This window comes from Crinia signifera, chromosome 1 (assembly GCF_055691185.1).
Source record: "Crinia signifera chromosome 1, ASM5569118v1, whole genome shotgun sequence".
Taxonomy (NCBI): Eukaryota; Metazoa; Chordata; class Amphibia; order Anura; family Myobatrachidae; genus Crinia; species Crinia signifera.
The window spans coordinates 282,393,777-282,537,955 of NC_139217.1; the positions used below are offsets into that span (position 1 = coordinate 282,393,777).

The 144,179-nt window shown below is 43.0% G+C and overlaps 2 protein-coding genes across 7 annotated transcripts; both read left to right on the forward strand.

Annotated features, from left to right (window-relative positions):
* The first annotated feature begins 2,479 nt into the window (after nucleotides 1–2,479).
* On the forward strand, nucleotides 2,480–78,633 carry FSD1L (fibronectin type III and SPRY domain containing 1 like). 5 transcript variants are annotated; one of them, XM_083184956.1, is made up of 15 exons: nucleotides 2,480–2,600; nucleotides 2,681–2,719; nucleotides 29,604–29,699; nucleotides 30,835–30,966; nucleotides 32,692–32,793; nucleotides 35,122–35,144; nucleotides 36,605–36,726; nucleotides 40,628–40,837; nucleotides 43,752–43,850; nucleotides 51,410–51,539; nucleotides 53,427–53,456; nucleotides 60,737–60,837; nucleotides 64,637–64,888; nucleotides 73,411–73,499; nucleotides 74,720–78,633. In XM_083184956.1, the coding sequence occupies exons 2-15, from the start codon at nucleotides 2,705–2,707 to the stop codon at nucleotides 74,840–74,842; spliced, it is 1,524 nt and encodes a 507-aa protein (XP_083041082.1). In that variant the 5' UTR covers nucleotides 2,480–2,600; nucleotides 2,681–2,704; the 3' UTR covers nucleotides 74,843–78,633. The 5 variants fall into 5 exon arrangements, 4 of the variants coding, with proteins under 4 accessions (XP_083041082.1, XP_083041073.1, XP_083041091.1 ...); XR_014473599.1 differs by adding an exon at nucleotides 73,123–73,200 and having other exon boundaries at nucleotides 2,481–2,719; nucleotides 74,720–74,739; XM_083184947.1 differs by having other exon boundaries at nucleotides 2,483–2,719.
* Nucleotides 78,634–92,311: 13,678 nt separating this feature from the next.
* On the forward strand, nucleotides 92,312–119,780 carry FKTN (fukutin). 2 transcript variants are annotated; one of them, XM_083184999.1, is made up of 10 exons: nucleotides 92,312–92,568; nucleotides 94,112–94,299; nucleotides 96,356–96,415; nucleotides 98,942–99,145; nucleotides 103,534–103,811; nucleotides 104,569–104,701; nucleotides 105,989–106,118; nucleotides 106,301–106,434; nucleotides 117,445–117,572; nucleotides 118,381–119,780. In XM_083184999.1, exons 2-10 carry the CDS (start codon nucleotides 94,183–94,185, stop codon nucleotides 118,592–118,594), a joined length of 1,398 nt encoding a protein of 465 aa, XP_083041125.1. In that variant the 5' UTR covers nucleotides 92,312–92,568; nucleotides 94,112–94,182; the 3' UTR covers nucleotides 118,595–119,780. The 2 variants fall into 2 exon arrangements, with proteins under 2 accessions (XP_083041125.1, XP_083041115.1); XM_083184989.1 differs by having other exon boundaries at nucleotides 92,313–92,577.
* Nucleotides 119,781–144,179: the final 24,399 nt, after the last annotated feature.

The following is a 144,179-nucleotide window of genomic DNA, read 5'->3' on the forward strand; positions in this document are numbered from 1 at the left end:
CCTCTGGCCACACAGAGGTACTGCAAGCTGAACATAACAACAACAGCAGCACCTCTGGCAAACCAGAGGCACTGCAGACCAAACAATGACAGCAGCACCTCTGGCCACACAGAGGTACTGCAAGCTGAACATAACAACAACAGCACCTCTGGCAAACCAGAGGAACTGCAGACCAAACAATGACAGCAGCACCTCTGGCCACACAGAGGTACTGCAGGGTGAATATAACAACAGCAGCACCTCTGTGTAACTAGAGACACTGCAGACCAAACAAGACATAAATGGCAGCCCTGACAGTATGACTCCCTCCCCACTGTTATCGGCAAGTGTCTATGCACTTGTCGATGCCAATATTCCACCAGACCCCACTGTCATCAATATTTCCAGTATGCTGTACCCTAATAATGCTCTCAGGGAATGCATCTGGGTCACAATGAAGCAAATTGCTGCAAATCCCTGCACTTGGTAAGTGGGCAGGACTGGAAGTCTGGTCTATCCCCCCAAATCAGGAGTCTTTGTGTAAATTGTGGTAGAGTAGGCAGGTACATGCCAGGGGTATGTGAGACAGAGCCTTTCCTATCATACTTTAGAATAAGACAGAGTTTTTTTTACTATATAAAGTATATGAAATATATGACTTGGTGAGTGGGGTGGCCTTGCCCTGTGGTGGGTGAGCCCCCTGCAACATACTGCAACTAGATCTGAATCAGACCCATACTGCATATGCATCACACCCACAGTACATTCACGCAACAAGGAAACTGCAATGGTGATCGTACCAACAAATTAGTTGCAAAGCGAGTGACAGGTTGACAGTGTTTGGGAGTGATAACAGGGATTGATTGGGTAAAATGCAGGCATGTCATGGCCGTTCAGATGGTGTTTTGTGGGCATGCATAAATTACCAGATACAATCTTACTCTGTGTCCCAGGAGGGCAGCTCAACCGTTATGGCTACAGTGGCACTCAGACTCTGCAACATGATCAGATTTGCACCGATTATACCATTGTATGAGCAATTGTATGATGTTGGATGAAAATGATACGATAGCAGTGGGTGTCCTTATGCTCACGTAACCCTCTGCCTATATTACCATATAATTGCAATTGTGAACAAAGAAAGATCAGGGTTGCCGACCCTCCCGAAAATCGGGCCCCCCTCCCGGCCCCCCGGAAGGGTGGGCAACCCTCCCGGATTCAGTGGGGACCCCCGCTGTCCCCCGGATCGCGGCATTAAAATGCCGCAATCCTCGGGTCTCAGAGGAAGGGGTGGAGCTAAAATGGCACAATTGCATCATTTTAGCCCCGCCCCCTCCACGGAGATCAGTGAATTCGCTGGTTTAACAGCATGGGGGTGGGGCTTAGTGATGTCACTCTTAAACCCCGCCCCCTTAGCGGCTGCTGAAACTCTCCTCTCTGGGCTTCTCCCGGAGAGGAGAATAATAAAGTCGGCAACCCTGAGAAAGATATAAACAGCAATCGCTAGAACAACAATCTGAATTAGGCCCTATGTACAGATTGGAAGAACAAGCTAGCTTGCTTTTGCACTTAATCAAACAAATGAGTTTCCATTTTAAGTATTGTGGGTTTAAACCGCTATGGGTCAGGGCTCACTGGCAGTTGGTGGGGTTCCATTTTGAACGTAGGACGGGGCTGCAGCCTCACTTCAGCAGCCACCACTAATTAGTATTGAGGCTGCGGCATAAATTGTCTAGTACTATGAGGCTAATTCAGACCTGATCATATGGGCCCGAATGTGTAGCGCCCATTGATTGGGCAGACGCCGCCCCGCTTTAGTGCAATCTCGCCTTGCGAATTAATGTGCAGACTGTGCGAATGGATGGGTACGCCTAGCGAAGACTTTGCAGCCAAGCAAATAATGTCCAAATCCTGTTGCAAGCCTCTCACCATCGAAAGGTTTTTACACTGGTCACCACTCATTGCAAGCTCAGGGTAGCGACAGACAGTGATGTTTGAGGTGGCAGTAGGTGTGGCTCCCCTTTTTGAATATTGGACAGTGGTGCAGTCCCACCTCTGTAACTGCCACTGGCAGGGAAGTCCAGAAACAGATAATTTTGTACCTAATGGAATGGGTCATGTTGGAGGGTATGCAGACTTACTTGGAGGCTGTGATGAATACAGGCTTATCCTACTCGGAGCTAACATCACAAGCACTCCCCTAAAGGGCTTGGGCACGCTGATCATGTTTTCATCAGTATATTTGAGCATTTAAGCGCATGTTTAGAATTCTATTTTTCTTAAAAAGGTATTTCAAAATAATCCATTTTATTAAGCCCTGCTGCTACACTGTCACTTTATTTTTTCCCTGTGGTTTTTTAACATGTATTTGAAAGCAATCTAAGCACACAATGAATAAATGTTAATAACACAATAGGTAGACTTGCCCTTAAACAAAATGGCTTACTACTGCTTCACAAAAGGGTGTAGCTGTAGCAAGCGTCGTGCACTGACTGACTGTCTCCCCACTCTATGGTGCAGAAAGAAGACGCTCTGGTCCCGTCCTCCCCCTAGCCTCTGTGGTTGTCCTGCTTTCTCTGGTCCTGCGTTCTGAGACCTGCAGCAGGCAGCAGCTGAGCTGAGTAAGGACTCGGAGGTGGAGCTGAGGCTGCTGCTCGCTCATTCATCAGACAAGTCATTTCTTCTTTATCCTCTTCCACAGGAGCTTAAGAGCCCGGGCCTGGCTATGGACACACAGAAAGTAAGATACTTTACATTGCTACTAAATGTTCTGTATAAATTGGAACTTGACACTTCAGACCCCGCCGCCCCTGCTGCACTCTATAACGGTCAGTGTTAGGATATGCATAGAAATAGCAGCTACCTTTTCATTCATTGCTGCCAAGGGGCTTAGGAAATGTTGGGTGATGGAGATCGGGCGATGCTGGCCTGCAGGCACAATGGGCGTAATCGTCTATTGTGCACAGTGTGGTAGGATGGGTGGGTGAGACTAGTGCTGCTGCTGCTGCCTGTGATAGTATGCGGGGACATCATACATGGGCGTGGATCGGATGTGTCTGAGATCTTCCAGCATCATGTCTGATATTATTTCCATGCTTTCTCCCAAGTAATGTCCAGCTCCAATATACATGTCCTTTCTACTGCATAGAAATGTGACCTCTTGCTGTTCTCCCTCCTGCTGCTTGGCAGGTGTTTCTGTACCGAATGCACAATGCAGAACTGCAATACCCTCCTACATCCCTAGCAGCCCACAATGTGAAGAGTAATATGTATGTGCAAAAGATGTAGAGTGATGTTATTATGGTGTATTAATGTTAATTGTCTTAAGTTGGATGTGAATACTTTGCAGACATGACTGGCATGTCAGCAGTCCTCCATCCATCAGTGGTGGCAGCATCTGTGGCCTTGTTCCCATCCTATCCTAGTGTCATTGTGCCATGTGGAGCGAGCAGGTGGAGTTTTGTAAAGCAGCTCAATTATTTAACAAGAGGACGCAGAAGCTTTATATTAAACATGCTCGGCTGCATAATATGCATCCTTGAAGAAAGAAGTAACATTTGGTCGAATAGGGAGGATGCTAGAACCTGGAACACTTGTTTAATTGTTAACTTAGAATCAATTGATGCAGTCTGTGCAACACATTTTTACATTGTATATTCACAATTATTCAGTCTTCCCACATTTTTTTTATGTGTATTTTCTTTTCTTTTAAATAGTATTCATTTTATTTAAAGGCAACTTTTACTATGATATAGCAAAATGTAGTTCCTGTATTTATTTCCATCTTTCCTTTTGCTTTTTTATGTCTTCAGTTGTATAATGATATTACCATGTATTTCACATTTCATAAGCTTTTCTGCCACTGAAAATGTCACTAGCAGTACATTGTTGTTACTGGAAGTTTTGAATTAGGTAAAACATGTTCCTTGCTGTTTGTGTTTGGAGCTTATAATAATTAAGTAATTCTATTTATAAACCTGATAATGGACTCCTCTAATATAAGCAGCTTGGCATCTATACAAATAGGTGACTGAACGACCAATTCAATTGTTGCTCCATTAGGAAGCCCATACATCGTGCTCTGATGGCTGATAATAACTACTTGGTCTATCTAAACTTAAATTAGTATTGATGCTGCAATAATTTTGTGTTTAGTCACACAAAGCGGCACACCCCACCTGAAGCAGTGGTTACAGTGCCCAATTTATAGACTTTGCACACATTTCTTCTCGCACCTCAGAAGGCTGAGAGAGGAAATATCTCCCTTATGGCTAGCAGTAGTCTAAACAGAGAAACAATTAAATTGCTCTGTTTTGCACCCCCTAGTGATAGCCGCAGGGGAAAACAATTGAAGGTACTTGTGTAATAACTGGGCGCCCGATTTTTGATCGGGTCGGAAAAATCATGTTCATTGCATCGCGACCAAATCGCATGCGATGCGATCGACGCGATTTTCCATAGGATTCAATGTTAAAATGGTCCTGTTCATTTCCCTCCTATCCAAGTGGGCATAGAGTTGATTTTATATAGCGTGGCGAGCCACCGAGCCCGAAGCGTGGCGCGCGGACGCGGATTACTTAAAATGTATTCCGCGTCCCCTCGCCACACTTCAGGCTCGGTGGCTCGCTGCGCTCACCACGCTATATAAGATCATCTCTATGCCGGTGGCTCGCTGCGCTCACCACGCTATATAAGATCATCTCTATGCCCACTTGGATAGTGGGGAAATGAACAGGACAATTTTAACATTGAATCCTATGGAAAATCGCGTCCATCGCATGCAATTTGGTCGCGATGCGATCGATGCGATTTTACCGCAAAATCGCGTCCATCGCATCTGATTGTATGCCTTAAGTTAAGGCATACAATCAATCGCATCGGGCGCCCAGATATTACACAAGTACCCAATTGAAATACCACCAAGGAATAGTTACCTTTTACTTAGGATCAAGTCTTGAGAAATGTTATGTAGTTACCTTGGCAACCGTTATCACATGCCATATGATATAGTTAAGGCTCTGGAAGTTCATAGTGTAAAATCTTGCAGCTTTCATTCTTTGTTGATCAAGCTGTGCATACAGCTGCTAACAGCCACCATGGTAACAGATTTGGCTGGTCTACACATTTGCATTTCAATGCAGTTCTCCTGCGTTTCAAATACAACCACTGTAGCACTCATTGGCAGAGCCGTGGGTGTGGTAATAAGAAAATACCAGTTTCAGCTTTCCCCTTGTGCAATAGCATACATCAGAGAGTGCAAGCCTTGAGACACCCATTTAGTATACTCATATACTGTATGTAGTAGCACTGCCACTGGTTCCAGACAGCCCTCCATTGTCACACCTCACTCACTCACTCACTTTCGACACTTTTCCACACCTTTGAGGCACAGTGTCTCCATGTAAACGTGGCATTTGTTGAAGTGGCTATGCTGATGCTTGCATTGACACACCCATATTGCAGAGATTTTTTAATGGTCACTTCTAGCCACCTTCCAGTCATCATCCAGGCACTTGTAGGGTTGCAGGACCAATAACAATTATTAATAGTCTATGTAGTAAGCAAAATAAGTGTTCTGGCTTACAATCATACTATGTAGACCAGGGGTCCTCAAACTATTTGCTATGGGACCCCATCAGACAATAAAATAACCCCAGCAAGTTACTGCATAAGATCATCACATATGTAGTCAGCACATACATGGCAGCATTGTGGTGACACAAAATGATGGGAGAGTCTAAAATAACAGACAATTCAACAGAGTTTTCAGACTCCTTGAATCACTGACTGAGATTAGAAAAGTCATCAGCCTGATGGTCAGCAACATGGAGTCGTAACCCCATGCTAAGAAGGTCAGGGCCTACAGTTTGAGAACTGCTGATGTAGACAAACAGAAGTGAATGCTGTCCCTCACCACATAATTGACCTTAAGGATGACATATAAACATATATTTTTTCAAAATTTATAAATAAGAAACCTTTGGCCTAGGGGTGTTGTGAAAAAAATTGTAATACAGTAGGGTGCTGTGATTCAAAAAAAAGTTTGGGAACCACTGACAAAGGTGCTGAAAATGTTGCACATACTGGCCCTTATTCTGATTGAGTTGGAGGGCTGCACGTGCAGTTGGACGGCCAATGTTTGGTGTTTGCGCATGTGCAGAGGCGTTTCTGCACATGTGCGAATGCCTCGCACGTCCGAACACGGCGTGAGTTCCTTGCAGAAAACGATCGGTCAAAACCATCCGAGCAGGGGGTGGAGAGGGGCGTGAAGAGCTGTTTGGGCTCCTTACTATATGCGTACGCCTCATGTTTCTTGGGCGTTCCCATGAAAATGCTGGGCGTACGTATGGTAATCTGGCCATGACGCACGTGGGGGGAGGGGACTTCTGACATAGCCGGATGTCATCTACCCGCCCATATCCCTGCTTTCATACGGAACAATGTCAGAGTGGTCTGGAGCACTCGGTGCTGCCTGACCGCTCGGTCCATCATTCGATGGTCGGCGACCATCGGAGAATGGGGGAGGTGTTCGCATGAAACATCCACTCGCGGTCCGTTCGCTCGGCGTCTTACCACATTCGGACAGTGTGAGCGATCCGTGCGGTAGGCGGGGCTAAGAACACTCGGTGCCCATTCGAAAATACGCATCCGTCCAAGTCCACTAGAATAAGGGCCACTGTACAGCCTCTGCTCATTCAGAAATATATATCTATAGCTGTAGGTTGTTGTAACTAAGCCTAAGATACTTAAGCTATTGAAGATGGGATGTTGCTCATAGCAACCAATCAGATTCTATCATCTTATGGAAAATGCTGTAGAATCTGATTGGATCTTCAATAGATCTCCCATCTATACTCTTAGGTTCTAACCATTCTCTAATCTGTTCCCATTATATTCAATAGGTTCATTTTGGTTTTATGTACCAGGGAATAACATACTTATACAGGGCCTAATCCGGGTGTGGGATCTGGTCAGTAAGTCGACCCTATGAAGGTAGACAGGGCTTAGGTTAACACCTGAAATAGGTCCATATGGATAAGATCAGAAGGTCAACACAAGTCTTACATTGACAATGGGAAGGTCGACATGAGTTTTTCAAGGCGACATGTGCCAATAGGCTGTATTCCATACCGTACCACCCACAACAGCATGGTGGGAGAATAAAACAGTGTGCTGAGCACAGTGGGAGGCCGCGCCCGAAGCATGGTGAGTACAGCGAGGACAATCCGGACAGAAAAACCATGAAAAAGCTATGTCGACCCTGGGACTGTTGACCTTCTCATTGTCGACCAAATGCTTGTGTCGACCTTCCGACTGCCTCCTTTAGCCACGTTGACCTATTTCAGATGTCGACTGCCAGACCCATACCTCTGGGTGTTAGCACCTAAAGTGTCCTATTTTGACCATTAGAGCCTAAAAAGACCGAATTACTATTACTCAAGTTGAAACGATACAACTTTACTATGGAAATGTGTGAAATGAGTATAATATTTTCCATATGTAATTCATGTATCCCGTTGCGTTGCAGCCTTGCTGTGGAAGTGCTGCAGCATGACTGTTGAGCCCTGAGATTTATGGTGTGAGCATACACATGCACCCACAATTCATTCACGGGAGCAAATGAGCAGGGCACATTAGATGAGGGCCCTTCTGAGCGATCTTTTAATATCTTGTCTAGTGCGTACACACAATATCGTTAATGTTGCATGCTCACGCGCATTGTTAACGACCCCCCTCACCCTGCATGTACAGATTAGGGAGGTCCTCCTTAATGATGGCAATGCTGCCGCATAGTCCCCGTTTCCCTCCATCGTTACTCTCTTCCCCGATTGCATCAACAATTGTGTATGCACTTGCCAATGCGGGACCCTGCCGTGTCCCTGCTGCCGCCAATATGGGTGTCGGCATGGGCCTCATTCTAATTTATGGGCACCGTTGCAAATTCGCAACGGTGAGCGATGTTTCCTAACTGCGCATGTGCCGAGTGCGAGCGGCCACGGTGAACAGAGTGTTCGCTGAGCGCTCCCACCCACCAGTCTGGACATGGGGTAGTCGTGCCCATGGGCTGGTCGGTGACCATCGAATGATGTGGGTTTGGCCCCGTAGGCTGCTAATGGATGTTTATGCAAAACATCCATTTGCAGCCGTGGGGGGCGAATTCGCCCTGCAAAGGGGGGCGGAGGCCTGTGCGAGTAGCGGGTGGGCTTAAAAAGACACGCAGCGCTGCATTAAGCCCAATGTATATACATAGGGCTTAAGGCACTGGTTGGTTTTAATTTATTCTCTATTAAAAAGGTATAAATTCCTACACTGACATTTTATAAACTTATAAAATTCATGAAAAAAATAAACTAAATTTAGAGCTTCAAAATCAGGGTCTAGTTATTACTATTAAAACATAATCATTACATTATAGCAGACACTGGCCTTAGTACAACGTTCTTAAACAATGTGCTTCTAGCTGATGCAGATTATAGTATAATGTGCTTAGCAACAGTATATATATATCTATTTATTGCGGTATTCAATCTCGGACGAATTTCCACCATGCAGAAATATCGTCCGTTTTCGACAAGAATATGTTTTTACATTTGTTTATTTAAAGTTTCTTATATAGCACAGCAAATTATGTTGTGCTTTACAATTGGAACAGTGATAAACCTGGTTAGTAACAAACTGACATAGAGGTAGGAGGGCCCTGCTTGCAATCCTACATGCAACCTATTCAATGTCAGTTCCTTTTTTGGGACTTTCGGAAAAGCTTTCGACAGTCAGAAAGTCAGTTCAACCACAAAAAACGGCCGGTGATTCCACAAGCGTCTGTTTTCGACAATGCAGATTTCAACTGTTAACTAAATTGAATCTGCCTAGGCGAGTCCTGGCTGTTTTTAGTCAGGATTGAATACCATTGGCTATATCGTGTGGAAATATCATCCGAGATTGAATATCAGAAGCACGGATGGTGTAATGGTTAGCATTACTGACTCACAGCGCTGAGGTCATGGGTTATAGTCCCACCATGGCTCTAACTGTGCAGAGTTTGTATATTATCCCCGTGCTTGCCTAGGTTTCCTCTGGGTACTCCGGTTTCCTCCTACAATCCAAAAATATACTGGTAGGTTAATTGGCTTCCAACAAATTAGGGAATAGGTAGGCAATATAGATTGTAAGCTCCACTGGGGCAGGGACTGATGTGAATGTTCAAACATTCTCTGTAAAGCGCTGCGGAATATGTATGCGCTATATAAGAAACTGTTAATAAATAAATATCCCTGTTAGTCAATTGCAGATCATTAAGGTGCAGTCGACTGTTGCTCCCATTTGTACATGCACATAATGTGTCCTATGCATGCTCAAAGTACTGAACATTTGTACCTTGCCGTATAGCGCAGATCCAACAACTGAATGAACCTCAATGTGCTGGATTTGGAATTGGCCAAGTAATAGATGTTAATGGTATAAAGGGTCAACAGTTCCTAGATTAAGACGGGTTGGGATCATTTGGTCTATTGCATTATGGTAGAAAGTCATTAGGTCGAATCCATTAGGTCGACATGCTAAAAGGTCGACATGATTCTAGGTCGACATGGGAAAAGGTCGACATGATTCTAGGTCGAAAGGTCATTAGTTCGACAAGGTCATTAGTTCGACATTGTCTATGTCGACATTCACAAGGTCGACATGGGGTTTTTCACTGTTTTTTTACCTGAATGTCAACACAGTCGACATGGACACAGTTTAAAGTGCACTGCATCCCCTCGCATCGCTCGCTGCGCTCACTATGCGTCGGGCACGGTGCCTCGCTACGCTCGGCACACTATTTTATTCTCCCACCATGCCCTAGTGGATGGTAGGGCATGAAATACCGCCTGTCGGCACATGTTGGCTCAAAAAACAGTGAAAAACTCCATGTCGACCTTGTGAATGTCGACATAGACAATGTCGAACTAATGACCTGTCGAACTAGTGACCTTTCGAACTAGAATCATGTCGACCTTTTACCATGTCGACCTAGAGTCATGTCGACCTTTTAGCATGTCGACCTAATGGATTCGACCTAATGACTGTCGACCATAATGCAGTAGACCAAATGACCGCATCCCATTAAGACTATCCTCAATGGTCAAAAAAGCCAAGGATCAAAAATGGGCAGGTGGGTTGCGCAGGTCTGTTTCAGGTTTGCCTAAATGTCAGGGTAGAGAAAATTATTATATAAACAAAGTATGGGTAGTTAAGATTACTTATGTAATTATAGATTATCTTTTGGCATTCACTAGCAATGCGTCCATTTTCTTTGAAGAGGTTACAAAGCTGCTCTTCTATATCAGTGGATTGCCCAATATTGTAGGACAAGTGGAAAAAAGCAAAAGTGTGGAGCGCTAAAAACAGTTGGATCAATATGGTATAGTATAAGTAACAATCTATTTATTACACAATATGAAGTGGAATATATCCACTGAACAGGTATAAACGTGTACACAATTACAGGTTAAAAATATCAGAATACAAATAATAACATTGAGGATAAAATAAAGGAAAAGATGGGTATGATACTTATAGGCTGGATTCTTGTTGAATTGTCCTAATTGGAGGTACTTGTATGTTGGCAATTTTTGTGTGGTCTGTAGCTGGTTTGTGATGGGGTCCATATACCTTGCCGGATAAGTGACGCTGGAGGAAGAATATTGGCCCACTGGGATTGTGGGTATCCTCGATGAGATGCGCCCCTACGATCCTTATTATGCAGGTGGTGGTGTCCCAGAATAGATGGTACCAGATGGTGATAGTGTCCAGCATTATTGTACCAAGTCGATACTCCAAGGAACAAGATATCCAATTCGCCAGTAACCCAATAAAATCAAATCAGCAGGTGCTCCCTGACATGTTTCGCCATCCTAACTGACAGCAAAGCTGTCAGTTAGGATGGCGAAACATGTCAGGGAGCACCTGCTGATTTGATTTTATTGGGTTACTGGCGAATTGGATATCTTGTTCCTTGGAGTATCGACTTGGTACAATAATACTGGACTGTTTGCTGGACACTATCACCATCTGGTACCATCTATTCTGGGACACCATCACCTGCATAATAAGGATCGTAGGGGCGCATCTCGTCGAGGATACCCACAATCCCAGTGGGTCAATATTCTTCCTCCAGCGTCACTTATCCGGCAAGGTATATGGACCCCATCACAAAGCAGCTACAGACCGCACAAAAATTGCCAACATACAAGTACCTAAGTAGAAGACAAAATGGTGACTAGTAACAGCGCTTAGTGTATAACCAACAAGTAAAACAATAGGTTTTTATATCACCATTGATTTGGACACATTCTTAAATAGGTGTCAGCATTCAGGTAACCTGTAATGAGAATACACCCCTCCACACGGATAGTATGGCAGGGGTGACAAAGCAGAGTACACAAATAGTGCAGGTTATCCTTGATTAAAAGAAATTTTGGTACTTGTTTCCTAGAACGGCCACAATCGTGAGTGATCGTGGCTCTTAATTAAGGGACACGATCCTCACGATGTGGCCGATTTTTGACAATTTTTTCACTGTGATTGACAGAAATCGGGTCAATCGGTCGGTCGCGACCAATTAAAATCGGCCGCGATGCGACCGACCGATTGACCCGATTTTTCCATAGACTTCAATGTTAAAAAATCTTTTAACATTGAAATCGGTCGGTCTTGTGCCATTATAATGGCACAAGATGAGATGGACTTGATTAAGTCCATCTCACATAGGGAAAAATGATAAAAAAGGTGAAATGGGCCAATATGACCCATTTCACATTTTTTATGTGCCCGCCATGACCCCACGATAGACGTGAACCCGAAGCGTGGCGAGCGCAGCGAGCCCGCGAGGGGCGGCGGTGCGCGTCCTCCGACCTTTTCATTCCCCTACTATCCACTAGGGCGTGGAGTGAGAATATAATAGTGTGGCGAGCGCAGCGAGCCACCGAGCCCGAAGCGTGGCGAGCGCAGCGAGCCCCGCGAGGGGACGCGTATACCTGTGAAGTTAGACGCGTCCCCTCGCGGGGCTCGCTGCGCTCGCCACGCTTCGGGCTCGGTGGCTCGCTGCGCTCGCCACACTATTATATTCTCACTCCACGCCCTAGTGGATAGTAGGGGAATGAAAAGGTCGGAGGACGCGCACCGCCGCCCCTCGCGGGCTCGCTGCGCTCGCCACGCTTCGGGTTCACGTCTATCGTGGGGTCTAGCACACTTATTAACATTTGGGGGGGCAATTTAAACAAATCTTGTGAAAAAAAAAAAAAAATCGTGTGAAAAATCGGCCGATCGGATCGGTCCCATCGTATGCGACCAAATCGCATGCGATGCGATCGATCCGATTTTTTATCTTACGACCACAACGATCTAAATCGTTGTGGCCGTTCTAGGAAACAAGTACCGAAATTTTTAATACAGATGTCCACTTACAATCTGCAGACAATAAAAACAGCATGGGTGGTATTCCACAGGGGCAAAAGCAGCACGGCAAAGATGATTAACAGGCAGGTCCAAAAGAGTCCAACCAATCTCCCGTCCGGAGCAGGGGTTCAGCGGCACTCAAGGTTCTGCGATAGCCGGCGTCTTCTGTCCTCCGTGGCACCTCCGATGTAACACTCAACGCGTTTCAGATAGAATCCTTTCTCAGGAGTGTGATTTTCAGAGGGAATAGTACCCTCTTAAATAGTCCCGCAATTAGTGAAAAGTCCCGGTATACAACAGGCGTTCTAACGGCATGATGTAATATCCAGCGGAAGCAAGATGGCCGTGCGTGTCATGGTCCAGATTTCTATGGAACGCGGAAGCACGATGTTATGTGCGCTCCACTGGTATGCGTGTCAGTCAAGCCAATAATGAATGTCTGTATGCTTTGATGCTACCGCCATCTTGCTTTCGCATCTAGGCATAATGTGCATTTAAACAGAGATTTAAAGAGACATTTTCTTTAGCGGTTCTAAAAGTAAAAGACAAAAAATGTCAACATATATAAAATGCAATAAATATAAAAACAAATATAAAAACAGAGAAAAAGAAAAAAGGAATAGGAGAAAAGCGACCATATTTTTAAATCAAAAACGGTTTGAGTTCGAACTCACCGTTGAGTCCCTGTGGTACCAGGGTACCCAAACGATGAATCCACCTCATTTCCGTTCTTGATAAACGATTATCCATATCATTTGATCTCCAATTTGGCGAAATCTGGTCAATTCCCCAAAAACCTGATAATTTACATGGGTTACAGGCATGAATATTTTTAAAATGAGCCGACACGGTATGTGTCATCAAACCCTTTTTAATGTTATATACGTGCTCTGCAAGGTGGGCTTTCATCTGCCGGGATGTCTTTCCGACATATGCTAACCCGCACTCGCATTGCAAGACATATACAACCCCTTTTGTGTGGCAAGTTATAAAATGTTGAATTTTATAGGTTTTACCCCCAATAGTAAAATCAGTTTTCTTTTTTACATCAGATTTCACCGTTTTGCACATAAGACATGTGCCACAACGGTGAAACCCATTTGTTCTAGTGCTCTTTCTGGTCGCTACTTCTGATGAGCTTTTTACTAGATGATTTCGCAAAGTAGGAGCTCTTCTGTAAATAAATTGAGGGACTTGAGGTAATAAGTTGCCTAACACTGGATCTTTTTGTAAAAGTTTCCAATTTGATTTGAAGATCCTTTCAATATCTTTATGTTTAGAGTTATACTGACTAATAAATGCAAATTTATATCTATCATTATCTTTTTTATATCTATAAGAAAAAATCAAAAAAGATAATGATAGATATAAATTTGCATTTATTAGTCAGTATAACTCTAAACATAAAGATATTGAAAGGATCTTCAAATCAAATTGGAAACTTTTACAAAAAGATCCAGTGTTAGGCAACTTATTACCTCAAGTCCCTCAATTTATTTACAGAAGAGCTCCTACTTTGCGAAATCATCTAGTAAAAAGCTCATCAGAAGTAGCGACCAGAAAGAGCACTAGAACAAATGGGTTTCACCGTTGTGGCACATGTCTTATGTGCAAAACGGTGAAATCTGATGTAAAAAAGAAAACTGATTTTACTATTGGGGGTAAAACCTATAAAATTCAACATTTTATAACTTGCCACACAAAAGGGGTTGTATATGTCTTGCAATGCGAGTGCGGGTTAGCATATGTCGGAAAGACATCCCGGCAGATGAAAGCCCGCCTTGCAGAGCACGTATATAACATTAAAAAGGGTTTGATGACACATACCGTGTCGGCTCATTTTAAAAATATTCATGCCTGTAACCCATGTAAATTATCAGGTTTTTGGGGAATTGACCAGATTTCGCCAAATTGGAGATCAAATGATATGGATAATCGTTTATCAAGAACGGAAATGAGGTGGATTCATCGTTTGGGTACCCTGGTACCACAGGGACTCAACGGTGAGTTCGAACTCAAACCGTTTTTGATTTAAAAATATGGTCGCTTTTCTCCTATTCCTTTTTTCTTTTTCTCTGTTTTTATATTTGTTTTTATATTTATTGCATTTTATATATGTTGACATTTTTTGTCTTTTACTTTTAGAACCGCTAAAGAAAATGTCTCTTTAAATCTCTGTTTAAATGCACATTATGCCTAGATGCGAAAGCAAGATGGCGGTAGCATCAAAGCATACAGACATTCATTATTGGCTTGACTGACACGCATACCAGTGGAGCGCACATAACATCGTGCTTCCGCGTTCCATAGAAATCTGGACCATGACACGCACGGCCATCTTGCTTCCGCTGGATATTACATCATGCCGTTAGAACGCCTGTTGTATACCGGGACTTTTCACTAATTGCGGGACTATTTAAGAGGGTACTATTCCCTCTGAAAATCACACTCCTGAGGAAGGATTCTATCTGAAACGCGTTGAGTGTTACATCGGAGGTGCCACGGAGGACAGAAGACGCCGGCTATCGCAGAACCTTGAGTGCCGCTGAACCCCTGCTCCGGACGGGAGATTGGTTGGACTCTTTTGGACCTGCCTGTTAATCATCTTTGCCGTGCTGCTTTTGCCCCTGTGGAATACCACCCATGCTGTTTTTATTGTCTGCAGATTGTAAGTGGACATCTGTATTAAAAATTTCTTTTAATCAAGGATAACCTGCACTATTTGTGTACTCTGCTTTGTCACCCCTGCCATACTATCCGTGTGGAGGGGTGTATTCTCATTACAGGTTACCTGAATGCTGACACCTATTTAAGAATGTGTCCAAATCAATGGTGATATAAAAACCTATTGTTTTACTTGTTGGTTATACACTAAGCGCTGTTACTAGTCACCATTTTGTCTTCTACTTTGGTCTATCTTTTAAGGCATTTTCTTGGATGTGTGCCTTTATGGTGTACTTTTTCTAGCTGCACTGTGTATTTAATCGCGCACTTGTGATTGTCAAAAAAAACCTACTTAACATACAAGTACCTCCAATAAGGACAATTCAACAAGAATCCAGCCTATAAGTATCATACCCATCTTTTCCTTTATTTTATCCTCAATGTTATTATTTGTATTCTGATATTTTTAACCTGTAATTGTGTACACGTTTTATACCTGTTCAGTGGATATATTCCACTTCAAATTGTGTAATAAATAGATTGTTACTTATACTATACCATATTGATCCAACTGTTTTTAGCGCTCCACACTTTTGCTTTTTTCCATACATATTATATAGGGGTTTGACGTCCCCTAGAGGAGCTGCTTGACAAACCACCCTATTAGGCGCCTGTCCACTACTAGCCTTAGGCGATTAGTTATGTTCCTACACATTGTAGGACAAGTGTCCCCAAAACATGGCAGATAAAAGCCTGATCAAAATAGGCTGATAATTAAGATGACCTTAGTGTGGGTGTGGTATAACACACCGACAGCCGGGATTCCGACAGTCATTAGCCCGACGTTGGAATCCCAACTGCATCGGGGCCAAGCGCAAAGATGCCCCTTGCAGGCTCGCTGCGCTTGCCACCTATTTTATTTTCCCTCTATTTGGGTCATGGACCCCCACGAGGGAGAATAGCTGATGCCCGTCTGTCGGGGTTTTAACAGTTGGGATTCCGACGTGGGTGTAATGACGTCTGAATCCTGACTGCTGGTCAGTCATCTGGCACAGCCTTAGTGTACAGTGACCTGATCACCACTGATTAGGTAAATGCCACCCCGCCACAGTCTCTCCCCGCCCCTGTGCATGGCTGTGAATACAGCTCAGAATTGGACCCAATATCTTTAATGAGGCGTGCTCCTGTGGGTCATTAATACCCCCCTGTCATCTGTACATTCAGCTCTCAGACTGGGCATCATGATCAAAGTGTGTGGCAAGCTTTACTCACTATTTTGTAGTGTTGAACTTTTTGTTTCTTTTTCATAAACCTAATGAGAACAGTTCATATTACAGATATTTCAGATTCAGGACCGTTCCATAGAACAAAGCTGTTCAACCCCAATCTCACCACTCCCCTGCTCAGTCTGGTACCAATATACAGAACAACCATATGCTCTACAGATATGTGCTTATAGCTGTATTTACGGAAGTCACTGACCTTTGACCTGACATTTGTGAACACTGTCCAGACTGATTTAAAAAGGAAGAGATTGTAAGTGGGTTGTCAGGATCAGAGCAATTGTCCCTCAGTCCCCCACCCAAATCTGCACATTTTACATCTGCCCCCTTGCAGTGCACATGGTTTTGTCCATCTAAGAAGGATTTTGTCAGAGTGAACAAGAATAAGGCCCTTTATCACTGGCCAATTAGCTCCTGGCTGTTAAGTTACAGGCTGGGTTTAAAAGGGAACAGTTAGGAGCTGATTGGTCGGTCAAATAGTACCAGGCACTTTATCGCTTCTCCTCCCTTATCACCGCTTCATACATCTACCCCTTGATGGGTGGGATCCGGACTTTGTGTTGACATGCATTTGGTCACCACAAGCAAATGGTTGATACGTGGAAATGTCGATATGAGTTTTTTGTACTTTACCATCCATCTGGACTATGATTGGTAGCATGGCCCAAAGCATGAAGAGCGAAGCGGTACACTTAATCGGGGGTCTATGTGCTGAAATCTACATATTGACACAAATAAACTCTCGAAAAAACTTGTGTTGAATGTTTCCCCGTGCCGACCTTTTTTATAACATCATAATGACCTGTTCTATTTACCTTTTATATAGAAATTCTAAAAAAAATTTGTATGCAACATTTTTTTATTTTAATTTATATAACTAAATGTGAGCAACCCTGGCATTTTTAGCAAATAGTTTGAACATCTCTAACATGGCATTCAAAGGGTTAATGTTTGCTGAATGTATCAAAAAGAAACTTTTGTTATAATACTCCTTTCAGAGCACACTTTCAACCCAGGTTATATCCGGGTTGTTTCGCCACAAACCCAGTTTGAGGTGCGGTGTGGAAGGACCATCCCAGGTTGAGCAACACAGTATTTCAACCCTGGTTATGACCGGGGTGGAACATGGCTCTGACCCAGGCAGAGGTGCAGTGTGAATGGGTAACTTCACACTATGAAGGTTGACATTTTATCATTGACATAATCTAACTTCCAGAAGGGTTAGGGCTATAAGAATATGGCCTTGGAATAAGAAGAAAACAAGTGTGCTGATATTCTAACTATGTTGAGATGACATCAGCGTAGCCAATGCCAACATTAGGAACATTCAACATGTTCAATGTTGACATTAAAACCATGTAAATATTCTCATGTCAACATTGTAATTGTCTAACATACAAACTGAATCCTGTGGGTGTGTTCAGCTTACATCAATGTTTTCCATACTCCATATTTAAAAGTGCCCTGACAGTCTAGATTATCGGTCATACAGTCTTCCAACAAGTGACTGTACCTAAAACAGTTTCGTAAACCCTGTGTCTGCAAGGGCGGGCATTTTAACTGGAGTGTTCGGTTCCTTTAAGGACAGAGTTTGGGAAACACTGGCTTACATTATGTTTCAGACTATCAGCGTCCTAATACATTTCACATGTTCAGTGCTTTAAAAGAACACCCCTATGCACCATGCAATATCTGTAGGATTGTAATTTAATCTGAACTAGTGTTTATCTGAGTAGTTTGCTGAATACAGCCAATGTTGCACGATGCTATCAGAACATCCATTTGGCAAATAGCACCACATGTTACCAGACCTGCCAACTTAACCAGATTAATCATTGTGACTGGAGATGTAAGAAAGCGTGGTGTAATTCAATTAACATGCTCATCTGCTGTGAGGAACAAATCCACTTTAATCTTGCATTCATTAGGAGGTTTCTTAAGAGAGCCATGTATTAGTCATTTCCAGCGAGCGAGCTATTTCATTAATCAGTAGTTCTGAACATACCCAGAGTGGCTGCCAACCTGTAGCTCACTGAAGCAATCTGGGTGGCTTGACCACTGATCGCCTCCACCTTTCCCTGCAGGTCCACACTCCATGCCTCGGAGGAGACGGATGCTAGAGGTCATATATGTCCTCTAGCATCTGGCAGGAAGCACAGCGCTAAGCGCTCATGGCATGTCCAGGTTGCGCTGCAGGGGTGTGCTCCCTGGCGGTGGGAAAGCATTGACTCCTTGGCAGCGAACATTAACCCTGGCAATGAGCATTAACCCTTCACAACGAACATTAACTCCTGGAAATAAGCATTAACTCTTTGCAGCGAGCATTATCCCCTGGCAATGAATATTATCCCCTGGCAACGGACATTGACCCCTTGGCAACTAGCATTGGCCCCTGGCAATAAGCAGGTCATTTACAATTTATAAGAGCCTTACTGTGGGACATTGTGTGCAGCATCTTGTATCAGAGGTATTGCGGCATGGCATCATTTGTTGGGCATTGCGGTGTGTGGCATAATGCTTACCTCCCAAATATCTCGATTTTCGCGGGACATATCTTTTTTTGGGCTGGTTTGGGCTGGTGAGTTCTGCAGTGGGGTGGGAGGGTGGCACAGCAGGGATTAGACACTGTGCATGCATGTCTATTCAGGCAGGGAGAGGGGTTGAGGGCATCGCCAGCAGCCCACACAGTGCTGTTGCAGTTATTGACAGGAAGGGACCTTTTGGGGGAGGTAACAGAGAATAGAGTGCAGACGTGTCATGGCAGTTTTTGTCGCTACTGCTGCAGCGAGCCTGTTTACCCAAAGGGGGTTATTCTGATTCACTCAGAATGGCACAGTCACTCTCTAATGGACAAAACCATGTGCACTGCAGGTGGGGCAGATGTAACATGTGCAGAGAGAGGAAGATTTGGGTGTTTTATTGTTTCTGTGCAGGGTAAATACTGGCTGCTTTATTTTTACACTGCAATATAGATATCAGTTTGAAGTACACCCTCCCACCCAAATGTAACTCTCTCTGCACTCATCAGAGAAGAATATTGCTGTGTGCACATGGTGCGATTTCCGGGTCACCTTCTATTCGAATTGTACTATATGGTCCAAATCGAATAGAAAGTGACCCTAAATCGCACAGTGATAGCTGCATTCATACATAGACTATGCAGACAAGAACATTGGGTACTTGTGTATTATCATGGCGCCCATCGCATCGCATACCACTAAATAAGGTATGCAATGGCATGCGATTTTCCCGTCAAAACGTAAAAATGTACAATTAAATATTGCATCGCATGCAATTTTTAATTGTACAAGCACCCTGATGGGTGCATACAATGTTAAATGCCCCCCCATTGTCAACGCGACCCCCACTATGAATGCGAACCCGAAGTGTGGCAAGCGCGCGAGGGGCGGTGGTACGCGTCCTCCGACCTTTTCATACCCCCACTATCCACGTCGGCGTGGAGTTGATTCTAGATAGTGTGGTGAGCGCAGCACGCCACCGAGCCCGAAGCATGGCGAGTGGACGCTGAATACATGTGAAGTCATCCGCGTCCGCTCGCCACGTTTCGGGCTCGGTGGCTCGCTGCGCTCGCCACACTATCTAAAATCAATTCCATGCCGACGTGGTTAGTGGGGGTATGAAAAGGTCGGGGGACGCGTACCGCCGCCCCTTGTGGGCTCGCTGCGCTCGGCAAGCTTCGGGTTGGCATTGATAGTGGGGGTGGCATTGACAATGGGGGTGCATTTAACATTGAAAGCACCCATGCATGCGATGTACTAATATGAACATCGTGGGCACCGTGATAATACACAAGTACCGAACATTGTTTTCCAGTTCTTCTAAAGGCCCATACACACTGGGTGACTTTAAGCTGAAAGCAGTTTAGTTTACTCGTCTGAGCTGCTTTCAGCACGAAAGCCGCCCAGTGTACTCTCGCATATTTGCATTCCCGGCCGTTCATGTGCTGGTATTGCCAATAGATGAGCGGCTAAGTAGATGGCTTTTCATAGTGCACTTCAATGGAAAGCCGTCCACTCTGGAGAAAATAACTAAAACAGGCAAAAACCGCTCAGTGTGTATGCACTAAGCGTTTCTCAGCCCAGTGATTTTCCCCATCATAGTTATCCATACACTTTTGTCAAAACCGCCCAGTGTGGACGGACCTTTACAGAATCACAAGTGACAATAAAAAGATCCACGTGAGGATCTTTTTAAAATTGTTGCAGTGTAATAAATACCTGTGTACCTACACTGACTTGTAAAACATGCACTGTTAAGCCCTGTACACTCTAGATAATTAGGGGTATTCAATGCTGTGGGCGAGCGGCGGCAGTGAGCAGAGCTTCCTGCTCGCTGTCACCACTCACCCTGTCAGTATTCAATGCAGCCCCATCATACGCCAATTCCCCCCTCGCTCCATTTTTTTGAGCGAGGGGAAATTGGAGTATGTGGCTCCAGAAGCAGTGAAACTCGCGGCTATATACAGCGAGTTTCCTGCACTAGCCGTCCTGTGACGGCGAGGATTTCCCCGGAACGTTGAATAGAGTGAGCCGCCGGCGCGGGGGTTAAACAGCGAGGATCGCTGGTTTTCTGCAATCCTCGCTGTTTAACCCCCTCGCTGGCTGCTCGCCGTGGCATTGAATACACCCCAATGAGTGATATCAGGCATTTTGGCACTTCTGAGCATTATTCTTCATTATATCGCTAAGTGTATTAACTCTGTTCAATAAATGATGCGCACTCCACATCTCGTAAACTACCAGCTCCATCATCTGCATGAACAGATGAAGTGGATCATTAACGAGAATCATGCTGTAGCATTGCCCCTGCTCCCCCAGAAATGTATCACTACTTGGATACCACCCATAGCTGTAAGAGGAAGGGGGCTGCAAAAGGTGTAGAAGCAGCTCCCCTATCATATACCATTCTGCAAAATTGGAACCTGTTTTCTATGTTTTATTTACTTTTTGGAGTGCTCCTCATGAAGACCTATCAGGACACCTGGCCAATGGCAGTTATTTCTTCTCTCTTACAAGTCCTTGTTTATTTCCATTTAAATCTTCAGAGGGAATTATATAAAAATATAAGGATTGATTGAATTACTGTAGCTGTGATGTACATAATACTCTGGAACAGCAAATCACAGGATTCCTATATCGCCAGATTTGTCACACACATCTCTGTCCTCACCAACCTACTGTATTTTTTTCTGCAATTCTACACTGCACATTACAAGATCTGCTCATACTGCCTTTTTAGATGTATGTAGTGGGCCCTAGTGGATGATTTTGTGGGTAGGATAAACAAAATGCAGAGGGTATCTTGTCAAACATCTTTCATTTTTAACCTGGTGTGGATAGTTGGGTCTACAACAACTAGGTCGACTAGCATTGGGTCGACATAGGTCTTGGTCGATACAAACATTAAGGCTACATGGGCTAGGTCGACGATCAAAAGGTCAACATGGGGTTATTCCACCGTTTTTTTTACCCTACTGTTGACACTTGGACAGACTTGGACACAGTTTGAAGTGCACCTCATCCCCTCGTGATGCTTTGGGCACGGTGCCTCACTGCACTCGGCACACTATTTTATTCTCCCACCACGCCCTAGTGGATGGTAGGGCATGAAATACTGCCTGTCGGCACATGTCAGCTCAAAAAAACTGTGAAAACCCCCATGTCGACCTAGCCAATGTTGACCTAATGCTTGTGTCGACCTAGACACATGTCGACATTGCTGCTTGTCGACCTAGTTGTTGTAGACCTAATGTCCGTATCCCTTTTAACCCTGGATACCCTATTTCCATATGTTGCTTATCTTGCAAATTGTAACCTAATGTATGAAGTGCACCCACAATTGCTGCCTTGTTTTGTACTCTCTTGTATGGTATGAACAATGCAGTGTTCTGATTATTTACCTCCCTAATTATTTGTAAACTCCTTCAGACTTTTCTGCTAAATGTAAACCTACTGTATGTTCTGTTATGTGCATAATATGCCTCACTTGGTTTCTTCCTGGGTAGGGTGAATAATCCTTTTGGTACTGACTTCCACCTTTCCTGATCTCTCTCCCTCTATCCTCACTCATATCTCCAATTGTCTCTGCTGTCTACTCTTGGGTTCCTGTGCTTTTTTTGACTTAAAAATATCAAAGACTAAGCTGACCTCTTCCCACTCTCCTGCATAAAACCTGACCATCTCTCTTTCTAACCTGTTTATGCTCACTTCTTTCCCCTCTGTGTCACCCCAGTCTGTCTAACCCTCCCCTTTAGAATGTAAGCTCTCACGAGCAGGGCCTTCTTTCCTCATGTGCCTTTCTTAGACTATATAAACCTCTGCCACCCTGATGATTGCTTCAGTGTAATGTCCCATGATACAACTATCCGTATTTGCCATGTACTTGTCCAAAACTGTCTTGTACACTGTAATTCGGTATGTGTTTTTGCTCATAACTATTCTCTGTAAAGCGCTGCAGAATATTCTATATATAAGAAACTGTTAATAATAATAATAACAACCCAAAATGGCTGCCCCACCTTTGCATTACTGTATATACATGGTATCAGTATATTTCTGAAAACCCTAAACCTCTGTGACATATTCATGGTTTCAGTAAAGCACCTTGAGTCATATTGCAGAAAAGCACTATAAAAGGTGTTATCCTTATTTATTTGTCATTCTGCTTCTTCCATTTTTGTGATTAATCTATCTCTATCAATATGATGTGAGTTTTGATGTCATGCCAAGGAATGATTGGCGCTTGGCACAGTGCACAATTCCCAGTTCATAGATGGAGTCACTGAAGCCTAAATTGTCACTGTCTCACACCACACAAGGAATGCATGAGACAGAGAACGAGATATCGGCACTGTCTGTTGGGCTCTACATCTTTTTGTGCAGACTACAGTGGGCCGTAGAGGACATTCCTGCTGAGGTGACAGAACTTCTCCAGTCCCCCAGGATTTGTCCCTGCTCTGTGGAAAAGGAAAGACTTGAAAAATGCTTCATTACTGCAGTCCATGCACTGTGTGGAATCAGATGATGTTGCTGGACAATGTTAGTGTACAGGACCCCACTACCTTGTGGTCTTTCGGAGAATTGCAAATTGCCTAGAAACCAATTGATTTCTATTGTTTTATAGAATGTACTTAATGAATGATACTTAGGACCTGATTGGCTGCTACAGGCAACTTCTGTTTACAATGTTTGAGGCTTCCTGGTAGCTTGTGAGGCCATTACATCTGCATGGCTTCGTTCCTCACAGAAAATGTGGGCATCACTTCCTTGTTTCTAGAAATGCTGCCCTGACATGCCCACTCTCCGACCCTCAACACTTGGGGGATCTGCAAGTAGACTCGCAGATTGAGGGCTTTATGTGCACAGTACACATCCTGCACATGAGCAGTCCTACCACCATCGGAGATGTGCGCTAACCATCGGGTTAGCATATATTTCTGAATCGGGCCACAGTTTAATATTACCATATTATGTCATTGAGCTGCTTGCTAAATGAGGCTGATTATTAGCTTGGGCTGTACACAGCATGACCATGCTTCATATAACAGCCATGTCCATTTGACAGACACACCTCTCCACGCTTTCTTTAGCTTGTCTGCATGGCTATTTTTAGGTGCGCTACTGTAACATAGACGGAGCTAAGTGCTTTACTTGTGATGCAGGGAAATCAGAAACTGGGCTGTAGTGCCACTGTGCATTTACTTATCCTAGAGAGCTAGGGGCTTAGTTATGGGAAGTCTGCCCACATGCTGTACAGTGCAGAATTATTAGGCAGTTTTAGGGCACACTTCTATATACACGAGGCCTTTTGTAAGGTGGCTAGCACATCAACCACCAAAAACAGGTAAAACAGTAGATTTATTGTTGGAATAGGTTATATAGAACATTATGGTGATTTTAGAAATACATTTAATGTATTTTTAGCATTACTTTAAGGGTTTTTTCAATGGTTTTGTGCTACCCACAGCTTCCATATAAAGCAGTGATGGCTAGCCTTGACACTCCAGCTGTTGTTGAACTACACATCCCAGCATGCCCAGCTACAGTTTTGCTGTTTGGCCATGCTAAAACTGATGCAGGGCATGCTGGGATTTGTAGTCACTGAAGTAAATCAAATGATGCAATATTTCTTCTTGCACTTTTCTGAGATATAGACCAGAATTCCACAAATAGTTGACCTTTGGGGCACCCAAACACAATGCTCCCAGTACTCCTCACTGTGCATTTACAGGTTTTTACTCTCAAACTGTGTGACTTCTAAAAAAAAAGCTAATAAAAACCAGTTGCCATATTCCTTTCTGCCACACTGGTTGTCCCACTCCATCACCTAAACAATATTTATGCAAAAATATTTAGATTACTATATTACTAAACCATTGGGTATGCTTAAGTGAAAAAGAAGTACCAGTAGGTGCCGTATGTACACAATAAAAATTTATTAACACTCTAAACATTAATAGTACATTAAAATAAGGTATTATAAACAAACTAAAACAACACAAACATGCAGACACATTGGCCAATGGTATTAGCGTGCTCTATGCAGGTTCTTAATAGAACGGGGCTAGCTGTAAGTCAGTACGTATATCACTGATAAAGAAATACGGCTCCCAGTCTCTTAAGTATGCACGCTTCCCAGATGGTATTGGGGAAAGAGCAGAGGTATGGGTTGGGGGAATCCTTGAGGAATACAGGTGCTCTTTAACGGAGCAGTCTTACCCGTGACCGGTGGTAATCAGAACAGTCTGTATTGCCGGTGCTCGGCTTCACAATGCTGATAGTGTGGGCGGATGCCGCTCTCCTCGCTGTAATAGACTGTTTTCCGTCCAGCGGGCTTAGTCGGGAGAGGAGAATGCTCTGTGCGTCTGACGGCCGTGTCACAGGCGCACTGTGCAGATGGTATTAAGCGGCGGGACTCCTCGGCTGCCGGCTGTGTAGAGGGTGAGGGTACTACAATGTCCACTTTACATATGCCGGATCCAACCATCAGTTGTCCACTTAAATTGGGCTGCAATTCTGTATCCAGTCTCCAAACTAACGTCTGTGATTCCTGCCAAATCCCAGCTCTGAAGTCCAGGACTTACAGGGTATGCTTACCCTGCACAGGGAAAATCAGCCTGGTCTAATTTCCCAGAAGTTAAGGTGCCTATACACGGTGCACTTTTTGGTTGCGATGCGTGCTCCCGTGCACATCACATTGCACAGCACAGAAGGTTTGTGCAGCCTGTGCTTTTAAGGTGCCCATACATGGTACAATTGCTGGGTGCGATGAGATGCGTGCTCACGCGCACATCTTTTCGCAAAGCTCAAAAAGTAAGTGCTGCACATACTTTTGTACTAGATTGCTGCACATACTTTTGTACTAGATTGCATCTCATTGCATTGCAATGTATGCGATGTGATCTAGTCCAAATTGTAAACAATAATTGTACCGTGTATGGGCACCTTTAGTACTATATTTCACCATACAAAAAGCATGCTGCTGTAGCACATTATATGATTTTTATACTGGATACAATGCAATCTAGTACTAAAAGCATGGAGTTCATTGCACCATATATGGGCACCTTCACTATTATGTTACCTTCTTTGTCTTCTCTGTGTCCTGTTCCATCACAAGTTACATTGTATTTTTTTTGCAAGTTACTTTTTTTCTTAACTTTTTATTTTAATAGAATCAACTTTAAGAAGTGTACAAATGGTGCAATTTTACATTCTATTCATTCCCGATTCAATCACGATTGAATCGTAATGCACGATGTATGCATTTGATTTGGACTATACAGTACTGCGCATCGCGATCGAAATCGAATGCTTGATTTTTAATTCAATTTTACTTATATTAGCAGAATCGAATATAAAAACAGACAAAATTGTGTATGTGCCCTATTAAGCTTTAACTGATTTATGAGATCACAAAGAGAGTACCAGATGCATTTATTCCACCTTATTTATGGAATGGGGCATATTAAAAATGTATCCAAATGTCCCATTTTATCACATGGAATGGCTCTTTTTTTTTTTTTTTTTTAAATGGTGTAATATTCACCTAAATGGCATTGGGTAGTATGCCTCCTATCTAGGACATAATACAGTAGGTAGTTTATTCAAAGAAAGTGGTCCCTATCTGCTCTCAAAAAGGTTTTATGTATAAAGCTCCTTACCCTTTAATTTAATTTAATACAATACAAAAGTATAGAATGTTTGAGGCCTGACATACATTCAGTTTCTACCTATATTCTCAGTACAGAAAGTGATTAAGTACAATGTAAACATTTACTGTACATAGGATACTTTTGTTTCCAGTTTCAGCAACAATGAATAGTATCAAACTTGGAGTTGGTCCAGACAAGTTAAAGCAGGGGTGGCCAACAGTCCTTGTTTTCCTGACCATCTGTGGATCTGTAGAATATGGGTAGATTTTCTGTAGGTATCGGTAGATTTCTGACAGTCGGAATGACTGTGGATTGTCGAAAACAGTTGCAGATTGTTGCGAATGGATGCGGATTCAACTTTAGAAAACCTTCATATTTCACTACATGGGCAAAGTCTGCCCTTTTCAGCCAGGTACCTATCAACAGGAAGCCTGATTATAAATTCCTTTATGCCCCACTATTCATTGATAAGTATACAACAGCACTCTGAAAATCCATTTCATATTAAAATACACATGAAAATATTATTTCAGAGTACTTAAGGTAAAAAATGGCCGCCTGCTAATAGCAAAAGGTGCCCTCTATGGAGTGCAGTAGTTTTCTTCTCACCCATCATTTCCTCCTACTGCACCCATTTCTATGACCTTTGATAATGAGAAATATCCACCTTCAGCCAGGTTATATGTTATACCCTGAAGGTGACTTTCCATAGATAATCCTTGAGTGTAATATGAAGCGCAATAAGGTATAGGGTTTACCGTTTCTATTGATACAATACAAATGACAATGTAAAGTTGCTGGAGTGTGGTTACGCTTTATAATACCCCTTTCACATCGCACTTTTAAAACGGTAAATTGCCGTTTTTTTCCCTTTTTAAAACGTTTAAGCCTGCACTGTGAATGCACCACAGCCGATTTACCGTTTAAAGTTAACTGGCATTTCGAACCGTGTAAAAAGCAGAGTCCTACACGGTTCCTTGCCGTTTTTTGTGCAATGTGAATGTGTACAATGCTATGCATTCACAGTGCAGGCTTAAACGTTTTAAAAAGGGGAAAAAAAACGGCAATTTACCGTTTTAAAAGTGCGATGTGAAAGGGGTATAAACCGGTATTTAAAACGGTAATCTGCGGCAATGTAAAGGCTCTGACCCGTTTTAATTACCATTTTAAAATACCGGTTTTTAAAACGTGTCGGCGATGTGAAAGTGGTATTAGAGAGCGTCTGGGCAGTATGATGACAGCTGCTCTGTTTACAACTATTGCTGTATAGTTTCATACAAAAACAACATTTGTATTGTTTGTATTTTCAGAGACTCATTAATTTCAAAGATGACAGTTGTTATACTGTATATAAAATATTGTCCAACAAAGTGACCATAACCATGTGTATACACTGGATTCTTTAATAGCTTTTATTAAGCATATGACACCACTAGGTTAGACCTGCTTTGGCCTGAGCCCTCCCACTGGGCCTCTCCTGGCACAAGCCTTGCTCAGAGAACAAGCTGTGTCCTGCTGGGGATTATTGTTTGTGTCAGAATAAAAAGATTTGTTTTGTGATTTTACACTATCCTGAATTCTCATACTGGGCCTTATTATAGTTCACTCTTTCTGTCAAAATCCTTCTCAGATGGAGAAAACCATGTGCACTGCAGGTGGGGCAGATGTAACTTGTGCAGAGAGAATTAGATTTGGGTGGGGTTTTACTTCAAAGTTAGATCTATATTGCAGTGTCAGTATTTACCCTGCACAGAAACAAAATAACTCACCCAAATCTAATTCTCTCTGCACATTTTACATCTGCCCCCCTGCAGTGCACATGGTTTTGGCCATCTAAGAAGGATTTTGTCAGAAAGAGTGAACTAGAATAAGGCCCACAGTTTGTTGCCTGATCATTTTGACTTGTGTAGACATTATGGGGCTGGTTCATAGGTGGGCTCAGCTGTGTCTAATGGCAGTTGCCCATCTATGACTTCATCCAATTGTCACTACAAAGTACTTCCTTGATGTAAGTCTGTCCGTCCATTCGTCAAACAGGGAGAGGCCCGCTGTCAGCATCCATAGCCACTGATTGGTGATTGGTGCATGCTTAGATAGCTTTATTGGTTTAACCATGGAATATTGCACTAGCCCTATGGCAAGTGCTGGTCCTCGATCCGTGGATGACCTCCTGTGTGGACATCCCAGCCTCCCCCATGTCCCCCTCTTAATCTGCCCATAAGATGGACCATCTTTGTGCACCTGTTTATACATCTACCAATTACTGTACTGGAACGCTCCGGCATTTTTCCAAGACACTTTTGATGTGTGTCTCATCTGTAACAGTGCCTTTATGTGTGTACACACTGTGTAACACAGGCTATGTAGGAGTTTTGTGGGAGTTACCGTATGAACACTAAGTCGACCACAGGAAGGTCTACATACATTTGGTTGACCACTGAATGTCGACAGGCCTTAGCTCGACACACTCAAAAGGTTGATTTGGGTCTAGGTTAACAGGATCATTAGGTCCACATGGTTTTTTGTGCTGACAGGCGGTATTTCATGCTCTACCATCCACTAGAATGTGGCTGGAGAATAAAATAGTGTGCCGTGCAATGCGGTGCACCGATACGGTGTCCATGTCAACTGTGTCTTCATTCGGGATAAAAAAGTGAAAAACCCATGTCGACTGACTGTTGACCTAATGCTTGCGTCAACCTAATTACCCCGTCGACCTAGGCCTATGTTGACCTTTTTAGGGGGTCGACCTAAGGCCTGTTGACTTTCAGTGGTTTACCCAATGTATGTCGACCATCCTGTGGGCGTCCCTATGAACCACACTAGTTTTGTGGGATAATACTCCATGTGCAGTAGCAAAGCATCACTCAACCTGGTAAACATTGGTAATGGCTGTCACTCTGAATAAGGCCCTAGAAGATTTTTGGTGTCATACATTTTATGGAGTTATTTCTTGGCCTTGATTTATAAGTCATGAAGACCGAGAAAAAATGTCTACTTTTAATTCTACAACAAAACAAGTGTGCTATTTTTAATTTGTTTCTTTTCACTTGTGTAATCTATAGGAGGCTTTGCAGAGGATCATCACAACTCTGGCCAACAAAAATGATGAAATCCAGAATTTTATTGACACGTTAAGTCACGTACTAAAAGGCGTGCAGGTAAGGTATCAGAGCGACAGACTATATGACATGTTTATGTTCTCCTGTGCCAGTAATGGTACAACAAAAGAGTGTTTGTATCCAAGTGTGAGCTCCGCTTCATCAAAGTCAGTGGCATCAAAGCTAAACATTGCCTTCATCTCGTAGCTTAGTAGCAGTACATAATCATGCATCAACTGCTGAAGATCACATTAAACTACTGTAATACAGGTCATGGCGTGTATGAGTTACAGACTATTTCTTCTCCTACTTATGAAATGTTAGGATTCCAAAAGCCCAATACAGACCATATTTTAAATTACAATAGCAATTTTAAAAAACTGGATACGACAAGTGGATAATGGATGGTAAAAAGGGAAGTATGGAAGGTAATAGAAGAAAAGGGAGAGAGGGGGGCCACAAAACAATATCGGAAGGGTAAATCTACAATGAGCATCCAATAAAAAGAAAAGACCTCAGCATGGAGGTGTAATCATAGAAGTGAAGAAAGATCAGAGTCCTTACCCATGGGTCCACATATGAAGTTAACACTCAGGAAGAAAGGGATGAGGGACTACACTCAGCAAGCCAACTTGGGTGAAAATGTGTCCCCGTCATGGAGGTAATAAGTTATTTCACTGCAACAAATCTGGGATCCAGTGTCACTAGGAGTGAGTTCAATGAATAGGCAATGAACCAAGTGACAGAAGGGGACAATATTAGCACAGGTTCACCATATATGGATCATCACTGCTGCATCCATACCCATGCCAACAGTAGGATGAGGAGAACAGTAACATTTTAGTTAGTGCACTCTCTTTAATTTTAGTTGCAATAGAAGTTTTGGCATTGCTCGGTCTCATGTCGTCCCAGGCCTAATCTCCTGGAGGAGGTCCCAGGTCTCACTCCCATGGAGTCTCTAGGAGGGTAAGGTAGAATTGAGAATAATGGCATAAAGCTGAGAGATCAAGCCCTTTGTAAACAATGCCACTTACCTAAGACTTTCAAAGGGGGTAAGGGCTTGGAGGACCAGGAGGGAGGGTATGGAGTATGAAATAAATGATGAATTTGAAGGAATTCAAAGGGGTTAAGTATCTGGGATGTGGTTTTCGGTTGTAGTGTGATATGATTTTGTTTTATATTATTACTTTTACAGTCAAACTCCACCAAAGTGCTTTCGGAGTTGGAGGAAGAGTTTGACAGTCTTTACTCTGTGCTGGATGAGGTGAAAGAGAGAATGACCAACAGCATAAAGCAAGAGCAGGCCCACAAAACCCAGGAATTACAGGTGAGAGTACACTGTATGTTACTGTGCATTCCAAATCATGTAGAGCATCTCTCAAGGCATCTGATTGGTTGATGTATTGGAACTGGAGAGTTAAGTCGAAATTAGAAAACTACAAAAAAAAAAGATTTATCTGGATGGTTTTGGATTCAGCTTCCCATTAGTGAGAGCAATCTTTAGATTTCAGTGTATGCATTTCTCTAATGGTTCTCTTCACAATTGGAATGGGATTTAAGATTGTGTACAATTGACAATGAAGGCACAATTCTTCAATGGAAATAGAATAAAACTCCTGTGACAGTTATTAAATGCAAGTTCCCGTGTGTGAGCTTTAAGGTGGCATGCATATCATTAATAGATACTTACTCCCAATGCTATATGTCATGTATGACTTCTCCAGGCATGTTTATATTAGAAGGTTCTCTGATCAACATACTTTTCCTTGTGTCTCAGCCACTGACAACCTTTGTATTTTATCATCAGTTCCTTTATGGCAGGGACTTGTCCAAGAGGAGCAGTTTTTTATTTATATATATATATATATGAGAGAGAGAGAGGGTCGTAGGGAAGGCACTCCAGTTCAATAGGTAAATGGCTCCGGTGCCTGTGCAAAAGGACGCGGACGGCCTGTCAATAACAGAAGGTAGCACGCACCCACGGAGACTTGGAAAAAACTTCAAAGACTCAGATTGCTGTCAAACGTTTTCGATGCTTTATTGCATCGTCATCAGGATGGTGGGTGTGTGCTACCTTCTGTTATATATATATATATATATATATATATATATATATATATATATATATATATATATTTACTGTTATTACCCTTTGAGTGCTGAGACAAGTGTAGATTATCCGCTAAAAATTCCAGCATCACTCACATTTGTCATATAAATCCAGAATAATAAATATTTTGTAAAAAAAAAAAGATATTTTCTATATAAAGTAAACATTACAGGTCATTATGATGAATAAAAATGTTTGCTTGGCAAATTTCACCCCTTTTTTGACAAAATCCACTTGGTACTCAAAAGGTTAGTATTATATTTTTTGTCAGTAATATGGTTATTCTTTTAATGGTAAAAGGGAATAAATCAGATCATTACATGTCTGTACTATAACTGTGCTAGTGTTCATTCTAGCACCCTGCATCTTTCAAAGCCTGCAGTTCCTCTTTCCTGCCTGTGGTGTGGCTGTCTACTTCGAGCACAATATGGTCTGTTTCTTTACACTGTGATACAAACCAAAGTCTCTTATAAGCACCACAGCAGAGAGTGACACCCCAGGCAGGAAAGAGGAACTGCAAAGCTTCTGAAAGATGCAGGGTGCTAGAATGAACATTATGTGCCAGATATCATGTGGTAGTTTTTCTTGAGCATTTGCAAAATCACACATTGGAGGTATTCAATTGTAATTGTCTCAGTGAAGGCTATCCAATTTGCCCCGATAATCCCGGTGTGAGCTGTGGCTTATCTGGAATTTTGTTCTGCTCGAATCAAACTCCCTGAAAGCAGCCCATTTCTGAGCAAAAGCCGACTGTAGGCGTTGAAAAAATATTGGGTGCCAAAATTGAAAAAAAAAAAAAGAAATCGGAATAGAAACAACGAGAGTGAAAAACAGACTTTTTTGCAATTTACCCGATGTTTCTTCAGGGCTAATTGGATACCCTCCATTTTTGGTAAAAGCACATACTTACCATTGCACGTTCTTATCTCCATTTTGTCCTAGAATCAGCTGTCCCAGTGTACAAATGCCCTAGAGAGCTCAGAGGAACTATTAGAATTTGCTTCACGGAGCATGGACATAAAGGAGCCCGAGGAGTTCACCAAGGTACAGAAATGCGACTTTGAAGGGAAACCTTAAAGACATTTTTCTTGCATTACTCTGCACATGTAGAATGGTAATGTGCTACTCAAAGCAGCATGAACAGCCTCTATTTGAGTGTAGCTTAAATGTTGCTACGACCAGCATGTTTGTTTATCAGTAGACATATCCTTGCTGAACTAGATTTCATTACATATCTATGCTAACACAGCTGTGACACGGACCAATATTTAATGAAAACTTCAAATCAAGCTGTACTTACTTCCATTTTGTAACTGTTTGCTTGTATTTCAGCTTGGTTAGCAAAGCAAAAAAAGCACATAACTGGACACTACCATGCACACTACAGATGGGACAGCTGTAACGTGCAGAGAGTATCTGGGGTGTTTTGGCAATTACAGAAAATATAAGGGGAATTGTCTCATACCTTTTAAAGAGTACAAGTGCAGGTGTTGTCCATACCAACCAATCTGATTCAAGCTATCATCATTTTTTATTTTATTTTATTTACAGTTTCTTATGTAGCGCAGCAGATTCCGTTGCACTTTACAAATGTTGACAACACTGAAAGAACAAACTGGGTAAAACAGACAGACATAGAGGTTGGAGGTCCCTGCTGCAAGCTTACAATCTTATGTTGTAAAGTCTCAGAGCCAGATGCACTAAGCTTCAAAAGTGATAACATGGAGAGTGATAAACAACCAACCAATCGGCTCCTGTCTGACATTTTTCAAACAGTCTGTGGGTTGACCCCTTTCACACCAGCCAAGTCCCTGCGTTTTCTGGTGTGAGGTGGAAGAGGCACCGCTGGGAGGGCGCCTATGTGCAGCAGCCGGTCCGGGTGGAGGGGTCCAGGCAGCGGGGGCTTTGAGCTTGTAGTGCTATTTACCGGGCGGTGGGGCGGGAAGCGCTGCTGAATTTGAAAACATTTTTCAAATTCAAACAAAATTTGAATTTTGAGAAGACTGGCCAGATGCTGATTGGCTGAGAGCGTCCAGCCAGTCTTTTCAAAATGTTTTCAAATTCAGCAGCATTTCCCACCGCGCCGCCTGGCAAATAGCACTACAAGCTCCCAGCTGCCGCTGCCTGGAACACGCTGCACGCCGCCAGACCCCGCTGCCCGGACACCACTGCCACATGGGTCAGTACCTTTCACACCAGCCAGTAACCTGGGCTGGTCGCGAGAGCAACCCTGCTTACTAGCAGGGTTAAAATCCCGGCTAATTGGGAACCTTTCACACCAGCGCTAGTCGAGGGTTTTTCCCGGGACAACCCCGGAATTTTGGCTGGTGTGAAAGGGGTATAACCCAAATACATCAGTTAAGCTCCATGAAATGTGATAGGGGTATATTAAATAAAGAATATATATCAAACCAGACAGCACCTGTAGTTAGCATGTCATCAGGCCATTAAATAAAAGTCAGAATCCAAAGGTGAAGACATTTTACATATACTATTAAAACGGTTGAAACTTCTATAGAATTCTCACAAAGCCACAAGTGCCCCCTCCTCTCCCCCAAATTGTGCTAAGACTTCATACTCCCACAGTACCAGGCTTGGATTTAAGGAGCATTTTCCTTGTCTCAAGAGACGTTATAATCATTCCTCAGTCAATAAGAAAAATTAAATATCACTATTAAATAATTAAAAGCCCAAATGTAGAGGCAAATCTGGTAGTAGTAGTAGTAGAAGTAGTGTATTGGTCTCCTTATCCGTTAAATGTGTCTGGTTGTTAATATCCTGCAGTCAAACAGAAGAGAGTGAATAGATCAGTAAGTGGCATTGAGAAGCAGTGGAGCGTGGTGGTGACATCACAAATCACATCACAAAAAGCAGTGACAAGTAGGAAGAATGGCTTGCAATACTTTCCACGGGAACTCCTAGTCCATACAAAGGAATATAAAGAAAGGGCACTGCTCCATAATGCACTGATGTGTGCAGTGTGGATACAGTACATTGCCATACGTCCGCCTATAATACTTACTTTTGCTGATGCCTCATGGATGCAAACTCTCAGTTATGCTACATTGCTGTTTTTTCTTTTTCTCTCTAATTTTACTTTCTTTGAATGTCAATGTTATACTACAGATGCTTGTTTAATGTATTCTTTTCTATTGATGATTGGCACCTGATGACTGTTCTAACGCCTCATTTAACACCAGCACTTTTGTTGTCTTACTGAAGAGCTGGCTTGCATTATGATCACTTATGTGTGCTATAAGGAACGTGTGTGTGGGGAATGTTTATTCACCATAAAGTCCTGCATGGAGTTTGCTGCCCTTTATACTTGCATGGAGACACTAACTCTGCTCTCTCTCTCCTTCTTGCACCAAGGCTGCCAGACAGATCAAGGATAGGTACAGTACCAATCCTCTTCCTTCTACTGTTTTTCAGAAATATCTTTTTATCCCCTAGATGTCTTGATGTGTTGCATCTGTTTTAGAGTATATTTTTGTTTTCAATTGAAGACCGATATTTAGGAATGCTGACCAGACAATGAGATATTTAACAAAAATATTACTATAGCTTGAAGATTGTGTCTAAAATATCTTGGAGTCATATTGTTAGGACCATATGTTTGTATTGTCTTTCAGCATTTCCTTTAATGTTACCGTGAGTGTTCTGCTGCTTTTTAAAAATTTATCCCCACAAACCGAGCACTTATTGGGGATTAGGCACACAAATCAAAGTCCTTTATTAGCAGCCCCTGGAGACCCCGTTTTTGGGAACTTATCCCAGATCCCATGTGCTATTCCCTGAAATAGGTTAAAACAGGCTATAATTGGATTGCACAGGGTATAATTGGATGGTACTAAAAAGCCCATTTTTAACATGCGTTATATTAGTGCATGTAATTGGATACTCCTTGTGAAGAGGCAGATGTTACATACTCCTCAACTTATTTAGACCTTCCTATCACTGTGTTCTTTAAAAGATGAAATAGAGCCCTGTTTAAAGTATTGAATACTGTCTTATACAAGATGGAGATTGATTTTAGATAGTGTGACGAGCCACCGAGCCTGAAGCGTGGCGAGCGGACGCAGAATATGAGCCAGAAGTGTGGTGAGCGGACGCGTAATACATGTAAAGTAATTCGTGTCCCCACTCAGGGCTCGCTGCGCTAGCCACGCTTCGGGCTCGGTGGCTCACTGCGCTCGCCACACTATCTAAAATCAACTCCACGCCGACGTGGATAGTGGGGGTATGAAAAGATCGGAGGACGCGCATTTCCCTTGAACCCAGTGTCCCGAACTAAAGATGTTGACGAAAGATATTGATGACAGACGAAATATCTAGCTACAGTATCTAGGCTCTTTTTGAAAGATATCCAAATTGAGCTGCATGCACAGTTGACGAACAATCTTGATGAACAACTGGCGGGTATGCGCATCGTCGTTCGTCTGTTGTCAATATCTTTTGTCAAAAAAATTGCACAGTGTGTATGCACCTTAAGTGATCACCATAGTAGTTTTATCTGATAGCAACTTATGTCTCTTTCATTTGTAAAGTTTTATTTCTATATGTTCACCTTGGAAGTGGCTGCAGGCCTGTCTACAGTCTCACAGGACATTTCTACAATATGCGACAGGCCCTTTGTAGTACAGTTACATATTTTCAGCTGCATGTGAGATATGACTGAGATTTGAATGACCCTGAGTTGATCCATGCATTCTTCCAGTTGCTATAGAACAGATCTTTCCGCAAAACGGAATTCTCTGAATCCGTCACAGAATGCACAGATAGAAGAGCCCTAATGATAAAGCAGCATATTCATTGGAGACTTACTACTGCTTACTGTGCTACATTTACATTGTAGGGTTACAATGGCCGCTGCTTTCCGCCTCTCACTGAAACCCAAGGTCAGTGACAACATGACGCATTTAATGGTGGATTTCTCCCAGGAAAAGCAAATGATCCAGACCTTAAAATTCTTACCAGGTAATGTGTTGTGTAACTAAGTAGATTTATTTATTTGTCTGGGTAGTGCAGTAGTAATTTTTTTGTTTCCAAAAGAATATAAATGGCCGCCAGTCATATTTTATGCCATGGTGCTTTGAGAAAACTTAGTTCATTGCATTGTGTGTTTCCCAAAATCTTTAGTGTAAACACCTTTTTTTACATTCAGTACATTTTCTTTTCTACCATCAGATTCTTTATGAGATTACCTAATAGTCTCCTTATGTTATCTCTTACTTCCTTCACCTGTACAGATGTGTCCTCATACACTGTGACACCAAGTAGCACCTCGGCACGCCAGGATTCCTGCGACTCAGATACACAAAGTGACAAAACTACATTACTACTAAACACCGACCAAAGGGACTTGTGGGAATTTGCAGATCTATGGGGTACATTTACCATTAATGAAGACGGGATGTTGCCCATAGCAACCAATCAGATTATATCTATTATCTTCTAGAAGGTGCTAAATAAATAAGAAGTTTGAATCTGATTGGTTGCTATAGGCAACATCCCATCTTCAATAGAACTCCTATCTGAGTCTCAAAATGCGATCCTGCCTCTCTGGACCTTTCTGGGCGGCTTAAGGGGGGATTGCGGGGCACTTCTCTGAGGAGAGAAGTCACAGGAACCATAAGGTTCCATCTGCTTGTATTGCAGGTAAATTACTAGAGGAAAAACTATGCTAGTTTTTGCTCTTGCATCTATAATTTGACTTATATTAGTGTAATTGATTCCAAAGGAACTTTAATGCTTATTAAATCTCGCCCAAAGTGCCAAATGTAGCTAACTCAAAAGTAGAATGCTAATGGGTTGAGTGAGAGAAGTAATTAAGAATGGCTCCAGCTCCAGCAATAATCCTGTTCTGTGAAGTATGTTATGCATACAAAATAGTTTAACTGTATGCTTGTTAGTTTTAGTTTACATGGCACAACTAAATATTTCATGATTTCAATCAGGAGTTCTTTGAGACTGAAGAAAGTAATGTGAGTCTTGTTAATTGTTTATGGGTATACTAGTCACACAGCTGTGTAGAGTTTCTGTCCTGTGGTCCGCCATCTTTGGTTTCACTCTTTATTATGTTAATGGTACTCTTAAACAAAAACTAGCCCAGTTGAATACTTTGTTTAATGTAACTGTGGCTGGGAGAAGCAATTTATTTTGCTTGTTACAGAAATCATGGCTGTAAATCTGCCTTAGCCTGCCATAACAGAACAGTTTTTATTCAGAGCGTATATGCAGTGGCTTCCAGTTCCTAGACACAGCATCCTGCAGTGGACGTTTTTTTCTCCAATAAACCCTGCCAGGTCAATAAGTAATAAGCAGAGGCCTCAGGACAGCAATTAGTGATCTGCAGAGTTATTACCAGTGGTGCAGAGTTGTATGTCCCATATATACTGTGATATGCCAACATGCTTGCACAAATGTTATGCTGCTATACTAAACTTGTAGCTATAGAATGAATCAGTAGAAACCATAAACTGTGTCTTGTTCTGCAAATCTCACAGACTTGATAGTACATGGTGATCAATGTGTTAGGGGCAATATTAATTTTTTTTTTCTAAAAAGGCCTAAATATTCTCATACTTTTAAAGGGCTTAAATAAAAATGTAAATAGCTGCTTTGTAATATACAATATATTTTTTTTAAATGTTGTTCAAGTTTAATATCTCAAAAGAAAGCTATATACATCTGTTACTTATACTTGACTTAATTGGTGTAGCATTTATAGAAAACAGATGTGTTGGACATGTGTGTGTGTGTGTGTGTGTGTGTGTGTGTGTGTGTGTGTGTGTACAGGCCTGCGGATGTAGCACAGTCCCTGTACACAGCAGTGGATGTCTTACAACTATGAACAGCCCAGTTTCTTAGCCAGTGGAGTTTTTTTTGTGCATGCTTGTACAGAAGTGTCTTCATACATCATATACTCCATGCACCTTGAAATGCCTGGCATGAGTGTGCTAACAGTTCCCGGTCAGCTCATGTAGGGTGTTTTGTTTTTGCCAATGAAAGCTTATTTCGCATCACTATGCAAATAGGATGCACAAATAGCTTCTGCTGATTTAAAATGATATATAGCATGTCTATATTCTGAGTGCAGCTGTATCTGCATATGACATATGCTATGTTCCAATGATTTCCGTTAAAACACTGTAACAGCATTTCATATGCAGATACTAGTCACACAAACAATATAGGCCCGTCTCATATCGTTTTAATCAGTGGACGCTGCTTGTGCATCCTATGATTTTTATAGTGATGCAAATAAGACACTTTTTAACAGAAATAAAAGTTTCTACTAAAGATGATATGTGCCACTGGGTCGCACTACAGCATGGCACAACTCTAGCAAGATGCTAGAACAGTGGTTATATTACTGTGCTAAAGTAGTTTTGCATTGGAGCTCAGTGTAAAACTACTGTCTTCCACTGTGGCACTCTCACACAGTACCAAAATGGATGTACACATGCTTCATAGTAGTCTTGCTACATAAATTAACCTTGCCTTGAAGAGTAGCAACAGTCTGACCAGTATTGCACTCCAATCTACATGGCATAACAGCATTAATGTGTTGTTTTTTTTAAGAGGATGGGCAGCTACTTATAATTCAGTGATGCCTGCTTGATAATAGACTCAAATATGTGTGCTAATTTCAACACATTGTTCAATGTATCACAAAAAAGCTCAGTTACAGGTTCTAAATTGAGTTTTAATCACTGGTATAGAAAATGAGTGGCAGGGCATGGCAGGGTTCTTTCCATAACAGCTGAGCAGTTAGGTGCCACATATTAAATACCCCTGCTTTAGCTGATCCAAGTTGTTTGAAAGTTGTTCTTCAGTGAAAAGATACTAAAGAAGGTGCCACACCTTAGAAACATATTACAAGATTAGTAAGCCCGCTCAAAGCAAAAGTTTTGAAAGCTAGTCTCTTACCTTCTGTGTTTGTGCATGTGTGAGAAAGAGATGTAGTTTCACTCTATGCCAGCAGATGGCAGTGGTTCGGAAACTCCCGGACACTAGATATATAGATAGATAGATGATGTGTCACCAGCCAGTCATTATCTATAACGAACCTTTACTTTTGTCCATGTTAGCATCATGACATTGGCTGGCCTAGATATTTCCAACCATTGATTAAAAGCAGGCTTCACAAGCACCTACTTAAATAATTGAGTATGTTTTGCTACTGATGATATGGTTCGTGTTCTGCAGCAGTGCCTTGGTTTATGCTGAAACAGAGGAATGGCTATTGTTTTGTCCTCTGTGGTAGAATTGATACCACAGCCTGGCATATTCTTTAAGGAATTACTTAATATTATTTTGATTTATTTTAATTTTAAATCTGGTATGTAATTACAGGTGTATAATTTATCAGCTCCACCAAGTCATTGGGGCCTCAGAACGTCCATGTACTCTATTAACTGTTTCAGTAAAACTGGGTACACACCTTTGCAATCACTCGGCTGATCAGGGTAAATTATATCAATCCGCCAAGTAGTGTGTATCTAACATGATCTCCTATGGCCCCTTACACACTAAGCAAGAAGTAGCTCACTGTGTATGCTCTTCCATGGTATTAGAGGTCAGCATCTAAAATATTAACCAGAACAAAAGATGTCATCTCAAATGTATGAAGCTTGGAGAAGTGGTATCTATCCCCATAAAGAACGTTATTTGCAAGGTGATCATTTTCCAGCCAATCAACTACTTTCAATTTACATATTGGACCTGATTGGCTGGTACATTATCACCTTGCACATAATGTTGTTTATGGGGATAGATACCAACTCTCCAAGCTTTAGACATTTACCCCACAGTGAATTGGTCACTGAGCACGACTAGTGGAATCATCCCCTCTTTAATTTATTTATTCCTTCAGTTCCCAAAGCACCAGAGATTGATCCAGCTGACTGTATAGTGGCTGACAATTGTGTGACAGTGGCTTGGCGAATGCCTGAAGATGATAACAAAATCGACCATTATGTTCTGGAACATAGGAAAACAAACTTCGACGGTCTTCCAAGACTCAAAGATGAGAGATGCTGGGAAATGGTTGATCAAATAAAGGGAACAGAGTACACACTCACTGGTAAGTGTAACATATCTGTGGGGTCTGCAGGTATGTGCTGATTACTATAGACTGTGTTATGATAGAGCAATGTATAAAGGTATACAAAGTGAGATGTAGTCGTTTGGTTCGCATTCATAATATCAAGACCGTGTTGAGAGTTAGGGTGCATACACACTGTACAATTTTTTGACCAATTTGGTTGAAAGACATTTCCATTGAACCCAGTGTCCTGGACTAAAGATGTTGACGAAAGATATTGACGACTGACGAAAGAAGAAAGATCTAGCTACAGTTTATAGGCTCTTTTTGAAAGATATTCAAATTGAGCTGCATGCACAGTTGACGAACAATCTTGATGAACAACTGGCGGGTATGCGCATCATCATTCATCGTTTGTTTGTTGACAATATCTTTTGTCAACATCTTTCGTCCAGGACACTGGGTTCAATGGAAATGTCTTTCAACCAAATTGGTCAAAAAAATTGTACAGTGTGTATGCACCTTTAAATTGTCAAAATGTCAAGGGTTATAGAGTGTGCTCACCTGGTGGATCACTGTGACGGGTGCGGGAACAGCCAAGTTAGTGGGTTCACCGGAGCCACAATATGGAAACGATAAAGGATAAAGAAGGGGAGGTGGTGTTGGAGTGTATGTGACTTGTCACCTATTGGGTTATTCCATCATACATATATGGTGATGGCCAACTTACAAACTGGGATATTTGTTTAAGAAATGTTTATTCTAAAGACAGTTTGTATTACAATGTAGCAGAAGAATGCAAGCAACAAATAATACAAACCACATACAAAATGCCTTATTTACTCCTTAAGCCATGGTTTGGTTCAAGGGCAACCAGACACCCACATGCCAGTGTCCAGCCATTCTCCGCTGAAGACCACTGTGCAAATGCTAGTCACTACTAAAGGCTAACGCATTTGAGTCCCAGACGGACAGCTTTAACCTTCCACCAACAGCCCTGCGCCTGCACCTCCCCAATGTTACTGAGACCTACAGATCCTGGAGTAACGCATTTGGGGCAGTACTTACCGGGGGAGCTGCGACTGCAGAAAGGCTCCTGGTGACTGTTGCGGAGTAATAGTCATAGGTCAGACCCACCCCAGTCTTTAACAACAAAACAACATTGAAAGAACATAAAATACAGATAGCCAGCTGAGACTCAAAACGTATTCCGATGAACGGCTACGTTTAACTAAGGTGAAGTATAATTCTGCTCTTTTTGTAGGAGCAGCTCCTAATAGAATTTTGTAATGACTGGGTTGATATGGTGTAAATGGGGGTTATTCTGATTCACTTGGAAAGGCACAAACACTCTCTAATGGACAAAACCATGTGCACTGCAGGTGAGGCTAATGTATCATAAGCAGAGAGAGTTACATTTGGGTGGGTTGTACTTCAAACTGATATCTATATTGTAGTGTAAAAATAAAGCAGCCAGGATTTACCCTGCACAGAAACAATAAAACACCCAAATGTAACTCTCTCTGCACATGTTACATCAGCCCCACCTGCAGTGCATATAGTTTTGTCCATTAGCGAGTGATTGTGCTTTTCCGAGTGAATCAGAATTACCCCCGATGTGTATGTGAAATTAATGCGGCAAGTGAAAGTGACATAACTTGAGTAACTTATAGAAAGTGAGCTTTATGAAACAGGAATGACAAAGTAGAAGATCAACCATTTGAAACAGCCATTTACTGTATATGATTAGAGTCAAGGGAATATATTTAGCTTGTTTTAAATAACTAGCAAACTGTCATGGAGATAAGTGTATAAATATCTCAATATATGCGCTTCTCCCCTTAGAACATCTTCTATCATTAAACAATAAAATAGAAATAAGATTACATTACTCGATAGTAAAAAAAATAATAGATAAAATACAATTGATGAAGCATAAATTAAAAATCAAAGTTGAGAGGTTCACTTAAATCTGTTAATAGTTTCATACAGATATAGACACACTCATCCAAGCTGCAGCTGTTCGCACCCCATACCATGTTTTCCATGCTGTGGTTATGTTTGTAACGGTCCATTTATTTTACAATGTGCCAATTGCAGATGCGTGCAATCACAGCCTGACGCACTGAATCGCTCACTAGAAGCTTGTGTACCCATGCAGGGCCGCAATCAAGGGGGTACTGTGGGCACAGCTGTCCTGGGCGCAGCCACTCTGACAGAGGGAAGGGCCGGGCCGCTCATTCTTCAAACCATACCCCCCCACAGTCATGCTCGACTGCCTCCACTGAGCAGTGGGCTGCAGCGGTAACAGCGCAGCAGAGGGTGGGGGCCCCTGTGATTCGCTCTGCTCCCCCCAGTGACCAGCACAGCAGCAGAGCCGGCCGGGTGGTGAATGAGCATCAAATCTATTTTGTTAAGGCCCCACCATTTCTAGTGGCAGCCCTGCACCTGCGTATGCATCACGGGTAAGCTAAGCATGACTGCAACTATATATTACAATATTTATACACGTATCTCCGTGACCATTTGCTAATTATTTAAAAAGACACAAATATATTGCCTTATCGCTAATCATATATAGCATTACCTACTGTTGTATCAACTTTTAGCTTGTGTTGAACATTCCGGTTTTATTTAGTTCACTACACTATTTCAGATATTTGTCCTTATTAAGCATCACAGTGTCCATAAGTGACTTGTGTTCATGTGAACCAGATGTGATACCTACTGTATACTTGGGTCTGAGCGAGAGGAAAGTCATCTTTTAGATCTTGGATTGGTGGCTTCTGTCTCTTCCCAGGAGCTTCTCCTATGCATATGGGTGGTTTTGTTTTTCACCACAATACATTATATTGATGTCATGGTGTGCAGTGTTGTATGTGGTGACAGCACAGAGATGCTGCTTTCCCATCCCAGATCATTCATCATGTACTGCACTTATATTTGCATGCAGGTTTGAAGTTTGACTCCAAGTATATGAACTTCAGAGTACGGGCATGCAACAAAGCAGTAGCAGGGGAATACTCCGATTCAGTCACACTGGAAACCAAAGGTACTGTATTGTGACATACTGTATTAACAAATTGTGGCTTCTAATTGGTGCTTCCTTTTTACAGAACAAATTATCTTACCCCCGCTACTCAATCTAACTATCAGGAAGACTTTTCATTGTTATTTGTTGAGCATCACGTATCCAAAATGCTTGGGACCATAAGCATTTGGATAACGGATTATTCCGTATTTTGGAATATTTTAAATTTCAATGATTTATCTTGAGGGATCTTGCATTTATGTTGTATAAACCCATCAAACGCATGAAATACCCAAAAATATATTTTATTTGTGCATGAAACAAGGTTTCAAAACATGAAACAAAGTTTGTGTACTATCTCAGGCACGGACTTTGAATGCCAAGCAATCATTTTCTTGCACATATGTAGTGGCAGTTACATATCATGTCCCCAGTAGTGCCAGTTACATGTCATGTCCCCAGTAGTACCAGTTACATGTCATGTCCCCAGTAGTACCAGTTACATGTCATGTCCCCAGTAGTGCCAGTTACATGTCATGTCCCCAGTAGTGCCAGTTACATGTCATGTCCCCAGTAGTGCCAGTTACATGTCATGTCCCCAGTAGTGCCAGTTACATTTCATGTCCCCAGTAGTGCCAGTTACATGTCATGTCCCCAGTAGTGCCAGTTACATATCATGTCCCCAGTAGTGCCAGTTACATATCATGTCCCCAGAAGTGGCAGTTACATGTCAAGTCCCCAGAAGTGGCAGTTACATGTCATGTCCCCAGTAGTGGCAGTTACATATCAGGTCCCCAGTAGCGCAGTTACATATCAGGTCCCCAGTAGTGCCAGTTACATATCAGGTCCCCAGTAGTGCCAGTTACATATCAGGTCCCCAGTAGTGCCAGTTACATATCAGGTCCCCAGTAGTGCCAGTTACATATCAGGTCCCCAGTAGTGCCAGTTACATATCAGGTCCCCAGTAGTGCCAGTTACATGTCATGTCCCCAGTAGTGCCAGTTACATGTCATGTCCCCAGTAGTGCCAGTTACATGTCATGTCCCCAGTAGTGCCAGTTACATGTCATGTCCCCAGTAGTGCCAGTTACATGTCATGTCCCCAGTAGTGCCAGTTACATATCATGTCCCCAGTAGTGCCAGTTACATGTCAAGTCCCCAGAAGTGGCAGTTACATGTCATGTCCCCAGTAGTGGCAGTTACATGTCATGTCCCCAGTAGTGGCAGTTACATATCAGGTCCCCAGTAGTGCCAGTTACATATCAGGTCCCCAGTAGTGCCAGTTACATATCAGGTCCCCAGTAGTGCCAGGTACATATCCGCTCCCCAGTAGTGCCAGGTACATATCATCGCCACAGTAGTGGTGTTACCTATGTCCCCAGTAGTGCCAGGTACATATCCGCTCCCCAGTAGTGCCAGGTACATATCCGCTCCCCAGTAGTGCCAGGTACATATCCGCTCCCCAGTAGTGCCAGGTACATATCCGCTCCCCAGTAGTGCCAGGTACATATCCGCTCCCCAGTAGTGCCAGGTACATATCCGCTCCCCAGTAGTGCCAGGTACATATCCGCTCCCCAGTAGTGCCCGGTACATATCCGCTCCCCAGTAGTGCCCGGTACATATCCGCTCCCCAGTAGTGCCCGGTACATATCATCGCCACAGTAGTGGTGTTACTGATGTCCCCAGTAGTGCCAGGTACATATCAGGTCCCCAGTAGTGCCAGGTACATATAAGGTCCCCAGTAGTGCCATGTACAGATGTCCCCAGTATTGCTTTTAGCAAAGAAAAAAAAAGTACATTCTTTAAAGTATGATTTTTGGAATAATTTGGATATGTGATACTTCGATAAGGGATACTCAACCTGTAATATCATTGTATTATTTAGAAAGCAGAACCATAGTCAGAAAATAAATTAAAACCCTGATACTAAAGAACTCCAATGAAGTGATGTTAAGGCCCATTTACCAAAGATCGTATTTGCAATGGGATCCGGGCATATTAGCACAATGGGAGCATATTGGGTTTGATAAATTGTCTTCTATGTGTGGTATTCAATCCCAGATTCCGACTGTTGGAATATCCCGACAGTTGGAATCCTGGTCCGTTTTCACTAAGCTCGACTGTAACTCAACAGTCGGAATTAAATGTTCCAGCTGTCGAGTGTTGAAAAGTGGGGATCGGGAAAATGGCTGTAGATTGTAGAAAACCACTTGTGAATTCGACAACCTGCGGCCATTTCCGACAAATCATATCCAAAGTCGGATTTGTTTTGTCGGAATCTGCCTTCAATGCTGTTGGAAACGGCATAATAAAATAGGTAGCAGTCACTACTTCCCCCGGTGGAAATAGCAGCCGAGATCTAATACCCCCTTTTGTTTTTCTCATAGGCAAACTTAAAGGTGACCATACACACGCAGATTTATCTTCAGATCTGTCTGGTTGGAACAAAAACATTGTTATGAATGAGAGCAAATGACAGTTGACCATATGCTTGGAAATGCTGGAAAACTGACAAACTGTCACTCATCCATAACCATGTTTTTGTTCCAACCAGCCAGATCTGCAGATAAATCTTACTAGTGTATGGGCACCTTAAGGGTCACATTCAATAATAAACCTAAATTTAGTTTAGGGAAATGTTAGGGACTTGCCCGACTAATGAGGTCACCTGGATGCGGTGGGCAAGCCGTTACTTATGGCCATAAATAAGCGAAGAACCTCGCTAAAAATGTAAAATTTTATTGCTAAATTTTTAAATTGGGAGTTTAATTTGTGCACCTGCACCTTTGACTTTGTATGCAGTTCTACTGAAAGGTCTCCGCAGGGTCGCACCTCTCAATTGGTGTGCACCCCAGGACCCCACCCCTGTATATCTAAATTTAGTTTAGTATTCTGGTAAAATTAATGAATATGCCCTTTGGATTTTTACATTACTTAGTCCTCTGGTGACGTACCCCTCCTCGGTGACACCTTCTACTCCACTTCCACTGACAGGTTGTTGTGTCTGCTTATATGCATTACACTTTCATTTGGCAGGGACACACAATGCTTTGAGGGCTTGGTCCTTTGCCTTCAGTTGGGACTGAATCGCTCTCACCATCTATAGAGGGACTAAGCTGTACATAGGCAAACCTAGTCTTGCTTTACCACTTTTTAAGTACTGAAAGGAGGACAAACTGTAGTGAGTGCGAAAAGAGTTTATGTCCTCCTGTTGTTGAATGATACCTTTTATTCTAACTTAACAAACCTCATTTTATTACTGCAATTTCTATTGTAGTAAGAACAATAATAATAAGTATTATTGGTAGTATTGTTTTTTGGCCCTTTTGGTGACATATGATTAGGGTTTGTGTTATTCAGACATTGTTTATGCTGATATGGAAGGAAGTACTACTTTCTGTGTCAGAAAATGAATACCCATGTATTGTACTGAACAGCTACAGAATAAAGTGAAAGTAAGCCATACATTTTAGGGTTTACTATAGTGTATATATATATATTGTGGCATGAGCTGGGTATATTGCCAGTGAACATGCCTGCAGGTTTAGGTAAGTATTCTAAGGCTAACACCAACCTACCCTTGCCTCTCAGCCTAGCCCTAATCCCCACCCAGCCTAACTCCTCACCTTCACCTTTAGCAGCCTGACTCTAACGCCAATGTGTCTGCCCACTGAGGTCAGTAAAGGCCCATACACACTGGGCGACTTTGAGCTGAAAGTCGCTCAAAACAGCAGTGTGTATGCACTGAGTGGCTTTCCCCGCATCTATAGCGATCAGCGCTGTCCATACATGCTGGGCATAGTCGTCCAGTGTGTATGGACCTTAACTGACAGCCATGCAGCATGTGTATACACACACACACAGCACTATGCACCAGTATATCTGTAGATCCGTCATCGGGTTTGGTTCTATTAACATAAAAAAGCATAAGGCTATAGACCAGGGGTATTCAGCATGCGCACCTTCAGCCGCTGTCGAACTACACATCCCAGCATGCCCTGCCACCATTTTGTTAGGAGTGCATTAAAAAAACTCAGACATTATGCATGCTGGGATATGTAGTTTCACAGCAACTAGAGGGCCATATGGTGAATACCCCTGCTATAGACCATTACTTTTTATAAAGGTCTCATAAATTATTTTGTGATGTTTAATGTGGTAATTCACTGATGGTATTATGTTAAATAATTTTTACATATTTTAATACCTGTAGTGTGTTGTAAACCTATTGTCAGTACCTGGGAATTCTGTGGACCCGGGTGACTACCAGGAACCAGGGTAGCTTGCAGGGTAGCAGGGCGAATATAAGTCCTTCTCATACGGGACCTGGGAGGAGCCCGGAGTCTGAGGACACTGACGTGTAGAAGTTCGCCACGGGGTGGATGATGAAGGAACAGGTGGCAGACAGGAAACAGGAACCAGTTGTCACACAGGTGACTGCAGTAGGTAGCACCCAGGCAGGGGTGCACAGGAGACTGTGGCAGGCTGCAGCCAAGCAGAAGGTACACTGGAGACTGGTATAGGTTGTACCCAAACGGAAGGTGCACAGGAGGTTGCTTGCAGAATGCACCTGGACTGAAGGTACACAGGTGATAGCAGGAGTTGTACCCAAACGGAAGGTGCACAGGAGGTTGCTTGCAGAATGCACCTGGACTGAAGGTACACAGGTGATAGCAGGAGTTGTACCCAAACGGAAGGTGCACAGGAGGTTGCTTGCAGAATGCACACAGACTGAAGGTACACAGGTGATAGCAGGAGTTGTACCCAAACGGAAGGTGCACAAGATGTTGTTTGCAGGTTGCACCCAGACTGAAGTTACACAGGTGAGCAGGACTGATTGCACCTTGGAGCAGAATGCTGGAGGTGCACAGATGTTCAAAGGCTGATTGCACTTGGAGCAAGACGCTGAAAGTGCACAGGTAGTGAGGAGAGCTCAGGACGCTGGTGTTCCCTAAGGATTGACAAGCGAAGAACTGGCGCCAGCTTGGTTCAAACACAAGTCTTTAATCCCCCTTGAGAGTCTCTGATAGGCTGCTGACTTCAGCCCGGATTGCATTAGCTGGCTTCACCAAGATGGCGCCTGCTGCGCAGACGCTGCGGCAGAGGTAGTGTGCCTTGTGTCAGTGAAGTCCCCACAGGCGGCCGGAAGCACTGTAGCTGCCGTTCCGCCGGTGCCCGCATCCAGAGTGAGGGGACAGAGGCGGGAACCAGCCCAGGACACTCCACGCCAGCACAAGGCAACCAGTCAGAGCGGGCAGCGTCACCCACACATAATGGTGACTGCCCACGTCCTCCTGGCACTCTGCTCAGACGCCCGAGACCACGCACCTGGACCAGATCCCGCCGCACTAACCGGACTGGTAAGCGACACATGCGGACCGTGACACCTATTACTATACACACAGTACATGAAATATAGTTGTTGTGTTTTTAAACTTGATTTACGTTAATAAACAGTCCAGTTAAATGACTCCTACATCTTTGGTATATATTTGTCTCTTTATTCCCATTGCTATATACATTGATCAAAAGCAAAGAGATGACCTGGAGAATTTATAAAGCTCCTTCCAGTAGAAACTGATGTACCCTGAAGAATTCTGTCTTAAGTTCTGTAATAAGGCTGTGATACTGAAGTAGCTGTAATGGGCAGGGACATGTTAGCTTGTTCTCAAGCATTCAAGCTACCTAGTCACTTCACATTAGTAGAGGGGAAGTGAGTGGGCACTGGAAGCCCTCAGAGAAGGGAACATTTATTTTCACTCTCTCTATTTGTCAGCTTTTACCATGAAATCACCAAACCTGAAACAGCCTAAAAATCTTACAATATGCCTAATAATAATCGCCTATACAGTTGCCTAATAACAATAGTTCAAATATTTGTATAAAAATGACAGGCACAAACCATAACTGCAGATGTGGAAAATATGCTGCAATGTAAGAGTGATTTCAAAAATAGAAGTATTAATAGTTTCTTTTTATCATCATCAAGGTCTCATCTTGGGGTGTCAAGATGTGCTGTTCAAGCTCTTTTGAAGAAGCACAAATACATGGGCAACATTTAGTATTGTAGGTTCAGCCAAGGAAACTACGTGCATCAGATAAAAGGCACATCATGCTTCCTTCCCTTTGACATTGCTAGATGTCCAGCAGTGACATCAGCTCAGAACTGGCAGAAATCAGTGGGAGCCAGGTATACCCATTTACCGCTCAGAAAAGTCTGGCCAGAAGTGGTCTGCATGAAAAAATTTTGGCCAAAAAGACATGCCTTCGATGTGGAAACAAGGCCACGAAAACATAGGAAATGGGGTGCAGAAAAATGGCAGCAGGTGCTCTGGACTGATGAGGGAAATGTGAAATATTTAGCTGTAACAAAAGGCAGTTTGTTCATTGGAGAGCGGTACAATAATGAGTGTCTTCCTGCAATAGTGAAGCATGGTGGAGGTTCCTTTGCAAGCTTGGAGCTGCATTTCAGCAAATGGAGTTGGTAATTTGGTAAGATTAATGGTGTCCTCAAACAGAAATACATGCAGGTATTTATTCATCATGCAGTACCATCAGGGAGGCATCTGATTGGCTCCAATCGTATTCTGCATCATCACAACAATTACAAAAATACAGCAAATATCATTAAGAATTAGCTTCAGCGTAAAGATAAACAATGTGTCCAGGATGTGGTTATTATCCTGGGGCCCCCACAGAGTCCTGAATTCATTGAGTCTGTCATAATTAGTTGAAGAGACCGAAGGATTTGAGCAAGTCTAAACAGAAGATATATAGGGGTGTACACACTGGGAGATTTTGATTAATGGACAATTTTGACTAAGCAATTTTGGGAGAAATTTTGGCTAGATGCACTGGAGATTTTGACAAAGCGATTTTGTCAAAATTGCCTTGCCTGCACAGTCAATCTATGCTAAGCAATTTCTGCTAGACCATATTGACTGAGCAGGAGAAAAATAGGGAGATTTTGGCTAACCTTCTAGGAGATTTTGACTATCTAGTTAAAATCTCCTGTTAAAAGTTCTCCATGTGTACATCCCTTTATTCTCCATGATGTGGATATTTGGAACAACCTCCCTGCCGAGTTACTTCAAAAACTGAGTGCAAGTGTGCATACTGTAGGAGAATTTATGCTATTTTTACAGGCAAAGGGTGGTTAGTCCAAATTTGAATTACATTTCTCTTCTGTTCATTTACTTTGCATTTTATTATTGATACAAATAAACTACTAATTGCTGTGTGTGAGTATATGTATATATTATACAAAATATTTAGCGTGCACATGTTATGCAGTGCTTTACTGAGAGTAGTTAGTCATTCACCTCAGCAATTATGATAGTGCACTCAGCACTGGGGAGATGTATCAAAGCTTGGCGAGGGGATACAATTTTAACCAATCAGCTCCTGTTATTTTTTTAAACACAACTGTAATATATTAGAGGTTGAATGACTGGTACTTTATCTCTCTCCACTTTCTCCAAGCTTGGATACCTCCCCCCTCCTTTAGTCTATGTTGCTGTAAAACTATTGTGAGGTCAAATGTTTATACAAAACATCACATTTTTATTTGTTGTCCTGTAGCGCTGACCTTTGGCCTTGACAACACGTGTTCCCATCTTAATCTGAAAGTGGAAGACTCCTATGTAGAATGGGATCCAATGGCTGGTAAAAGTCAAGAAAGTAAGGTGAAAGGAAAAGAGAATAAAGGCAGGTAAGCGTGGATTTGTTACTACATTGTCTGTGTTTCACCTTATTCTTCTATTGTACATTCCGGCTTGGGGAATATGTCAGTTTGTACCAATAATTTGTGATAATATTTCAGCACTAGGAATATTTCAGGAATTACACTTTCTAAATTGTGTTTTAAAAATAGCTTATTTTACTTTCACTTGATTTACACTAAACTTTTATGTTATACTGTACCAACAGGCCCTAATTTATTTGTTGGATGTAAGTTAATTTGTGCTCCAACAGTAAAAAAAAAAGTGCTCTGCCACAGTGAACAAAAAGTTTATTTGAGTTGCAAGTTACTTGCTGTCTCGCACCTCTGTGCAGCTGGGTGTAAAGGATTTTTTTAAAATGCTGTGCAATCGCTTATCCCACCCAAAAAATGCTCAGCAGCAGGGCTATAGATTTGTTTCTTACCGCTAAAGTAGGCAAACAACAAGCATACAGTTCTCCCGCATAAGCATCAGTAGTAAGCAAAACAATAATTAAATACATAATACCCCTGTGATCAATCTAAATTCTACTAGCTTACATCACAAGAGCAGACTAGATGGGCCAAGGGGTTCTTTTCTGCAGTCAAATTCTGTTTCTATAGTCCTTTTTGTCTATAGTTATGATCCCTTTTTTCACACCGGCTCCTTTATTTTTTAGATATTGCTGCTGTCACTATCACATATGTTTTACAATCCTGGAAATAACATTCTACTGTAGTTAAAATAGTGGTACTTGTTTCCTAGAACGGCGCCCACTAAGCTATTTGCTTAGTGTGCTATTCTGCGTAGGGAAATCTCATTGCATCGCATGGGCCATTTTAGTGACATGCGATGCAATTTTTTCATGTAATTTATTCACTGCTTTGTGTACCCCAGGGTATCGCATTGCATCGCACCTGCCGCTAAATCGCATGCGATCGCATATATAGGGTGTGCGATGCCATTACATTAGGTATACAATAATATGATTGTATGTCCTAAAAATATAGGTTTCACGCACCCCCACTATCCACGCCACCCCGAAGTATGGCGAGCGGCGTCAGAACGCGTCCTCAGACTTTTTCATACCCCCACTATCCACGTCGGTGTGGAGTTGATTTTATATAGTGTGGCGAGTGCAGCGAGCCACTGAGCCCGAAGCGTGGAAAGCGCAGCGAGCCCCTCGAGGGGACGTGGAATACATGTAAAGTAATATGCGTCCCCTCGCGGGGCTCGCTGCGCTTGCCACTCTTCGGGCTCGTGGCTCGCTGTATTTGCCACACATAGAGTCAACTCAACGCTGACGTGGATAGTGGGGGTAAGAAAAGGTCGGAGGACGCGTTCAGACGCCCCTTGCGGGGCACACTGCGCTCGCCACGCTTCGAGGTGGCGTGGATAGTGAGGAGGGGGGTGCGTAAAACCTCTTTTGTATAGGTAATACAGTGGGGCACACAGAGCATTGAAAAAATTACATTAAAAAATCGCATAGCATGCCGCTATAATGGCCCATGCGAGGTGATGTGATTTCCCTACGTTAGCGTACGTAGGAAATCTGGGCGCCGTTCTAGGAAACAAGTACCAAAATAGTAAAGCAATAAAAATCAAGTGTTTGTATAAGGAGCTCAAATTGGATTACAAACTGACACATCCCGATATCACACATGGGGGTTTATTTGCTAAGGTGGGAGTTCTGTTTCAGACAGATGGGATGTTGCTATGAGCAACCAATCAGATTCTATCTATTCAAATTCAGAAGGTTCAGAAGTAGCATCTGATTGGTTGCCCATAGTTCCATCCCATCTGAAATAGAACTCTCACCATAGTAAATAAACCCATTCGTTTTTTTTATACTGCACACCAAATAACTCACGGTTTTGCTTATCTCTGTTGTCTGACAGTGGCCATGTTACCCTGAAGAACAGCCCCAGGTGAAGATACTGTAGATATGAGTAGCACTAGGACCTCTCTTCTGCCTTGCCTGGAATCTCTAGCATACAACTATTTCTAACACTAACTTAATGCAAACAATCTAGCCAGCCTTTCCTTAGATCACAGAAAGCATTCCTCCCTCTCTAGCATGGGTGCGGTATAGCTGACAGACATGGTCATTAGGTCAACATGCCCAAGATCGACACAAGCAAAAGGTTGACACATGAAAAGATAAGCATGGTTCACATTTTTTTTTGGGTACTTGTTTCCTATCTGGGCGCCCAGGTTTTCAACGTACGGCACCGTAATGAAATCGGATCGCATCGCATCGGATTCGGTACTCGATGATGTACGATGGCATACGATGCTATCCGATCTGATCCGATTTAATTTTAAATCGGATCGCATCGCATGCGGTGACGCGATCAACCCCGATTTTTACATTGGAATCAATGTTAAATGGTCCCTGAGACCCGATTTTACATTGATTTCAATGTAATAACCCCGCAAACCCACGATTTGTATAGGAAACCCCCCCCCTGATGGTTTAAAATGCGCCTCCATTGTTAACGCCATCCCAGTATTGACGTCAACCCGAAGCATGGCGAGCGGCGGCGGTACGCGTCCTCCGACTTTTTCATACCCCCACTATCCACGTCGGCGTGGAGTTGAGAATAGAATAGTGTGGCGAGCGCAGCGAGCCACCGAGCCCGAAGCGTGGCGAGCGCAGCGGATACCTGTGAAGCCCGCGAGGGGACACGGATACCTGTGAAGTATCCGCGTCCCCTCGCGGTGGCTCGCTGCGCTCGCCACGCTTCGGGCTCGGTGGCTCGCTGCGCTCGCCACACTATTCTATTCTCAACTCCACGTCAACGTGGATAGTGGGGGTATGAAAAAGTCGGAGGACGCGTACCGCCGCCCCGCGCGGGGCTCGCTGCGCTCGCCACGCTTCGGGTTGACGTCAATAATGGGGTGGCGTTAACAATGGAGGCGCATTTTAAACCATCAGGGGGGGTTTCCTATATATCCTATGGGCCAACCATAAAAGCGGGAACGAAATCGGATCGCATCGCATCGTTCAATATCGTGTATGTGCATTTGTGGTATGCGATGCGATCCGATTTTTATACGGAGAATAGCATGGTGCGCAATTAACCTAGCGGGCGCCCAGATAGGAAACAAGTACCTTTTTTTGTGTCGATGTAGACACCTAAGTACGGGGACCACCAATTAGAGTATCGCTCTGCCATACTTCAGGTCAGGTGCCTTACTCGGTACTTGTAGATTGGCGCCGTGCTACTTCCGGGTTCTACGCTCGCCACAACTATCTAAAATAAACTACAGTAAGTTAACTCCATGCCAACATGGATAGTTCATACCCCCACTATCCATGTTGGCATGGAGTTGACTTTAGATAGCGTAGCGAGCCACCGAGCCCGCAGTGTGGGCGAGCGAAGTGAGCCCCGCAAGGGGACTCAGTCACACGGCGCCATGCTGGCACCGTGAAACTACACAAGTACCCCTCACTCTGCTACTGCTGTGCACGACACACTGTACTGTTCCCAATCCAAGTCCAAATGGATGGTGAAGTATGAAAAAGCAAACAGAAAAATCTGAGAAGATTTATGTCGGCCTTGTGCATGTTAACCGTTTTGACTGCCATCCATCCAGATACCCCCTAGCCCAGTGGTTCTCAAACTTGATCCTCAGGATCCCACACAGTTCACGTTTTCCAGGTCACCCGACAGGTGCACTCATGACTGACACGTTTTAAAATATCCACAAATAGAGCTAATTACTTCACTTGATTCTGTGAGAAGACCTGGAAAAAATCACTGTGTAGGGTCCTGAGGACCGATTTTGAGAACATGTGCTCTAGTCTTATAGGGCCTAATTCAGACTGGATTGCAAAGTACATTTTTTCTCAAATGGACAAAACCATGTGCACTGCAGGCAGAGAGAGTTAGATTTGGGGGGGTTATTGTGTACATTGTGTACATACACAGTACAATTGTTGGGTGATGCCTGCTCCCATCACACATCTCATTGCACAGCTCAAAAAGTATGTGCTGCACATACTTTTTGTATTAGCGTTCATCTCATTGCAAAACCTATGCGATGTGATATTGTATGCAATAATTGTACCGTGTATGGGCACCTTTACACTTCAATTTAGATTTCAGTTTGAACACACCTCACCCAAATCTAACTCTCTACACATATTACATCCGCCCCACCTGCAGTGCAACATGGTTGTGCCCATTAGTGAAAAAAATAGCTTTTTGATCCAGTCTGAATTAGACCCATATTTTGTTATATCGATGTAGTAGAAGACCAATGTAGTCCCAGCATAGCAATACCAACAACCTTTCCTTAATAGATATTACTTTTGTGTAGGCAAGCTGTCTCTGCAAAATGGACTGTACTTAACAGTATATCCAGGGACCTGTTGACTTATTTTTATTCTCATTGCAAGATATATGAAATGGTTTGTTGGAATATGAGTTAGGAAGCTCGCAAATGTGCATAATCCCCAACCTTATGCAATTGGCTAAATAAATCCTTGTTAGCTCATAGTGAAGTGACCAAATGAAGAGGTTAGAATAATTTATTGCCATCATCAAAATCAATATAAGCATGTGTCAGGTGTACTCAGCTTTTTATAGGCACTTTGTCTGCTACTGTAGTTTAAAGAAGAAATACATATACTGTGTGTGCTTTCTTTAATCACCGATAGGCTGCTGGATTTTGTTTGCTGGAAATGTCATTATTTTTTCTTTCTGTGTATGCATTGGTCATTTATGGGCAAACATTGTAAGATTAATGGGCTTAGCTTTATATTATAAAATGTTAACCATCTGTTACAGTCATTAACTGTAACTGTATGTCTGGAAAGATATTGCCCATAAATGACAGTTTATCTATATGAGGAAGCCCCCGGAGCTCCTGCTTTCATCTTGTATGAGAAGGTAGAACTCCGACAAAGGGGCCTCATAGACTGTATTGAAAATATATCCAGAAAAGTTTTTGTTCTTAGCTTGGCTTGTATTTTGTTTTATTTCTTTTTCATGCTTTCATACGCAACTCTTTCTTTTGGTAAGTACTTTTTGCTTAACCTTTATGTTCTAGATTTTGAAGCACTTTTTCCAAGTTCGGAAGCAGTTTGCCTGAGTTCCTGCTGTTTGCTGAATGGCTTTTCTTTGCATCTTGCCTGGTGTTGTATTTTGAATGCTGCTGAGGTTTCCTGACGTGTCGCTGAACCTGAGCAGTATTTCTCTGCTACAATGGTTGCCTTTCTTCCATGAATAAGCAATTACAGTGGCTGGAAAATACACTTTTTTTGTTTGCTAGCTGACGGCATAGCTGCGGCTTAACAGTTTTAATAAACCGATAACATAAACCTCCCAACTGTCCCAAAATTGGCACTTGTCCTGACTCACTGTAGTTTGAAGGAACATTCAGCTCATTGAGGTGAGCAGGTGCCACATGTATCATATGTAGGTGCAATTCAGGAGTGTTGGGGATGTAGCCATGTCCATTGTAACATGTCAGACCACTAACATGTGGCTGCCTTGCACCCTTCTCAGAGGAGGTGTGTCAGTATCCCAATAATGTTTTTTTTTTTTATATATTTTTATAGACTTTGCTGATTGATTTTGTTATGTGAAACTTGCGTATCTGTGTGCAACTGATGCCTGGTACACACCAGGACGACTAGGGCCCCATCCCCTCAATCTAGATCCAATTCCGACCAATTGGATGTAGATTGTGTGGCGATTGGGCCCTTTTCTGTCCTGGTGTGGACCGATGCCGATCCGATTCGCGGTCCCGCGGGTCGGTCGTTATTCAGATCCTACCTGCTGCAGGTAGGATCTGAATAACGACCGACCCGCGGGACCGCGAATCGGATCTGAATAACGACCATACTGCCAGGTGCGGGTCGCTATCGGATCGGACCCGCTCACGGTGCACATCGTGAGCGGGTCGTGCGCCCCCCCGCATCATCGTGAGCGGGTCTGAAGAAACACTGACGACCCGCTCACAATGTGCATCGTGAGCGGGTCGTCGTGGTGTGTACCCCACTTGAGTCTTTGAATCTGCATATGTAATACACGAATGCAGAGGCCGGGGATTGTTTCCACACCAAGTTCTGCTGTGCTTTGTAAACAGACTAAAGCTGGTATCTTACCTGCCACGTAAATTTGTGGCTGATCAGGGATAAGTTCCCGGAGCCATGTATTATCACGGGTCTGAAAGGCTGCTTATTAGGGATTATGCTTTGCGTGCCTAAGGCATGCTAAGCATAATACCTGATACTTGTCCGCATCGGGGTATTAGGACATTGGATTAGGCCCTTTGCACCCCTTGTATCAAATGTAATGGAAAAACTAGCTTGGCCAAAGTCTGTGGCATGCTAAATGGGGCTGTTAGGTGCGATTTGACCAACATTGTATGTGGATGCATCTACAGTATGTATGATGTCTGGACCTGTAAGCACAGTGCCATCTTAAACACATTTTCTGTAAATGCACATACATCCATATTGAAGAGCAGCCATTTTACTTCATTTCAGGAAATATGACATTTATTTGTTTTACCTGTCAGAGAGTGATTTTGTTTTACACTGTTTAGAGCAGTTAGTGTAAATCCCCAGAGATGACCTAGTTCTACCAAATGGAGATGAGGTACAGTACTAGCTTATTTTTCCCTCCTTTCCTTTTTCAAACCTCCACTATTTCCCACTATACCCATAAAGAAGTAATACATGTAAGCTTATTGCTGAAGGTTTGTTTTATGTACTTTATTTACAAGTTCAGTTTAGTTCTGTCAGATTAGATGACCATTTATGTTAGTCCCATGCAAACATCCCAATTTTCACTTTAAGGATTTCACGGTACTTGTTTCCTAGCACGGCGCCCAGATTTTCTACGTATGGCACCATAGGGAAATCGCATCGCATCACATGGGCCTTTATAGCGGCATGCGATGCGATTTTTTTTCATGTATTTTTTTCCCCCTCATTTTACACCACTATATCGCATTGCATCGCATGTCCCGCAAAATAGCATGCGATCAAATGTGATTTTATAGGGTGTACGATGCCATGACATTAGTTATACAATAATATGATTGTATGTCCCAAAAATAGATTTAACGCACCCCCCCTCCCCCACTATCCACGCCATCCCGAAACGTTGCGAGCGGCGGCAGAACGCGTCCTCCAACTTTTTCATTACACCACTATCCACATCGGCGTGGAATTGATTCTATATAGTGTGGCAAGCGCAGTGAGCCACCGAGCCCGAAGCGTGGCGAGCGCAGTGGATTACTTTATTTCGCGTGCGCTCACCACGCTTCAGGCTCGGTGGCTCGCTGCGCTCGCCACACTATATAAAATCAACTCCACGCCGACGTGGATAGTCGGAGGATGCGTTCCACCGCCGCTTGCCACGCTTCGGGGTGGTGTGGATAGTGGAGGGGGGGGGGGGGGGTGCGTTAAACCTATTTTTTGGGACATACAATCATATAATTGTATACCTAATGTCATGGCATCTCGCACACTATAAAATCACATGCAATCGCATGCGATTTTACAGCAGATGCGATGCGATGGCCCGGGGCTGAGAGAGCAGTGAATAAATTACATAGGAAAATCGCATCGCACATCGCATGGCCCTAAAATGGCCCATGCCATGCGATGCGATTTCACTACGCAGCTATGCTAGGAAACAAGTACCGATTTCACAAATATACAGCTGCGAAATAACACAAGGCTAAGTACTGTATGGTGTGTTTTGATAATTACTCTTTTCAAAGTGGAAAGCAAAGACGCAAATTAATTCCCCTCACTGGTTCAGAGGCCTAAAAGATATAAACTGGTCTGATGGACCAAATATTTGTGAGGTACATTTGTCAGTAGAACCAGATTTGTGAGTTTGAACATTGGGTACTTGTGACTTATCTGGGCGCCCGATGTTGAAATTGTATGCCAGTACCCTAAGCATGCCATTTGATGCGATTTCCCTTGAAATTCCCTTGAAGAGAAAATCGCGTTGCATTGTATGCTATAGTATTGCATGCGATGCGATTTGATGCGATTTTAATATGTACAGGCACCCAGATGCCTGTTTCATATGTGAAATCGCCCCCCAGACCCCATTTTTAATTGTATACCCACCCTGATGGCTAAATGACCCCCATTGTTAAAGCCACCCCACTATCAACGCCAACCCGAAGCGTGGCGAGCGCAACGGTACGCGTCCTCCGACCTTTTCATACCCCCACTATCCACGTCGGCGTGGAGTTGATTTTATATAGTGTGGCGAGCGCAGAGAGCCACCGAGCCCGAAGCGTGGCGAGCGGACGTGGATTCCTTCAGAGCTATACGCGTCCCCTCGCGGGCTTCACAGGTATCCGTGTCCCCTCGCCACGCTTCGGGCTCGCTGCGCTCGCCACACTATATAAAATCAACTCCACGCCGACGTGGATAGTGGGGGTATGAAAAGGTCGGAGGACGTGTACCGCCGCCCCTCGCGGGCTCGCTGCGCTCGCCACGCTTCGGGTTGGTGTTGATAGTGGGGTGGCGTTAACAATGGGGGGCATTTAGCCATCAGGGTGGGTATACAATTAAAAATGGGGTCTGGGGGGCCATTTCACATATGAAACAGGCATCTGGGTGCCTTCACATATTAAAATCGCGGCAAATCGCGTCAAATTGCATGCAATCTGATTGTATGCGATGCGATTTGACGCGATTTTTAGGTGCGATGAAGAAAATCGGGCGCCCAGATAAGTCACAAGTACCGAACATTGCAACTTACATACGTGACTTGCTGTGTGCTTTGGAGGTTCACCGTTGATGATAAAATGAGTATTGTTGGCACCTACAGTTAAAAAAATATATATATTTATTAACTAATATAAAAAAAAATGTAATTGAACTAATACGCACTGCTGATTTTTTGGACAACAGTCAGTTAACTGAGAGACAAAAATGATAGCAGAAGGGAGAATCTTCTTTTAATCTCCTGATGATGCAGTATGGTCTCTGTATCATCCATCTTAGCCAGTGTATTAGAAAATAAATCAATTTAATAGTCAGGACAAAATCCTGCTTTGAAGAATGCACAAGGAATACAGCCATGCATACATTATAATTAATACTGTATTATGAACCTCCAAAGTTATATTCTAGTTCTGTAAATGGGTAGACTGCCTCTACATTGTCCATGGCTTTGTCCTTTGCACACTTTTCTCACATTTTGTATCTGTCTTGTAGAAGTGCAACACCATCTCCAAAAAGAACATCTGTCACTTCTCGGCCAGCTATGGGGCGGGGCAGCAGAGACCGCTTCACAGGAGAATCTTATACAGTGTTGGGTAATACCTGTTGTTTACGTCTCCTTTGCTCTGGAGTAAATTTACTAAAGCTTCTTAAAATTAAAAAAAGGGTAATGTTGCCAATAGCAATTAATACAGTTCTGTTTTATCATTTCTCAGTTGCATCTGATTGGTTGCTATGCATAACATCAACTTTTAGAAGCATTAGTTAATTTACCCATTCGTATCCACGTATAGCAATGTATCTATTTCAGTACAATCCTATTTTTCTCGTCTTCCACTAGGGGGCACATGGCGGACAATGGGTATAGCCAGAAGAGGAGTGTCTGGGCACCATAGAGTTAATGTTAATTACCCAGCAGCCAAGGGCTTCCTCTCCCATATACCCAGCCCCAGGCCGGCTAGTTTTCAGTTTGGTGCCAGCAAGGAAAAGTTGAAAGTGAAAGGCCTTTAGGGATTGTCCACTGAGAACTCTCCACTCTGTATATCAATTGGTCGGGAACTTTCTGCCTTATGTCAAGTCCAGTTGTAATGTCAGGGCCATTTCTAGACAATTTGCTCCCGGGGATTCAGTATTGAATCCCGGCGTTCAGAATCCCGACGCCGGAATCCCGACAGCCGAAATGCCGACAAGGGGGGGACGTGGATCGTCCCCCCTTGCGGGCTCGCTGCGCTCGCCACGCAGCGGGCCCGGTGCCTCGCTACGCTCGGCACACTAATTTATTCTCCCTCCTGGGGTGTCGTGGACACCCCAGGAGGGAGAATGTGTCGGCATTTCGGTGGTCGGGATTCTGAACGCCGGGATCCCGACCGCCGGGATTTTAACTGCATCCCGCTCCCGGTGTGAGCAATAAAAATGAAGTCTACGCCTCCCTTAATTCAAAAAGTGTATGGCCTCGCTGTTATGGATGTGGCCTCACTGTGATGGGCGAGGCTTTGCAGGAAAAATCTACCTTATACCCGTTACACATTTTGCCAAATATTGTAATGCTCCGTATAATATGAAGTGCCCCTTGCACCTTATTATGCTCCACACAATATTGCCCCTTACAACATATTATGCTACACGCAGTAATGCTGTGCCTCCATATAATGCCACCATATTATGCTATCACAGTAATGCCCAGGACACCAGATTATGCTCCACACTGTTTGTGCCTTTCTCTGTTTTTTACTTAAGATCCTATTGGTCATCTAGCATCTGTCCTTTCCATTATTTGCTAGCATCTCTCTCCTCTATGTTGGCGCCCATTTTGGGTGGGATATTTTCATCCGTATTCCATGCAGACAGCTAGGCCAAATGGAGTACTTCTGCAGACACTGCATAAATTGCTCAGCCCTATAAATGGCCCTGTTTACAATCTATATATCTGTACAAAACACAAAATAAGAGGCGGCGCTTCGTAGTGCATTAAAAGAGTTATTTAATTGAAGATAAACGGTTACTCCAAGGTACAGCAAATAGAAACTCATACCAATCAATAAAACACTGTGGACTGATTACCACAAGGCATAAGTAAAATACCATGGCAAAGCAGCTGGCACCAGGACATCCATGGTATTTTACCTATGCCTTGTGGTAACCAGTCCACAGTGTTTTAATTGATCGGTACGAGTTTACTGTACCTTGTAGTAACATTTTATATTCAATTAAATAACTCTATTAATGCACTACGAAGCGCACCCTCTCATTTTGTGTTTTGTACAGATTTCTACCTCCTTGGATCCCAAAGGACCTATTGTCTGAGAAGGGTGCTGCAGCCAGATAAATTGGTTTGTGTGCTATTAACTCCTGGTGCACCACCAGGAGGACTTTAGGGGTGTACACATGGTGAGATTTTGGCAGGAGAATTTGACTAGATAGTCAAAATCTCCTAGCTTAGCCAAAATCTCCCTATTTTTCTCCTGCTTAGTCAAAATGGTCTAACATAAATTGCTTAGATTGACAAGGCAATTTTGACAAGATCATAGACTATCATTACTTAAGGTCCATACACACTGGGCGACTATGCCCAGTGTGTATAGACAGCGATGATCGCATTCATAGCTGGGGGGAAAGCCGCTCAGTGCATACACACTGAGCGGCTTTCCCCTGGCCCGGCGCAGATGGAAGGGGGAGGACGGCGTTGCATAGCAGAGAGCTATGCAAAGCCATCCTGAAAGCTGCTTTCCTGGCGATGTTGCGGGAGCGCGCAGCAGCTCTCATCGCTGGGAAATACACACTGGGCGGCTTTGAGCTGAAAGCCGCTCAAACCTGCTGTTTTGAGCGACTTTCAGCTCAGTCGCCCAGTGTCTATGGGCCTTAAGACAAAATCACTCAGTCAAAATCTCCAGTGCATGTAGCCAAAATCTCTCCCAAAATTGCTTAGTCAAAATTGTTCATTAGCCAAAATATCTCTGTGTGTACACCCCTTTTGTGCTGGACAATTGGACTTAGTGATATATCAGCGTATTTACAAGTCATCTATTATATCTATCTATAAAAATATATATATATATATATATATATATATATATATATATATAGATATATATATAGATATAGATATAGATATAGAGAGAGAGAATCATGAAGCACTCTCCAGTTATTTTGCAATTTCAAAAATCAGCTGTGGATTTTAATGAAAATGTAACATAAACAACATAGAACAGAGGTCCTCAAACTATTTTGCTCTGGGACCCCATCAGACAATAAAAATAATGACAGGACCCCAGCAAGTGACTGCAGAAGGTCATCACGTCACATGTGTAGTCAGCAGACAGCACATACATGGCAGCATTGTGGAGGCACAAAGTGATGGGAGGAGTCTAAAATTACAGACAATTCAATAGACTTTTCAGACTCTTTGAATCACTGACTGAAATTAGAGAAGTCATCAGCCTGATGGTCAGCAACATGGAGTTGCGACCCCATGTTGAGAAGGTTGGGACCCACTTTGGGGTCAGGACCCACAGTTTGAGAACCACTGACATAGAAGATACTCAACATTTCTGTCCTCTAGGGACCGTCATCAGGAGTTTAAGGCAGCATAATTAATCCACACAGCAGAACCAGGCAGCATTTCCTACAGCAAGGAGTTATATATAATGTTTCTTTTGTACGTTTTAATGGGATGCGGTCATTTGGTCGAATGCATTATGGTCGAATGTCATTACATCGAATCCATTAGGTCGAATTGCTAAAAGGTCGACATGATTCTAGGTCGACATGGGAAAAGGTCGAAATGATTCTAGGTCGAAAGGTCATTAGTTCGACAGGTCATTAGGTCGACAAGGTCATTAGTTCGACATTGTCTAGGTCGACATTCACAAAGTCGACATGGGGTTTTTCACTGTTTTTTGAGCCGACATGTGCTGACAGGCGGTATTTCATGCCCTACCATCCACTAGGGCGTGGTGGGAGAATAAAATAGTGTGCCGAGCGTAGCGAGGCACCGTGCCCGACGCATCGCGAGCGATGCGAGGGGATGCAGTGCACTTTAAACTGTGTCCATGTCGACTGTGTTGACATTCAGGTAAAAAAACAGTGAAAAACCCCATGTCGACTTTGTGAATGTTGACCTAGACAATGTCGAACTAATGACCTTGTCGACCTAATGACCTGTCGAACTAATGACCTTTCGACCTAGAATCATTTCGACCTTTTCCCATGTCGACCTAGAGTCATGTCGACCTTTTAGCAATTCGACCTAATGGATTCGATGTAATGACATTCGACCATAATGCATTCGACCAAACGATCCCAACCCGTTTTAATGTAGTGTGAATATAACTATAATCATAGAATAATTTTACATAAATTGATTACTAATGATTATTAAATGGTTATTTTAAACAGGTGAAACAACAATTGAAAGTGGACAGCATTACTGGGAAGTTAAAGCTCAGAAGGACTGCAAATCCTACAGCGTGGGCATCTCATATAAAACAATTGGGAAATTTGACCAACTAGGAAAGACAAACACAAGCTGGTGCCTACATGTGAACAACTGGCTGCAGGCATCGTTTGCTGCAAAGCATAATAATAAGGCTAAAGCCCTGGAAGTAGCAGTACCATGTAGAATAGGCATATACTGTGACTTCGATGGAGGTAACATTTTATTTATTGGACTCTTTAGGCCATGTTTGTTAGAATAACCCTGAATCCTGGAGTAGTACAAGAAGTACTGGTCACTTATCATGTAGATCAGTGGTTCCCAACCCTGGTCCTCAAGTACTACCAACAGTGCACGTTTTCCAGGTCACCCGGCAGGAGCACTCATTATACAGACACATTTGAAAAGATCCACAGGTGGAGCTAATTATAGCACTTGTGATTCTGTGTGGAGACCTGCAAAACATGCACTGTTGGGGGTACTTGAGGACCAGGGTTGGGAACCACTGATGTAGATGGAGATTCCTGATGCAGAGAGAGAGCACTCTGGCCATATTGGACATTAATGCACCAGATAATGCCACATTGGCCTGTTTGTCTAAAATTAGCATCATCAGGAAATATTTTGCACCATTATCATTTTAATCATTTGTAGTGAAAGACACCGGATAACAGTAATCTGTGCAGACTGCAAATAGAGTGAGCAAACAGGACCTGTCACCAGGCTCCACGTGGCTTATCGTTCACTCATTCATGTATTATGTAATGCTCTATTACAGTGATGGCTAACCTTGACACTCAAGCTGTTGTTGAACTACATATTCCAGCATGCCCTGCAACAGTTTTAGCATGGCCAAATAGTAAAACTGTAGCAGGGCATGTTGGAATGTGTAGTTCAACAACAGCTGGCGTGTCAAGGTTAGCCATCACTGCTCTATTAAATAATGCTATGCTATGTTCAGCAAGACACTTAGGATCGTGTTCCTAAATACCCCAATATACCTGGATAGAGTATGTAAGCCACTAGCACAGTTCTGCTTTCATGGTGAGCTGTCAGCCGTTGCGGTTTCCCTCCAGGGCCAGATTTCACATTGCATTAACATGAGGTTGAGAATCTGGCTTGGGAGAAAGGTTAACACATTGAGTGCATGCTGCATTTAATTCTATCTTCCCAGACGAGCACGATAACCAAGAGAATCATTTTATATTGATATTCCTTGTACACTAGATTATAAGCACATAAAAAAAATCATATAGGAACTGATGATTTCTCCTTCATACTTCATGGCAGCCATTACATTGGGTTCATCCCTCTCTCCTCTCCAATTAGACAGGTAGTTTTTTCCCCTTAGGATCCAGCCCCTTCCTCTATATAATCTGGCACCTCCCTTCAGACCGTAGTCTTTTTCCTGTCTCCTTCTGTCTGTGACAGGTAGTCAGTTAGAGTTTAGTTTGTTATTTTTTATATACCCGGTAGGCTGGTTGTGCGACCGGAGACCTGGGCGGGCAGGCTGGCGGTGCCTAAGCCTAAAATATGTCCGTGGGCCGGCGGCAAGGACATTATAGAACCCACAGCGTCCCTCCCTGCATACTGCATGTGTGTATCACCTGTCTGCCGGCTCCTGCGTGGTCCCAGCGTTCGGATGCAGGCTCCGGCTTCCTGCGCTGGTTAGCGCTGAGTCTCCCCGGCAGTCAGGACGGCGTCAGTGGCGAGCGCGTCACTTCCGACGGATGCACGCGGCGTGCGGGTCACGGCCGCGTGCGTTCCAGCTAGGCGGAAGTGCACGCCGGGTTGGCGCCAGCAGCAGAGAGGGGGACGCCGGCTGCTGCTGCGGCAGCGTGTAGTAAAAGGCGCCTGGCCGGTGTTACAGGCGCAAGGCTGGTCGGCTGCAGGAGCGCTTTTTTGGAAACAAGCCAGGTTATTGCCATGGAGGATGCCTCTCAGAAGGGGGTTACACCGCCGCCCAGGTAAGTCCTCTCAATGAGGACACGCTGTCTTAGCATGCCATATTGCAGTCAGGTAGTTAGTATCTTTCTTTCTTGTCTTGTAGTGTGCCTTCAGTGCCCAGAAAGAAAGTGGCTAAGACCAAGAATACTAAAATCTGTCCAGGATGTGATAGAGCCTTTGTGGGAGAGACAGTACTATGTTTAGAGTGTCTGACAAAAAAGGATGTTGGTATGAATATATCTGCCCAGTTGGCTGAAATGAGAGACTGGATGAAGAAAAACTTTATTTCCAAAGAAGAGTACGCAGGGAATAAGAGGTCCAGGTCCCAGACTAGCCTTGATAAAGATGATGGTGATGTGTCAGTGCATGATGATGCGGACAAGGAGGAGTCTGGGGGCTCATCAGCTGAGTCAGGCGAAGTTTTGGAGGACGAGCGTCTATTTAATGTGGAGTTGGTAGAAGCAGTGCTTAAAAATCTCTACAGGACACTTAACTATAAGCAGCCTGCAAAATCAGAGTTTGACGCATTGTTTGAGGATCGTTCTAAAAAAGGGAGATCTTTTCCGGTACATAAGGTTGTGAAGGATATCCTGGCTAAAGAGTGGCAGGGTGTCGACAAGAGAGTGGGGTCGACTAAGAGAATTCAAAAGATGTTTCCCATTGAGGATGAAGAGTTCATTAAGTGGTGTAATATACCTAAAGTCGACGCAGCAGTGTCAGAAGTGACGACTCGTACTACCATTCCTCTTGAGGATGGGGCGTCACTGAAAGACGCTATGGATAAAAAAATGGAGAGCGCTCTGAAGAGACTACATATCTCTGCCTCAGTCTCGTTAAAATCAGGTGTGGCTATGGCCTCCCTTTCTCGGGCACTCAGGATTTGGTGTTCGGCATTGCAGGAGGACATACAGGAAAAGGTTTCCCGTGATCAAATCAGTAAAAGTCTTACCCAGGTGCAGTTGGCAGTGGACTATATGTGTGAGGCTTCCCTAGATGGTCTTGATTTTGCAGCAAAATCCCTGACATCAGGGTTGGTGGCCCGTAGGGCCTTATGGCTTAAATCATGGGCAGCAGATTCCCATTCGAAGAACAAGCTAGCAACGTTGCCTTATGAGGGTGCTTTCCTTTTCGGCAGTCGTTTGGATCAGATGATTCAAAGAATGTCAGGCGGTAAATCAGTCAGATTACCACAGGACAGAAGAGGGAGATTTTTCTCAAATTCTTCCAGACAAGCGTATAGGCAAGCCAAGTCCTACAGGCCTGGTAGGTCTGCCCGGGACAGATATACGCAGGGGACGTCCAGAGCCTTTTTTCGGCAATACGTCAAGAAAAGAGGCGAAAGTTCGGGAACCAAACAGAAGCAGTGACGGTGGTCCCGTGGTGGAGCAAGCCCAGGTAGCAGGAAGGCTGTTGGGCTTTGCTCGCGTCTGGGAACAAACCGTCCGGGACAGATGGGTTCTGGAGGTAGTCAGGATTGGCTATCACCTAGAGTTCATGTCAAAGCCAAGAATGGCGAAATTTTGTGTTTCAGAGATCCCAGTTTCGAAGATAGAAAGGGAAGCTCTAAATTTAAGTTTAAAGGGACTCATCGCATCAGGAGCGGTGGTGAGGGTCCCGAAGGAAGAGGAAGGAACCGGGTTTTACTCTCGTCTCTTCATAGTCAGCAAGAGTTCTGGAGGTTACAGAACTATATTAGATTTAAGAAAATTAAACTTGCGCATAAAGAAAAGAAAGTTCCACATGGAGACTACAAAGTCAATCTTAATGGGGTTAAAAAGAAACGATTTCATGGTCTCCATCGACCTAAAAGACGCCTACTTCCATATTCCCATCTCCCCAGACGACAGGAAATATCTGAGATTCTGCGTAGGTCACGATCACTTCCAGTTCACCTGTTTGCCCTTCGGTCTCACCTCGTCACCAAGGGTCTTCACCAAGGTCCTGGTGGTCCTGATAGAAGAACTGAGGAAAAGGAAGGTCATGATATGGGCATATCTAGACGATCTGTTGATCGTGGCACCTTCGGAGGAAGAGGTGGTCACAGCAAGAGACTACACAATTCGGTTTCTCCAAAAACACGGGTGGCTGTTAAATTGGGAGAAGAGCTGTCTAGAACCAACGCAGAGTCTCCAGTTTCTGGGGGTATTGGTGGATACCGTGAGGTTTCAAGTATCCTTGTCCACAAAGAGGTGCGAGAAAATCCAGCAGCTAATCTCGAGAATCTACGAAGAGGATCGGGTGTCCCTCAGGTCAGCAATGAGTCTCTTAGGGATGATGGCATCCACGGTGGACATAATCCCATGGGCCAGATGGAGGATGAGACCTCTCCAGTGGTCCCTTCTAGGTTACTCGAGAAGACTGGTGCCACTAGAAAGGAGGATAAAGATCTCAGAGGCAGCCAAAGAGTCCCTAAGATGGGGGGAAGCCGATCAGCTGGTGCCAAGAAAATCTTCACTGGCAAGTCCCCGTTACAAAGTGATCACCACAGACGCCAGCGCTACAGGTTGGGGGGCTCATGGTCTGGGCAAGACATGTCAAGGTCAGTGGTCCCGGCACGAGGCAGAGTTCTCCTCAAATCACAGAGAGCTAAGGGCCGTGTGGAAGGCAATCGAATTCTTCAGCGAAGAAGTCCAAGGGGCGCATCTGCGCATTTTTTCGGACAACGCCACTACCGTCTCCTATGTCAACAGACAAGGAGGTACACGGAGTCACGGGCTCTTAGAAGAAGTGCGGAACATCATGTGCTGGTCCGAGGAAAATCTGTTGTCCATATCAGCGCTCCATGTGCTGGGGGAAGACAATCAGCTGGCAGACTATCTGAGCCGCACAAGCGTGGTGCCTGGCGAGTGGGAACTGAAGGACTCAGTGTTTCAGGAAGTAGTAGAGCAATTCGGTCAACCAGAGGTGGACCTCATGGCGTCAGCAGTCAACAAGAAGTTGCCACAGTTCTACTCACGGTACCCGGCCTGGGGATCGAGCGGAGTGGACGCCCTATCACAGAGTTGGGAGTTTCACCTGGGGTATGTGTTCCCCCCAATTTCCCTCATTCACAGGACATTGTGGAAGATCAGAACGGAGGGGGTCCAAGTCATAGCTATCCTTCCCTACTGGCCCAGGAGGGCTTGGTTCCCCATGTTAGAGAGCATGGCGATTGCAGGTCCAGTATTTCTTCCGGTGACTCAGGATCTGCTCAGGCAGGGCCCAGTTTACTGCCAAGAGCCTCACAAATTGAATTTAGCGGCCTGGAAATTGAACGGCGGCAACTAAAAGACAAGAATTTATCCCCAGAAGTCATTGAAGTACTTCTCCAAGCGAGAAAGAAGGTGTCGTCAGAGATCTATTACAGAATATGGCGGGTGTTCGCAAATTGGTCCAAGGGCAAGTTTACCTTTCCTAAAGCAAATATTCCTCAAGTGTTACAGTTTCTTTGTGATGGTCTTAACAAAGGGCTGTCGGCTTCAACACTCAAGGTCCAGATTTCGGCGCTGAGTGCGCTGCTAGACAAGAAACTAGCAGAACATAGTTTAATTAAAAGGTTTTGTCAGGCTCTCAGGAAGATCCGGCCTAGAGTTAGGTCAATAATCCCCCAGTGGGATCTTAATTTGGTTTTGAATGGACTAATGGAGGCTCCGTTTGAGCCGTTGGACAGAGCAAAGTTAAAGTTTCTAACATGGAAGATGTTATTTTTAGTTGCAATAACTTCAGCAAAAAGAGTGGGAGAGATTCATGCTCTGTGCATTAAAGAACAGTATTTGAAGATTTTCCCGGATCGGGTAGTGCTAAGAACTAGGCCGGCTTTTCTACCCAAGGTGGTTTCCTCAGTTAATCTAAGTCAAGAAATAATTTTGCCTTGTTTTTTCCAAAATCCTCTGACGAAGAAAGAGGAAAAATTGCATACCCTAGATGTCTTGAGAGCTATCAAGATTTATCTACACAGGACGGCAGGGTTCAGGAAGTCAGAAGCGTTATTCGTGATTCCCCAGGGGGCAAAGAAAGGGTTGGCTCCATCAAAGCAATCAATGTCAAGGTGGCTAAAGGAAGTAATTGCATTCACTTACAAGAAAGTGGGTCGTGAAGTTCCGGAAGGCATTAAGGCTCACTCAACAAGGGCAATGGCGGTTTCTTGGGCGAGAGAGGCCAAAGTTTCAGTTAAAGAAATTTGTCAAGCAGCCACCTGGTCTTCCTTGCATACCTTCTCTAAGCATTATGCATTGGATGTCGCGGGCTCAAGCTTTGGAAGTGAGGTCCTTAGACAAGTCTTGGCTTGAGGTATAGTATAACCCACCCTACTGCTTTGGTACATCCCAATGTAATGGCTGCCATGAAGTATGAAGGAGAAAGCAAGGATTATACTCACGATAATACCTTTTCTTCGGAATACTTCATGGCAGCCCAAAAGTTTGTTGGCCCTCCCTGTTTGTGTTTTTTCCCTAGGATCAGGACGGAGACAGTCAAAGACTACGGTCTGAAGGGAGGTGCCAGATTATATAGAGGAAGGGGCTGGATCCTAAGGGGAAAAAACTACCTGTCTAATTGGAGAGGAGAGAGGGATGAACCCAATGTAATGGCTGCCATGAAGTATTCCGAAGAAAAGGTATTATCGTGAGTATAATCCTTGCTTTCTTTTCTCTCGGTAATGCAGCTGTCTTACACGGATTCAGTATTGAATCCCGGCGGTCGGGATCCCGGCGTTCAGAATCCCGACGCCGGAATCCCGACAGCCGAAATGCCGACAAGGGGGGGACGCGGATCGCCCCCCCTTGCGGGCTCGCTGCGCTCGCCACGCAGCGGGCCCGGTGCCTCGCTACGCTCGGCACGCTAATTTATTCTCCCTCCAGGGGTGTCGTGGACACCCCAGGAGGGAGAATGTGTCGGCATTTCGGCGGTCGGGATTCCGGCGTCGGGATTCTGAACGCCGGGATTCCGACCGCCGGGATTTTAACTGCATCCCGTCTTACACAAAGTATAGACATGTTTAAGATTAGTAGAGGCCAAAGGTTTTCTTGTACCAGCACTATTAGTTTTATACTGTTTTATGTTTTACACTGACTTATTATGCTATAAGATTAGGTCCTGTTATTTATGTAGAATTGCAAACTTTTAAACTATTGCATATGTACAACATCCCTCCTAACTGCCCCAATTTTTGTGGGACTGTCCCGTTTTTTTGAGGGTGGGGGGGAGCAGTTGGAAGTCCCCTCTGCCTGCGGGGAATAGATGCTGTGCGCATGCGCACAACATCTATGCAGGCAGGGGGGCCGGGATCGCTCCGGGACTAAACTGTTTCAAAGTCCTGGTGTGACCCTGCATTTTGCGAAGTTAAAGCGGCATAAGAGACATATTACTTTAAGGAAGGCACCTCAGCAGTTGATCCATCATCTGGAGTGCTGAACACCAAAAATGCATATATATGTGTATATGTATATACACTTTTGTAGTCAGAAAATTGTGTTCCCATACTTCAGCTGTTAGCCTTAATTACAACGGGCTTCATTCCGATGCAGTTGCAATCCTGAAGCAGCAGCAATCCTTCTCAGTGACAAGCCATCATAACATGCCCAGCAACTACATACTCGGGGCTAGATGTATGAAGCAGTGATAAGTGTGGAGATGTGATAAAGTGCCTGGTACTTTATCACCTGCCAATCAGCTCCTGACTGTTAAGTTACAGGCTGGGTTCAAAATGGGACTATTAGAAGCTGATTGGCCGTTGATTACGTTCCAGGCACTTTATCACTTTCTCTCCCTTATCACTGCGTCATACATCTGCCCCTCAGTCACAGCCACGATCCAGATGCGAGCAAAATGAATTTCCTAAGTGCCTCCCATGGACATAGGAGGGGCATCGCTGTCTCCATGTTTCATGTGTGCAAGATTACAGTCGCATACTGAGCCCCCCCCCCCACGACATGCCTACACTTTTACAGACACTCACCAAATGGCCTTTTCCTCTCAGTCGAGTGATCAACAAAGTGGCATCAACAAAGATATCTTGCCACATGTGCACTGAAGTCATGATACATGCAAGTCTACCAATAATCGCTCAGTTGTGGCACCATCAAAGTTGCAACTGCATCTGAATTGGGCCCAATATACGTAGTACATAAGTAGTTTTTTTGTTTGCTACTACTTCTCTCTACATTGATGATAGCATGATCACATTTGGTAATGATTTCTGTGCTTGGCAATTTGTTTAATGCACACTGTTTTACTAAACTATTATATAAATTACACTTAGGGGCCAGATGTATCAAGCTTCAAAAGTGATAAAATGGAGAGTGATAAACAATCAGCCAATCAGCTCCTACCTGTCATGTCACAGGGTGGGTTTGAAAAATAGGTAGGAGCTGATTGGCTGGCTGTTTATAACTCTCTATTTTATCATTTTTGAAGCTTGATACATCTGGCCCTTAAAGAGAAATCATTCACAAATGTATTATACTAAATAGATTACATTATTAGGTAACTTACAGTGTGTCCTTTATCATTGTTTGATATACAGTATGACTGAAAACCGTTAGAGGCAACACTAGTATAGGAATGCTACAACAGTGAAATAAAATATACCTCAAATCTAAACGTAAGCAGATTTTCTCATAAAGCATTATCATTCATATGTGTGACTGTCTCTCTTTGATCATATTTGTTAATTTGCAGCCACTTCACAACAAATACTTGTTATGTAAACTTGCCTCTGTCATCTTCTTTAAATTAATTCAGTTTCCTTGAATGCTTACAGCATTTATTCTACTAAAATTATGTTGTTGTTTTTTTAATTATTTCTTTGCAGGTCAGCTTTCGTTTTACAATGCAGACACGAAGCAGCTACTTCATACGTTTAAAACAAAGTTTACACAGCCAGTTGTCCCCGGATTTATGGTTAGTAGGAGGCCTGTCATTACTTTCTTACAAAGCAGCATGGCTTGCTGGATAGTAGGTCTCTGATAAAATATCTCCTCATTTATTTGTCTGTTTATCACTCTCAATTTTATCACTTTTTGAAGCTTCATACATCTGGCCCTAAATCTAATAATGCAACTAGGCAAGGTGCCCTCTGGTGTTTGAGTTGAAATTTGTGAAAAAACTACACAGATTTTTCTGAGCGATCTGAGCAATGTAGTTCGCTCAGAATGCTCAGCACACAGCGATGTGCCAGCTTTGTGTGCTGAGCGATCTGTCAGGGCCAGTGTTCTCCGGTGAGAACATTGGCCCTACCTGGCAATATCAAGTCGCTAAGAAAATGCCCTGATATCTCCCCATGTTTAAGCTCCATTATATTTAGAAGGTCACTTCATTGTCCTTAAGTGCATAAAGCTTTAATGAAGGAGCAAAAAAGAGCTCTAGATGGATGTTTAACATAAATATCAATTTGCATGCTGCGGGGAACACCCGAATATTTCGATGGTTGCTGACCATCCAAAGATGTGGAAGGTGCACACATATAAAAGTGACTTTCAAGTCACTTACATATGCGTGCACGCTGGGACGGAAATGGGTGGGCAGCTGACATCCGGTGATGTCAGCTCCCTGCACCCGCATCTCTGCCTCATTACCATGAAATGCTGGGCATTCCGAAATGGTAATGGGGCTGCCCGGCGCCCCACGCCCTTCTCCGTCCCCCGCCTGCTATGTTGGGTGCGTGCACCTGGCGAACATAATGTTCGCCATGGGTGCACGCACCCTGCTTTTGCACATGCGCAGAAATGCGCATGCACACTACAAAACATAGGTCCCCGTGCGAACGCAGACTAGCTGCAAATTGACCTGACTAAGGTCCTAAAATGCCACAAGGCATACTTACACTCTAAGCAATGGATTCCATTGTCAGATTAATTTACATTATTGTGCTAGCGCTAAAAACACAATTATATAATGCATATACTGTAGGCCTACGTCTGATACTGAATTCTTAGGGTATGGACAACACCAACATGTTACTTTTTATAATACATTAGCAGTTGTTTTGCAGCATAGTAAAAAGTATTAAGCTACAACATCTGAGTCGCACAAACTATACAGATCTCGGGTATATTTATTGTAATACAATTGTATATTTTATTGTTACAATTGTAATTAGTTGTGATTATTTCCCCCCACAGGTATGGTGTGGCGGGTTAACATTATACACAGGACTACAGGTTCCAAATGCTGTCAGAACACTCCAGAAGTCTGAAAATGGGATGAGCGGTTCATCTAGCAGCTTAACCAGTGTTGCTCAATAACATGACACTTTGAATTTCTAGGATGGAACACTTGCTCTGGTCTGAGTGGATTGCTAATTATTTTTATTTAGTAACATTACGGTGCTGTTCACCTAAAGTAGGAGCAAACTGATCATTTGGGTTATTAGCCCCTTGCTGCTCTGACGCTTGCAGTGTCCTTACTGCCTGCCATGCTGCTCAGATTTGTTGTTAGCATCTGATACAAAGATTTTAACAAGACATGGCTAGACGTGCAGAAAATGAACAAAATGCCATGGTGGTTGTTGTACCCATGGATGCAAGCCTTGCAACTTGCACTAGGCATATTAAATTACTTGATTTTAAACTCTACGCACTACCACCTCTGTGCTTATTGGTGGTATACAGTGTTCTGTAGAGAAAATGTGGTTTTAAAAAAGGGCTGAGTCCTTTTTTTAATTTGTTGTCTATATTCTCAGACTACGTATATGAAATGCTTCTGCTGTATATTGTTTGCAGGTCCTCATCGTAGTATTGAAACTGGATATCAACAGTGGTGCATAACTCACCTGAAATATTGTTTATTTAAAAATAAACAATTGCCTGTATTAAATTAGAGGGTTATTTACCAATGCTTGTAGAGAGAAATTGTGAGGGATAACGTACTAGATAATCTGCTTCTACTTTCCATTTTGCAGGACAGGAGCTAACTGACTGGTACTTTATCTCTGACAATTGTATCTCTCTCCAAAATTTAGATAAATACCCCCTAAGGGAGGTTACATGTACAATGATATAATTTTGAAGGGTTAATACATCAGAGAACCAAAATTACTGAGGGAGATGTGAAATTCAACAGCACGGTGCAATTAAAAGCTTTGGGGTCTCTCCTATTAGCCGTGATGAATTCTGGTGAGCAAATCATCGTGGCAGCAGCCAACCTTTATGGCAGCTGGGATTCTCAGAAAGTGATGGCTGCCCCATAGGGTAGTGCGCAATTTTAAGTGAATTCGGGCTGAAAACAGCTTGCGAACGGGTGAGATTAGGTGCTGTTGCTGGCGTTTAAATGCCGCTGGAACGGCACCTTGTACCCTTCGCAATTAATAGGATAGACGCCTTTGTCTTTAATGCAGTTACATACAGCACAGATTGCTCAAGCAAAAAATTCAACCATAAAAACAGAATAAAAACCATCTTGACACTGAAATGCAGATGTATGTTGTATCTATGCCCAAATAAACAAAGGACATGTGACGTGTTATTTATAAATATTAACAATATGTTGACTTATTATCACATACATTTGGTCCCTTTCTTTAATAGGGTTTTCCTACTTTGTAAGAACCCTCTCCCTAATTATTATCTCCAAACTATGCAGCAGTTAGAGGGGACCCTCCCCAGTACCAGCTGCTGATCACTTGAAGTGAGCACTGATTTGAATCAGGTTATTTAAAAGAAGACCTAGGTGATAAGTATGTGCAAAATACATATTTTATGGACTTCCCATTACTTTATAATTATTTATTTTTTTATGACCTGTGGTTTTTCAGCATTCAAGGCTGTGCGTAAATGCAAAGTTCTATGGGGGTTAATCTAGGTCATTCGCTTGGATGCGAATTCACATTGTTGCGATTTAACCAGATCCCGCCTCGCATGATAATGATTTCTGTTTTGACAAATGTTTCAGACCCACCCTTTTATGCAAATATGTCTTAGATGCTGTGTTCTCATAACAAGATTACAGGGTACTGTAAATAATTCCTACTCTGGTAAGGGGAAGGCTGCTATTAGTGTGGGAATGTTTACATTTTATGTTTGCTCCATTTGGTTTTAATATGCTCCAAACTAATAGGTTACTTGTAATCAATCCTTTTTGTAAAATATATGAAATGTATACCATCATTTTGCCCAACTTTTGAGAGTACGGTTAAGCCACACCGCCACTATTGTAATCTTTCCGGATCTGTCCATGTGATTTGCAAGGGGCCCATTTGCTAGCTATGCGGAGTTGGTCTCATCTCACATTTGCAACAAATGTACTATATATTTGCGCTACTACACAAATTACGTACAACTCTACATAAGGCTCAGTTTATTTGTATAATTGGGCGGAAAATGGTTTTCACCTGAAGTGAAGACAAAGCTCACAGTTAGAATCTTGTTATACATGGACTCATTTTAATATAAATCTGACATAAATGAACATCCAGGGCAGGAGAATAAGTGTTTTGTCGAGAGACTACGGTCACTTTTATCTCCAGAAATTCTCAAGTGCACATCACCGCATTTGTTTGCCAAATAATGTCAAATAACGCATAGGAGAAACACTGGTCATCTTGGTTTATCAATGGCATAACTTTATTAATGACCAATAAATTGTTTTACCCACAGTCAGTATTTACTATGTACAATAGGAAATAATGGGTTGCACTGGTAAGGTGTGTCCAATGTCACATAGTTTTATAACCCGAAACCCTGCTGTCCTACAAATGATGACTGCAATGCACCTCAAGCAACAGCAGCGGCATTCATGATTCGATGCACGAAAGATCTTTTTCACATATACTGGATAAATCTGCATTACTTTCCTATATAAAGCGCCAATGTTTCTTGTGTAGCTGTTCTATTGATAATTTATTTGTTTTGTTATGTTATATGATGCACAGCGTCCATAACAGCTGAGAGAATGCAGCCCTATTACTGTGTGGGTCATATATGAAGGTTCTTGTCAGGCATGTAAACATCTCTTTGTATTTTTAGGGCTATTTGAAGATGTATGGCATCTTACACATTACCATAAGTACTGATGTGCCTATGGTTTTGGTTTAATGCTGTGCACGTTTATTTTTTTATTTTTACAACTACTCCAAGATCTATACATTAATATATAGACACTTGCTAGCATCACACATGGCATTGATTTATGTAATAATGATGCAATTACATGTACCTACATCTGATGTCAACAGTGATGTAATGATTAGGCGAGTATCAATGTCTGTGCCAGTGGTTCCCAAACTTTGTGCTGTGGCTCCCTGGGGTGCCTCGGGACTCTTGCAGGGTTTGGTCATCCAGGACCGATTCAAATTATTTATGATCAATTATCTATGGCTAAAACCAGTTCTGGTGGCTGCCAAAATATGTGTACAAACAGAAGCAAATCCTGCCCTTTACCACATAACTTAACCAAAGAATCACATTTTGTATTTATTTTTCTACACCTAGGGGTGCCGTGGAAAAATTCTGATACTCTAGGGTGCCGTGATTCCAAAAAGATTGGAAACCCCTAGTCTGTGCTACTCTGATGTTACAAACATGTGGGCTACAAAAGATATTTTCCAGGCCTTACAAAGCTTCTGCAACTCTGCAATCTCCTTTGCTATGTAGGTGTGTGTGTGTGTGTGTGTGTGTGTGTGTATATATGTATATACATCACACATACATACATACATACATACATACATACATACATACATACATACAGGTTGAGTATCCCTTATCCAAAATGCTTAGGACCAGAAGGGATAATGGATTATTCCAGATTTTGGAATATTTTTCAATGAGGTCTTGGGGTATCTTGCATTTATGTTGTATAAACACATGAAAGGGGCGGATATATATTTTATTTGTGCATTGAAACAAGGTTTAAAAACATGGAACAAAGTTTGTGTACAATCTCAGGCACCGAATTTGAATGCATATTTAGTGCTAGTTACATATCATTTCCTCACTGGTGACAGTTACATATCATGTCTCCAGTCAGTGGCGTAAGTTCTTTCCAGTTGCCCGGAGGCAAGATGAATATTGGTGCCCCCCACCACACACAACCTTATTCTATATATATATAGTTTGTTATTAAATATACTGTATATGTACAGGGAGAGAGAGCGAAAACGCAAATATATTTCAGAGCTCAACCACAGAAGCGATTTCGATGACTTGCAACTAATGAATTTAAACTTGCAGGGGAGGAGAGGTTCCCCCTTGACAGCGGGAGCCCGGCGGCATATGACTCCATTGCCTCCCAGAGTTTTGCCTCTGTCTCCAGTGGTGCCAGCTACAGATGTAGCCAGTAGGTTTTTAGCCAAAAATAAATAAAAAGAAAATACATTTTGAGAAGTATGGTTTTTGGAATAATTTGGATAAGATATACTCAACCCCTAATAGCAGACTCTCAATGGTCTCTTTTCAAACTGGATGGTTGTTACTCCTGCGCAACGGTCCTGAATATTACCGCTGGCTTTTGTGAACCATGTTAGCTTATTCAACACATACAGTATGTTTTAGGATACTGTATATGCACATTTGTTCTTATATCCCTTAATTTACGTGATAATCTGCATTTTTACAGCCATCACCTGCATTGCACTAAGCAGCAAGAGTACAATATCAAAGTGCATTTTATTCAAACTGCAAGTAAAATTTAGTCTTTTGTGTTATTTGTCAGATAATTGGAGCACAAAACAAAAACAAAATTCCCTTTTCCAAAAAAGCTTCTTGCAACCTGTGCACAATAGCAACAATGTAATGCATTAGGCCAGGGCAGGATTAAGGGGGGGGGGGGACAGGGGGTTAGTAGTGGACCCTGTAGTGGAATGTATTTTTCAAAAAGAGCTAAAGGTTTTGTACATAGTAGTGGGGTAGTGCTGCAGCTTCACCTATCTGTCAATGTGACAATGATTAATGGTGCTGAGCATTGGGAGCCAAGGCACACAGACTGCACAAGTGTGCAATGCATTACTGGGAGTTGACAAGTCCCACGAGACTTTGCACAAGAGGTCAGAGGCTGAGAGGCTAGTGCTGAGCTCTGCTTGGTGGAGCTCGTCATATGCTTCTCAGGTCCATGGAGGACAGCAGTAGCTGCAGCCTCATCATGGGAGGGTTTTTAATCAGAGGCAGCGCTGAGCCTGTCAGGGCTCCTACAGAGTAAGGTACAGAGGGGCAAACACAGGCTTTTAATAAATATAAATATATATATATATATATATAAATTCCCCACCCACTGCAGTTACCCATTGACTAAGTTTATACTGCCTTTACTCTGTGTTTTGACAGTGTAATATTCTCCCGTGCAGTTTGCGGCCAGTAATGACAAGTGGGAGTGGGCCCTCCTGACTAAAGTGCCCCGGGCCCCCCGAAGGCTTAATTTGGCCCTGCATTAGGCATCACCATAATTCCTTGGATTAATTATCCAATAATTCCACACATATAAATACATTAATGTTTCAAACCTGATTCAATTGGTGAGGGAGGACGAACTGCATGCTGAATTTTAAGCCTGTGAGATAAATTTACAGTTTACTCGGTTCATTTAACCCCTTCCCGACGCAGCATGTTTTTGCCTTCCTGACAGAGGCCTTTTTTTCAAATCTGACATGTATCACTTAAGTGGGGATAACTTTTTTTTGCTTTTACTTATCCCAGTGATTTTGAGATTGTTTTCCCGTGACACATTGTACTTTAAATTAGTGGTAAATTTTGGTCGATACAGTTTTTTTTTTTTTTGTGAAAAATACCAAAATGTCGTAAAAAAATGGAACATTTTGCTATTTGCAAAATGTAAAATTTTCTGCTTGTGAGACAATCATACCACTCAAAATAGTTAATAACTAACATAGACCATATCTAAACTTTATTTTTAAATCATTATTTCAACCTCCTTTAATTTTTTTGGACACTAGGGGGGGGAGTCTAAATTTAACACATCACACATTAAAACGCTGTTTTTGGCTGTTCACGTTTGAACAGCCAATTGCAGCGATCGCCCATGACGGGGGGCATCTCTGCCCCCCCTGGGCAATGAGGGAGGATGTCTGCTGTCAGGGACAGCAGACATCGTCCCTCTGTCACCGCGTCTGTAGACGCGGTGGCACTTTGAAGTCATGACGTACATGTACGTCATGTGTCGGGAAGTACATCCCGGCCATGACGTACATGTACGTCAAATGTCGGGAAGGGGTTAAACTGTCTTTGCATAATGTTCGGTTTGATAAATACATCATGTTGTGTATATTTACAACCACCACATATTGGATGTGATTTTACTGCAGACTAATAAATAATACAAATTGTTAAAACCGGGCGATGGCTGTTTTTAAACCACAACATAAAGCGCATGTCGGACATCCTCTTCTAAGATGTACCTTTGGTACATAGAAGTGTCCTGCATAAAAGCTGCATAGTAGTCAAGCAGCTGATTCTAAAACAAGTTTAGTATAAGTTTAGCAAAACCTATAGGAAATCCCTCTGATGGCTGCAGTAGTGAAGAGCGTGGTCAGTAGTTTGGCACTAGCAAGCAGGTAATGGTTTTTGTTTTCTAGGACAGTTTATGAAGTCAAACTAATCAATTAGACTTTTATTGGAAACAAACCTCTTCCTGTTTACCTGTGAAACCGTTTTCAATGAACTGTAAGGTATGAATGCGTTCACATGCTAGTAGATCGCCCAAGATGAGCAATTTCACACAGAACCATGGAACACAGATTTAGTGCCCAGTCCGTAGAATTCTAGGTACAGATATGTTAAAGACTCTTCTTTTCATAACCTTAATGTGTATTTCCATGGTTAGGTCTGCTACTCATCAGAACAATATGTAGCTGGACAATCTGGTGGGTGACACAATCCTACATCGGCAAGTACACACTTGCCAATGCCGGAGGGCAAACGAGTATTCCATGCAGCATTTGGCAGTGTGACATTGGGCCTTATTCTAGTTCACTCTTTCTGACAAAAACCTTCTTAGGTGGACAAAACCATGTGTACTGCAGGTGGGGCAGATCATGTAACTTGTGCAGAGAGAATTAGATTTGGGTGGGGTTTTACTTCAAAGTGAGATCTATATTGCAGTGTAAAAATAATGCAGTCAGTATTGTCCCGGCACAGAAACAAAGTAACTCACCCAAATCTAATTCTCTCTGCACATTGTACATCTGCCCCACCTGCAGTGCACATGGTTTTGTCCATCTAAGAAGGATTTTATCAGAAAGAGTGAACTAGAATAAGGCCCATTGTTAGCAATGTCTTCTGGTTGAACCTGCAGTAGGGACGATCAGAAGACATCAGGGTACTTGTTTAGTTTCACGGCGGCAGCATGGCAGTGCGCTACTTCCGGGTTGAGCTCGCCACACTTTCTAAAATAAACTCTGTCACACCAGGGGGCTTAGTCGACAAGACTGAGGCCTCTGGTGGGGACCTGGACCGGGGAGGTTGGAGAGGACCCTTGCGCATGAACTGCGCGACAGTGCACCCAGAGCCAATAAGCAGTCAGAGGTAAAAGTACAACCAGATTTATTATGCAGAAGGTTGTAACGGTACAGGCAGTAAAGTATGCAGGAGTAATGACAGTTCATGCAGAATGCAATACTTTACAGATGTGTTGAATGGTATCGATGGTGGAACATCGGATCCGGATATCGGATATGGAAGCTGTGGGTCCGGAGTGATGGACGGAAAGCTGGAGCTTGACTGTGGGTCCGGAATGACGGACGGAAGCTGGACTGGAGATCCGGAATATCGGACTAACGATGATGATGTGGGAACATCGATGGTGGATGATGCTGGAGCATCGGAGGACCAGAGTCCCGGAGCTAGGCTTGGTCGCTGGGCTGAAGAGGCAGGCTCACAGGTGATGGAATAACCTGGACTTCACAGGAGATGGAATAACCTGGAATACACTGCAGCATGGAGGACAACACCAGCAGAGAAATACACTTGCACGGAGACAAGGACAGCTGACCATACACTGGAGACAACTGAAGCACTAGCAATGGTTCTGAGAGCTCCCTGCATACTTATACCCACTGGGTGGCCAGAATTGGCCGGGCAGGTATGACAGGGAGATCAGAACCAACGGGATTGGACAGTACAGACATGTGACTGGGAAGAACATGGCAGCCCCCATGTCTGCTATGGCGGGAAAGTGTGTTTGTGCACGCCATGCTGGATACTGGGAGCAATGGCAGCGGACAGGTGGATTGCCGTGCACTGGGGACTGTCACTGGGAGACAGGAGAGCGGTGCGCCGCGCAGCCGCGGACTCAGCAGCGCTGAGAGGACTGGAGGATGGCAGCGGTGATGGCGCACGGCAGACAGGACGCCGGCAGGGATGACGTCTGGACCGCAAGCTGAACCTGCGGAGGCACTTAGCCGGTAAGAAAGTCTGTCTGACAGCTCGGATCGTGACAGCACCCCCCCCCTTTAAGGGTGGCCCCAGGACACCTTTTAGGCTTGCGGGGAAACTTGGAGTGGAATGCCCGGATGAGTCTGGGAGCATGGACATCGATGGCATTGGTCCATGATCGTTCTTCGGGGCCGTAGCCCTTCCAATCGATCAGATATTGCAGACGACCATATCGGATGCGAGAGTCCAAGATTTTACTGACCTCATACTCTATTCCACGCTGGGTGCAAACCTTAGGAGCCTTGGGGAGCTTGGAATGAAAGCGATTCAGAACCAGCGGCTTGAGCAGCGAAATGTGGAATGTAGCTGGCACTTTCAAATAGGGCGGCAACTTGAGCTTGTAAGCTACTGGATTGACGACTCGCTCAACTGGGAAGGGACCAATATATCGGGGAGCGAACTTCATCGATGGCACTCTCAATCGAAGATTCTTGGTTGACAACCAGACACGATCTCCTGGACGGAGGGCTGGCACAGCTCTGCGTTTCCTGTCGGCAAATATTTTGTACCTGCTTGAAGCTTTCAGGAGTGAAGAACGAATGAGCTTCCAGGATTTGCCGAATTGCCGGATGGTCGTGTCGACCGCTGGAACAGAGGACACAGGTTGCAGAGTGAAGTCAGGAACTCGAGGATGAAACCCATAGTTGGCAAGGAATGGAGTGACATTTGATGAAGAATGATATTGGTTATTATGGCAGAACTCTGCCCATGGAAGGAGTTGAGCCCAGTCATCTTGGGAAGAAGAGACATATGTGCGGAGAAATGCTTCAAGGTCCTGATTCACCCTCTCCGTTTGGCCATTGGTTTGAGGGTGGTAGGCTGTGGAAAACTTTAACTTGATTTGAAGCAGGGAGCACAGGCTTCGCCAGAATTTGGCTACGAATTGGACTCCTCTATCGGAGATGATTTCAAGAGGCAGTCCATGAAGCTTGAATATCTCTTTGATGAAGAGCTGGGACAGCTTGGAAGCTGACGGAAGACCGGTGAGGGGAACGAAGTGAGCCATCTTGGTGAACCGGTCAACAATCACCCAGATGGTGGTGAATTTGTCAGACTCTGGAAGATCAGTTACAAAGTCCATAGAGATATGCGATGTGGCACTGACAGTGGCATCAATTGCCCAGGAGGAGACTGACGACTGGTCTTGTGCTGAGCACATTTAGCACAAGAGGAAACAAAGTCCTGTACATCCTGTTTGAGGGACGGCCACCAGTAGGACCTGGTGATAAACTCGTAAGTTTTCTGAATGCCTGCATGGCCAGCGAATTTTGAAGAATGCGCCCAACAGAGCAACTTCTTTCTTAGAGCTGGCTTTACATATCTTTTCCCTGTAGGGGGCGTGAGATTTGAAACTCTCGTTGCGGAGAATGCCACTGGATCAATAATAAAGTGTTGATGTGTGGACTTGGACTCACTTTCTTGCTCCCATGAGCGGGAAAGGGCATCAGCTTTTCGGTTTTGTGTCCCTGGACAGAACGACAGCTTGAAACGGAACCTGGAAAAGAAAAGTGTCCATCTGGCTTGACGGGGATTTAAACATTGAGCAGACTTGAGATACAGAAGATTCTTGTGGTCTGTGATAATTGTGATCTCATGAACAGCGCCCTCTAGAAGATATCTCCATTCTTCTAATGCCAACTTGATGGCGAGGAGCTCTTGATCGCCGATGGCATAGTTACGCTCTGCAGGCAGGAACTTACGGGAGTAGAACCCACAGGGATGAAGACGACCATCGGGCGCTTTCTGCGAGAGGACTGCCCCGACACCCACGGAGGAGGCATCAACCTCGAGAATAAAGGGCAAGGTGGTATCAGGTTGTCTTAAAACAGGAGCGGAAGTGAACCTCTGTTTCAACAGATGGAAGGCTTCGATGGCTTCTGCCGGCCACTTCGCTGGATTAGACCCCTTTTTAGTCAAGGCAGTGATGGGAGCCACAATAGAAGAGAAGTTACGAATGAATTTTCTGTAATAATTGGCAAAACCCAGGAAACGTTGAATACCTTTCAGCGAAGAGGGAATTGGCCAATCTTGGATGGCCTGCAGTTTTCCTGGATCCATTTGAAGACCGGAACCGGAGACAATGTACCCTAGGAAGGGTATAGACTTCACCTCGAAGACACACTTCTCCAGTTTACAGTAGAGATGATTAGCTCGCAGCCGGGACAGAACCTCTTTGACCCAATAACGATGTTCTGTAATGTTATTGGCGTAGATTAAAATGTCATCGAGATATACAACTACATGACGATACAGAATGTCCCGAAAAATCTCATTGACATAGTGCTGGAACACGGCTGGGGCATTGCTGAGCCCGAAGGGCATGACGAGGTACTCATAGTGGCCGTCTCTGGTATTAAACGCCGTCTTCCACTCGTCGCCCTCTCGTATGCGGATGAGATTGTATGCACCCCTCAGATCGAGTTTCGTAAAGATGGTTGCACCGCTGACACGGTCAAATAGCTCGGTGATGAGGGGCAACGGATATCGGTTCTTTACTGTAATGTCATTGAGGCCGCGATAATCAATGCAGGGACGTAGGCCTCCATCCTTCTTCTTGACGAAGAAGAATCCTGCGCCAGCAGGGGAAGTCGAAGGACGGATGAATCCCTTTGCCAGATTTTCCTTGATGTAATTGGTCATGGCTTGAGTCTCTGGAAGAGAGAGAGGATAGGTTCTACCTCTGGGTGGTTCTTTGCCTGGGATAAGTTCGATAGGGCAATCCCACGGTCTGTGAGGAGGTAGGACATCAGCGCCAGACTTGCTGAATACATCTGAGTACTCTTGGTAGGGAAGAGGCGGAAGGTCTGCTGCATCGGCTGAAAAATGACGAGCTGGGAGTACCTTTTGGAGACAGGTACCGGAGCAGGAAGGATCCCAGGAAAGGATTTCCGATGTCTTCCAATCAAGACGAGGATTGTGAAGACGGAGCCAGGGTAAACCCAGAACCAGAGCATGAGTGGCTCGGGGTAAAACCAGGAAGGACAAAAGTTCAGTGTGCAGGACTCCCACTTTGACTGTAAGTGGCAAAGTTCTGCGGGAGACTGTCGCATCAGGAATCCTACTGCCATCCACAGCAGTAAGGAAGACAGTCTTGGAAAGACTTTCAGTGGGTAACCCCCACTTGCGGACCAGTTCTGCAGTAACGAAGTTGCCAGCGGCACCGGAATCAAGAAGTGCAGAGACAGTCTTGAAATGCTGACCAACTTGTAGGGAAACTGGAAGGACACAATCAGTTGCTGATGGAGAGGACTTAATCACTCCTAGCCTACCCTCTCCTTGACGGGCTAGGAGGAGGAGTTTTCCTGACGCTTTGGGCATGCAGAAATTTGATGTGCAGGATCGGCACAATACAGGCAGAGCTGTGCCAACCGTCGACGTCCTCCTGGAGACAAACGGAAACGGTTTATCTCCATTGGTTCTTCTTTGGAATGGACCGCAGGAGCAGTGGGTAAAGAAGGCGGAGGAGTTGGCACTCTAACTGGAGCGCTCTTGTGACGTTCTACAGCCCTTTCTCTGAAGCGTAGGTCTACTTTGATACACAATGAAATAAGGTCACTTAGACCTGAGGGTAAGTCTCTGGTAGCGAGTTCATCCTTAATACGATCGGATAGGCCATGCCAGAAAGCTGCGTATAAGGACCCATCACACCAGGAGAGTTCAGACGCCAGAATCTGGAACTGGACCAGATATTGCCCGACGGAGCGGGATCCCTGTCTGAGACGGAGGAGTTCAGTGGAGGCAGATGCTGATCGTCCAGGCTCATCGAAGATACGCCGGAATGTTGACACGAAGTCCTTGTAATTGGACAGGATGGCATCAGATCTTTCCCATAAGGGAGACGCCCATTCTAACGCTGCTCCACACAGGAGGGAGATGATGTAGGCGATCTTGACCCTTTCAGTAGGGAAGTTGCTAGGTTGCAGCTCGAAGTGAATCTCACACGGATTGAGAAAACCTCGACAGGTCTTGGGGTTCCCATCATACTTGGTGGGGACAGACAGATGAAGGCGAGGTGCAGCAGCCATTGCAGGAGGATGAACGGGACTTGGAAGTTCTCTGACAGGCTCAGGGCCACTGAGAGTGGTCTGTAGCTTATCCAGCCGGAAAGACAGATCTTGCAGACAATGAATCACTTGGCTCTGCGCAGCCTCTTGCTGATCCAAGCGAACAGCCAGTTGCTGTACAGGGCTGGGTGGAGATGCTTGGTTTGCGGCTGGATCCATATTGCTAGTGCTTACTGTCACACCAGGGGGCTTAGTCGACAAGACTGAGGCCTCTGGTGGGGACCTGGACCGGTACCTGAACCGGGGAGGTTGGAGAGGACCCTTGCGCATGAACTGCGCGACAGTGCACCCAGAGCCAATAAGCAGTCAGAGGTAAAAGTACAACCAGATTTATTATGCAGAAGGTTGTAACGGTACAGGCAGTAAAGTATGCAGGAGTAATGACAGTTCATGCAGATTGCAATACTTTACAGATGTGTTGAATGGTATCGATGGTGGAACATCGGATCCGGATATCGGATATGGAAGCTGTGGGTCTGGAGTGACGGACGGAAAGCTGGAGCTTGACTGTGGGTCCGGAATGACGGACGGAAGCTGGACTGGAGATCCGGAATATCGGACTAACGATGATGATGTGGGAACATCGATGGTGGATGATGCTGGAGCATCGGAGGACCAGAGTCCCGGAGCTAGGCTTGGTCGCTGGGCTGAAGAGGCAGGCTCACAGGTGATGGAATAACCTGGACTTCACAGGAGATAGAATAACCTGGAATACACTGCAGCATGGAGGACAACACCAGCAGAGAAATACACTTGCACGGAGACAAGGACAGCTGACCATACACTGGAGACAACTGAAGCACTAGCAATGGTTCTGAGAGCTCCCTGCATACTTATACCCACTGGGTGGCCAGGATTGGCCGGGCAGGTATGACAGGGAGATCAGAACCAACGGGATTGGACAGTACAGACATGTGACTGGGAAGAACATGGCAGCCCCCATGTCTGCTATGGCGGGAAAGTGTGTTTGTGCACGCCATGCTGGATACTGGGAGCAATGGCGGCGGACAGGTGGATTGCCGTGCACTGGGGACTGTCACTGGGAGACAGGAGAGCGGTGCGCCGCGCAGCCGCGGACTCAGCAGCGCTGAGAGGACTGGAGGATGGCAGCGGTGATGGCGCACGGCAGACAGGACGCCGGCAGGGATGACGTCTGGACCGCAAGCTGAACCTGCGGAGGCACTTAGCCGGTAAGAAAGTCTGTCTGACAGCTCGGATCGTGACAAACTCCATGCCAATGTGGATAGTTCATACCCCCACTATCCACGTTGGCATGGAGTTGATCTTAGATATTGTGGCGAGCGTAGCGAGCCCCGCAAGGGGACACAGACTCAGAAGTAGCGCATGGCCATGCTGCCGCCGTGAAACTAAACAAGTACTGACATCAGTAGTGACCATAGGAGCGGGCAAGTAGGTACGCTGCCCAATATGCAAGATTTGTCTTTTCTAATTTTCCTGGGAAAGTCAATTCTGCAGATATTGGAGTAGTGTGTACTTGGCAGAAACAGAATATTGGTACTTGAGGGTAAGATTGTAATAAATCAGTGTTAATTTTACCTAAATTGGTCTGCTTTCTCTCAATTCACCACTCAGAGTACAAGCACTAGAGCATGTGACCCGCATTCTCTCAGCGCACTCTGCAGCACAGGACACTCTTCAGCATTATATTGTTCTGTTTTCATTTCCATTGCCAGCTATGATTTATCTTGCGATGTTCAAGCTTATGCATGAATAAAACTTTTCTCAAACCTGCTACTGTCATCGTATGTGCAAGTCAGGGCCCCATACTCCAGTCTTGTCCAGGTCCACAAATAACCTTACCCGTGACAGTGTGCTTGACATTGAAAGATTTCTACTGAGACTTGTTCATGTTTTATATATTTATCTTCTGCGGTTTCCCTTCATCCAATAGCAGCACAGCAATCATTGTGAAGAGAACATCCAGTTGTCAAGACTGCTTTATGACGGGTGCCCAATAATTGTACTGTTTTAATGTTTAGATGCATTTTCCCTACCAGAAGCTACTATTGCTATTGGTTTACCAGGAGGCTTGCCGCCAGGAATTTAGTCAGAACTTTGTAAGCCCCATAACATTTTGACTCCTGCCCCATGTCTTCTAGAGAGACATCAGTTGTTCATTTTATGTCCCACAGTAGTTCATGTTCTGCCCAATAGGAGCTTCATAGATCACAAGCCACACAGTGCCCAAAGTCATCTTATTCCGTACTGTAGTGCCTCCAATCCACAATATGCCACACAGTGGTTCAAGTACATATTATTACATATGTGAGATTGTCCCCCCAGTTCACAATCCATATTACTGTGCCCCAAGTTCATATCATGCAACACTTTAGGACATACAGTACATAATGTGCCATATCACAGCACTGTCTAATTCTTACTATGCCACATTAATCTCTACAGTTTAAATTATGCCAGTCTAGTGCCTCCATTTCAGATTGTGCCATGTTACAGTGCCCTAGTTCAAATTATGTCACATCACAGTTCAACAAAGGGCACCGTGTTCCGCCTTAACCACTTGAGTGGTATGGCCGGAAATTTTCCGGGCTCAGGTGTGCTGCCGCAGCGGGCTGTCCCAGAAAATTTCCGGGCATACTACAATGTAGTAGGTGCGCACCAGTGGTGCACCACTTCTAAGGCCCTCCTCAGGAGTTCAGGCGCCTGAGTCCTCCCGAGCCGCCGCGAAACAAACCTGCCCTGGTAGGTTTGTCTTGCCCCAGCAAAACCCACCACTAAGGGGTTAATCTAGCTCTGGAAGTGCTCCCAACACCTGTAGGTCTAAGGCCCCATACACACCAGAAAGATTAGCTCACGATTAGGGCTAATTTCGACCGTTGTAACGACGGTTGTGCATGCATTGTGGGTCAATCGTTCGTTTTTCACTCACAATCAGGATCGTTTGCGACGGGATGCGCGCTCCCGTCACGTCGTGTGTCGCATTGGAGATTTTGCCTCCTGCAGCAGAATCTCCAATCCGACCGCAGGTCGGGTGCTGATTGTATGCACATCTGAAGCACATTGTGTGTGCTCCCGTCGTACGGACCGTCGCAATGGCACCCCCTGAACCTTCTCTAGCTATGGCCATGCTACTCAACATCTGGGGTTAAATAAAAAGGCTTCTGAATCACATGAAGTTAGGGCAAGTGAAATAAATGTCAATTCCGTGTCTGCACTCACTGTGGAAGCATCCAGAAGGTCACATGCAAGCATACAGTCATATGACCTGGGGAAGTTTAAGTATTTAGGGGGAAATTTACTAAAGGAAATTTGTAAAAAAAATAGGTGTATTTGTATCCAGAAATACACTTATTTTTTACATTTACTATCCCGAAAATACAACAATTCGTATTGATAGCACATCAATATGAATACGAATTGCCGTATTTTCGGGATAGTAAATGTCAAAAATAAGTGTATTTCTGGATACAAATACACCTATTTTTTTTACAAATTTCCTTTAGTAAATTTCCCCCTTAATGTCATATATTTTTTTTTAGTCACTACATAAGCACACCACTACACTGGTGTTTTGTGTAGTTTCTTCATGTTAAACATTTTCAGCATACACTATAGATCGAGCCAAACACATGATGAAAATGTACTTACCAAGTAGCCAGCTCTTGGGCATGGTTCGCTCTTGGAAGCGTTCCCAAAGGCCAGAGTGACACAGGATCTAGGCATGGCAGTTCCCGGGGTAGCCTGACATCACATACTACCTGCACGTTGAGGTAATGACGCCCATGTTTATTGACAAAGACGTACCCCCTCACGTGTGGTGCCCGAATCCCAATGTGGGCGCAGTCTATGGCTCCCAGCACATTAGGGAATGCTGATAGCCAATAGAATGCCACCTTCAGGTCCTGCCGCTCTGACTAACAACGTTGGAATGTGATATTTTTGCACCACAGCTTCTACAAAGCATATTACACCTGAGTTAAATGCTTAGAGAAAGTGGCTTGTGACACCCTCAATGACCATGAGCTCACAGACTGAGTGGAGTCTGGGACAAATAAGCAGTGGGTACATATTTATTTCTGCAGCCCAGACACCGCATAGTTGGCAGCCACAACTTGCGACCTGGCATTTGACCCCTTACACTGATGCTCCACCCGGGCGTGTGATGTCATCAGAGGCGGTTCCTGAGCATGCACTTCAAGATGAAATCATCTCAAAGCGCCGGGAAATCCACCAACCTGAACCCCTGATGGGGGCAAGCTCAGCTCCTGTGCGAAACTTAGCTTCTGTCCACGAAGAGAATGGATGCCGCACACAGGCGTCCATTCACTTCCTCCCTATCCACTTTTACACCAAAATCCCAAATCCAACCGGGTATTTGGAACACGGTTCAAATCCAGGTTGAATCCAAGATTTCCCGTTTATACTGTGGCGCCGCCCCGGAATATTCCCGGGCTGGCCCCATTTACACTGCACACGGGTGCAGGGGGTGGCGGCGCTTTAAGATGACATAATCTCCAAGCACCAGTACCACCTAAAGATGTGCTGGGACTACGTATCACCACGCTGGTAAGCTGCTGGGCTACACACAGCCTCTGTGCACCCCTAGCCCCCGTGGTGAATGGATGCCACACACAGGCATCCATTTACCACCTCCCTGGTCCCGTTGCTGTCTACACAGTACAGCATACGGCAATACACTGCGGTCGGGAGTTTGGGCTCCGCCGTTGGTGTAAACGGGCCCCGAGTCATATGACCTGGGATACCCTTTTACACTGCCCCACCACCCAGGTTTTTTTCAGGTACCCATACCTCCCAACATGACCCTCTCCTGGAGCGACTCAATGCTCTGTTTCTTAATGTTTTAAACAGGTTAATGGCTAAGAAAGGTGTTTCAACACAGTTGATGGTAATCATAAATTAGGACTAAAGTCCAGAAACAGAGCATTGTTTCCCTCCTGGAGAGGGTCACCTTGGGATGTATGAGTACCCCATTTACACGGCCGCTGACCGGGGTCAAAGAGGAAAAAACCTGGATTTTTTTGCAGTGGAGTAAATTAAAAGGGTATTAATGACATCGTGCTGATTGGGACACAGACGTGCACTGGCTGGTACAAGCAAGCAACACTGTGTGGTATGCTTACTACTGCATTCAGATCATTATCCCCTGCTCCCTGTGAAGGCCAATCGCTCATCATCTAACAAACACCACAGCGTGTAACGTAGCTGATAGAGAGGCCTCTTGATTGGTTGCTGCCGCTCTCTGACTTCAGTGACGGACCGGGACTATGCACGCGCGCCGCGCACACAGCTCCAGGCCCCGGCAGGCGCAGGTTGTATATGGTAGTGTGAAGATGAGGAGGACGCCGGTGTGTTACCTAGCAACTCGGCACAGCTTCCCCATCAGTGAACCTCGGCAGATGACGACACTTTTTGCACTACTTTGCTTTACGGCAGCGACTGTATGCTGCTCTATTTTGTGACTCAGGCGGAGAATCACGGATCCTTACGGTCAGGATAACGCCCCTGGGCGGCAATGCGTCGTAGGAGGTTGGCTCAGTTAAGTTATACGGTCAGCTTACAGGTGTTATACGTGTATAGGTGTCTGATACCCATATACAGGGGTTTAAGACACCGCTGCCTTGCACATATATGATCACAGGATTATACATACGTCTCCTTGCAGATATATGGCCAGTAAGGTATATAGCTTACTTTTACCTGCCTGCTATGCGGCCGGCTGTGTACATATCAGCTCTCAGTAGTGTTGCTGAGGTGTTCACTTATTACAATAACAAATAGCCTTTCCTTTCCTGTGCTTCTCTATGGAGAGCAAGAAAAAATAGCACAATGTATATACAGTGCCTTTCTGACTGGTAGCCCGGCATCTAACATGGTGCCAGTGCTCTTATCCGCAGGGCGAATGCAGTTGTCCAATTGTTTTATGGGCAAGATACTAATGTTCTCCATGACACATAGAGAACTCTTCAGTCAACATATCTGAGCTCTGTCAAAATCATGTGTTTTCTTTTGGAACAATGGCTGTAAAGGGCCTAATTCAGACCTGGTTGCTCATCTGTAAAGTTGCAGATGACTGTGAGTAATATTGATATCCGGTATCACACATCCATACGCAATTCATGAACCGCAAAATGATTTCCCCAGTCTGAGTAAATAGAAGTCTGACCCTTGCACAACTCTGCGACTGCGACACGCGGATTGAGGCCTGCACTGACGTCACACTCCCTTAAAATGCCTGCACTTTTTTCCAGAAAATGCCAGGTTACCTCACCAAAACAGCAACTTCATGTCCGTCAAATTCTGAATGGATTGCGATTAGATATTTGTGCTATTTCTGTCGCTGTTGCGGCTTGCACATGCTCGCAATGATCCTTATGGATGTGCAGTCATTAGATAGTCCATTGGATTGCAAATTTGCACAAAAGAGATCAATTGAATCAGGCCCTAAATGTTGGGGCACATAAAGGCAGTACTTGAACACACGTGCTGCCCATATCTGTGAACTATTAAGTACATTATTGTTTAGTCCAGTGGTTCCCAAACTGGGTGCCTAGGCACCCTGGGGTGCCTCAGGACACTTGCAGGGGTGCCTTGGGTTGGTGGACCAAGATCAATTCATATTATTTATGGTCAATGTACCAGGCAAAACCAGTGCTTGTGGCTGCCAATCATAATATATGTGGACAAGCAGAAGCAAATCCTGTCCCTCACCAGATAACTGTGACATATAAACACAATGCACTTAATTTAATATTTTTTTTCTGAATTTCGCGTAAGAAGTATTTGGCCTAGGGGTGCCTTGAAAATATTTTGATGCTCTAGGGTGCCGTGATTCAAAAAAGTTTGGGAACCACTGGTTTAGTCCATCTATCTGTATAAATCCCATTTGTTTTTGTTAATGATCAATTCGAGTTGTTAAACTATATTTTATGTAACCCCTAACCGTTTTGGGTTTTCTTCTCTTTTTTTTTTCCTTTTTTTTTTTTTTTCATCTGAGCACTTCAGATTATGAGTATGATTAGCTTTAAATGTACTTAATTTGACAGATTATTGTATTCCTATATATTTGCAGATTGGCAGGCATTCTCTGCATAGCCAGAGAAAGATGGCAAGGAGTGATATGACCTGTAATTGGGAAACACTATGTCGAGAATGATGCAGCGAATCAATAAAAATGTGCTACTGGCTGTACTAACAGCTGCAAGTTCCTTGTTTCTTCTTTTTCAGCTATTCTACTATCGATACTATATAGCTTCAAAGGTACTATTTAATAAAAATGTATTTGTATTCTGGCCTTTTTTTATAGGATAGCTAGGGAATGGGGAACTCTCTGATCTGTTTTCTGAAGTTAGCTAACATTAGTTAATTTTTTGTAAATTAGTCAGAATGGATTTCAGTCCTACACTGTCAGGATCCAATACCTACAGGGAATCCATATTCAAAATATACCATCCATCAGATCTGCAAAGGTAGAGCTTGATGGACCACAGTAATTGCCTGTACACACTCCTCAAGTCAACTGATTGCCTTATGTGAGCCACCAGAAACGCAGGGTAATGGTTCATTCTTTAGTAGTGTATTTTAGCTTGTGGTGATAATGAGGAATACATATTTATTGTGTTGAGAGCATATACAAATAGACTGAGTATTTGTACATACTGGGGGTGCCGGACGTGGTCCCGACAGTCGGGATCCTGACAGTCATTTACCCGACGTCGGGTTCCCAACTGTTAAAACACAGATAGACTGGTTCCCGACGGGCACAGGCTATTCTCCCTCGTGGGGGTCCACGACCCCCATAGAGGGAGAATAGAATAGGTAGCGAGCCACCGTGCCCACAGCGAGCCAGCAAGGGGCTTTGTTGCACTCGCCATGCTGTCTGAGTTCGGCCAGTCGGGATCCCGACTGTCTGAACCCTATACCACACCCATACTGGCTGGTAGAGGAAGTATAGACTGACACTGGAACATAAAAGGAAGAAACCTTCTAGGTGTATGTCTGAATACGATCTCCTTACAGACCATTTCATATGGCCATATGTCATTTTTAAAACGAACTGTCCTGAAATTTATGTGTTTTTTTTTACCCTAAAATGATTGCTTGTCCTTTAAAAATATGTTTTTTGTTGGTATATTTTGTCTTTATTATTGGAGTGTGTGTGTGTCTCAACAGTGTAACTACCCTTTGGGATCTATTATTTTTTACATTTTTTTTATTTTAATTGTGCAAAATCAAAGTTTGGTTATGATAAAGTAATCTATTCAGACTTTACACCTTATTTATGTATTCATATATATGTATACAGTGCAGTGCTGCAGCTCTTTACAGTTGGGAACAAGTGCAGTTATAAAATTATACAGGTTATTAACATCAAACAGGGAGGTAAGAGGACCCTACTCTACGCTCTAAGAAAATAGGAGATGGATACATGCAAGATTACAAAGGGAAAAGTGCTTAGTGCCAGATTCAGTAATTCATGGAAACCTGATATTTATTTAAATATCCAATGTTTAATGATGTGCGTAGTAAATGCACTGCGCATGGTGGATCATGCGATGTTGCTTGCAGTATACCAATAGCAGCAGTATTGTACACCTGCTGCTGGCATAGGCGTGCGCACATTGAGTTTCATGGGTGCACAGGCACCCCCTTAATGCTTTGCTGTGCCCACCCTTAGGAACCCATCCCTGCCACTAGCAATACCAGCAATACCTTTTACCAAAGACGTTTGTTTTTTGGAACTGTATTCCATTTAAAGAAGAATCCAATAATCAGTTATGTGTGTTTGCATTGTTAATTGTACTAGACCATTGTCATATACATACCTGAGTCATCCATGTATGTTTTTGACATTATTTGCATGTACTATTACACAGAGTAATTAGAAGGCTAAAACTGAAAAAGGCAGGAGATTATGATTGGCGGTGTTGGACACACCCAATGGGCAGTGCTAGACATGCCCAATAGGTGGTGCTAGACAAACCCTTTTGATGGTGCACCCCCTAATAAAATGTGCTGCACGCGCCTATGGCTGCTGGCATTTGGGGGCTGCAATGGAAGGTGTTACTAAAAATGGCACTGTAAAGGCACAGTTATCTGCTCATGCCAAAGCCTGAGTCCTTGACCGTAGTTTCATTGACTCCGGCTGTGTGATTTTACTGGACATCCTCCGTAACACAGTTGGTCTTTTGAAAGTAAATGAAATGTAACATTTTTGCACTAGGATTACAATGTACTGTATACATGGTGCAGGAGAGAAATAAATAAAATGTCATTGCCTTGTTTATTAATACACTCACTTACTTGCTTTATTTAGAATGGACCTTCCTTCTCTAAAATTAAAGGAAGCTTGTCTGCTCAAGACAATACACATTGGGTAAGTACATTACAAGGCCCATATCATTTGTAGCCAATAAGGTGATTTGTAAAGGTAAACATTTAGGGAGGAGGGATACCAATGTTACACACGGAGGAGGGATACCAATGTGTACACACGGTGCGATTAGCACTATTGATTTTGACTGTATTATCAAAATCGCATAGCACATAGTGTAAATCGCACTACGGAATCGGAATCGAATGTAGAAGTAGACTGTGCAGCACAGTCTACTTCTATCTCGGAATGAGGGGATGCTGCTCAATGCAGCATGACCCCCGTAACCCCAACCACAACTACGTCTCTCCCTTCCTGCCAGCCGATGCCAGATCCTGTTGGCTGCCGATATCAGCTCGTGCGGAAACACCTTTAGTGATGTTTAATTGTCAGAACTGATGGTATAACTGCACTGAATCCAAACAACGATAGAGAATGTGGCCTGAGGTGTCAGGCACTGCTATTTATTATCATGGCTACTGTATGTAAAAAACTGGATACGTGTATGCATGTGATGGTACTTTTCAAATCTGATGCACCATTTTGATGTAAATTCTAGAGATGTGCAGGCTATGATTTACTCTGAATTCAAAGCAGGATCTTATTGGCTATCACCTGTCAAATACTGTCATGTGATTTGGGATAGCCAATAAGATCCTGCTTTGAAATCAGAGTAAATCAAAGCCTGCACATCTCTACGAATTTCCGGTACTTGTGTATTATCACGGCGCTCCCAATTTCCATCGCAAGGCATTGTACAACCAAAATTCGCGTTGCATCGCATGCGATATGATCGCATGCGATGCAACGCGATTGTACCCGATTTTTAATTGTACAGGCACCCAGATGCCTGATTCCTATGTTAAATGCCCCCCCAGACCCGATTTTAGATAGTCATTACCCATCAGGGTGGGTGTACAATGTTAAATGCCACCCCACTATCAACGCCAACTCGAAGCGTGGCGAGCGGCGGCGGTACGCGTCCTCTGACCTTTTCATACCCCCACTATCCACGTCAGCGTGGAGTTGATTCTATATAGTGTGGCGAGCGCAGCGAGCCTCCGAGCCCAAAGCGTGGCGTGCGCACGCGTAATACTTGTGAAGTAATGCGCGTCCCCTATGAAAAGGTCGGAGGACGTTTACCGCGGCCCCTCGGGGCTCGCTGCGCTCGCCACGCTGTGGGGTGGCATTAACAATGGGAGGCATTTTAACATACTCATTACCCATCAGGGTGGGGATACAATTAAAAATCGGGTCTGGGTGGGCATTTAACATGGGAATTATCCCAAATCACATCCAAATCATTTAACATGGGAATTATCCAAAATCACGTCCCATCGCATCGCATGCCATTATAATGGCATGCGATGCAATATTAAAATTGTACACTCAGCCCGGGGAAAGGCTCAAATCGGGTCCCATCACATGCCATCGCATACCTTAATTAGTGGTATGCGATGCGATGGGTGCCGTGATAATACACATGTACCGAAATTCCAACCCAAACCTTCAGATCCATCATCTTTATGCTGTGTACACACACGTCGACATTTCAAACAAGTTTTACGATATGGCCATTCATTCTAATAAATTCTTAAAATCGTTGATGTTGATGTGCACTATGGGCCTTTAGTCAGAGTTGATCGCAAATGCTAAATTTTCTTAAATTGACAAAACCATGTTGCACTTCAGGTGGGGCACTTGTAACATGTACAGAGAGTGTTAAGGCCCATACACACTAGACCATGGGTCTTCAAACTGTGGCCCTCCCAGATGTTGTGAAACTACAAATCCCAGCATGCCTTGCCACAGTTTTAAGGCATGCTGGGATTTGTAGTTTCACAACATCCGGAGGGCCACAGTTTGAAGACCCATGCACTAGACTATGGGGTATATTCAACTGTAGTCGGAACTGCATTCTTGTCGGAAAGACAGCAGTTTATATCCTAAAGGGAAGAAGTGTCCCCACCACTTTTTTCTATGGCAAATTGTAGCTCGTTATTCCTCAACAACCTGACCACTTATCAACACTCTGGAACCTTTTCCACGTCTACATCACATACCCTGTTATATGACACATCATTAGGGTTTTTTTTTTTACTAAGATGGGAGTTCTATTTCAGTAGGGATGTTGCTATGGGCAACCAATCAGATACTACTTATTTATTTAGCACCTTCTAGAATATAAAATATAGAATCAGATTGGTTGCCACTCGCATCTTAGTATATACACCCCAAAGTGTTCATTCAAGCACCCTGCATCTTTGAAACCCCGTGCAGTTTATTTGTGATTAAGCACTGATATGCAGACCAGACCTGTGCTAAAAGCACCACAGCAGGAGGACGAACTGCACGGGTTTTGAAAGGTGCTACATTGAACACTACCATCAAAATTGGTGTCATCATTGTAATGTAGTGTAATGCGTTCCCATTTAACTAAATAGATGATAAAAAAAGGTTATAAGTGTTAAAGAATAATTTTATATTGTTCTTTCAAACTAATACCCCTTTTTCATTTCTCCTGTACAGCGAGTGGTTAAGAATTTTTTAAGTGTGGTTTCCAATCACAATGTGCCAGTGTTTCTAGTGGACTCCTTAGTTTTAGAAGTACTGGCTAAAGACTTGGAACAGCTGAGAAGCTCGCCAGACCCTAGACCTTCTGAATGTCAGTATTTCTGCAAACAGAGGGATGTCACCACATTTGGACTTCTAGATAAGATATGGGACCACAAAGTAAGTGTTCTTCTAATTTTTTTAGTACTTATTTCCCACAATAAAATGTTATATTTTTCCCTGGAATCTTTATGAAAATGAAGTACAATCAGTAAAGGCCCCCATGCATTAGGCCGACTTGTCCTTAGGACAAGTCGGACCCAATTCTCCTGTGAGCCGCCCGGCAGCTCCCCGGGAGACTCACATACAATTTGGCACTTGATAAGCCAATTCTTACATATGATAATTCGCTTGCGATTTATCACATGTAACGGGTAACTGCAGGGGGCGAGCGGTGATCCTCATCAGGGGGACGCCAGAGCGGGCAGGGGGTCCTGACGCTTTAACCAGCTGGCGAAGCCGGCGAGTGCTGACCTGGCTGGGCGGTGTGATCACAGTTATCAGCAGCGGGGATGGGCAGTGCAGTGGCGGGTATTAGATTTTTAAAACACCTGTCAAATGACTGGCAATTCTCTGATTGGCTGAGAGCTCTCAGCCAATCAGAGAACGGCCAGTCATTTGACAGGTATTTTAAAAATCTAATACCCGCCAGTCCGCCATTGCACTGCCCGTCCCGCAGCGCTGCTGATCACACCGCCCAGCCAGGTCAGCACTCGCTGGCGCTGCCAGCTAGTTAAAGCGTCAGGACCCGCTGCCCGCTCCGGCATCCCCCTGATGAGCGCTGCTGATCCCACTGCTTCCCTGTTCAGTCTGCAAGCATATGCATACAGGGAGGTCGGACGTGATCTTATGTGCTGACCATCCGACCTCCCTGATCCGATGCACACGGGACCGTGGATCGGATCAGATGTCACACACCTGCGATTTTGGGCCGATTTCACCTGGTTATCGGCCCAAAGTGCCGAAATCGGATGAAATCCTCCCAAAATTGTATAGTGTATGGGGGCCTTACAACTTTCCGCTTGCTATTATATTTGATAGTAGATTGTAAAAATTTTAAATGATAGGAGAAAAGTTGAACCAAACTTCTGCACCCACGCAACAGTTTTTACTGCTCTATGTTTAACTTTAAACCTTTTACAACAACAAAAATATAGTTGTAGTTAAAATAAGTTATAGAAATTTTAATTTGGAAGTGCTTTCTTGCTGGAATTGAAGCTGGCGGGTTGTATTACTTTTTGTGATTTTGAATAGGCATGTGTTGACTTAGATATAGAAGTAGTAATGTTATAATTAAGGGATTACATATGGAGAATCCCATCCAGAAATCCGATATCCGAAACATTCCGAAATCCAAACTTGTTTGAGTGAGAGTGACGCCTTTGCATTCTGATGTTTTTAATGTATGCAAACTTGTTTCATGCACAGAGCTTTTAGAAATATTGTATAAAATTACCTTCAGGCTTATGTGTCTAAGGTGTATTTGAAATGCATTCTGTGTTTGGACTTGGGTCACATACCGGAGACCTCTCATTATGGTATGCAAATATTGTAAAATCCAATGCTTCGGGTTATAAGTATTTTTATAATATGCTGCAAAATGAAAGCAACACTTTGTACAGAGAAAAACAGATTCAGATTTAATTTAACAAAAATATTTTCACAGAAATGAAAAAAAAAAAAATGACTTGGTCATGAAGAGGGAAAACTAGCTGTTTTTAACATTTTAGGTAGATTGTTTAATAATTCTAATTAGAGCTATGCAGGTTTGGATTTACTTGGTTATGTTCAGATTTCAAAATGTCATTGTATTGGCTGTCTCACATGTTTTGGATAGCAAATAAGATCATTTCAAACTTGCGCTAGTTGTGGCAATAAAAAGCTGAGTAGATCTGGCCTTTCAACTCAAGCAGTGTCAACCAGATTTGATCACATATAATGGTGGCAAAAGTTCACAAAGCCAACTATTTGGTAAACCTCCCACTAATGAATATTATTTTATTATTAACCCTTCGAGTGCCAACATCTCTGTAAGAGATGAGCAAAATATCTGCTAAAACTGCCAGCATCACTCACATTTGTTATATAAATTAAAATAAAAAATGTTGTTTAACCCCTTCCCGACATATGACGTACATTTACGTCATATGTCGGTTGCGGGGGAATCAAGCCAGCTCACGGAGTGAGCTGGCTTGAAAGAGAGCAGGTAATGGCTGTATATTACAGCCAGGTCCCTGCTCTCACGGCCACGAGCGGCGAGTTCGCCGATCGTGGCCGTTTAACCCTTTAAGCAACGCGGGCAAAGCGACCGCAGTGCTTAAATAGCTGATCGGAGGGGGGGCGCCCCCCTCCGGCGCCGATCGGGGCCCCCCGCAGCGAGATCGGAGGGTGCCGATCGGTTGCCATGGTAGCCAGGGGTCTAATGTAGACCCCTGTGCTGGCCGTGTCTGCATACCTATCATATCCTGCCTGAGGCAGGATGTAATAGGAAGTGCATAAAATCACTACGTTCAGCCATAGAGCTCTATGGCTGAACCTAGTACAGGCGATCGCGCCCCCTAGTGGTCAAGTACACTAGGGGGCCTTGTAGTAAAAGTAAAAAAAAAAAAATAATAAAGTTTAAAAATAAAAAAATATTAAAAGTTCAAATCACCCCCCTTTCCCCATTTCCCAAATAAAAATAACTAAAAAATAAAAAAAATAAACATATTTGGTATCGCCGCGTTCCTAAAAGTCCGATCTATTAAAATATAACATTAGTTATCCCGCACGGTTAAAGGCGTAAACGGAAAATAATCCCCAACGCCAAAACTACGTTTTTTGGTCGCATCGCCTACCCATAAAAAAATAGCTAAAAGAGATCAGAAAGTCGCCCATATCCCATAATGGTATTAATTAAAAAGTACACTTCAGCCCGCAAAAAATGAGCCCTCACCCAGGTCCGTAGGTGGAAAAATAAAAAAGTTATAAGCCGCAGAACATGGCGACGCGACGCAAATTCGAAAAACCGTAACATTTTCTATTTTTTTTTTTAGTGGTAAAATGTAACGAAAACTATATAAGTTTGGTATCACCGGAATCGTAACGACCCATAGAATAAAGATAACCCATCATTTTAAACGAAATATGAACTTCAAAAAAACCGTAACCAGCGCAAAATTGTGGAATGGCGTTTTTTTTTTTTTTTACCCCACATTGAATTATTTCCTGATTCCCCAGAATATTATACGGTATAGTAAATGGTACCATTACAAAGTACAACTTGTCCCGCAAAAAAAAAGCCCTCATGTGTCTATATAGCCGGAAAATTAAAAAAGTTACGCTTATTTGAACGCAAGGAGGAAAAAAAAAAAAAAATTACCATAAAAGGCAATGTCGGGAAGGGGTAAAAAAAAAAAAAGATATTTCCTTTTATAAGGTAAACATTACAGGTCATTATGATGAATAAAAATCTTTGCTTGGCACTCAAAGGGTTCATTATTATTATTTTATGAATACTTAGGGAGGTACTCAATCTCCCGCAGCCATCTCCAGACGGGGGAGATGGCTGCGGGCCCTATTCAATGCTGTTTTCCCCGACAGCATTGAACAGGGGATCTCGGCAGAATGAGCCTGAATTCACAAGCAGTCGGGCTCATTCTGCTGAGAACACAGCTCATCCCGTTCTTGGTCGAGCAGACCGAGAATGGGGACAGGGTCACGGGTGATGGGCCAACTTGACAGTCGTGACCCAAGATTGAATACCCCTCTTAGCCAGCTCCAAGTCAACATTTTATCTTGTTTTAATGTAAAAAATCAGCCCAGCTGGGAGTTTGTGCTGCATGAGGTTATTTGCTGACTGGGTGAGGGAGGAGCTAGATAGACTGGTGATCCAACAAATCACAGTTCCCAAATACATTGCGGGAATGCTTAATGGGCATCTGGTATTTTATGTTTCGAATAGGCCATAAGATCATATCTAAGGTAGTCTTTAAGTAAAAATACTGCCAGCCCATTAAAATTTATGTTTGCTATAGGGTGTGTAAAATAAGTTTTTTGCTTGAATTTGTAACTGCCATCTGCAGTTTGCTACTTGCTCTCCCTAGTCCAGATAACACCAAACTGCATGAGAACAATGTAGACATTAACCAAAAATAGGCAATTATATTTCTATTGTTATTATTAAAATAAGTTGTCAATTTCGACATGGGTGGGAAGTTGTTATGTTACATACCGACATTAACAAAATTAACATTGCAGATGTCAACAGGTGATCCTAACCTCCTCCTACCATTGGCTGTCAACATTCACAATGTCCCCACCTCATGTTGACATTCTGGCATTGTGGACATATAGTGTCAACATCCTCCTGTAGTCTACATTTTCACCTCATCATTATGACTGTACATAATTTTACATTAGTAATGTTGTTTTGAATTTGTTCTAGTGACAGTGTCATCTCTAGGGTTCCTATCCTGCAAAAAAGGAATTCTTAGTAATGTCTTTTTATTTCCCCATGTTCCTTTCAGGGGAATATTTTTCGAGCTGTAGAGAAAATGGGATTTCAGTGGCAGAAATATGAGGGGAAAGATCCCCGGCTTGAAGGAATGGATGACCTTTCAAGCACAGAAATACCTCTTCATTATTTATTCAAAATGGCAGCTCACACAATTCATTTAGTAGTGTTTTATGAAAGAAGTGGCAACTATCTATGGCATGGTCCTTTACTACTAAAGAGAAATATGGATAGAAAGTTTGTAGCTTTTCGGAGACTACAATTTGGTCGTCATGCTGGAGCCTACGATAGGTAATATCCATGGTAGACTTTCAATATTCAGTATGTCTTTATCTATGTTTTATTTTCAATAACAAATTATTTATTTTGCATCTTATTTTCTAAAGGTGCCCACAGACGCATTGATCCCGGCGTGCGTTCTGTGCTTAACTAGCACACATAGCATCGCATCGTATGCCTTGTGCATGCGATGTGCATGCGATGCGATGCTATGCGATAAAAAGCTAGTACAAAAAGTATGTGCAGCACATACTTTTTGTACTGTGCGATGAGGCATCGCATAGCATCGCACCGCCGGGATCGGTGTGTGTGTGGGCACCATTAGCTGTCATCCTACAAATCTTTATTTATTGTTTTCAAATTTTCCTTGGAAGTTACACAATATGGCTGCCAATAACATAAACTCAGACTGACAGATCTCAGAATGGCCAGATGGGGCAGGCACAGAACAGAAATGTTAAATGCCAAGCTTTCATAGCTTTGCTGTTTTAATTATAAATAATTAATAGTTTTTTTGATTATCTAAAAAACCTGTTTCACACTATCATTTATAATAGCATATTTTATTTTTCAATAGCATCATATTCTCACATTGTATTCCATCTGAAATATGTTAAATGTGAGAAGTAATTGTAAATGAGTAATTCCTCCTCTCGGTATGCTCTTAACACATTTTGCAGTATAACCTCTGGGTCACACCAGAAAACAAACAAAATTTGTGTACAGAAATTGAAGCTGGATAAAGCTCTGAATTTTGGATTTGTTTTAGAGCTGACCTGATCCATATAACTGCTGATGGATTGAAAGTACAGATCCCAAAATATCCTGCACAATTTTTAGAAGAGATGTTACATTCAAAGTTTCTTGAGTGCAGATACAAAGAAGCTCGGGCGTTTTTTCAGGTTAGTTGTATTTGCATAGTGAGGATATTTGGTAAAGTATTTATTTAGTATGCACAATTATGTGTAGCATTCCATTTCTTACACTGATTTGGTGAAAGTGAAATGTAATAGTATGTTACCATTTACCACAATTGACACATCCTGCAGCTTGTTTTCAATGTATTAGCAGCTTTTACAACCCTTTTTAAAATAGTTTATGCAGCAATATCTAAAATGTTGTTTTTTATGTTTTTGGTAGCATTATGTATTTATTTTAGTACTGCAATGCAGGGAAAAGGGACAATTTAAGGATTAAATACAACTTTTGCAAGATTTTACATTTTGTAAATGGAAAATGTACATGTCCATCATATTGAATAACAATGTCAGATAGTTCTCCCAAGTATAGAAATAATAATATAATACATTTTATATATTAGGTTGGTATTGGAATTGCAAATTTTATTGAATTTTTTTGGGTCACTGTTAACCCTTTAAGTGCAAACATTGCTGTGAGAGATGTGCAAAATTAAAATGCCAGGGCCGTAGTGGAGAAATATGAATCACTTTAGTTATTGCCAGCAAATGAACTGAAGTCAATTAATTAAAATGTAGTTAAATATTGTGACCCCAAAAAAAGAAGAAATTGTGAAGCGCGTGCCTGTGAGACGTACACGCGTCCCAGTCTGATGGAACGTCTCTGCACCGGCGATCGCCAGCGCAGGCATGCTGGCGATCCCCGGCCAAGGATCAGAGACGCTCCATCTGTATATAGATCATAAACAGATATTTTTAGAGCCCCTTCTATTAACATCTTGCACTACTCTCTGTTCAGGCAAATCCTTAAAGTGACATCATAGAATTTGCCTTTCAGTGTCTGAACGTATCGGCTTAGACCAGTAGCGTTGTCATTCTCTATTACTAACCAGTTTGTTGCACAGTTCAGAGGCTTCATTCCATTAACCAGTAAATGCAAAGTTTTTAAACGGTCTTCTAACCTTCATATATACATGTACACTTTTTATACTTGGAGATATTTGAAAGCATATACATTTTAACCAAGGTAGCTATTTTATCTTCTACTGTTCACTTAATGTGTCACCTTGATACATTATAATATAGGTTCCACTGTGCATAAAAGGAAACCTAAAAGGAATAGAAGATTTTCTCTCCTACTTTGAGAAAATCATGTACAGTGCATACAATATGTAAATAATACCAATGTCCTTTGTATATTTCACATGCTAAATTCAAACAAATTGGATCATTTCCATATTTCTTTTAATGAAATATTTTGTTTCCCTCAAGCTGTATCCTGATGACATATCGCTTGAAGGGATTGAATTCCGAAAGAGATCGAAAGAACTACTACAGTTGGCAGCTTCAGCTTTGGATGCTTTGGGTGTGAGTTTTTGGATCAGCAGTGGTACTTGTTTAGGTATGTTTTGAGTTTACCATCTCTTTTATAAACAACCCCAGACACAAGTATTAAAGTAGCTCCAAGAATTAAAAAAAAATGTTACCAGTACTAAATGATGTTTAATAGTTTCTAGCATTTATTGTAAGTATTCTTTTGATTTAATCTGAATATTGCTAGTACACCATGCTTTTATTTTTCAGGATGGTATAGGCAGTGTAATATTATTCCATACAGTAAAGATGTGGACTTGGGGATATTTATACAGAACTATAAACCTGAACTTATCCCAGCATTACAGAAGGCAGGGCTCCCATTGAAGCACAAATTTGGCAAGGTCAGTGTTTTTGCTGGCGTTCCTATTCTTTTGTTGTGATCTCTAGCTGTTTGTGTAAAAATGATTTTTCCATCTATTTCGTATATTATTTGTATACTTGTGAACCTTTCTTTTTTTTTTTATAACAAACATAAAATAGACCTTTCTCATTTACACATTACCAACCATTTTCTTTCCAAGTATGCTCTTTTCATAACGTGTGCTAGGCTGTTGTCTCCTTGTCCTCATGCACTGTTGTGTATGTATTAATCTTCCGATATACATTTAGTTTGTGATGCTGGTGGCTAGGATGTAATCCCCATAGAAGCCAACTCTTACCAAAGTAGTGACCCTTTTTGTAGAAGTATGGACATTATGCAAGACCAATAAATGTACACCTGATTTCAAAATAAAACCGGTTTGTAACCTTGTATGCTGTTTGACTCTAGAAATTTGTCAAGTCCCTTCTTAAATTTGTTCATAGTGTCTGCCAGAAGTACCTCATCTGGTAGTGAGTTCCAAACTTTCACTGTCTGTACTGTAAAGAACCCTTTCCTTTTGTATTGTGCGAATTCGCCTCTCCTCGAATCTTAGGGGATGTCCTCTAGTCCTGTACTCAGCCCTCAAGGGGGTATGGATTGTATGGTTGACCTAAAAATGACGCATGACTTGCTGCGCTAGCCATGCTTTGGGCATGGTGCCTCTCTGCGCTCGGCACACTATTTTATTCTCCCACCATGCCCTAGTGGATGGTAGAGCATGAAATACCGCCTGTTGGCACATGTTTGCTCAAAAAAACTGTGAAAACCCCCATGTCGACCTTTTGACTGTCGACCTAGACCATGTGGACCTAATGACCTGTTGACCTTGGGCTGTCAATCTAGACTCCTGTCGACCTTGCAGTATGTCGACAAAGTGGTGTTGACCTAATGACTGTCTACCATCTTTAGGTCAACCAACCGACCGTATCCCAAAAAAGTTGCCTGACAAATCCCTGTATTGCCTCTGATATATTTTTACATGTTAATCATGTGACCTCTTAGATGTGTTTTTTTTTTTTTTTTTTTTATGCGTAAATAATACTAGTTTGGCTAATCTCTCTTAATGGTTTAAGGACTCCATCCCTTTGATTAGGTTGCCCTATGTGGGACCTTTTCCAATTCTACCATATACTTTTTATAATGTGGAGCCCAGAATTGCACCCTGAACTAAAGGTGAGGCCTAACCAGTGTTTTTATTTTAGAGTGGATCGTGTCCTACCTTGCTTCTATGCCCCTTTTAATACAAGACAGGTTTCTATTTGCCTTGGTTGCTGTTCCCTGACACTGGACGGTGCAACCTAGTTTGTCATCGATTATTACACCTAGATCCTTCTCCAGTTGTAATTCTCCTAGCTCAGGGGTGGCCAACCGGTCAGAGGTAAAGAGCCGAAAAATATCTGTAGTCAAGCTAAAGAGCCAACAACATGCACACATGCCAAAAAAGGGGCGTGGTCTATTTGGACCCCTCGGGTGGGTGTGATACACATATGCCTCCAATAGTGCAGTGCCATATATACCTATGCCCCCAATAGTGCCAGATACACATATGTCCCCATGGTGCCAGGTATGCCGCCAAGATGCTGGGTATGCCCCCACAGTGCCAAAAACTGCTATGCCCCCACAGTGCTAATTTCCCAGCAGTAGCACTCACCGTTAATGCTGCGGCCTTCCCTGTGACTAGGCCGTCAGCCAATCAAAGCTCACGGGTCGGCTCCTGATTGGCAGGTGGCCCAGTCACAAGGATGCACAGTGAGGGGTAGGAGAGATGCGCGATGCGCGCTCTCCTCCCCTCAGAGGGAGAAGGGAACCGGCAGCGGGTAATGGAGGGATGGGGGACGGGGACGGACGGTGGGCGGCGGGCAGCTGAGTGGGAGCAGGAGCCGCACTTTTAACAGGGGGAGAACCGCGTGTTGGCCACCCCTGTCCTAGCTTTACCCCAATTAATTTGTAGGTTGCTCGGGAGATAGCAGTTGCAGCTGTTGGCGAATAATACATTATTGATTTTACTAGCTGACTTACCATTTATATACTACATTTTGCTATGTAATTTTAATAGATTTTTAAATGAGATGAAATAAATGTATTTCACAATGGTGGAGGGAAACTTGGAGGAAATTCAATTAGCCGCAGTAATTTACCACAGTTAATTGACCCACCCGGGGCAAAAATCGGGATTAACCCCTTCCCGCCGCAGCCTGTTTTTGCCTTCCTGACAGAGCCCTTTTTTTCAAATCTGACAGGTATCACTTAAGTGGGGATAACTTTTTTTTGCTTTTACTTATCCCAGTGATTTTGAGATTGTTTTCTCGTGACACATTGTACTTCAAGTTAGTGGTAAATTTTCGTCGATACAGTCTGTGTTTTTTTGTGAAAAATACCAAAATGTCGTAAAAAAATGGAAAATTTTGCAATTTTCAAAATGGAAAATTTTCTGCTTGTGAGACAAATAATCATACCACTCAAAATAGTTAATAACTAACATAGACCATATGTCTACTTTATGTTGCCATCATTATTTCAACCTCCTTTTAATTTTTTTGGACACTAGGAGGCTTAAAATATGAATAGCAAATTTTCAAGAAAATTTCAAACACTGATTTTTTTAGGGACCAGTTCAGTTCTGATGTGACTTTGAGGGACTTGTATGTGAGACACCCCCATAAATGATGCCATTTCAAAAACTGCACCCCTCACAGTATTCAAAACAGCATTTTGGAAGTTTGTTAACCCTTTAGGTGTTTCACAGGAATTAAAACAAAGTGTAGGTGAAATTTCAAAATTTCATTTTTTTTGCAGATTTGCAATTTTAATACATTTTTCTAAGGAACACAGTACATTTTACTAGAGAAATGTGACTAAAAATGGATTCCCCCAATTCTTTTGTTTTCATAAATATCCTATATGTGGCCCTAGTGTGCACGTTGACCAAACCACAGGCTTCATAATAGAAGGAGCACCTACTTGATTTTGGAGCCTCCTTTTTATGAGATTATTTTTTAGGCACCATGTAGGTTTCTAGGCACCATAAGATGCTAAAAGTTAGGAACCCCCCCACAAGTGACCCCATTTTGCAAACTACACCCCTCAGGGAATTCATCTAGGGGTATAATGTACATTTCAAACCCCCAGGGGTTTCACCAATTGTGGTACAACTGGGCAGTGAAAATGAAAAATTAAATTTTTTACACAAAAATGCAGTTCTGGCTCAAAATTTTTCATTTTCACAAGGAATGAAGGAGACAAAGCACCCCAAAATCTGTGCCCCAATTTCTCCCGAGTACGGCAATGCCTCACATGTGACCAAAAAATACCATTTGGCAGGACTCAGAAGGGAAGGAGTGATTTTTGTATTTTGCAGCTCAGATTCGGGTGGAATTTTGGTGGGTGCTATGTCGCATTAGCAAGACCCCCAAAGCACCAATACAGTGGAAGCCCCCCACAAGTGACCCCATTTTGCAAACTACACCCCTCAGGGAATTCATCTAGGGGTATAGTGTACATTTCAAACCCCCAGGGGTTTCACCAATTTTGATACAACTGGGGTGTGCAAATGAAAAATTACATTTTTTTACACAAAAATGCAGTTCTGGCTTAAAATTTTTTATTTTCACAAGGAATGAAGGAGACAAAGCACCCCAAAATCTGTGCCCCAATTTCTCCCGAGTACGGCAATGCCTCACATGTGACCAAAAATACCATTTGGGTGCATGGCAGGACTCAGAAGGGAAGGAGTGATTTTTGTATTTTGCAGCTCAGATTCTGGTGGAATTTTGGTGGGTGCTATGTCGCATTAGCAAGACCCCCAAAGCACCAATACAGTGGAAGCCCCCCACAAGTGACCCCATTTTGCAAACTACACCCCTCAGGGAATTCATCTAGGGGTATAGTGTACATTTCAAACCCCCAGGGGTTTCACCAATTTTGATACAACTGGGCTGTGCAAATAAAAAATTACATTTTTTTACACAAAAATGCAGTTCTGGCTCAAAATTTTTCATTTTCATAAGGTATGAAGGAGAAAAAGCACCCCAAAATCTGTGCACCAATTTCTCCCGAGTATGGCAATGCCTCACATGTGACCAAAAAATACCATTTGGGTGCATGGCAGGACTCAGAAGGGAAGGAGTGATTTTTGTATTTTGCAGCTCAGATTCTGGTGGAATTTTGGTGGGTGCTATGTCGCATTAGCAAGACCCCCGAAGCACCAATACAGTGGAAGCCCCCCACAAGTGACCCCATTTTGCAAACTACACCCCTCAGGGAATTCATCTAGGGGTATAATGTACATTTCAAACCCCCCGGGGTTTCACCAATTGTGGTACAACTGGGCAGTGAAAATGAAAAATTTAATTTTTTACACAAAAATGCAGTTCTGGCTCAAAATTTTTCATTTTCACAAGGAATGAAGGAGACAAAGCACCCCAAAATCTGTGCCCCAATTTCTCCCGAGTACGGCAATGCTTCATGTGTGACCAAAAAATGGCAGGACTCAGAAGGGAAGGAGTGATATTTGGATTTTGCAGCACAGATTCTGGTGGAATGTTGGTGGGTGCTATGTCGCATTAGCAAGACCCCCAAAGCACCAATACAGTGGAACCCCCCCACAAGTGACCCCATTTTGCAAACTACACCCCTCAGGGAATTCATCTAGGGGTATAGTGTACATTTCAAACCCCCAGGGGTTTCACCAATTTTGATACAACTGGGCTGTGCAAATGAAAAATTACATTTTTTTACACAAAAATGCAGTTCTGGCTCAAAATTTTTCATTTTCAGAAGGTATGAAGGAGAAAAAGCACCCCAAAATCTGTGCCCCAATTTCTCCCGAGTACGGCAATGCCTCACATGTGACCAAAAAATACCAGTTGGGTGCATGGCAGGACTCAGAAGGGAAGGAGTGATTTTTGGATTTTGCGGCTCAGATTCTGGTGGAATGAATGGTGGGTGCTATGTGGCATTAGCAAGACCCCCGAAGCACGGTGAAATGATGAACCTAATAATCCATAGATGTGTGGTATATTTTAAAACACTCCTTTATACATAGGCCGGGTTTGTCGGGGCAAGTGTCACACTGGAAAATAGTTTGCTTTCTTATTCCCTTTTTATAGCAAACTTTGCACCTTTTTTGTGTCCTGCCCTTTTTTCCAGTGGAGGGGATTTCATCAGGAAAATGCTGCCCTGGTACAATACGGGGGCCAGTACTAGAAGTACTGGTGCCCTCTGCCTGCTGGTTCCCAAATATTAGGCCCTTTATGACTTCCTCTTGAAAGTGAATAAATGTCCCCCTCTGGCTGGTAGAACGGAATAGCACGTAAGCGTTATACAGTGCCATCTGGATGATATACACGGCCAGCTTCTTGTACCAGATTTTTGTTTTCCGCAGGGCACTGTACGGCTTCAGTACCTGATCTGAAAGATCCACTCCGCCCATGTACTTATTGTAATCCAGGATACAATTAGGTTTTGAGGTGTGGGTACTGGTACCTCGTACAGGGACGGAGGTGGTACTGTCTCCGTGAATTGTTGTCAGTATAAGGACATCCCTCTTGTCCTTATATTTGACCAACAACATATTTTCGGTGGATTGTGCCCTGCTTTCACCCCTTCTCATTACTTGGGCAATGTGCGTTTTTGGGAGGCCTCTTTGGTTCTTGCGCACAGTACCGCAAGCTGCTGTACCTCTTGAACCAAGGGCCTTAAACGGGGGATGCTAGTGTAAAAGTTATCCACATAGAGGTGATAACCTTTATCCAGGAAGGGGTGCACTAAATCCCAGACAATTTTTCCACTAACACCTACGAGGGAGGGGGGGCATTCTGGCGGTTCAATTCTTGAATCCTTCCCTTCATATACCCTAAACCTGTGGGTGTACCCTGAGGTGCTTTCACACAGCTTATACATTTTTATGCCATACCTTGCCCTCTTATTGGGAAGGTACTGGCGGAATTTAACCCTTCCTTTAAAATGTATAAGGGACTCGTCTATGCAAATGAATTTATCTGGGATGTACATCTCTGCAAATTTGGCACTGAAATGATCAATGACCGGCCTGACTTTGAATAGCCGGTCAAAGGTGGGATCATCTCTGGGTGGGCACTGTGCATTATCGTTGTAATGCAAAAATTTAAGGATTAACTCAAAACGAGTCCGGGTCATGGCCATACGGTAAAGTGGGGTGCTGTACAGAACATCTGTACTCCAATATTGCCTAATTTCTGGCTTTTTTACTATGCCCATATGAAACACCAGACCCCAAAACGTCATCATCTCTACTGCATCTACAGGGGTCCACCTAGCAAATGATGACGTGGGGTTTTGAGCAATAAACTGCTGGGCATATAAATTAGTTTGGTCCACCATTAAATTTATAAAATCATCAGAGAAAAATAATTTGAAAAAGTCAATTTCTCTGAGACCTGTGGAATCAAATTGGATTCCTGGGATGGCCAAAAACTCAGGAACCTGGGGCTCAAAATTGTCTGGTGGTGGGGTCCATACGAGATCAATTATTGGGGGGGGGGTCTCAGCTGCTCTACGGGGGCGTCTTTGAGGGGGTCCCTCATCACTAGAGGAGGAAGAGGAGCTTAAGATGAATCCTTCAAATTCCCCGCTTGCATCACTGGCTGTGTCAGAGTCAGAGGCAAGCATGGCATATGCCTCCTCCGCTGAATACATTCTTCTGGATGACTGGGATGACATTTGGGATGACTTTGGGATGCCATTTTTATTTTTGTGTTTCTGGTAGTGAAATGTTTCAACACGTGTATAGTGTAGGGGGGGGTACAAACTTTATTTCAACCCGGGGGGGTATGTAGTGTGTAGTGTGTATGTAGTGCAGAAAAAAAAAAAAAAAAAAAGGTCCTGCGCCAAAAATTGAGCACAGATGTTGGTCAGTAACGTCCGTCACTGAACAGCGCTCAAAGGCAACAGGAATTTGATAAAAAAAAAAAATAGATCAACCCTGTGCCGAAAAAGCTGATCAGTGATGTACGTCACTGATCAGCGCACAGTGGCCACAGGACACCCACAAAATCACAGTGTGTGTAAAAAATTTTTTTAAAAAAGACCCCACAGCACCCTCAAAAAAAAAAAAAGGTGATCACTGATGCGACACTGATTACCAGTGAGGGGCAGCAGGTGCACAACCTTTGGTGCAACTGACAGAGCAACTGACAGGTATATATAAAAAAAAAAAAAACCTGCACCCCCAAAAAGTTGCTGATCAGCACAGATATACTGATCAGCACAAAAGGGGGGGCAGCAGACACAAAATATAGCACTCTCTATCACTCTCTGTCACTATCTCTCTCTATCTCTCTATCTCTCACTATCTATCACTCTATGACACTGCAGCAGCAGCACTGACAGGTATATATATATATAAAAAAAAAACTGCACCCCCAAAAAGTTGCTGATCAGCACAGATATACTGATCAGCACAAAAGGGGGGGGCAGCAGACACAAAATATAGCACTCTCTATCACTCTCTGTCACTATCTCTCTCTATCTCTCTATCTCTCACTATCTATCACTCTATGACACTGCAGCAGCAGCACTGACAGGTATATATATAAAAAAAACCTCTGCACCCCCAAAAAGTTGCTGATCAGTTAATTTATACTGATCAGCACAAAAGGGGGGGCAGCAGTCAGTTGCACACGCAGCACAGCTGTATATATATTAAAAAAAAAACCAGCACCCCCAAAAAGTTGCTGATCAGCACAGATATACTGATCAGCACAACAGGGGGGGGGGGGGGCAGCAGACACAAAATATAGCACTCTCTGTCACTATCTCTCTCTATCTCTCTCTATCTCTCTCTATCTCTCTCTATCTCTCTATCTATAACTCTATCACACTGCAGCAGCACAACACAGGAAGTCACAAGAAGTCACAAGATCCAGGAAGCATCCAGCACGCTACAAACAGTGATCAGGTAAGTATTTGCAAGGATCAGGTCAGTATATCACGGCAGATAGGCACGGTAAATCACCCTCCATGGCTGTGATTGGTCCGTCGGTCCGACGAACCAATCACGGCCTTTGGGGGCAGGTGGGGTGACACCAGTGTCACCCTTACACCCCGTGGTGATTGGTGCTGTACTTTACAGCACCAATCACCACCGACCGATCCCTGTGTCACCGGCGAACGTTATTCGCCGGTACACAGAAAACGCTGTAATTGCCTGTTCACATTTGAACAGCCAATCACAGCGATCGCCGACGGGGGGGAGGCATCGCCGCCCCCCCTGGACATGCTGGGACATGTCTGCTGTCAGGGACAGCAGACATCTCCAAACTGTCACCGCATCTATAGACGCGGTGACAGTTTAAAGCCATGGCGTACATTTATGCCATGCGTCGGGAAGTACATCCCGGCCATGACGTAAATGTACGTCAAATGTCGGGAAGGGGTTAATTGAATTCCCCATGAAAAAAAATTTGGAAACTTTTTGGGGCTAGATTAATATCCCCCTTTACCTGCTTCCTGAGGAAATTATTACACTGCAAAAAAAGGCTTAATCTACATTAAGACTATTGCATGGTTAACACACTACTGATGGCTCTGTCTTAATATAAATATTTCATGGAGTTTGCTTTCAATTTTACATGGGTGTCAAGTAATTAACTTATATTTAAGGAGAACCTTTTTTTTTCCATTTAAAATGGTTATGCTTTTTCAAAGGGTTATCTTAAAGTTTCCCAGTAGATGGCAGTGTCATTTAACAGTTGTAATGCCAGCTTCCATGTTTTGTCACTGGCATCTCTAAAGGAAAAGTAATTTTAATTAAACAGTGTTAGCATTTATTTATTTATTTACAGTTTCTTATATACAATACAGTTCCATATGTTTTGGCAACAGACAGTAAATGTTACTGTTGAAGTAGCCATAGAGTTCGGTAGCAGTGCTCCTACAATGTTGCCAAAAATATGTGAAACCATTATATTTGAGATGTATTTGTTCCCGATCCTATAAATAAATAGTTGATTAACGTATTAACAAATAAACATATATTTTATTGGTATTTGATGCACCAAAAATTTCTAAAAGTAAAGATAGACTATAAAGTACAAGTGACTGTTTACTGCAGGGTTAAGCTTCCATTTAAAAAAAAATTAAATAAAACCCATCAAATTATATTTAAAATCTTTATCTTTGACTGTATAATATAAAGAGAGATATATATATATATATATATATATATATATATATATATATATATATATATATATATATATATATATATATATATATATATAGATATAGATATAGAAGTCCAAATGCCCGGCACAACCTCCTTGATCAATGCGTTCTGGGTGCCCGCACTAAAGATGCATACAGGATCCCAGTGTCGCTGCGGCACTCCAAGTATACACGGTGACGGTAGGTAAAGTTGATATCTTTTTATTAGCAACGTTATTAGCAACGTTTCGATGCTACGCAGGCATCGTTATCAAGCAGAATATCAAACATGTAACAAACAAACATACCTTAAATAAGCACCCTGTGTTTCAGCGTCGGCCGTGCCCGGAGGCACCGTGCATCCTTGCTATTTTCCGCTAGAGCTTATACTATTATGTGTTACATTATTGCTTGTGACTGTGTAACATTACGTGATCCCTGCTGTCTATGTTGTTAGTCAATTTGTATGTTTTGTTTGCTGTATTGTCATGGTGACGGGTGCACCTCCTATCAGAGGCCTGATCGTCAGTACGGCGGACGCCGCTGACGTCACAGACCTGCGCCGCATGCACGGTGCCTCCGGGCACGGCCGACGCTGAAACACAGGGTGCTTATTTAAGGTATGTTTGTTTGTTACATGTTTGATATTCTGCTTGATAACGATGCCTGCGTAGCATCGAAACGTTGCTAATAAAAAGATATCAACTTTACCTACCGTCACCGTGTATACTTGGAGTGCCGCACCGACACTGGGATCCTATATATATATATATATATATATATATATATATATATATATATATATATATATATATATATATATATATATATATATATATATATATATATATATATATATATATATATATATATATATAAAAAATTGTTAGTAGCCAGCAATACATTGTTGCCTGTGAATTAAACCAGTTCCTTTTTAGTCGTAGTAATAATTATAGAACTATATTGGGGAATTCAGCTGCTGGTGAAGGGTGTGACTTGTTGTTGCTGCAGAGTTTAAACACCAGCAACTGTACCTCATCTTGCACCATTTCGCTCAGGCCTGGTGAATGCCAAACTAACACAAAAGTTCTCGCTACACTTTTGTGCAAAATCGGGCAGCCGTACAGCATGGCTATTGTTGGCTGGGCAAAGGGATTTGCTGGCAATTGAATCTCCCCCCCTGTTTATGAAAATAGTAAAGCGTTTCCAGTTTGCTAAAGCTCTTTCTTGTCTAATATTCCAATCTGTTTTATAGATATCGAGTAAACGTTACCTTTTGAGTTTTTTTCATAAAAAAATCCAATAGTATTATTTGTAAATTGTTTCTAATGTTAATTTTTTTTCCAAATAAAATCTCAAAAAAAAAATTATGTTTTAAAGATGACTATAACAATTTTGTAAGAATAGTTTGAGTGTGGATTATTATCAGGTCTTTCAGTCCTACACCAAATTCAAGGAATTTGGAAAATTGTGGTTTGCATCATCATAGAAAAAATCAGGTAAATACCCTGTTTATCTTGGATGGACAAATGATTCAGAATGGACTTGTACACAAACATGAGGTAATTTCTGACATTACACTCTGAAATTTCTATTCTATTCCTTCCGCCCCCAATACTAGTGCCTTGGTGGGACTCCCTTCCTTTGCAATGCCTCAGTACTGTACGTCGTTTTCCAGAGCAAGAACGATCGATACAGAGCCTCTGGGTGGAACGAAATACCCCCGATCCAGTGAAACCCATTTTTGTAGTGTAGACTCTTCGAGAATCTTGGATGGTGATTGTGTTACTTTTCATTTGGCTTTCAGGTGGAAGATAGTTTGGAACTTTCCTTTCTTGGAAAAGAGGATGTGAAACTTGACATATTTTTCTTCTATGAAGAAGAGGATCATATGTGGAATGGAGGCACACAGGCCAAAAGTGGCAAGAAATTTAAGTAAGGTTTTGTTTTACACTTCTCTTCAGTAGAAATCCGAGTTTTGCTATAGTGTATAAGAAATATTGGGATTTCTGGTTAAAATAAAGCATTAGTTTGTTTTAATAGTATATTTATTGTTGATATACTAGTAAAAGCACTTTTGAAAAAAGCATCCTGCTCCCGTTCCACACCCTCACGCACACCTTGCCACAGCATACTACGTACAGGTACTGAAATCTATAGAGATGTCCAACCCCACTGTCACCAGGGAACAATTCGTTCATTGTCTAAGCTAGTAACTGTTTGTACAGAATCACAAAAGTATTTATTTGGGAATACTGGATCTGCTGCTTATGCACAGAAGCAAGAGCTTACTTCTAGATGGAGACTATGTACACACACTTTCTGTAAATATAGTTACTATGTATACATCTGGTAAGTGTGTTTAACCCATGCGCGCGTGAAGGTTGCAGTATAATGGTTTATCAAGAGAGACCTCAGTTAGGATTACTTAGCAGAGGGTTTGCAAGTTGCCAATCAGTTTTGACTGAGTTTTTAAGCGGCAATTATAATATATAACAAAGCTAGACTTGATAAATCTGTCCCTTTATCCTGAAAGGCCTTAATTAGTAGTAATTGAAACAGAGCCAACTTCATTTTATAGTAAGGCATATACAGTCTGTTCATTCCATTTCAACATGTAGACCTAATTAGTTCACCCATGAAGTTGACGTCTACAGCAGGAAGACAACCCAATAACTTTTGTATATTGACCTCTAAATATAAATTGAAAGAAAATAATTAATTGTTCATTATATTATTTCAGATATCTGTTTCCGAAATTTACACTTTGCTGGACAGAGTTTTTAGGGCTAAAGGTTCATGTACCATGTGAGTCTCTAGATTATGTAGAAGCTAATTACGGCAAGAATTGGGATGTTCCTCTTAAAGTCTGGGACTGGAAGCATTCCCCAGCCAACGTACAGCCGAATGGAATGTGGCCTGTGGATGAGTGGGGTGAGGTCATTCAGTTTCACTAGTGGGCAAGAAAAATATCATCGGACTAATAGGAGATGGATTTATCAATTGTTTAAATATTGGATATAACAGAAATTTCACATGACGGAGTCTCACAACATTATAATGAAACTTGACTTCTTAGTTTGAGTCCTTTCTGACTGTAACAAGAGTAGTCCCCTATGCATTGGCCAATAGTGGTTTTATTTTCATTGGGTCCTGTGACTGCAACTTTATACCCTTTTATGACAGAATCCACCAGCTTTGACCCAAGATATTAAACATGGGTTCAACCCAAGTTGCAGGTCTTTACACTGCACCTTGGAGCCAGGTTATTCCTGAGTCAGCCATATTTACACTGAAGCTGCTTCTGTCCTGCAAAATGTATGAAGGATTACAAGTGGACTTTTGTATTGGCACACAAAGATGAGGTAATAAAATGGGTGGTGACTGCCATCTCTCAGCATCCTTGATCAGCTGACCAGCTCCTTTTAGTGGAACCCAGATCCAGTCTTTCAAACTGCTGCTTACTCTGGACAGTCCCGGAAATAACCTGTGTTGTGGATGTGGGACACACAACCTATATGTTGCCCTTGCACACAGTGACAGGACTCTGGTTGCCACAGCAATATCCCGGGTCAAAGGCTGTGTGAAAGGAGTTTTAGTGTTACCTTAGTTCCCACTGGTTAAATAATATCTCCAGAATAATAGACTCCTTTATGTTTTATTTTGTCAAATAAGAGATCCTGAAGAACTCAAGGCATCTTCACAAATACCCTTCCTTGGTTGCATCTTACTGCTAATGTCATTCAATGTGAAAATATAATTTCAAGTTAGTTACTTTACTGAGGCTTTTAAATGTAATGGCATTGAAGGTATGATGCAGCTGGGTGAGTGAGGCTGTCATCTCATTGCTTGTTACAAGTTGATGTTTTATTAAAGTTGAGTCCTTTCTCCAAAACTTGTTCATATCCAATCAGTTTTGCAATTCACTATACTACTGACAAAAGCATCAGCATCTACCACTATCTGTATTTATACTGACAAAAGCATATTGCACTACTGGCATACAAATTGATATAGTATATTTTCCTCTAATGATGTGTGTGTGTGTATACTGTATCTGACCATTTACTATGTATTCATTATACAACTTTGATGTACATTATTTGTATACATATTAAATTAAAAATAATTTATTGAACTATCCTGATACTTTAAAAAAATAATGTAATATATACATGTTTTGATTTATCAGACCATACTTACTATAAAGACCCACCATTATAATTTCCATCTCTATAATGGCATGTGGCTTATGGAGTCTGGATTTCTGCTATTCCACCACACTAGTCCCGTGTTCTGGCTAACTGCACACCTTTATATGTCCTATGGAAATTGATTGGATTTTTCTTCCTTTAATGTATATTTGCTCAATCAAAGCCTTTAGGGGAAAAAAATACACAGTGCACAGAGAAACAAGAATATGTTACTATATACTGCCTCATATTAAATTATAAATATAATTTATGTATCGTGTGAAAGCTATGTATATATATTAGTGTTCATTCTAGTGTCCAACTTTGAAAACCCATGTAGTTCCTCTTCCCTGCCTGGGGTGTCGCTGTCTGCTGTGCTGTTTCTAGCACAGGTCTGGTTTGCATATCAGTGATGATATACAGACCACACTGTGGTAGAAGCACTGCAGCAGACAGCGACACCCCAGGCAGGGAAGAGGAACTGAAAAACAAAGGGGACTCACACTGGTTGAGTCGAGCAGCGCTTATATCAATGAAAAATAACCATTGGTTGGAAAGTATAACAAACTTTACTGTTTTAAAAATACATACAAGGTACAATAAATAAATGAGCAAATAAAAACAATATAATAATGGCGAAATGGATGGGTGGGGAAATAAAAGTAAATTGGAATGAATGAAAATGAAAAATACCCCGCCTCAATGGACACGTCTGGATATACTTAGTGATCACTTGTTGGAAAGGGGACAGGTAAGTGCACGTTACCAACAGTAGATTGTGGATCCTTATGGAGTGGATTAAACTGGGGGTCCTCACGATGTTTGGGGCTGTATGAATTGCCGCTGGAGGGAAAGTATTTTGCTTGATGTAATTCAGACCTTTTGTTTAGGGTGAGAGAATGATGTTGGTTATCTCAGATCACCAAAGGATTGTCTGAAGCGATGCACCCAGTGAGAGTTCCAGCAATGGGGTGGAGACGTGGCTTCCGTGCCCAGTAGCAGTCCTCACTGGTGTAGATGGTGTTGACCAGTGGTTATTGAGCACGGTGTCCGCCAGAATAGAAGTATCCAAATCGAAAATGGATGGGAGTAATGTCCATGTATGGCAAAGGTGTCACAGCGATGTCCAGAGGCAGGGGGCAATCACCTAACGCGTTTCACTGCATCCTGCAGCTTTATCAAAGGTGTGGGGAACTGCATGGGTTTTCAAATTTGGCGGGTGCTAGAATGAACACTATACTGCAGTGGTTCCCAAACATTTTCGAATCATGGCACCCTAGAGCATCAAAATATTTTCAAGGCACCCCGAGGCCAAATGCTTCTTATCGATAAATTCAGTAAAAATATATAAATGAAGTACATTGTGTTTATATGTCACAGTTATCTGGTGAGGGGCAGGATTTGCTTCTGTTTATCCACATATATTATGATTGGGAGCCACAAGCACTGGTTTTACCTGTTACATTGACTATAAATATTATAAATTGATCTTGGTCCACCAACCCAAGGCACACCTGCAAATGTTCTGAGGCACCCAGTTTGGGAACCACTGCTATACTGTATGTATGTACTGTATGTATGTATGTGTCTAACTATCAGAGATAATGTATTTATTTCACTATGTTGGCCATGTTACATGACTAATAAAGATAAAATACTTTAGTCTTCATTGTTGTGATTCACCTCCATTCAGACATTGCCAGGGTAATAAGACACAGAGCATCTGCTCTATTCTAGCCCAGTCATTGTTACATCTTGCAACAGACACTTCTGACAAGACAGCTGTGTAATAGACTAATCATTATTTCATAAAAATCCACAATTACACATGGAATAACTGTAATGTGTCTTTTTAAATACAAAAGTCCTCCATGATCTATTTCACTACTTTCCAGCAGGTTGCAATGCTAGTCTGGAGATGTTTCTTTAGCAGAGCAGAATTATTGACAGCATGGTAAACCTGTTTTGCAGAAATGTAGTGTATGGATTGCATCAACACTTGCAGGGCCAATAGCAATTCAAACAATTGTAGTCTCCACTTTTTGGCCTGAATCTGACAAAGCAAATAAAGTTGGAGTCTCATCTATCTTTTATGGAGTGGGGATGGCACACTTATATTTTCAATAGCTGCATTGTAATGGCATGTTAATCCTGAACCGTTAAGTTACCTCCATGGCTAATATTTTTAAATGTGGATTAAAAAAAAATATTTCCATCAATATATCTTATTGAAAGGGGCAAAGTTATACAGAAAAAAAAAAGAAAGTATTTAGGGGGTACCAGGCAAGGACAAAAATACAGTTCTATATGTAAACATACTCCAGATATGTTCTAGGTAAAACGACATTGAAACTCCGTAGATTAGGGGCAGTGTACTCATGCATAGTAGTGCAAAAAGAAAGGGGAGGATGATATAATGTACGATCATACATTCTGAATGATAGGGATCTCGGAACTTGTAATAGAGTGAGAGAACAGGTCAGCTTCTCTATCTGTAATGCTTCATTACAAGGTAACTTTTTTATAATAGGAGAGTAGGCCATCCCAAGTTGAAAATTAAATTGGATCTTGGAAGCGGATATTTGAAACTAATAGAGGATTTAGACTTTTTGGGCAATAGCTGTCCTAGGTGCAATTACTATGACCTAACATTTTGCAATTATGTATCAGTAAGCTATAGGGATACAGGTGACGAAGAGTAATCCAAGTCTCATATGGACTAATTCAGACCTGATTGCAGGACAAATTTGTTCTCAAAATGAACAAAGACATGTGCACTGTAGGTGGGGCAAATGTAAAATGCAAATAAAAAAGGTGGCTTGTCTAAATTTTTTGGGAGTGCCTTATCTTCCGACACAAATGTTCTGGACTTGGCTACTCAATAGTTTGGTCACTCTGTGTGTGAATTATTGGACAGCTGAAAAGAAAGCTACTGATATTCTGAATGTTAGCTATCCAGTTAGATCCTAACAATGAGGCAACCAACCACCTATAGTTAATTATGCATGTCTATAAATGCCTACACAAACATCTGACATGTTGCCCTTTTGCAGTCTGGCAGAATTTCCTTTTATGCAATGTTGTTGACCCACAGGCTTCTAAGCAGCAGCTTTGGTTGCCTTTTGGTAAAACCTCTACTGCTTGCTCGGTACCCTGCTTGGACATTGCCAGGAGATTATACTTGCTTCATAAACTTCTGTTTCTAATCTTTTACCTACATCTTATGTACTATTTCCTGGACCATGGCGACTTGGCTGTGAGTTTCTGCCTGGTGCTGCTCTACGCCTGGGCTCTGTTACCTGCACCTGCTGACTATCTGATAATTAACCCTCTCTCCACCACTATTCCTGGGACTGGGCACATACCCCAAATCTGCTACAATTCCACCCAATTCTTGATGTAGAGCATACCTACTCTGGGCCTAAACACTAACTCTAATGCCAAATCCCTTACACTTATCTTAAACCCTAAGCTTAATATCTTTAACCAACCCTAATCTATCCCTAACACCTAAACCACCCCCACAACATACCCTAACCCATAAACCAACCCCAATACCCTAACCCCATTCCCTACACTAACCCAAACCACTAAAGCAACCCTAATATTATTTTCTAAAATCTGAACCCAAACACCCCAACTAACCCTATAACCCTAACCCATAAAACAACCCTAATACACTATAGCTAATACAGTAGCCCAGTGGTACCCAACCCTAGTCCTCAAGTACCCCCAACAGTGCACATTTTTTCAGGTCTCTACACAGAATCACAAGTGAAATAATTAGCTCCACCTGTGGATCTTTTAAACCTGTGCACTAATGAGTGCACCTTTGCACTTGCCGGGTGACCTGGACAACATACACTGTTGGGGGTACTTGAGGACCGGGTTTGGGAACCACTGCCCTAACCCAATCCCCTACACTGACCCAAACCACTAAAGCAATCCTAATATTCTTTTGCTAACATCCTAACATGAACACAGCAACTAACCCTAATACCCTAACCCAACCCTATTACCCTAACCCTGAGGGTCAGACTAGATGAACCATTTAGTTCTTATCTGCCATCAAATTCTATGTTACCATGTAATAATTATTGTGTATATTTTTGTTCAGTGATGTTGATGCATTTTCCTGAGCCACCATAGGTAATTTGACAGATAAGTCGGAAATCCAATAAATTCTGTCATTAAACCAGCGCATTTACTTACGTCTGGTACAAAGCTTTTTCTAATATCTCTAAAAAAAGAAGGAAAGGGATGATGGGACGGTCTGCATTAATCTTGTTTGATATTTTCTAATGTTACCTGTCCTGGTCCCATCTTTAAGATGTCCTAGAATAAGGAGCTTTTATCATGCAGTTATGGGTTTAATCAGCACACTGATATTGACCATATTTTAGTTGGATTCTGATATCAACATTTCTGAACCCTCCCTGCTATACAGTACATGGTGCCACAACATACATGCATATGTATAGTAACAGTAGTGCACAATACACCACACATCTGTACAGTACTACCACATATGTGTCTGAGCTTTCTACCCCCCAGTAATAGTAATTCACAGTGGACAATGACCGGGTCACTTTTCCGTGTTTTCTCTTTATACTAGGACAATATATTCTGAACTGCTAATCCTTTGCTATTAAGTATTCAGAACACTATCCCGTATCCCCACAATATACAGACGCTGCATTACTTTCCCCCCTCTTTGCTTTTGTACAGATGAAGACAACTCTCTGTCCAACTGACAATTTGAAAAATGCTTCACAAAATGGATTTTATCTTTCCTTTGCCTCTGTGTTATATGTATGTTCCTCTGATACATTATTGTAGCAAATCTTTAGGCAAGTTTAAAGTTCACAGGATATTGTTAACCATGAACTTGTTTAGCGAACAATTCACTAAAAATGTAATACAGAATATACTTTTTCTGCTGTAGTCTTATTTCCTTCTCTTGCGGCTTTTATTGAAATTCTGAACGTGAACCCATTTACACTGTAATGACAGGACAATACAGTGACCTCCAAGGCATAAGTCACACCAATAAATCCTTAAGTGTCTGGGCTATACAGAGACACAGCAGGTGTGTTTTTACTAGTCTCCATTAAATGCATAGCAACTGTGCTTGTGGATGTTGCTTTAACCTTTGGCCTATGTGAATGACTAAATAGAATTACAGCAAAAAAACTAGCTGGTCATAATCACTGGTCAGACAATAACATGTAATCCTCTGCCTGCCATTGAGACATATTATATAGTCAATGTTCTTCTGCTGTGCAAAGAGAGATGCAGTCTTATTGGTTGTATAGGCTGTTTTACCTATTTCAGACTCTGAAGGTGGTTACTATCAGGATTCAACAAGGACTTAATCAAGTTCCACATTTTGTGCTATATAATATTAACAACTATAGTATAAAATACAAATATTCTGTAAACTGTTTACAAATTAGGTGACTATTTAGGAAATTAAATAAAGGCTTTTTCTACTGCTTTTCATTTTATATCTCAGTATTTACAATAAAGATAAGTGCATGGAAATCACTGAATACTCTACCTATTTGACCTATTTATTCAAGTATTATAATAGTGACTTCAACATTGCTATTGATAGCCCAAAATCTGCTGCTCATGCCTCCAAACTACTCTCTCTAACCTCCTCTCTTGGCCTATCCCAATGGACTGACTCCTCTACTCACCAGAAGGGCCACTGCCTTGATCTTGTATTCACTAAACTATGATCAGTGTCTGAATTCACCAATATTACTTTCCCTCTCTCAGAACACAACCTTATCACCTACATGCTCTCCTCTAGTACTTTAAACGGTACTTGTTTCCTAGCACGGCGATTTTGATTGTATTGATCAGGTCGGAAAAATCGCGTCGATCGCATCGCATGCCAACCAAATTGCATGCGATGCGATCTACGTGATTTTTACTTTGGAATCAATGTAAAATGGTCCCTGAGACCCAATTTTACATTGATTTCAATGTAAAAAGCCCTAAAACCCCTCATTTTAATAGCAAACCCCCCCCCCCCCCCCTATGGGTGAAATAGCCCTCCATTGTTAACGCCAACCCAAAGCGTGGCGAGCGCAACGAGCCCCGCGCATAACTTCACAGGTATACGCGTCCCCTCGCGGGGCTCGCCACGCTTCGGGCTCAGTGGCTCTCTGCGCTCGCCACACTTTATAAAATCAACTCCACGCCGACGTGGATAGTGGGGGTATGAAAAGGTCGGAGGACGCGTACCGGCGCCCCTCACGGGCTCGCTGCGCTCGCCACGCTTCGGGTTCGTGTCAATAGTGGGGTGGCGTTAACAATGGGGGGGCATTAACCATACTTTATAACCATATACAATGAGAAATGGGCCATATTGGCCCATTTCACATTGTTCCCTATGTAGAATCGTGTTCGCATCGCGGGCCATTATAATGGCCCGCGATCAACGCAATTTTAACTTTAAAAATCATTTAACATTATTCTCTATGGGAAAATCGCGTTGAACGCGTCGGTTGCATCGCGGCCCAATTTAATGGGCCGCGATCAACGTGATTTTCTCTTTTACCGGCAAATAAACTGGTGATTGACAGAAAATCAGGTCCATCGTGTCGATCGCATGCCTTAAGTACCTTAAACTTAAGGCATGCGATCAACCCGAGGGGCGCCGTGCTAGGAAACAAGTACCCTTCAAACTCAAAAACACTGAAATCCCTCAATCCACCTCAAGACCTCAGAAATATAAATTATTATTATTTTTCAAGAACTCTCCTCCTCTCTGCAACAACAGATTTTCTGCATTCACTACTCCTGATATGGTGGCATCACACCTGAAACTAACTCTCAAACAGCCCTTGACGATGTGGCTCTGGTTACCTACCACACTCCACGTAGGCCTAGATGCCAACCGTGGCACTCTAAATTAACGAGATACCTACGAAATCTCTCACAGAAAGTTGAACGTAAATGGCGTAAATCTCGCAGTCCAATGGATTTCCTCGCATATAAGACTACCAGTCCTATAGTTATGCCCTGGAAATTGCCAAACAAACATATTTCCAAACTCTCATTTCTGCTCAAACTTCTAACCCAAAACATATTTTTAACACCTTTAAATCACTTCTCAATCCTCCCTCACCCAAGCCACCAGGTCTTGCTTCCTACTTCAGGGATAAGATTGATTGATTGATAATGACGCATTGGTTATTGCAATAGTCTCCTTATTGGCCTTCCCCAATGCAGACTCTCACTACTACAGTCCATCATGAATGCAGCTGCAAGGCTAATCTTCCCAGCTAGACGTTCATTGTCTGCAAAGCTACTCTGTCAGTCACTTCATTGGTTACCTGTATTCCACCGAATTCAAGACAAAATTATTTTACTTACACACAAAGCCATGAACCAAACTACACCAACATAGATATCTTCTCTTCTCTCAAAATATATTCCAACGTGACCTCTACGCTCCTCACAAGATCAACGTCTCTCATCCACACTCATTACTCGCTCCCATTCCTGATTGCAGGACTTTCTTCGAGCTGCAGCCATTCTGTGGAATGCCCTCACAAGCACAATAAGTCTCCAAACCTACAAGCGTTTTTCACATTTTCCATCCTCCTGACCCATGGCCAAACTGCTGGGTCACTTTATCAAACAGCACACCAGGAACCTTTGCATTCTGTTGGAATAAATGCAATAAAGAATATCTATCCTAGTGTATCAATGCCTATTTCCCTATAGATTGTAAGCTTGCAAGCAGGGCCCTCATACCTTTGGCTGTCTGTAAATACCCAGTTTCACTGTCTCCTATTGTAAAGCGCAATGGAATATGCTGCACTATATAAGAAACTGTTAATAGATAAAATAAATAAGTAGCAGTGCTGCAGTTCCCATAGGCTTTCAGTGAAAACTGTGCTCAAACTCTGTTTCATAAAAGACTAATGTACTATTATTTATTTCTCCCATACTGCATTGCGCCCTTCAGCAAGGAGGCACACAGGGCAAATGCCTTCTTTCATGTCCATGATAGCTGGCACTGGGCTCTGTTATCCTCTCACCAAGACAGACCTTTATCGATGGATCTGTCCTAGCATCATTTCTCCCAATACAGAGAAACAAGGAAAGGGGGGGGGGGGAGAGTTGGGAGTCGCCCCTGCCTGCCGCTGCTGATGAGTGCAGCGGGGTATAGATGCTGGACGCATGTGCATAGCATCTATTCAAAGACACAGAGGGACTGGGGGCATGGCCAGCACTCTGTGACCCTTACAGTGGGAAAAACAGCAGTGTGGACTTGTGGTAGTAGCACAGGCATAGCCCATACCCCAAAAATTGTGAGCGCACATTTATCCAGCTGACACCAATGCAAATGTTGGGCGGTATGATGGAGTCCTTAGGGGGAAATTTACTAAGCTGGCCAATCACGGCCGAGCCACCATAAGAATCTGTACAAATGGTTTTGGCCACAATCGGACATATTTTCTGTATGAGAACTCAGTAATATTACCAAGCTGCCAAGTTCTCAGGATCCGCATGTGCCGATGTGAAGTAATTTCTATGCATTTACTGGAAGCCAAATACTGATGATCCTGAAGCTTTGCATGGTTCAATCAGATACGTGTGATGCTTCTCTGTGTAAAAGTATTGTTGCTTATACACGGAGTGATGTGCTCCATACCTTTTGTACTAGACCGTATGGCATCTAGTACAAAAATGTGCTACAGCAGTGCGCTTTGTGTATTACATGCAATGCAATCTAGTACAAAAAGTACGTGCTGCACATACTTGTGCTAGGTGATGTGATGTGCTCAGGAGTGCACATCGCATGGAAAAAATGCACTGTGTATGGGCACCTTTAGAATAAATAAATATTTAAAAACCACGGTGGGGTCTGGTCCCCCCTCCTCATGATTATATCCAACCCCGGGCTTTGGGAGCTGATTCTGGTTCTGAAATACAGGGGAACAAATAATTGGGGTTCCCCTATATTTAAAAAAACAGCACTGAGCTCTTCGACCGGTCCTGGTAACAAAAATAGGGGGGACAAAAAGACTAGGGCCCATATTTTTTATAACCAGCACTAGGCTCCGACTGCCATCAGGATAATCCCACAGCCGAAGGACACATTTATACAAGGTACCCCGATAAAAGAATCAACTTGTGGCTGGCCAAGTCCCCAGGGGAGTGGAGACCCACCAATAAAGGTGTCTCCCTACCTCGGGCAGTGCTGAAGCCTGGTGCTATCCCCAGCACCCCTGGGCGGTGGGTGCTGGATTGATAGCATTGAATGTGTAAAAATAAAGTATTGAGTTCTGCTGTGGAACAACATGTCCCAGCAAACCTAACCCCACATGTAGGGACTTGGAGAACCACAGATCCCAGTAATGGGACTGTTGAGACTTGTAGTTCCAAAGCAGGACCAATACTAAACTAAAAACACACACACAAATTGAATTATAACTTTATTTACATACATACACCATGCATACTCACCTATCTCGATGCCGTAGGTTCGTTCCACTTGTGCAGTAGAAATCTATGGTGTGGGAGAAAAAATTATACTCACCTCTTCTAGTGTAGATCGCATCCTGTTCGGTTCAAAAAATTGCAAGAACCCACATGCAACTCCTCCATGAGAAAGAGGGGAATCTCACTTAGGTATAAGAGATTAATCTGAAAACAGTTTACAGTTCTGTCTTCAAACCCTTACTTTGCCTATATCCAGATGCCCATTTTCCACCCAGTTACGCCCAATAATGTGCAAATGGTAATTTGGAGTAGTAGAGTATGACTACAAATTTCCTGTAGATGCATGGGCCTGGCTACTGTGGAAGTCTAGTTGCACACACGCCATTTTAGGATAGTATGGCCGCCATTTTGGTTCGCAGAGTTGCGCAAATAAAGTTTCCATACCCGAGTATGTGTGACAAAGTGGACCAGAAGAGTAGCCATACTATCACACATAAATTCATAAATACATACTGACACTAAGTAAAATGTAGTTAAAGGTTTAGAACACCACACATAGCTTAGTTAGCCCTGCATACATCTGTCTGTATCATGTTTAGTATCGTTCCGTTCCGTTCATTGTGCGAAGTATTCCGGTCATTGCGAATATTTCGCAATATACACGGCTCGATAGTTATGGACATAATCCATATTCCAGGGACAGTTTCTGTTGAAAGAATGTAACAAAGGAATCTAGATGAAACCAGTTCTTATCACTGCTGACGCCGAAACCACCAAACAAAGGACTCTTAAAGTTCACTCCCCTGGACCTAGCCAAACCAGGTGTATCATCTTACCCCCCCAATCACAGCTGACCTGACATACGACCTCTGACCAATGAGAACGGCCTTTGATTTCCCCTTTCTGACCCTATAAGATAGGCGACCCAGAGCAGCCAAAGTCTCTTCGGCACATCTACCTTTCCCTGACTTTCCACCGGACTATAGTTCATCCCTGAACGATAGTGAGCTCTGACCGGACTGCGCTTCGCATATTTGATGAGAATGGTAACGGTTGCATTTAACGGTATTTATCCTTAGTGTATTGTTGGCTGATTGTGTCTTGTATCTGTTTTTCTTCCCTTAGCAGAGCCTGTATAGTATATACTTTGTTAGACTATTGTATAACTTGTTATACCTGTATTTTCTATTTCTGTAACCCCCTTTTGTCCATTAGGGACTTAAATACATCTTTTTGTGGAGTTCCTATCTCCTTACTTCTATACCGTGGTTGTGTCTGTTATTCGCATTTAGCGATAAAGGTTTATTACGGACTCTGTCCTTAAAAGGTATATTCGCAGATCAGAGTCAAAGTACTGCGAAAGGATCTCTTATTAAGGTATTGGTTCTTTGGTGTATAATACACGATAAAGGTACGCTACGCTGCGCTACGTTTTGTTCGCACGTAGCTAGGCATAAAGGGTACGCTGGTTACGGACTTAATACGTAACTCGCGCTTTTCACTTATTGTTTCTTTGGTCATATTTAATCGCCATTAACAATTGAGGGCTCGTCCGTCCGCTCCACATTCCAGAACTCAGTACCAGGCGTGCGACCTGACCTATACCAGCAAAAGGGTGGAAGTATTTATTGTTTCCATTGCTGGATAGGCCAGGTCCGCGGCGGTGCGGGGTTAGGGAAGTGCTAGCGTTGAACCCGAAGCACAATAAGTGAAAGCCACGTGTTTTAAAGCATATATTAAGTGTTTAGTAAACTGTACTTCTGCCTGCCACAAGTAGTTTAACGGGGTATAGTGTCTTGAGTTGCTTGTTCATTACAGTATATGTACCACGTGCGATAAGGTTCGCACACGTGGAGTCTGTGTTTATTATAGTACATAGAGGATCCCCTCTGTGCAAAACTATAACTGTTTATTGTTAGTTACTGCAGAAACAGGGACTCCGCCACGTGGCGACAAGTCCTGGGCCTTTTGCAGTAACGTAAAGCGTCTATTGTGTATTACGCAAGGTGCGCGCGCACGTGCCCATATCGGGAAATTTTCGCATCTTTGTACGTGATTTACGGATTAAGTGCGGGATTTATTTCGCATCTTGATACGTAACTTTCGGACGGAGTTAAGGGATTTATTCCACATTTAGGCGCAATTACTGCGTATAGCGAAACCCGAGCGCAACCTTGCAAATACACTATAGAACACGTGGGTGGCCGATTCATCGGCGGCCTGTGAACAACGCATGTACACACGTGGCTGTTCATTGGTACTGCACATGCAGCACACATAGGAACTCAAAGGTGAACAGTATTGAACCACTAGCTTTATTTAAACAGTATAGTAATATACTGTGGATAAGGCGGTGATTAATAAAAGAAAATAAGTTTTTTTTCTTTTTGTTCATTTTTCAAAATCAAGCAAACTCAAGCATTATTTTAATAGATTCCTATAGCGTATTATAAGGGATTTATACCTGCATAAGTATCTAGTGAAAAGCTACCAGCCTGGGAAGATTTTCTGTACAGAAATATTTCAAATATATGCATAAGACCAAGGTGTAACCAGCGCCCAGTGTGAAAAATAACTGAGGCGAACGGGTGTGTGACGACACGACTCAAGCGCAGTGTAGCCAGTGTAGGACAGTCCAAATAGGACCGGGTTCACGTGACGACGTGCCCATAGGAACTGCCCCTTCCGTGGAACTACCTATTTTGATCCACTGGGAGGGTACAAGAGATACATCGGAACCCAGTGATCCGATTAGCTACTTTAGAAATACCAGTTTTTGGGGGTACAGGAAAAACAAGTTTTTCTGTGCCCTGGAAAAACTGCCGCACCTTGCAAGTTGGCTAGCAGTTCGCTACTAGTTGAAAGACTTGGTGATTGAGTACATTACCTCGCATAGTGGGCTTCACGCTTGATTGCGGAATAGTGCCATTTTGTGGAGAAGGAGTGATTTGGGAGTGACTCACTGATAAACGGCCCTCCGGTTTCTGCTAGCTGTGAACGTTTATTCCTGTAATTATGGGTAATAACGGGTCACACAGGGATACCGAGTCAGTTAGGGAGGAATCTAGTCGACCCAAAGGGTCGGCGGCTTTCATTATGTGCAGGAAGCACGGTGAACTCGCAGTTGTTTACCAAAATAAATGGAGAAGAATGACACAAGGCAGCAAGTTAGAATTTCCCAGTGTTGGTAGCTTTGATCCAGAAATCTTATCGGCAGTAAAAGATGAAATATGCCTGCTCTCCAGTCGTAAGGAGAGAGTGAAGCATATAGATATTCTTAAATTGTGGCAGAAGGAAGGACAGGAACAATGGGGAATCAGAGGTCTGACAATACCAGATGCAATCAGCCACAATAAAAATGCAACCGCTGCCACAATAGAATCAGCTCCCCCACCCCCATATGTGCCGAAGGGGTTAATGACTCATAAGAAAGACATGAGTAATAATGTATCCATTGCTAACTTGTACGCTGTTTTTACCCCCTATAAGCAAGATACAGATCCAGAAGGGAGATTCCTGACATCAGCCATCCCTTGCGAAGCTAGCAGAAAGGAGAGAGAGGCTGAGACAGCCCAAGCTGCTGCTGCCATTCTGGTCGAGGAGATGGCTGATGCCAGGAACACGATTGGAGACACAGGTAAGTACACACAACACAGCACAGAGATAGTTGCTCCTGGGATGTTGTCCAATGGTGCAGGGGGGATACAGATCCACCCTCTGCACACAGTGGAACCTCCTTGTGGACGGGGAGACGGGGATGAGGTAATGCCTGTAAAGGATAGTGACATGCACAATACATGGACACGATTGGAACGTCATTCAATCATCAAAAATTTCCCTGATCCCAGCAAAGATCTGGCAAAGTGTCAGAAATTTGTAAGGGAGCGAGGAAATTCAGATGAGCCCACCAATAAGGATTGGCGATACATGTTGAGAGCTTGCCTCCCTTCACACATAGATGTCCAGAAGTTCATTCGAGACAGTGGTGTGGAGGGCGATAAGATTTTAACTGAACAGGGCAACCAGGAAAATATACGCCTAATAAATATACAACTGGGTGTATATTTCCCAGCGACAGTTGAAAATACCCTAGGGTTCACCATCACACAGAAAGATGGTGAGTCCACCAGCGGATATTTCAACCGTACTTTACAGGCGTTGCCAAAACACTCTGGTATCCCCAGCCCCAGGGACAACATACATCTTAATGGAGGGATTGTCTCTGTGCTGATACAAGGTCTTAGGGAAAATCTGAGAACCAATATAGAAACCATTCACCCCAACTGCAGACAAATGTCAATACACACTTTAAAGAAATCTGCTGTTGATCTGGACAAACGATTTATGACAGAAAGACAAAACCAAACGGTATGTTTCAAATGTGGAAACAAAGGACACATAGCCAGACATTGCAGGGTAAGTAACCATAGGAAACATAACACATATGTAAGTAACTGGGAGACACAATGGGAGAAGACAGGTAGGTCTCAACACATAGCCATAGCCCCACCTAGTAGCCAACGCCGCCCTAAGCATGACACATATATGCAAACAGGGAGTAGGACACACATACACCCCACATCCAGGTAACATAAGACAATATCTGAGGGAGGAGCCCCAGATATGGGTAAGTGGAATAGTTTAAATATAAAGTTTTTTTTGTATCAAACCCGTTAACAACATTCCCTCCTGGTCTAGGTTGTGCCAAGCAATTAGTAGCAGCAATTGGGGTAACAGGAAAAATACAGCATTACCCACTGACGAAACCAGCAGATGTTACAAGCGGGCCTCTGCATACCAAACACTCTTTTCTGTTGGCTGCAGCGGCCCTGACTAACCTCCTGGGTAGAGATTTACTATGTAAAATGGGATGTGTCATCTATTGCACCCCTAATGGGGTATTTCTGGACACTCCTAGAAATCTTACACAAGAAGTGCAAGATATGCTGGACAGTCCTCAGAGGCTAATGTTGTATTCCACTGTCATAGAGTCAAATCCATCTAAGGTAGCTAAAAACTACAGCACAAATACCGAGTTCCCTTTGAACTAAAGATGGGAAGGACACAGGATCAATGGCAACCATAGCTTCAATAGAAACCCTGTTAAAAACAGAAAGTATAGCGCCCCAAAGTACAGCTTCACCATTTGAAATCTGAGGTTGAGCTGGAAAAATACCCAGTGAAATAACAAGGTTCCCAAAAGAGAACTTTTAACTAAATATCCCTAGACACAGCCCATAGTCACAACCATACTGGGAAACAGAAAGAAAGGGAGGGCTTACAAATCAGAACAGGAGTTGAAAAGGGTAAGAACCAAATAGTTGAGAGCCAATTCCCCCATAGTGCTAACTCCTGGTGTCATAAAAAAAAAAAGAAAAGAAAAATTTCCAGTTGAAAATAAATGTACACATTACTGTCATAAATATTTTCTACTTTTTTTTGAGTTTTTCTCTCTCTCTTTTTCCAATTTTTTTTTCTCCTTCCCCTACTCTTCTGTTCCAGAAACCTCAGAGAGCCACCAAGCCCTCCCCCGGGTCTTGCAAGATCGCACACTGTCCTTACGGCCCACAAATGGGTAAATACCAATACAATGGGTTAATGATCTATTGTTATGTCCTTTCCTCATCCACAGCAACAGCAGTTGGCGATAGACAACTTCTGGTGTATCCTCCTGAGGCAGGACATAAGGTATCTCAGGACGGATTGCGGTTGCGCCTGAACAAGGAAGGGGGGGAGGGGGGGGGGGAATCTGGGACACATTAGTAACCATAAACCCACAAATCATAGAAAAATAGTTTGAAAGATCTGTCGCACTCCCAGCAGAGAAATACCCATTGTGTATATGCGGTACCCCATAAAGCGAGTAGTCAATATATATATTTTTCCAGTAAATCTTGAACAAAGTCCCAGTAACTTTGAGCATTGCTCCTAATGTTACCCAGGGCAACCACAGCCACCATCTTGTGAAAAGCAGTCCAAGTAATGCACAAGCATTCCCCTTCTACAAAGAATGAAAAGGGTTGTAAAACGCATTTACATATAAATAGGTGCAATCACAATACCCATGTCTTCACAGACAGATGTGGATAATAAAGAAGGAGAAACAGGCCTGATTACAGCCTTTGACATGGGTATGACTGACACAAGAGATCATGTGATTTAGAATATTAGACCTGCTGAGGGGGCGACAGATATAGTGACGTAAGAAACCTGGTGATGCCAGCCTGACCAATGTCGTACTGCAGTGTGCAATTAAACCCTATTATTTGAGCACTTCCTACGTGTCTACACAGTGTAGTTGCCATAGCACTACCGGTAAACAAAACTGAGAATGTGGTGTTGGGGTGTGTTTTAACTGTTTATGCTCCTCATATAGTCTGGACATTCCTAAAATTCTGCCTAAACATGTGAAAAATATTCATCAGCCAAGTTCACTAAATGGGAACTTGCATTGATGTTACCAGTAAAATGGGTAATATTGTAAACCCAGCAACACTCTTACCAGGTGTGCCCGCCAAGGCACAAAGGGTGGATTGGTGCTGAGGTTGCTGGAATGGTAGAGTTTAGTGGGAGCCGAGACGAATATGATTGCATGACATGTTTGAATCAGACCTTTGCAGCATGCCCCCAAAGGGTGGTAACAACCCATTGGAAGAGGTAAGTCATTTTTTTTTCTCTCCCTCGTTTTTTTTCCACAACACCGAGAAGGGAAAATTGTACACTGGCTATACCGTAATAGATGGAAAAGGCATAGTAGAGGCTGAACCCATTGGACGTCTCACTCAACAACAGCAGTCTCATTAGTAGTACTGCGGGCTGAGAGAAAAAAAAACAGCCAATATTCATGCCGACTCCAAGTACGTTTGTTGGGGTAATACAGAAGATCTTAGGCCCTATAGCGCCTCAGATGTTTTGTTTCAGTAACTGGCACTCCAGTGGCGCAAGCGTTGTAAGTTTAAAAGATTCCTGACAGTCACACAGCTGCCGGACAGAGTGGCTGTTATCAAGTGTAAAGCCCACATCTTCAATGAGGATTCAGTGTCACTTGATGATGAACATGCTGGCAAGGCAGCTGGGTGAGCCATGCGCTCTGCGGATAATGTTTGTGTTCCCCCTGTAAATGTCAGTATATTCACATAGAAATACAAGATTTGTGTCCCCTGCAGGAGAAGCAGTCTGGAAGGAGAAGGGATGTGGACAGGAATAGAAAGATGGACAAGGAAAACCAGTGACTCTGAGAACATGCCAAACTGTCAGGACAGAGATAGCCCATGGCCTGACTTGTCTTGACAGGAAAAAGTTTTGTGGAAAAATTATTCCGAAATTATAGTGTGCCCACAGACAGGTAAGACGACAGGATCATGCCTTACTTGTCTGGGGGAAAGAAACTGCAACGGCTGTTCCCACAGAGCCATCTCCACATCCCTCCTCCAGCAGGATCCTCTGCAGGTAATACAAAATTGGCTTTGTACAGTCCACTCTAGAAGCATTCTAGTTATTTATTTATTTATTTTTATATATATATATATATATATATATATATATATATATATATATATATATATATATGTTGACGTTTGTGTGTATAGATATGGCAGCCCAGAAGCACCCTTGAGTATGCAAATATATATATGAAAGGTTTAAGTCATGTGTGAACCTTCAGGGACTGATGGTACACCCCATAATCTCTTTTTGTAGTAGTAGAATCACTCTCAGAACTCCACCTCATTGGTCCCCATCGAAACATTGCTTGGCGGGCAGCCACAGGTTATGGTAATCCCACAAGGAGATCCTAGACCACAAATGCAAGTGATGTATCCACACCTGGAAAACTGCAGCAAAAGGACTTTGTTGACACCTGTTGTGAACTGTCATAACCATGAACCAGGAGATGTTGTTGTTGTTTCCCCTGCTTTGCCATATACAGGTTGCTTGATAGACCTTTGGAAAGGACCACCCCAGATCTTGTTGACCAGCACTACCTCAATAACAAAGTCGCAGAGAGAGAGATTCGGGTACGTTCGTCCTACTGCCAAAGGAACAGAAAACCAAAAGGTCCTTACACTCGAGGGCGAAAGAAAGAAATCACTAAGAGGCACCATTTCTGGAGGACTGGAGAGCAGCTAAGGTCAAGCAACCTGTACAAGCTACAAAAGGGACTGTGACACACCCCACTGGTAACAGGTTGGAAGGATCACTAACAAAAATTTTTCCTTTCTCAGTTTTCTCTATTGTTGTGGGTCCTATTCTTGTCTCCCCCCCACTATCCGTTACCGCCGTCGCACTGCTGCCAGGCATTGGACGGACGATACAGAGTTCTGAGAGTGTGTTACCCGTCCCAGTTTAGGTCAAGGTAGAATCTATAAACTTGACACATTACCCAGGACCGGATGTTTGATAGTGATAATACCATCATACTTAAAAGCATACCAAAAAGAGAGACAACAAAGAGTTCAAGGGTCTGTTGTCACAAACAATACCTACCAAAGGATGCCATATCTGAAAAACGTGTATATGTTGTAACCTCCCTTGTTTTTATTTTTATCCCAAAATTGTACATTATCCTTCGTGACCCTGAGTAGATTGTTCGATAAATGCGGCCCATCGTTTATCCGTGATCCTGGATCGGCCAAGAGCAGATGGTTTACTCCCCTTATATGTTTATTTCATAGATCCCAATTTCTTTGTTAGGATTATGAATTTCTGTATTGTCGTGTAAAATGTTTTGTATTGTAACAGTTTTATATTTACTGTTAAAGGGTGGACTGTGGAAGTCTAGTTGCACACACGCCATTTTAGGATAGTATGGCCGCCATTTTGGTTCGCAGAGTTGCGCAAATAAAGTTTCCATACCCGAGTATGTGTGACAAAGTGGACCAGAAGAGTAGCCATACTATCACACATAAATTCATAAATACATACTGACACTAAGTAAAATGTAGTTAAAGGTTTAGAACACCACACATAGCTTAGTTAGCCCTGCATACATCTGTCTGTATCATGTTTAGTATCGTTCCGTTCCATTCATTGTGCGAAGTATTCCGGTCATTGCGAATATTTCGCAATATACACGGCTCGATAGTTATGGACATAATCCATATTCCAGGGACAGTTTCTGTTGAAAGAATGTAACAAAGGAATCTAGATGAAACCAGTTCTTATCACTGCTGACGCCGAAACCACCAAACAAAGGACTCTTAAAGTTCACTCCCCTGGACCTAGCCAAACCAGGTGTATCATCTTATCCCCCCAATCACAGCTGACCTGACATACGACCTCTGACCAATGAGAACGGCCTTTGATTTCCCCTTTCTGACCCTATAAGATAGGCGACCCAGAGCAGCCAAAGTCTCTTCGGCACATCTACCTTTCCCTGACTTTCCACCGGACTATAGTTCATCCCTGAACGATAGTGAGCTCTGACCGGACTGCGCTTCGCATATTTGATGAGAACGGTAACGGTTGCATTTAACGGTATTTATCCTTAGTGTATTGTTGGCTGATTGTGTCTTGTATCTGTTTTTCTTCCCTTAGCAGAGCCTGTATAGTATATACTTTGTTAGACTATTGTATAACTTGTTATACCTGTATTTTCTATTTCTGTAACCCCCTTTTGTCCATTAGGGACTTAAATACATCTTTTTGTGGAGTTCCTATCTCCTTACTTCTATACCGTGGTTGTGTCTGTTATTCGCATTTAGCGATAAAGGTTTATTACGGACTCTGTCCTTAAAAGGTATATTCGCAGATCAGAGTCAAAGTACTGCGAAAGGATCTCTTATTAAGGTATTTGTTCTTTGGTGTATAATACACGATAAAGGTACGCTACGCTGCGCTACGTTTTGTTCGCACGTAGCTAGGCATAAAGGGTACGCTGGTTACGGACTTAATACGTAACTCGCGCTTTTCACTTATTGTTTCTTTGGTCATATTTAATCGCCATTAACACTACATAACATGTGCAGTGCTAGCATGTAATTACAGGGAGTTAATTGTCCCCTCTGTATGTGTGAATGTTTATAATTAGAAACTGCAAAAGAGGCAAGAGACAAAACTCTCTATTTTGGGTCACACTTAAAATTTTAGATTTATGACATGAACAATATTATATATCCAATAGTAACAGTTACTATGGTGGTCAATGACTTAAATGAACATTCAGGAAAACTGTGCATGGATAAAAAGTGCATGGTGGAGGTCATGCCTCTGTAGAGAGCTGCTGGGTCCTAGTGCATCTAACAGTATCAAAGCAATTATAAAATGTTTCATGATAATTTATTTTTAATGAAATGTAGTATTAAACTGTTAACATATTAGATATCTTCCACAAAATGTACACACCCACAGAGTGCTGAAAATAGGGATGGGGTGTGCATAAGATCAAACCCCCTACCAACAAGGCCAAATCCCCTTTTTAGCTTCCCTACCTGTGGCCATTTTATACTTTTTTTTCTCATTTCAAATACACTTTCCAAATTGTAATTCACTTTGATACATTTTGATGAAATGTGTTTTTATTTTCCCCATTATAAAATGTGAGATTTCCATGAAAACTCTGATTTTTTAATCCCTTAAAAATATGTAAAATCACATAAATGTCTCTGGTATTCTCAAATGACTGCTAACATTTGAATAATTACCAGATGTCCCTAACTAATTAATATAGCATAAAGTCTTGTCATAATATCCTGATACAATTGGCTTGACTCTGATAACAATATATATAAGCCTCAATTAGGAGAACACACTCTGCACTGGAAACAATAGTAGAAAGAAAGGAAATACCACTTCACCATAAGATTCACATGTGAGTTCCAACTGGCCAATGGTGAGAGGCTTTTAACCTCTTCGGGGACAAATTTATCATTTTAGCAATATATAATAATAATAAAAAAAACAAAAAAAAAAACATTTTATTACATAGATAATAAAGAACAATTTAAGATTTATATATATATATATATATATATATATATATATATATATATATATAACTTAGGGATGATACTAGCGCTAAACCTTTTTATATCAATAAAATGCCTGTCCTAATTATCAATTCAATTGAGACCTTATAATATAGTAAATGGGCAAGCCAGGGAAGCGAAAACCAAATGACCCAGTTTTCACTTCGTTGGTTAGTTTGTGCATGTAGGTGTTTCGCGAAAAACGAAACTTTGAATACACGAAAGTTTGGAAATCGGGACTCACTTCACTGTCCCGAAAGAAGTGAAAAACAAGCATTTTCGCTCAACAATCAGGACTCACTTCACTGTCCCGAAAGAAGTGAAAAACAAGCATTTTCTCTCAACATTGAATATGGGCCTGTAAGCAAATAGTCTCTTTCATACAACACACTCCCTTCTTCTGGGCGGCTGCTCCTTTCCAATAGGTCAGTTCAATGCACCTTTCAAATGTTGATCTGGAAAAAAAGGGGTGAAAAGAGCGCCTCCTTGTGCAGTATTTAATGGAGTATAAACTACACCTCCAAAAATAAGAAAATTGGAAGGCTGCGCTATTTTTCTATTTCAGGCACCATGGAAAAACACACTTTCACAAATGAATTATTTTTATAATGATCAATTATGTATCATCAAATTTATTAAATGAACTTGGTATAAAAGTTGTTTAGGTGGCCACCTACATACAAAATACCATATAAGTAATATACACAATGTGCAATGTACCGTGATACATTCCACTTTAAAATAGTAAATGGGCACCTTGGATAATACATTTCCTATTAATTATAGGCAATCAGATTATATAAAGTGTTTACTGACTGAGTCACAGACTCCTTTTGCAGCTGGTATAATGGCTGTATCGCTGTTTTGAGGAGTATGATTCAATTGAATGTAAGTGGACGCGTGGTGGCCGCGTCTCTCACCTGCGTGTCTGTGCGCTGATATTCCGGCCGGTGGTGTAGAATTGAGTGTCCCTCCAGTACGGGTATGCGGGGCGGGGCGGGGCGGGGGGGGAGCGGACCTGCAGATGTTTGTGACCGGTCCCTGCTCTTACCCTCCCGGCTCACGCCGCTGTAGATGGTATGCGGCAGCGCCTCTCTCACTGACGCTGAGCTGCCCATACGTGCTTGGAGTTCTCAAATGCCGCCGGATATATCTGGCAATGGAGGAGGTTCGGTAGTCAGTCACAGGTGTAATCGCCCCTTCTTTTCGAGCCCGAAGCGTGGCGAGCAGACGCGGGATATGAGCCTGAAGTGTGGCGAGCGGATGCGGAATACATATGGCTGCGCTCGCCACGCTTCGGGCTCTTATTCGGCTGCCGCTCACCACGCGGCCTCAGTGGCTCACTGCGCTCGCCACACTATCTAAAATCAATTCCACGCCGACGTGGATAGTGGGGGTATGAAAAAGTCGGGGGGCACGCTGCGCTCACCACGCTTCGGGATGGCGTGGATACTGGGGGTTACATCTAATTGTAAGCACCGATCACATCTCATGGCATAGGTGCTTGTACAATTAAACAGCGTATTGCATCGCAATGAGATTTTTAGGAGCCCATGCGATGGAAATCGTGGGCGCCGTTCTAGGAACCAAGTACCAATTATTTTATTTTATTTTGCTTTAATTATTTATAAGAGCCCCAATTGTGACACTATTTTATAGTGTCCGTTCCTTCTTTTTAAATAAACTACACCTCCACCATAAATAATTGTACACCCCAAAATGTAAAGGCGTACCATATGAAGTGGTATCCAACCACTTGTTATCACGCATGTTTGATCACTCCTATGGGTACGCCAGCTAAGCCAAGATCCTCACACAGCAATTCAGTATATTCCAATAAAACACAGAAGGAAAATAGGAGAGAACTAGCGTAATATTGTAAAGCAAGTTTTAATAAAACAAGAAGATGACAACTAAGTTGCCCGTACACTGTTTAAAACAAAATGAAGCTTATCTGAACATGCTTTGGGCCAAAGCATAGAATAGGGGGACACTCCGTGTATCACACCCTCTGCTCGGTACACGGAGTGTCCCCGATACACGGAGTGTCCCCCTATTCTATGCTTTGGCCCAAAGCATATGTACCTGGAATAGTAAAGAACCATCTAAGTATAATATAATTACCATCCGCCTCGGTGGAAGCAGGGCCGGATTTGTCACTAGGCCCGTGAGGCACGGGCCTAGGGGCGGTACCTACTATGGGCGGCAGCCGCAAGGCACCTGCTGTCACCCAGTTTGTCAGTCTGACATTGACTCTTTTGCAGAGTGGCCACTCGCGGTCGCTCCTCAGTGCGGGGAGGAGCTCTCTTTAGCTTCTCCATCCCCACAGCTGCGTCTGTGTGCTCGGCAGCGCTGCTGTCGGCTGCCGCTGTACCTATCCCACTCTGGGGAGCAGCGCTGGCACTGCAGCCTGAAGCTATAGTCCCTGACCGTCCCTCCCTCCCTCCGTCCGAGCAGAGCATACAGGCAGTATGCCTGCCCTGCTCTGCTCACTCACTGACAGCATGAAGTTCCGTAACCCGGCGCACACACAAGTCAAAAACTGTTACCTACTCAAGGAACTATTCTCCCTGCACTGCAGTGCACTCGGGTTACGAGCCCTCCCTCCTATCGTCATACTGCTGATGCTGCTGCTGCACGGCCACGGAGCAGAATGTGTCTGTAGCACTTTAACTGTTTGCATCCCTTCTATTAAGTAGTAAGTGCAAACAAATTGTCATGTTAATCTAAAAGTATGTGCCTCCATCTGTATGCCCCCTAGCTAATTATTGTGTGTTTATTACATATGTTGTTGGTGACTAAGTATATGGCATATACACATGTGTGGGTGCACATATACATATGGGGGGAGGGGGGGGGGAGGCGGCCAAAGATGTTGTGCCTAGGGGGGGCCTGACCCCTAAATTCGCCCCTGGCTCAAAGTCCTTGGCAGGTGTATGTAAAGATATTCCCATAAATGCAGTGCTTTTATTATCCAATTGGCAATGTGCAACACCACAGTCAAAGGACCCCCTCCTCACACCCCTTCCTCCCCTTCCTGCGACAGGGCGGTATCCTAACTTCAGGGCCGGATTAATGTCTGTGGGTGCCCTGGACAATAAAAAGTGTGGGGGCCCCCTCCTCACACCCCCCCCTTGCAGCATGCACCGGGGTATTTATTCTCGCTGCCCATCGGAGTCGGAGCTGCTGCACAGGCACGGCCGCTTCATGGCGCCTGGGAAATGGGGTGATCAGGCGGGGAGAGCAAGGTAGGTACCCCCGGAGACAGTGTGACAAGAGAGCAGGTCGCTGGCTGTACAGGCCGCCTTGCCCGGAGCCCACTGCCTTCCACCCACCACCCACCTGGAGTGTGGGGGCCCCTGGAGGATCCGCCACTGCCTAACTGTGTGTCTCACTTGGTATGTACCTCAGCGTACCCAGAACTACCCCCTCCTCATTTGAGGCAAACCTCACCCCCCCTTTTTTTTCCCATTGTATTAACATAATAAATACAATTCTTAACCACACCAGTGTACTAGTCCTTTATTACATACAAACGAACACACATAGATCCCACCCAACCTTTACCCCATGTAGAGTCCACCCCCTCCAAATCATACCAAAACCTAGAGTTTGTGGACAGACCCAGGACTTGCAGCACCAACCCATCCTGTATCCTTACAGCCCAACCTATCCTGTCCCCAGGTAGAGCACAATACACCAACCTTTATAGTTTGGACATGCCTGGTGTATACACTGAATGTCATTAATGATGTGCCGATGTGTGCTCCCCCGCCTCTTCCGAACATGTCCGAAAGAGGGCATCCTCCTTTATCGTTGCCGGGCACAGGTTGCCCCCCCCCCCCCGGGTCCATTATTGGCTGTGTCTGGGATCCTGTAATGTGTACGGGCCTTTATACTGACAATTCATGTGGGGG

What these genes read in the sequence shown, in the direction of transcription:
- FSD1L (XM_083184956.1), top strand. An exon ending in ACCCTGAAGAACAGCCCCAG is followed by an intron (nt 53,457 to 60,736) that starts GTGAAGATACTG and finishes TCTGTCTTGTAG; the next exon opens with AAGTGCAACACCATCTCCAA. An exon ending in CAGTTGTCCCCGGATTTATG is followed by an intron (nt 73,500 to 74,719) that starts GTTAGTAGGAGG and finishes TTCCCCCCACAG; the next exon opens with GTATGGTGTGGCGGGTTAAC.
- FKTN (XM_083184999.1), top strand. Translation starts at nt 94,183, where the DNA reads ATGTCGAGAATGATGCAGCGAATCAATAAAAATGTGCTACTGGCTGTA. An exon ending in CTCAAGACAATACACATTGG is followed by an intron (nt 96,416 to 98,941) that starts GTAAGTACATTA and finishes TCTCCTGTACAG; the next exon opens with CGAGTGGTTAAGAATTTTTT. An exon ending in AAGCTCGGGCGTTTTTTCAG is followed by an intron (nt 104,702 to 105,988) that starts GTTAGTTGTATT and finishes GTTTCCCTCAAG; the next exon opens with CTGTATCCTGATGACATATC.